Source organism: Eptesicus fuscus, chromosome 11 (assembly GCF_027574615.1).
Source record: "Eptesicus fuscus isolate TK198812 chromosome 11, DD_ASM_mEF_20220401, whole genome shotgun sequence".
Classification (NCBI taxonomy): domain Eukaryota; kingdom Metazoa; phylum Chordata; class Mammalia; order Chiroptera; family Vespertilionidae; genus Eptesicus; species Eptesicus fuscus.
Genome location: NC_072483.1, coordinates 65,989,431 through 66,133,609, shown reverse-complemented (window position 1 = coordinate 66,133,609; position 144,179 = coordinate 65,989,431). Strand labels below are relative to the sequence as shown.

The window sequence follows — 144,179 nt, the reverse complement described above, 5'->3', positions numbered from 1 at the left end:
TATGCACTAAGTCTTGTCTGTACCACAAATGGCCCGTCCTTTTTGTGGCCATAGAGTCTTTCGAGATGCTCTCTTAAAAATCTCCTAATAAAATGCAAAAATAAACCCTGAGCAGTTTCCCTTGTGTTTTTCTTAGAGCTATTTTTATTAAACCAACGTTAATTATGGTCTCCCACAGGAAGGGGCGGCAAAGGAGATACACATAATTATGCCCTGGTATGATTTACAATCCAGCCCCACATAAATAACCATGAACACGGGTTGGAATGATAACAAACATGTCAAAAGGCCTTGGCGTTGTGTGTCACAACAGGAGGGACTCCTCGTGGTTGGGTGGGGACTGGGTGTAAAGGGTGAAATAACTTCAAGAAAGAGATGACGTTTTGGGGGGTGGGTTGAAGAATTGTAAGGTTCTGACACATGGAGATAATTGGAGACAGATATTCAAGAAGAAGGGCGGTGGTACTTGGAGATGGGGAGGTAATCGGTCCTGAGACTTGGGACTCAGGAAGGGATGAGTGCCTCTGAGAAGAGATAGAGATACAGCAAGAAGGTGGCCCTCTGCAGACCAGGAGGAGAGCCCTCGCCAGACCCAAGCACAATGGCAGCCTGATCTCAGTGCTCCAGCCTCCAGAACTGTGTGAACATAAATCTGCATTGTCGAAGCCCCCCAGGGAAGGGTCTTTTGTTAGGGCAGCCTGAGCTAACTAACACAGTGATGTAACAATGCATAGTGACTTCTGCTCTTTTTTTTCTGAGAGACTTGAGATACTGCACAAGGTGGCCCATTAAAAAATGTATAGTAAATAATAGCAACCACTAGGTGAGGAAATAACCATCTCGTTTAAGGGCATTTGCTTCACTCTGTAAGGTGTAGCGGTAAAGGGAGTTGATAACCCTAAAAAGTGGTCCAATAAGTTATATGTTACAGTTGCTCACAAATAACTCTGGCCCTATCCATGAAATATTTATTTTCTTCCATTGGCATGGGCATCTTGAAAACAGGCAGGTCTACTTATTTTGCTATATTGGCTAACCTTGAAAGATCTAGGCTTGAAAAAATTGTGTTTTTGATCTATTTATCTAATCTTGATCTTTTACATTTGTTTCTAAGAGGAATATTTGGATTCAGATTGCACACTGAAAACATGCTTTGTAGGAATCACAGGGCTTTGGTATACGTTATGGTAGGCTAATAAATATTGTTAGAGTGAGTAGATACTATATATATGTGTGTGTTTATACCTATACACACACATATATATTTATATATATAACCTACATGTTATATATGTTTACATGTTATTCATATTTATCATAGTTTATTTATGTCATATTTATTCATATATATACATTATGCATATGTTATATATACATTATGCACATGTTATATATACATTATGCATATGTTATGTATCATTATGCATATGTTATATATACATACATACATACATATCAGGTTAGTGTATTATATGTTATTTACAATGTTTACACATCTATATATGTGTATACATATATATGTTTGTAGATACATATGATAATGTATGTTATCTATGCATTCATGTATATATTCTCAGTGTCTGAATTTTATGACTCAACAGAGGATTCCCCCTCCCATTTATTTGTAAACCTGGTCATTTTTGGTGCATATGGCCTCAAGTACAGTGGTGGCTGTATATCATAGGGTGCATAAATTATATTTTAGATCTTCTTAATTTTATTATTAGACATTGATTTTGATTCTAGTTTGGGGATCCCTTAATACGATGTGTTCTGTTCCAACTATTCCCCCTCTGTGTGTTTACAATAATGACATATGTCATGGACCGAATTATTGTGTTCCCTCAAAGTTTACACATTGAAGTTCTAATCCAGTGTGACTATATTTGAATGTAGCACCCTTCATCTCTTCTGGTCCCATTTCTTCCCTACAGATGGCTGTCTTTGCCATCTTTGTCATTAAATACCTCCTCGTCATTTGCACATTCAAGAACACATAGATGTGCCCACACTTGCTGTACCTCCCAGTGATGCTATCTCATGAGGAACAGTGGCTGGAGTCCCAGACAGGGACCTCTCAGGGCCAGCCTGAAGCTGTTGGTGAAGAAGATAGAAGTGGGCCTTGGTGCCTCACTCCTGCCCTCACCCATGCCTTGTATTGGTGGTGATGGTAGGGCTCGTGCCTTCACATGGGTCCAGCGACATATGTGCTCCCTTTCTTTTTCAGAACCCGCTCCCAGGAACTATTTGATAGCAGGAATCAGTTATTAAAAGCTGTGTGAATTTTTTAAAGGTACAGCCCCAGACACATTTTCATTGAACATTTTACTCATAACTGGGCACTGGCTGCCTCTGAAGGAATGTCAGCCATGGCTATTAGTGGTTGCTGGAGCACTATTCTGAAGTTCTGCACAAGTTCTGGCCTAGAGAGGGAAGGTGGCTGCGTAGACAGCACAAAGAATGTTGATTTGCTCAACTAACAATCATGCAAAAGAAGGTTAATGGCACACTAGATCATCATCCAGCGTTTCTGCGCTGACACTCTGGCACAAATCACAGGAGAGTAAAGGGCATCCGATCCAGGAAAGGGCAAAGTTTAATAATCGTCCCAATCCATCTTGATATCCATTTCCCCAGGCCCTGTTGTGACAGTAGGGAAAATCACTTCCTAAATGATTAACACAGTTGATAACTACTGTTCTTTGTCTTCAAAAGAGCATGAGGTATATTGCTGAATATGTGCAAATGTGTGTTTGTATGTGCCTTTTCAATAAAGTAAATGCCAGGCGTGGATAAATATGCTTGTCCCCCTACTAGTCCATGGCTTTTGGGCTTTCCTGCAAGTGGAGAACTGAACATTAAGTCCAAAAAGAGAAAATCAATTCATACTTGGAGGACAGGGAAGGATTAGATGAAGAAAGAACATAGGTGGGATCCTCGGGCAATGTAGCTTTACAAAGAATGCCCACATCTCTACCTACCATTCTGACTGTAAATTTTATCCTGCAAAAGCAGATCATGGTATTGGAGAAACTTAAACAGTGCAGAACTAGGCAAAATGAAAAGTGGAAGTCCGCTGGGAATCTCATCCCCTAAACAGGAACACTTTGACATTTGGTGGCTACACTCACAGGGTTCCCCACCCCCCGCCCCATGCATATACTAATGTAGAGTTAACATTTGCAAAATGAGACTACCTTCTACATTCTTTTGTGAAACTTGCTTTTTTCATTTGTTAGTACAACATACCATCTCTCTGGTGTCCCAATATCTTTTAGAATTCTTGCAAAGTTTTCTAACTTATAAATGTACCATAATACATATTTTTTTTAAACCTTGTCACCATTAATGGGCATGTAGGTTGTGTCCAATGTTCTGTTATTGTAAACACTGCTGCAATGAGAATCCTTGAACATATGAACATATGGATTCTACCAGAAATTGCCCTTAAAGAAAAGAAAAGACTTAACTATTTTACCGAGTCGAGGTTGCCAGCAGAAGCAGAACCCTGGTATCACAAATGTGTCTCTGGAGGTCTCTGTATTGTTGAGAAGAATCTTCTAAAACTTACATCACATAGTTCTAACCTATCTTATTAATTCCTCTTCTATTATTATTGGAATCTGAGACGAGAGAATGAAACAATACACATGAAATTAAGACAAAGTTCTCTCTCTGTAATTAATTTGTTATTTCTCCTATGAGCTAGAAAAGGATATAGCTGTCGATTTACCTTATTTGGAGTAATAGGACAGAATGTTTCCCTTAATTAGTAAAATGTGAGACAGAGCAATGGTCCTAGAAGCTTTTTTTTTTTTTTTCATGTAACCCTAATTGCTTACTAAACTTTCATCGTGTGCTTGAATTCAGAACCACTACAGAGGGTTTTCTTTCAACCCTATTAACTTGATTTCAAGAAAGTAAGCTCTAATCTGTAACTGCTGGCAATGCAGCCAAGGAATGCCCGGTGTTTGTTGGTCTCTTTATGCTTCAAACAATTTTTTCTTCAGAACCATAAGTAGATTAGTCTATGCCCTTAAAAGCAAATTAATATTACCTACAGAATAGACTTAGTTTATATTAAAAAGCAGTCATATAAATTCCCATAAGAAGCTCCCTAGAGATTTAAATCTAGTCAATCTACTAATTCAGTTACGTGGACTATTTTGTAGTGTTTGCTAGAATCTAGAAACTGTCAGGTGTGGCTTGGGGGCCCTTTGCTTTGCTTTCTCTTTAGGGTCTAGTTAAAGGCAGGTTCACGGCTCTGCCCTGGGCTTAAGTGATCAGAATCCCGGCAACTGTGCTCCCAGGAATCTACATACTCAATGAGAGATGAAGACATTTCTCATTCTGCCCAAATTTTCAAGAGTTCATGGACCTATCTATAAATGTTTTTGGGGTCTTCATTGTGCCTGGCATATGATATGCATTGGTGGGAGTGGTAGGCAGAATAATGGCCCCCCAAAATGTCCACTTTCTAATCCCCAGGCCTATGACTGTTACCTTATATGATTAAAAAAGCTTTGCAGCTTGATTAAGTTAAGTATTTTTGAGATGGCGCGATATCCTGGAACATCTGATCTGGTCCATTGTAATCTCAAAGGTCCGTATAAGAGGGAGGAGGGTCAAGGTCAGGGTCAGAAAAGATGTGACAATGGAAGCAGAGGCCAGAATGATGTGACTGTGGAAATGGGCCACGAGATAGGACTGCAGGTCTCTAGAAGTCAGAAAAGGCAGAACCCAGATTCTAACCTGGAGACTCAGGAGAGAGATGTCCTTGCTACACCTTGACTTCTCCCAGTGAAACCCATTTTAGTCTTTGGACCTTTAGGACTGTAAGATAATAAATTTGTATTTTAATCCACTAAGTGTGTGTGTGTGTGTGTGTGTGTGTGTGTGTGTGTGTGTGTTTTCAGCAGCAATAGGAAACTAATGCAGAAGATGTTCAGCGTGGCTGTGAAGACTGATTTGACATTGGCTGAAGGTGTAACTATGGCTATGAATGCTGTATCTCCAGAGCTAGCCCAGGGCCTGGCATGTAGAAAATGACCAATAAATGAATAAATGAATGAGTGAGTGAGTGCTTAATAACTACTTTTATGTGATTTTGACTTTATTGCTTCTTTGATGTAAGCAATGGCTAGAATCAAAATACCAGAGTTCTCAGGGTGGGGTGATGCTTGGGATGTCCCAGTCAGGGTAGGACATGTATTTTGACTGTTACTGTCCAGCCTGTGGACACCAGGAACTGGTGATTGTAAGTCTTCCCTTTCTTTTTTTGTGTGTGATTGAACAATCATAACTTGTTACTTGGTCAGACTCATATATTTAGGTATTACTTGTGATTAAAATATCAAGTTTAGGTTTTAAAAAGCCCACAGATATTTCTTGAGCATTTTTATTTCAGAAAATATTTTAGTGTGCTTAAGCAAATAAATGGTATGTTTTTCCCCATGGCTAATCAATTCTCATTATTTCCATAGAAAATAGGAGTGATAAATCCAGAGCCAAATGGCAGGAATTTATGTTCAATTCAGCTCAATTATTTCTCATTTAATGGGCACTCTGTTTTCCTGCCCAAGTTGAGAGAAGAATAAAGCTTACCTGTCCTTGCCCTGTAGGATATCTGATTATTGTCAGATCTAGACATGTTGACTCTGCTAAAATGTCCACTCATGTACTGACCATACATCAGCATGGGACGGTTCTGTTAAGTCAAAATTTAGAGTAGTCAACATGAAGCAAAGGTGATAATTCTTATTCTTTGGAAAAGTAATTAAGAATGACTTTTCCAAGATCTATTGTTGAATCACAAAGCACCTGAGACTTAGTGGCTTAAAATACAGCTGTTTTATTACTCTTCGCAGTTCTGTGGACTGACAGGGCTCAGCATGGCGGTTCTTCTGTCCACCTTATTTGGTTGCACTCAGATGGTGAGTGGGGCTGTAATCCTCCAGGTTCTATGTGGGAGTAGGGCTGGCCTCCCTCCCCCTCCAAGTTGTCACAGGCCTCTCCTTTTCACGTGAGTCCCTCTTCTCTTGGAAGGGGACTGGAAAGGAACTCATGGTCACCTGTAATCCGCCACACTGGCGTAAGCTCCTTTTGTAGCTCAGCATAATTTCCTGAGCTTTTAAGGTCAAATCTCAACAATTTCTGGCTTCCAACACTGTCACTTTAATGGAGAAAAAAAAGATGCATTTACATAAAACCCAAGACTGTCTTTACTGAAAAATTTATGAACTTGTACTAAGCATATGAAATTCCTTTCACAAAAGTCAGATGCCAACACTAATACTGGTGAGACAATTTCTATTAGAGTGATATATACAACCTGCAATGGAAACACAGGGAAGGGAAGAGATAATTTTGGGTTGCTGCTGGGGGGAGATGTGATGAAGGGGAAAGGCCCCAGGAAAAGAGAGTAAGTGTGTTAGGCAGAACTCTCTGTGTAAACACAGCCATGAGTGTAAGAAGGGCCCGTGGAGCTAGGAAGTATGTGGGATTGGTTATGACAGTTGGTGGAAACAACCTTGAGTTAGTCCCGGAAACCCTTTGAGAGCTGGGCTAAGGCATTTGGACTTTATTCTCCAGGCAACTATGAACCAGGCAGGACTTTGAAGCAAGGAGTGGCCTGATCAGAGTGCTTTGAAAGTCCCCTCTGATGAAGAAATAAATGAGTAAAGCGTTTGAGAAAGCAATTCTCAGCTGGGGTGGGGGTGGGAGGTGAAGGGTGCGTGGTGTTATTACAAATGGCCAGGAGGCTTTGCAAGTCCATTGGAAAATGTAAACCCTAAGGACTGAATGAAGAGATAACTGTGAAGTGGCCTCTCCGCTATTAATGTTTAAACATGAACTATTGATCCCAGTCTTCTGGGAGGCAGATACCTCAACAGAAAATTTTAGCAGCAGTTAGTTCTTGTTGGACATTTGCCATGGGAATTTCTGGGCACTTTTCACTTGCTAGCTCATATCATCCACACAATGATTTTATGAAATAGATTCCATTTTACCTCCGTCTTACAGATAAAGAAAAACAAGGCACAGAGAGGCATTAGATGGCCTACCGAGGGTCATTTAACTGGTAGTAAGCAATTTGGTCTGAGAGGAAGCTCTTAAACACAGCCCTGTGCTGCCACCTGGTGGTTGTAAGTGGAAAGTGTAACAATACAGGTGTGCCGGGCCAGCTGGGAAGGTCACAGAAGGCTCCCTGGAAGATGTGAAATTGAAGGAAATTAGGAAGGTTGGCCAGGAAGATGTTTCAGGCAGAGGGAGCAGCACGTGCTAGGCCCAAAGGCTGGAGTCATGGAGCCATGCGTGGGGAACAGGACGACTGGGTGAGTCAAGAGGAAAGTGGGGCGTGTTAGGAAATACGTCCAGAGGTCTGCGCAGACCAGGTTATGGGAGACCTCCTAGGTCCTGTGACAGGCCTGGACTTTATCTTGCAGCTTTCAGGCAGGGAGTGATGTGATGCGATTTGCATTTGATTACTAATTTAGATTAGATAAATTCCCTAGATACTACAAGGACAATGGAGGTGGGAGACAAGGCCAGGGGAAGGAGGCCAGAGAGGAGCTGCCTGATGGAGAGGAGGAGCGGAGAGGAGGAACCGCTGAATCACCAGGACCACGGACTGGGTGAAAGCGTGGGTTCAAGAAGTAAGTGGAGCCCTAGCCAGTTTGGCTCGGTGGATAGAGCGTCGGCCTGCGGACTGAAGGGTCCCAGGTTTGATTCCAGTCAAGGGCATGTACCTTGGTTGCAGGCTCATCCCCAGTAGGGGGAGTACAGGAGGCAGCTGGTCGATGTTTCTCTCTCACTGATGTTTCTAATTCTCTATCTCTCTCCCTTCCTCTCTGTAAAAAATCAATCATATATATATATATATATATATATATATATATATATATATATATGAAGTAAGTGGGAGGCAGAGGGTGTGAGGAGGGGAGGAGAGGAAAGAGTGGAGGCCATTGGCCGGGTTTGTAATCTGAATTGTTACAACTTTTCATTCAGGCCCCGAAGCTCCACAGCAGCGCCCCACCATCAGGGTGTGTATTCCACCAGGAGACGTTTGGGAACATCGGGAGACATCTATGGTCCTTACAACTGGAGGGGGTGGGTGCCAGGGGATGCTGAACACCCTCCAGTGCCCAGGGAACCCCCCACAACAAAGACCTGTGCGTCCCCAATGTCCACAGGGCCGGCCTCAGCTGAGGGGCTGCGGGGCAGGAGCCTGGTGCAGGTGCTGGGCCAGCCGTTACCCTACATCCATCCCCCAGGCGGCTCGGGGGCCAGTGCAGAAGAGGCGGTGCCAACCACACGCCTGCTTACAGAAACCAGGCCCAGTGTTCTGGGCATATTCCCAGGGCACCCCACGCGGCCCCTGGGAGAAGGTGCTCATATCGAGGCCTGCAGATGAAATCCGCTCTTTCACAGGGCAGAGGTCTCCCAATTGGTTAACACTATTGGGATCCTGGAGTCACGAGTGTACACAAGGCCATGATGGGAAGGAACCAGGCATGTGAAGGGAGGGATTGAACCCCCCTTTGGGGCCTCCTCTCCCCCCTTCGCTCCCCCCTCCCGCCCCCCGTTGTGTATCCCAGACTCCCTGCAGCCTAAGCCTAGGCTGTGCCATCTCTCTGCTCACCTGGAGGCGTGGGCAGTGTGGTGGGCTGAATCAGAGCTTCCAGAGAGGTGACCTCCCAGGGCAAGTCTGCGAGCTGCCACCCTGAGCATCCCGGAGAGGATCTGAGGCCAACACAGTTGGGCATGTGGGTCACAGCCTTGATGAGAGTTCTTGGCTGAGGCAGGAAAGTGGCTGCTCTGGGTGAGCCCCGATTAGGCAGAGGCTCAATGCATTTGAGAATGGCCAGCCTTGTCATTTACTGCCTATGTCAGTGATGGGCAACCTTTTGAGCTTGGTGTGTCAAACTTCGCCAAAAAACTGAGCATAACTCGGGTAGTGTGTCACTTTGAGGAAAAAACATTATTTCGCAAATGTTTCATCCTCAGGAGCAGCAAATGTTTCATTCTCGGCATGTGGCCGCCTCAGCGGCCGCGTGTCATCAGAAATGGCTACGCGTGTCAGTGCTGACACGCGTGTCATAGGTTCGCCATCACTGGCCTATGTAATCCCCAGTGCTTCGGCAGTCGGGGCTAGACAAAAGGATGACCGCAGATGATTTCCTGTAAAAGGCACTGTGCTCCCCATCCAAATTCATATATTCATGCTCTAACCCCCATGGACTCAGAATATGACCACATCTAGAGAAGCGACCTTTAAAGAAATAATTTGGATTAAATGAGGTCTTCGGGATGGGCCCTGGTGTCCTTCTAAGAAGAGGAGATTAGGACACAGATGGTCATGTGAAGAGACCATATGCCTGTGGGCCCCCCACGCTGCCTGGCAACTTTTTTTTTTTTGCCATTGTTAATATATTTTTATTGATTTCAGAGAGGGAGGGAGAGAGAGAGAGAGATAGAAACATCAATGATGACAGAGAATCATTGATTGGCTGCCTTCTGCATACCTCCCACTAGGGATTGAGCCCACAACCCAAAGCTTGTGCCCTTGACTGGAATAGAACCTGGAACCTTTCATTCCACAAGCCCACACTTTATCCACTGAGCCAAACTAGCTAGGGCCCAGCAATTTTTGACTGAAACCTCAGACCAGGTAGAAATAGATCCCCTTCTGACCCCTAACATTGCCCATGCTGTCTGGGTGAAAGTAAGCTGTTTCCAGTGACAGCACTGGACCCTGTAAGAAATATATATATTAGAGGCCCGTTGCATGAAGATTCGTGTAAGAATAGGCCTTCCTTCCCTGGCTTCGCTCCCGGCCGCCCAGGAGCCTACAGGTCCTTGCTCCCAGCCGGACCACCATTCCTGTAGCTCCCTCCACCCCCCTTCCCCCCCTCATAGCAGGCATCCCACTCGTCTGACCTCTCTGCGCCTGCATATGCAAATTAACCCGCCATCTTTGTTGGGTTAATTTTCATACTCACTCCTGATTGGCTGTGGGCATAGCAGAGGTACAGTCAATTTACATGTTTGTCTATTATTAGGTAAGATATTCCCCCAAAATGTATACACACTTTGAATAATTTTAAAGGCAGTATTTATTAAAATGCATTTCATTTTCAAAATGTAATAGAACCTACTGAAAAGTGTGTATACATTTTTTGGGGGACACCCTGTAGGTACAGGAGGACCCGAAGGACAGAGAAAAAACTAACTTCCTTACAGGAATTCACAGACTCTTCAAGCATTGAAAGCTTGCAGACTCTAATATGTTACTTTCTTTTCTTGAGGCACAGCCATGTTTAAGAGTTTGCAATTCTTGGGTACCAATTTTAGATAGAAGACCACAGGTTGAAGTCTAGACCAGGGGTCCTCAAACTTTTTAAACAGGGTGTCGGTTCACTGTCCCTCAGACTGTTGGTGGGCCGGACTATAGTTTAAAAAAACTATGAACAAATTCCCATGCACACTGCACACATCTTATTTTGAAGTAAAAAAACAAAATGGCAAAAACACCCACATGTGGCCCACGGGCCGTAGTTTGAGGACGCCTGGTCTAGACAGCTGATGCAATAAGATGGAGATTCTTTTAAGACAAAGACACTCTTCTTGGGTGCTTATGACATAAAAGACAAAGCAAGGCAGTGTGTGAGGCACACAGAGCTCACATTTGCTAGAAATAGGCTTTGTGGTTTTGGAGCGATGCTTGACTCGGTTTCTCCACTGGGTCTCAAAAATGACAATAATTGCTGAGACCGGGGGTGGTGTAGGCACCTTGTTCAAATGCTTTGTAATAAGAAGACAGAGGTAGTGAGGGGAACAAAATGCATAATGTTGAGGCCAGAGATGATGCACATTGTTCCTATTGTCAGCAAATATCCAAATGTTTCCTCCTCTTATGTCCCTCTTCCAGCTACAAAATGTTAATTTCTATTGTCTTCAGACACCCTGGGGGAAGCCTGGCTAGTGCTTTATATGAACCTAGAGGCCCTGTGCTGAAAATCGTGCACTGGGGAGGGAGGGAAAGGGGGTCCCTCAGCCTGGCCTGTGCCCTCTCACAGTCCAGGAGCCCTCGGGGGATATCCGACTAATGGCAGTCAGACATCCTTAGCGCTGCCATGGTGGTGGAAGAGGCTCCTGCCACCACTGCTGCACTTGCCAGCCATGAGCCTAGCTTCTGGCTGAGTGGTGCTCCCCCTTGTGGTCAGTGTGTGTCATAGCGACCAGTCATATTGCAGTTCGGTCAATTTGCATATTAGCCTTTTATTATATAGGATGGAGAAAGGGAAAGGAGAGGGGTGCTTCGAAGTCTCATTGGTTTACAAATTTCACAAATTCCTTAACTATTGTCAACTTTCTTCACAGTTTTACTCCTGAGCTATTTCTATTTAGTAAATAACAGGATAAAGAGATGAAATGAGCTACTCTACCGAAGACCGATGCTGAAGGGGCCTTCACATTCTTTGTATGAGGAGTGTTTTTTCTTCCAGGGCTGGTGTGGGTGGCCAGGCTTTGAGGCCTGGGTCCCAAGCAGAGATCAGAGCATGGGCCTTGAGGCTAGAGCCTGGTGAAGTGGAAACTCTCCTGTCACTTTAACTGATAGGAACAGGACTGACTGACGCCCCGGGGCAGGCTATGGGATGCCAGACTTCCAGAAGAAAGACCTGGAACTGTAGATGTAGAGCAGAGCAGGGAACTCTGTGGCCCTCCTTTTCTGCTAAAGTTCACTCTGGCCGAATACTGTGGATGGTTTCAATTTGTTCATGACTTAAATCAGTATTTAAAGGGAATTTCTTGGAAATTGTTCATATGTGCTTTATTTTTAAATTCTTTTAGAAATATGTATCTCTATTGATTTTAAAGAGAGAAGAATGGAGAGGGGGAGAGAGAGAGAGAGAGAGAGAGGAGAGAGAGAGAGAGAGACATTGATGTGAGAGGGAAATGTCAATTGGTTGCCTCTTGCACACACCCTAACCGGGGATCAAATCCACAACCTGGCATGTGCCCTGACTAGAATCAAATCGGCAACCTTTGGGTGCATGAGCCAATGCTCAACCAACTGAGCCACACGGGCCAGGGCACTCCTATGTGGTTTATAATTTGTCAGTAATATTATACTCTAGGCTCACTGATTAATGTGGGAATTTTCCAGGCCGCGGAATTGTCCTGGAAAAGCAGGAGGAAAAGGCCCTGGAGTAATTAATGTGTAAACCGATTCTCAGGGGCCACACCAGAGGGGGAATGCCCTCTGTGCCAGGTACCCTCTATTTGTTTTCTCCGCAGCACAAGTTTGTTTCTGTTTGTGTTTAAATGATAATATGCCTTGGTTCACGCTGTGGAAGTTAATCATTAATGAACTGTATTAATTTCCTATTGCCACTGTGTCGCATAACCACACACGTGGTGGCTCCAAACAGCACGCCTCTATACTCCCGCAGCTCTGGGGTCCAGGAGTCTGAAACCAGCCCCGCTGGGTGGCCAGTGACCGACAAGGCGTGGGCAGGGCTGGCTCCAGCTGGAGGCTCCGGGTGACCATCTGCTTCCCCGCCTTTCCTAGTGTCTGGAAGCCTCACGCATTCCCTGACTCGTAACTGTCCTGGCAGCTCGTCAACCTCTCCCTTCCATTGCCACGTCACCTTCGTCCTCTTCTGGGGTCAGATCTCCCCCTCTCCTTTGCACAGGGCACCTGTGATTCCATGTAGGTCCTGCCCTGATGATCCGGGGTAACCTTCCCAGCTTAAAAGCTTTCCTCACATCTGCCAAGTGAGCTTGGCCTGCGAAGGTCATGGTCACAGGTGCCGGCTGAGCCCCTGGGTGTCCTCAGTAACAGAGCAGTTTCCTTTAACAGGAATCAAACTGGAGGACCGAGAGGATCATGTCTAGTTCGGGGGAAAATATCACAGATCTGAAAAATATTTGCAAAATATAGGGCCAATAAAACTACCCTAAAAGCAAATGTTTTAGCTTTAGGAAGGGTAGTTTGGTCAAAGAAAGGACTTCCTTTAGAATTCTTTAGGAATTTGAACTGCCAGCAAACGAAACACCTGTTTGCTGGAAATACATTTTGTTTTGTTTTTTTTTTTTGCAATAGCACTTTTTATTATAATGCTTATCTTTCTATTTCATGTCTTGTTACAATGGGCCCTGTCGTGAGGACTTCCTCTGATTTCCCGGCCCTGAGGGTAGGTGCTTTCCTCAGAGTTTCCCCACTTCTGGAACTTCCTTTCCCCTCTGACCACGCACCCCCTGAGCTGTGCTGAAGTTCTGCTCTGCCCACACGAGCTCGTGCAGGCCACAAGCTTCAGCCGAGGAAAAGGCTCCTGCAGTTCGGGGCAGCGTTTCATTCCCTCCATGTCAGAAACACTGGACGGCCCCGAGAACGTGCTCGAATGCTTGGTGGACTAGAGGCAGGTTTTAAAATGAGTCAATGTAGTTGGCTCAGCACTGATCTCAGGATCAGGAGCTCTGGCTGGTCTCCAACCACCTGAATAATTTGGGACCAGCTACTTGCCTCCTTTAGCCATGGGCTCCTCACCATAAAGCAAAGGACTTTTCTGGTTAATCTGTTCGTCCCCTGCTGGGATGCGTATAAGTGAAGTCTATTTAGATTTCTTCTTGAGGTCCCCAGGGTAATGCAAATTCTATTCAAAGTGCAAAACAAACAACCAAAACCAGAAACTGAACAGAAAGGGGGAGAGAGAGAGAGAGAGAGAGAGAGAGAGAGAGAGAGAGAGAGAGAGAGAGAGAAAGCTATAGGGAGTCATGTTTGTTTGTTCCTGGGCTGGTGTGATGAAAGGGGTAGGTTATATTGTATGAATAGTTTGCACTTCTCAGAGGCCTGCTGAACACCACAGGCTACCCCACTGACTAACACTGAGCCCTCTTTCACTAACTCTATGCCATAATATTTGCATAGATAAATTTCCCATATACACCCTACCCCTACACATGCAAAGCCTCCCCGGGCCAGCAACATCCTAGAATAGAGTGGTGCGTTTGTTACAAGGGACACACCTATATTGACACATCATTGCTATCCAAAGTCCACAGTTACACTACGGTTCACTCTTGGTGTTATACAGGCTATGGTTTGGGACAAATGTATAATGATATTTATCCATTATTATGGCATCATATTATTTTTTCATAACACTAACAATTCTTTGTGCTCTGCCTATTCATCCCTCTTCCCTACCCCCCAATTTCCTGCCAACCAGTGATCTTTTTACTGACTCCATAATTTTGCCTTTTCCAGAATGACATATCCTTGGACTCGCACATTAGGTAGCCTTTTCAAATTGGCTTCTTGTACTTAGTAATATGCATTTAAGGTTCCCACCTGTCTTTTCCATGGCTTTATAACTCGTTTCTTTTAGTGTTGAATGCGCCACTGTTTATCTATTCATTTATTGAAGGACATTTTGATTCCTTCCAAGTTGGGGATTTATGAATAAAGCTTCTATAAATATATGTTTTTGTGTGGATATAAGTTTTCAACTTTTTTTGGATGAATGCCAACGAGTGCAATTCCTGGATTGTCTGTTTGGTTTTGTAAGAAACTGCCAAACTGTCTTTCAAACTGCACTGTTTTGTATCCCTACCAGCAATGAATAAGAGTTCTTTTTGCTCCATGTCTAAGGTGACCAGACGTACCGCTTTTGGCAGGACAGTCCCGATTTTTAACAATTTGTTCCACGTCCCGCGGCGTTTTAAAAAAGTCCAGATTTTTGGAAAGAATGCACGACAAGCAAGGGAACGGCGGGAGAACGGGAAGGGAATATACGGTTTTCGGCGGCCATGTGGCTATTTAGCCAGGATATGAGTTTTATATTATTTTTGTTAATTTTATAATGTTAAACTTTAATAATAACAAATAATTGTTGAGAACTGATTTTTTTGTTAATTTTATAATGTTAAACTTTAATAATAACAAGTAATTGTTGTTATTATTAAATTTTTGTTAATTTTATAATGTTAAACTTTAATAATAACAAATAATTGTTGAGAACTGATTATCGAGAACTGCTTATCAAAGTTCGCATTGTTGATCAGTTGTTAGAATTCGACCACCATTGTTTGGACTTAATGAACAATGGCATTTTTTGGGATTGGCACTGACGAAAACATTTTGTAACTGTCTCTCAGACAATACACATCGTACTGCGTGCTAGTAAGCTAGTTAAACAAGTGATGTCATTACAAATCAGCTATTCAGATAATTTAGGTAAGTAATTTATTTATTTATTTCATAAATACATAAATTTTCTTGAATTTAGCAGACAGTACTCGTATTATTTATATTTTATAGTGGCGGCAAAAAGTCTAGCGCCGGCCTTGAAAGTGACACTTACGACTTACGTTACGGCAAATTGATGACCTTTTAAACAACGACAGCAATCTACTAAAAAAAATTCACTCAAATGAGAAATATGCCAAAGAATAAAATAATACTATACATAATATTTTATTTATTATATTTGTAAATTGTACTTATGTTGAAATTAAAAAAATATATTACAATACTATTTTTGCATCCTATGAAAATTTTTGTTGCTCCATATAGACCAAATTTTTAATCAAGAACCCCCCCGCCCCCCCCCCCCCTGGTCAATGGTGTCCCGCTTTACCAATGTTAAAATCTGGTCACCTTATCCATGTCCTCTCCAGCATTTGGTGTTGGCAGTGCTTTGGATTTGGGCCATTCTCATAGGTGTGGAGTGGTTTCTCAATATTGTCTTAATTTGGAATTTTCCTGATGACCTAGGATGTGGAGCGTCATTTCATATGCTTATGTGTTATCTGTATATCTTCTTTGGTGAGGTGTCTGTTATCGTCTTGGTCCATTTTTTTAATTGGGTTGTTTTTTCCTTATTGTTAGAGTTTTAAGCATTCTTTGTGTATTTGGGGTAACAATCTTTTATTACATGTCTCTTTTCAAATATTTTCTCCCAGTCTGTGGTTTTCTTGTCTTTTCATTCTCTTGACACTGTCTTTCATGGAGCTGAAGTTTTCCATTTTAATGAAGTCCAGCTCATCAATGATTTATTTTGTAGATTGTGCTCTTGGTGTTCTATTTAAAAAATCATTGCTATACTCAAGGTCATCTAGATATTCTCCATGCTATCTTCCAGAAGTTTTACAGTTTTGTATTTTAGTTTCTGTTGATTTTTAATGCAAAGCACTTTAGCTATCTCTTCTGTGTCCTTGTCATTTCGTACTGTCAGTTTATCCACCTACCATGACATTTTGCTTACAGAAACAATTCCCTCTCTTAGGTTATTTCGGGTAGCAGGTGCTAAGATCATGGTGCTCTGTTTTCTGCATACTTAGTTACCCTATAATTTTCATAGAGGTGAGGGTGAAACATTGCTGAAATGTGGGCTAGAATATGAATGCAATTTTTCTTAGAAAATATCAGTTTTTTTTCTCCTGAAACAAATAGTACAAAGTAAATAGACTGCTTATAACATGATAATTAAATAGTTGCTTTTTAATAACAGGCACCTATTATCTCTCATTTATCCTTTGGCCTTCTTCTTATAATTATGAATACACCTCTTTAAAAAAAATGTAACGCTGAATTACTTTAGCCTTTCTCCATATCTGAGCATTTTATCTTTTTAGTTGAGTGAGTAGAACACTGAGTTAGTAGCTGGGGGACTCTATTTCTGGATCTGCTTTTGATTCACTCTGTGGTTGAAATGAAGTAAATTTGCTTTTGTTCTCAAAAAAAAAAAAAAAAAAAAGGAGAAGAAGAAGCAGAAAGGAGATGGAGGAAGAGAGGGGAGATCTTCAGGCAGAGTGTCAGGAGACCTAGATGGGAGTCCTGGCTCTCCACACACTAGACAGCTCACTCTGGAAAGATTACTCACCAACCTGGGCCCCATTGCATTGTCTGAAACATGAGCCAACGTCCTACTCGAACTCTGAAGTTTCTATGACAATATTACTGCACTCTAAGTAGGTCACTTTTCATAGTAGATTTTCCCACATCTAAGGTGACCCTAGAAAGACTGTTCAAATCTAGGTAAGCTAGTGAGAAAAAGGAGACAAGAATATGAAAGAGGAAATGACAAGTCTACTGTTTTCCATTTCTTAATTTTTAAAATCAAAGTTCTGGTAAAATCAATCAGAATTTCCATTAATCATGAAAAGGGTATTGGGCCTCTCATTTGTCTCCATCATTGAGTAATAATCTTCCATTTCATTCCACCTGGAGTTATAGGAGTTTTCTATGTTCTTAATCTTTTGATGATTGAAGAGTGTCAACACTGTCAACACCGATTTCCAAGAAACATTGATGTTAAATTTTTGTCCTTGGTGTTGTGGTAGTTTACCTGTTCTGATAGAAACTGGGAAAATTCTCTCCCACACCTTGAACACTGGTATGAAAAGTGATACTAACAGTAAAGGTATTTCTTATAATAATAATAACAAAAAAAAGAAGTTGACATTTATATGTTTTGGTTCAGCTTTTTCTTCCTGCCTGTGTGCTGACAGGTGCAGTCCCAATCCCCATGATTCATTTTCTACCTGTTTTTCTTTCTTTGCATCACTTCTAACAAGTCATTCATTTAAAAAGAAGAAAGTAGGTAATCAACCAAGGGCCTTGTATGCATATATGCATGGCCAATGGACACAGACAATGGGGCATTGAGGGCTTGGGGTGGAGGGTGGGGGCAGGCTGGAGGGGGTAAATGGAGGAAAAAGGGGCACATATGTAATACTTTCAACAATAAAGAATTATTTTTTTAAAAAAAGCACAAGAATGTGCCAGTCCAAATTCATGGCTTCTGCTCCAAGGTTTTAGATCTCCAGGGGATGGTTTTATTTTTAAAAAGACTCTGGTAAAAAGCAGCCGGATTGTACAATGATTGAAATATTATACAATTCTTGCTGAGATGGTGTGTCTGTGGTGGAGTTAGAAGTGATTAGAAGCCACCCAGCTAACCAAGCCCACAGTCCCACAGTGCCTCAGTTTCCTCTGAATTCTTTGTGCAGTGAAGATGGTAAGAAAAAGAAATGAAGTATTCTCTCAAGAGGCAGAGAGAAAAAGACCAGAAAGGCTTACATGGGGCATTAGGAACCAGTAGGAAGACTGGGTTCTTGGATGTGACTATAGACAGGGTTCTTGGATCAGACTATGGAGAAATGTTTTGTGAAAGTTAAATTATTTCCTGAAAAATAGGAACAATGATAAAACAGAGCTAAAAGATAACAATAAAGAAGTCTGCTTCCTGCCCTAGCCAGTCTGGCTCAGTGGATAGAGCTGTCAGCCTGCGGACTGAAGGGTCCCAGGTTCGATTCCGGTCAAGGGCATGTACCTTGGTTGCTGGGCACATCCTCAGTAGGGGGTGTGCAGGAGGCAGCTGATCGATGTTTCTAACTCTCTATCCCTCTCCCTTCCTCTATGTAAGAAATCAATAAAATATATTTTATATATATATATATATCCTACATTATAATAGAGAAACATGCAAATTGACCGCACCTCCGCTATGCCCATGATTGGGCCTGCCAGAGGCTGGGGGCGGGACTCCGGGTGGCCTAACTGGCCATTGAGAAAACCAAGATGGCGGCGCCAAATCCTCTTAGTTCCGGGGGTCCTGGTGAGTGATGGCAACCCTAGAGGGGCGTGGTATGCACGGCCAGCAGCCTCCCGGGGGTCCCGGGACCCATCGCGACCCGGGGGGGCGTGGCCGGGCACGGCCAGCAGCCTCCCAGGGGGCCCGGGACCCATCGCGACCCGGGGGGGCGTGGCCGGGCACGGCCAGCAGCCTCCCTTGGGGGCCCGGGACCCATCGCGACCCGGGGGGGCTTGCCGGGCACGGCCAGCAGCCTCCCGAGGGTCCCGGGACCCATCGCGACCCGGGGGGGCGGGGCCGGGCACGGCCAGCAGCCTCCCCGGGGTCCCGGTACCCATCGCGACCCGGGGGAGCGTGGCCGGGCACGGCAAGCAGCCTCTGCGGTGTCCCGGGACCCATCGCGACCAGGGGGGGCGTGGCCGGGCACGGCCAGCAGCCTCCCGGGGGTCCCGGGACCCATCGCGACCCCGGGGGGCGTGGCCGGGCACGGCCAGCAGCCTCCCGGGGGTCCCGGGACCCATCGCGACCCGGGGGGCGTGGCCGGGCACGGCCAGCAGCCACCCGGGGGGCCCGGGACCCATCGCGACCCGGGGGGGCCAGGCCGGGCACTGCCAGCAGCCACCCGGGGGTCCCGGGACCCATCGCGACCCGGGGGGGCGTGGCCGGGCACGGCCAGCAGCCTCCCGGGGGGTCCCAGGTTCAATGGCGACCCGGGGGGGCGTGGCCGGGCACGGCCAGCAGCCTCCCGGGGGTCCCGGGACCCATCGCGACCCGGGGGGCCTGGCCGGGCACGGCCAGCAGCCACCCGGGGGGCCCGGGACCCATCGCGACCCGGGGGGGCGTGGCCGGGCACGGCCAGCAGCCTCCCCGGGGTCCCGGGACCCATCGCGACCCGGGGGGGCGTGGCCGGGCACGGCCAGCAGCCTCCCCGGGGTCCCGGGACCCATCGCGACCCGGGGGGGCGTGGCCGGGCACGGCCAGCAGCCTCCCGGGGGGTCCCAGGTTCAATGGCGACCCGGGGGGCGTGGCCGGGCACGGCCAGCAGCCTCCGCGGGGTCCCGGGACCCATCGCGACGGGGGGGGCGTGGCCGGGCACGGCCAGCAGCCTCCCGGGGGTCCCGGGACCCATCGCGACCCGGGGGGGCGTGGCCGGGCACGGCCAGCAGCCTCCGCGGGGTCCCAGGTTCAATGGCGACCCGGGGGGCATGGCCGGGCACGGCCAGCAGCCTCCGCGGGGTCCCGGGACCCATCGCGACCCGGGGGGGCGTGGCCGGGCACGGCCAGCAGCCTCCCGGGGGTCCCGGGACCCATTGCGACCCGGGGGGGCGTGGCCGGGCACGGCCAGCAGCCTCCCGGGGGTCCCAGGTTCAATGGCGACGGGGGGGGGCGTGGCCGGGCACGGCCAGCAGCCTCCCGGGGGTCCCGGGACCCATCGCGACCCGGGGGGGCGTGGCCGGGCACGGCCAGCAGCCTCCCGGGGGTCCCAGGTTCAATCGCGACACGGGGGGGGGCGTGGCCGGGCCCAGCCAGCCGCTCCAGGGGTGATGTCCCTGGGCAATCGCCACCCTCGCCTAAATGGCTGGTGCTGAGAGGGATCAATGGGGCCAGTGGAAGGAGCAGGTGGTAGTTGACCACCGAGGCCATCTGCAGCAGCCGGATGCAGAGCTGGGGTCCACGTTCTCCAGGTTGGCCTCCGTGGGGGCCCGAGTCGCACCCATAGTAGCCGAGTGGGCATGCTGGCATAGTAGCCCCAGCATGAGGCCAGCTTCCCAAGCCAGGCTGCGGAGGGAGGGAGGGCCTCTGGGCTGGGAGCACTCCCCCACCCCAGTGGACAGGGCACAGAGAGCAAGCAGCAGAGAGCTACTAGAGGTGGTGGGTGTGGTGGCCTGGCTTCCAAGAGGCTGGCTTCAGCTGCTGTGGCCTGCGCTGAGGTGGCTGGTGGTGGGGGCAACTGCATGGGCGCATCCGAGGCTGGGGCACTGGGAGACGTGGGACTGCAGCCCAGAAAGCGAGGCTCCGGAGGACCTGGTCACCGACCCCGGGCATTAAAGCCGCCTCCTACAAGATGTATCCTAGCCTAGGTGTGTGGGAAGCAGATTCAGGAACCTCTCCCTTTGCGGCGCCAGAGCCCAGGCCTGCCAGCACCCCAGAGGAGACCCCCACCAGGATCGGGGGCGTGACCAGTCTCTAAACCAGGGTGGCCATTAGCCTAGGCCTGCCAGCACCCCAGAGAAGACCCCCACCAGGATCGGGGGCGTGACCGGCCTCCAAACCGCCAGTGACCCTAACCCAGGCCTGCCAGCCCCCCAGAGGAGATCCCCACCAGGATCGGGGGCGTGACCAGCCTCTAAACCTCCCACAGCCCTAGCCCAGGCCTGCCAGCACCCCAGAGGAGACCCCTGCCAGGATTGGGGTCATGGCCAGCCTTCAAACTGTGGCGGCCCCTAGCCCAAGGAGGCCTCCTGGCCGAGGACGCCTGAGTCTGTTCTTGACCTAGGGCCGGACTCTCCCCACAAGGGACTCAGAAGCCGCCAGAGTCTAACTGCCAGTCTCTGGGAGTGCATCCACTGTCCACCAAAAAGTAGGGCCATCAAAGCATTCAGTCTCAGTGCAGGCACAGGTCTGTGGCTGACGGGGTGGAGGCCAGACCAAAACAAAACAGCAGAAACACCCTGCCCACCTGGGCGGGTACTGCTGTAGTCCACGTGGCCTGGGCAGTGTAGAAAGCGCTACCTTCTCCCAGGTCCTGTGCTGGCACCGCCGCCTTGCTCACCCTCAAGCCCCCCTGAGTCCTGACAGCAAAGTGTGTGGGGCATTCTGCAGGAGTTGTGCCGTTCTGGGTGCTTTTGCCCAAAGACACACTTTGGGATGAATTCAGAGCCACATCTCATTTCCCATGACACTGGAAGAACCATGTAAAAGGATTTTGACAAAAGCTTTCCACATCTCTGTTTATTCTTTTGAATCCATAAAACGACCTTAAAAAAAGCATCCGGGCCACCTAAGAAAGAATGCACTTTCTGGCCAGAGCACGCAGGATTCTTTTGCCCAACAGGTTAAAGGGAGCAGAGCTGGCACAGTGGGAATGGCCCTGGTGCCCTATGAGGAGACCGGGGGAATGGGGTTGCCGAAATTCCATAAGCCTCTTGCCACCTTCTCCTTTGCAAACCACACCATCCAGATCCACCAGGACTGGAGGCAACTGGGAATCACAGCCGTGATTTGGGACATGGTGAGCAAATCTTGAGGGGCCTCTGTAAACATCTGCAATTGATTATAAGACTGGTCTTTATTTAAAAAAAAATAAAAGAACAGCTTTGTTGAGAAATATCCATATACTGTACATGTCACCTAAAGTGTACAATGAACTGGTTTTTTAAAATAAATTCAGAGTGGTACAACCATCACCATGCTCAATTTTTAAATATCTTCATGACCCATCCCCTCCAAAAAAAACTTCTACCCATTGGAATCACTTTCCTGATCATCTTCCCCAAAATAGATTGCACTTTAAAGGTGGGTAAAGGAAAGTTGAGGGAAGTTAAAACACTGCACAAAGGATATTGTAAGATGACAAAGCCCAAAGTGAAGCTCATGTGTTTTCTTTAAAAAATATATATTTTTAAAATGTCAGAAAGGGAGAGGGAGAGAGAGATAGAAACATCAATGATAAGAATCACTGATCAGCCGAAACCAGTTTGGCTCAGTGGATAGAGCGTCGGTCTGCGGACTGGAAGGTCCCAGGTTCGATTCCGGTTAAGGGCATGTACATTGGTTGCTGGCACATATCCTGGTGGGGGGTGTGCAGGAAGCAGCTGGTCGATGTTTCTCTCTCATCGATGTTTCTAGCTCTCTATCCCTCTCCCTTCCTCTCTGTGAAAAATCAATAAAATATATTAAAAAAAAAAAAAAAAGAATCACTGATCAGCTGCTGCCCACAGGCCCCCTACTGGGGATTTGAGCCCAAAACCCAGGCATGTGTGCCCCTGATCAGAATCAAACCTGGACTCTTCAGTCCACAGGCCGATGCTCTCTCCATTAAGCCAAACTGACCAGGGCCATGTGTTTTCTTCAAGTTCTGCGTGGTTTTAATGGTCCCCAAATCTATACTAATAAAAGGATAATATGCTAATTAGAGTGGTTGTCTTCCGGACATCTTTCCAGACAAAGCCGCAGTGGCTACAAAGGCCAAGGCTCAGGCAGCCATAATCAGCTGCAGTGGCAGCAGCATTGGGGTTATGGGGGTGGTGCCTCCAGAGGGAGGCCAGACTGGGGGCCAAGGCACAGGCAGTTTGGGGTGATCAGGCTGATAGGGGAGGACAAGGTAGGGGCAATCAGACTGGCAGGAGATCAAGGTAGGGGCGAGCAGGCAGGCAGGCAGTGGGGTTAGGGACAATCACGCAGGCAGGCAGGTGAGTGGTTAGGAGCCAGCGGTTCCGGATTGTGAGAGGGATGTCCGACTGCTGGAAGTTGGACATCCCCTGAGGGGTCCCAGATTGAAGAGGGTGCAGATTGGGCTGAGGGGCACACCCCCCCACCCCCACCCCCAGTGCACGAATTTCGTGCACCGGGCCTCTAGTATATATATATATATATATATATATATATATATATATTTTTTAAAAAAAGCTTAAACAAAATTCTAAAAAGTCAGGGCCTACCGAATAACTGGTGAGTGGCAGTATCCATCGGAGCTATGCTATCTCTATCACGGTGGACGTGCCTAGGAGACAGCTGGCTTCTAGGAAGGATGTCTAGCAAATCACTTTATTTTATCGAGGTTCAGCGTTACAGGGCTAGAGCCAGGAGGAGGCTATTTTTCCTCAATTCAGAGTTTTAGTGACTTAACCCAAAAAGGAGTGCCAATTTCTTCAAACCCCGAGCACATAGGAAGGAAAGAAAAGGTTCTCTTTGCTCCCACAGTGAGCTGGGGTGTGGGAGGTTCCCAGTAAACATTACCGCCCCCACCCCCGCCCCGCTTTATTAATATTTAACTCATATGCCATTCAACATGTACAATTTAATGTTTTTGAATCTATTCATAGCATTGTACAATCATCATCACAATCTTATTTTAAAACATTTCATCCCTCACAAGAGAAACCCCAGTGCTTTGCTAGTCACTCTTCATTCCCCCCTCGCCCGGCCCCTGCCACCACTCACTAGCCTCTCTCTCTCTGGGTTTCTCTTTTCTGGACAGTTTATACAAATGGAATCAGACACTATGCAGTCTTTTGTGTCCCGCTTCTTTCACATGGCATGAAGCTTTTGAGGTTTATCCATATTGTAGCATATGTAGTTCCTTTTGAAAATTTTTGCAGATGAATATATTTCATTGTATGGACACACCACATTTTATTCTGAATGATTGACTTCGTGAAAGAAGGAGGAGAAAGCTGGCAGACCTGTCATGTAGACGATGGTGTGACCTGGGTGAAGTAGGAGAAAAAGGACAACTGCTGCCTTGAAAGGAGTGGATTTCCATAGGGTGGCAAGTTCTTGAAAGCAGAAATGATCGTTTCTATGCATCATGGGCCTTGTGTTGTCTGGCCCTGCCTGGTTCCCAGCCCCACAGCCTCCCCTGCACAGCCGGGACACCTGGATCCCCACCTGCTGGTACAGCACTGTTCCACTGTAGGGACCTCTTCTCAATCAGGGGCATGAGGAATGGATTTAAGAAACATGACTGTACTGTTTCCCAAATAGTGTGTTGATATTTCAGAAGGTAACAATGGATGATCTGTTAGAAAACAAAAGAAGGAATTCTGTGATCCAATACACCTGGGAGATCCCTCGTTCCCCTCCTGGAGATTTAAAATGAACCTGAGTATATGGATGCCTCTGCAAACACATCAGTAAAGTATTCGGGTAGCCCAGGGCCACCCAAAATTACCCTTCAGCATCTCCAGGGACGATGCTTCTTCGGAGCAAGGAACTAGGACTCTGGCCCTTGCCACTGACCCAACCTGACCACGTGCTGCTGCTGTGATTATGGGGCTTCTGTCTTAATTGCTGGGGCCAACGCTGTGTCTCAGGTCACAGTCCTGGAGGCTGCCCCTGTTTCAGTCTCTATGTCATTGAGCTTTTTTCAGTTCACCCCAGGGACCCAGCCCTGTCCTGAAAACTCAGCCCTGGGCTGGGGCTCTGTTAGCTCTTGTTGGATTTCCCCATTGTTTCCTGCATCCTTACCCACTTTATTGGGAAGGCCCCTCCACAGATTACTTGACATCTCTTGGGACACTCCGGTTTCTCTCATGCTTTGTATCCTGACAACACACTTTTCTTCCCGGGTGACCTACAACTTACACAACTCCCAACTGCTGTAGTTTCCATCCACTGCACCCGAGGCTCTGGTTCCAGTCATCCTTCTCTCAAAATATTTCGTTAATCCCAAGGTGCCACATTTGAAATATGGGCAGTGCCCTTCTGGAGTGTTTTGCATACGGTAGATGCTCCAGATTTGTTGCTGACATTGTAGCAGGGCAGCATCAATGTGCTCATCTGCCCTCAGGGCTTAATGTTGTGCTGTGTTGTAGCTGAAAACCATGTGCTTTAGAGTCAAGCAGACTCGGGTTTTGATCTTGGTTTATGGCACTTAATAACCATGTGACCTTGGACCAGATACAAATTTCTCTGAGTTTCACTTTTTTTCATCTGTAGAATGTGGCTTGATAAGCCTATCTCACATGGTTGTTACAAGGATTGATTTAGAATTGGGTTAGACACCATCATGTTAACAAGGATCCCATGATTTTGGTATGAACAGTTCTCAGATATTATTTTGAGAGACACTGGAATAAACAATAGATACGAAATGCCCTAAGGAAGAAATTTCATATGAGTTAATATTTGAAAACCACTTAGAACAAGCCTGGTACCTAATGTGTGCAAGAGCTACGTAAGTGTTTAAAAAAAGAGACACATTTATCTATCTCCTTCCTCCTAGATAGAAGGATCCATGGCCCACTGACTTAGAGAGGAAATTGGAAAATCACTTCTAGGGGGCTGCTAGTCACACCAGGACTTGGGGGCGATACCCTGCTGTGGACCACAGAAGACAACCAGAAGTCTAAACAGCATGGAAGGCCTGGGAACTGGGATGGCTGAGAGGTGAAATGCATTGTACTTTTAAAGAACTCCTCTCACCCAAAGGAAAGAAAAACTAAGTAGATATCCAGTATGCTTCTGGTTCTCAAATTACGTAGCAATCCCTATGCACCCACCCTCATCTCAAGTGCTGTCTTAAGACCCCTGCCCTTCTCACTAGGATATACCCTTTTATACGCTTTGCCTTCCTGCATCCACTCAGCTTCAACCCCAGGCTCACAATCTTGCTCCCTTAACCTACCCCTTGTCCCCCAACCTGCTTCCTGCCCCCAATTTCTGTCCCCTAGATCCACATGACATCAGGAAGAGACAATCCCCAATACCTAAGGACAAGTATGTTTTGACTATATCAGTGTTTTCTTGAACGTGGATTTCATGAGTCCTCTAAAGAGTCAGACAAGAATCTGGTCAGCAGTTTCTCCCTTTCCTCTCTCCTGGGGAAACTGCAGTTGGAGGCAAAGAGGTTTGGCTGAGTTGATAGAACTTTTTGGGATGGGTCATTTCCCAACATAAAGAAACTGAGCATGTGAGCTGCTAAACAAAGAACCTCTGTCCTGCCCTTGGGGGCTTGCTGGACCCCATAGCCAGCCTTCTGCACCAGAGCTCTCTTTGCAGATGCAATATTTTAGCGATCCTGCAGCTGAGCCCAGAAAAGAGTCAGTTGCTAGATCTTGGACCATGAAGCCATTTGGCAGCTGTATATGGTTGTATTGTGTGTTCACCACTCCAAGTCAAATCTTCTTCCATCACCATTTATCCCCCCTGTACCGTCTTCTACCTCCCCCACCTTAATTTACCTTTTTATCAGACTGGGTACTATACAGTTTTTAAAAATATATATATTTTATTGATTTTTTACAGAGAGAAAGGGAGAGGGATAGAGAGTTAGAAGCATCGATGAGAGAGAAACATTAATCAGCTGCCTCCTGCACACCCCCTACTGGGGATGTAACTGCAACCAAGGTACATGCCCTTGACTGGAATCGAACCTGGGACCCTTCAGTCTGCAGGCTGACGCTCTATCCACTGAGCCAAACTGGTCAGGGCTATGCAGTTTTTATATCTAATTTGTATTATTCAACTTAGGCATCTAGTCACGAAAATTGGTCCCATTCAATGCCCACAAGTTCCTGGTTTAATAACGAAGAAGCTTCGGTACATAGAATTAAAAAATACTGATTTAAGTAAGAAAAGAACATGTGTGATCTTGGAGTTGTTGGTGCAGGTGGTTTAGAAAACTATTATCTTGACTCTGCAATGAACTAGTTTTAAGACTTTGACAAAACTCTTCAGTGTATGGGTGACTCATTGGTTGAGTTGAGGGAGTGAATTCTAAAGTCACTCAAAACACTGAAATTTTACTGTGGGTTTGAGCATTCAACCCTCTTTGCTCCAGACCCATTTTACATTTTTAACTTGAAGCTCTGAATGGATAGAAAATAGATGACAGGAATAAAATGGGTCCACTTTCTTCCCATTTCTCAACAAGTCTGGGTTTTCCTTTTCGGAAATTAACAAAAACCAACAGAATTGACTGGCACTGATCCCAGTACCAGGAAACTACCTGCTCAGCCTGGCAGAGTGAGAGTGGGGAAGGCCAGGGATAGCCTGGGAACAGTGTATTAGTTAGATTTTCTAAGAAGATGGAATTAAGTTACAGTCCAACAGCACAGCATGATTATCTGAATGAGGAAAGAAGAGAGCAGTGCCAAGGCTGGGAAATTACCGTATCCAATAATAGGAATCCTGGAATCCTGCCCATAGGAAACAAGTGTGGGCAATTTGGAGCCCACTTTGTGTTACGGAAAAGACTGGGTAGTTGAGAGTCCTTTTTGCATCGTGGACTCAGGGACATGAACAGTAAGGACTTTTTTTTTTTTTTTTTCCAGAGTAAATCCAAGGATTAGCAGAAATGCTCCAAGGCAGTTATAGAATCAATGAAGACTCTAATGAAAATTATGACCTGCCTTCTCAGAAAAATGAGTGCAGCTACATACATAGACCCAACATATTTTTTAAGACTTATTTTTTTTGAGCAGTTATGGGTTGACAGCAAAACTGAGAGGAAAATACACAGAGATTTCCCATATACTATGTGACACCCCCTCGCCCCCCGAGTCATTGCATAGCTTTCCCTACCATGAACAACCTGCATCTGGGTGTTGCATTTCTTACAATCAAAGAACCCACATTGATACCCAAGATACATAGTTTACATAAGGATTTACTTTGGTGTTGTACATTCAAAGGGTTTGACAAATGTATAATGACATGTACCTACCATTGTATCATACAGAGGAGTTTCACTGCCCTAAAGTCCTCTGTGTTCCACTTATTCATTCCTCCCACCATCCCAACCCTGGAAACCACTTATCTTTTTACTGTATCCATAGTTTTGCCTTTTCCAGTATGTCATGTAGTTGGAATCACATGGTATGTAAGGCTTTTCAGACTGGTTTCTTTCACTTAGTAATATGCACTTAAAGTTCTCCATGTCTTTTCATTTATTTTTAATAACTCATTTATTTTTAGTGCTGAACAATATTCCATTGTCTGGATGAACCACAGCTTATTTATCCATTCACCTACTGAAGGACATCTTGATTGCTTCCAAGTTTTGGAAGTTAAGAATAAATATGCTATAAACATCTATGTGTGGATATAAGTTTTCAACTCATTTAAATAGATATTGAGGAGTGCGATTGCTGATCTTATGATAAAATTATGTCTAGTTTTATAAGAAACTGTCAAACTATCATTTTCACTTCCACCAGCAGTGAGTAAGGGTTTCTGGTATTTTACATTCTCTCCAGCATTACAATAAAAAATGTCTGCTATGCTAAAAAAAAAATGTGAGGAGAATGAGAAAATAAGTCAGATTGGGAGAAAATATTTGCAGAAGAAACAACTGATAAATAACTGTTATCCAAAATATTAAAGGAACTCTTAACATTCAACAATAAGAAAATAAAAAAAAAACATTAAAAATTGGCCAAAGTCCTTAACAGACACCTCACTAGAAAAGATACATAGATAGCAAATTAGCATATGGAAAAATGCTCCACATCATATGTCATCAGGGAAATCCCAAATATTTCACAGAGTGAAGTTTTAATTTCAATGAAATCTAATTTATCAATTATTTCTTTCATGGATTATGCCTTTGGAGTTTTATCTAAATGTCATTACTGTAACCAAGTTCATTTAAAATTTCTCCTATTTTATCTTCTAAGAGTTTTATAGATGTAAAAGCATTTTATATTTAAGTCTATAATCCATTTTGAATTAATTTTCATGAAGGTTTGAGGTCTCTGTCTAGATTAAAAAAAAATATGAATGTCCAAGTTTTCCAGCATTGTTTGTTGAAAGACTATCTTTGCTCCACTGTGTTGCCTCTGCTTCTTTGTCAAAGATCAATGGACTATGCATATGTGGGTCTACTTCTAGTCTCTCTATTCTTTTCTATTGGTTTACTTGTCTATTCTTTCACCAACACTGCACTGTCTGGGTTACTGTAGCTTTATAGTAAGCCTTGAAGTTGGGTAGTGCCAGTTCACGGACTTTGTTCTTCAAAATTGTGTTGGCTAGACCCAATATAGATGTACAATTACTGGGTTTTTATAAATATCTTAAAGTCCATCCATGGGTCCTAGGTATTCATAAAATTGAGGTAGATAATCCTGCAGTTTAGAAGTATTATAACAAACTTCAGTAAGTGATAACTAATTATAAAGTGAGAAAAGTAAGAAAAGGCTTCGTGGAAGACAGGGTTACTTATAGCAATCCCATGGAAGTTTGGGGAGGGGTATAGGGAACAGAGAGAAGCAAGGCTGCTAAATCAAAGCAGAATAGTTGAAGAACCTTAGATTTTTGTAATAAGGTAGATCAGGGTTGAAATTCTAATTATATTGTAGTCTAGCTATGTTAACTTGGGTGGCTTAGCATGATGCTTGACAGTAAGATGTGCAGTGATAACCCCCATCTTACTCCTTCTGTGGCCAATATGGAAGAGACAGCTGTTGGAGAAGCAGCATGGACTGTGGGTCTGGACTGATCAGAGTTGAACTCCCTGCTCTGATATTATGAGTTGGGTGACAGTGGATCAGGTACTAAGTTTTCCAAATGTCTCTCTGAGGGAGGTATAGAAAGATGTACCTAAAGAATGATGACTATACAGTATAAGTACAATGTTACATAGAGAATATTCAATAATTAGTAGCTGTTGTTATGACAAAGGAAGCCAACTTTATTTCAATGGAAAGTATATATTGAGAGAACATAGTGGATATATGAGGGACCTAATTGTAAATATTGGAGAGCTATTAATTTTAATTTTTCCCTCTCTTTAAAATTTCAAACTCATGGTTGCTGCCATACAACAACATAAAACCCCCAAAACTCTTTACTTCACTCTCTTCATATAACCTATCCATCATAATTTTTCTTTCCCATTTATTCCTTCTCTTAAGGTCAAGCTGCTATAAAATGATCTTTCCTGATTCCTCCAAAACAACCCCCTGGGGAAGGTGGACTAATCCACCATCCTCATTTTCTGTCCTTGGGAACCAGCCAACTGGAACAATAGAGAACAAATTTCTCCATGTCATTATCATAATATTCTTACCATGATGCTTTTAAAAAATTATTTATTGATTTTTTTGAAAGAGATTTATTGTTCCACTTATTTATACATTCATTGGTTGCTTCTTGCATGTGCCCTGGCCAGAGATTGAACCCACAACCTTGATATATATCAACGGCTCTCTAACCAACTGAGCTACCCAGCCAGGACGATGATAATATTCTTCAATGCTGCCATGGGTGAGAAGGTTGTTTCAGATAAGTACCATATTAATGCAGACACAGAGCTCTGAGACCCAAGACCAGGGTAGCTGTGGTGGGAGAGAGGGAAATGAGTTGGAAACCAAGTGTGAAGTGTGTAAAATGATTTGTGACCAATAGATATGGGAAATAAGGGGTGCGAGTCATAGAAGATGACTTCAGTTGGTTTGTTCATCTAGTACACATCTTGAACCTCTACCCCCTGAAGTGCTGTACAGATAAAGACAGAATAATGCAGGGGCTTATGGTAGATAAAAAGCAAAGTCTCACAGAAATTCAAAGTTAAAAAAACTATTTCATCCAAATATGGAAGTTGTCCTGAGAAAGTAGCCTTTGAATTAGGTCTTGAATGATCAATAGGACATGAACATCTAACAACAGTGATGGGTCATGTGGGAGGGAGGCAATAGGAGAAGATACTCAGAAATGAGGGAAGATAGAGGGGGAAAAGACCCTTAAATCAATATGTCCATATTTCTGGATGAGAGGCAAGACCAGAAGGATTCTTAGATTTATTAACGTTTCTTTTAAAAAACTGGTGAATTTATTGGGGATAATAAAATTATGTAGGTTTCAGGTGTACAATTCAATTATACATCACCTGTATATTGTATTGTGTGTTCACCCAAGTCAAGTCTCCCATCACTATTTACACTCTTTCATTGTCTACCTCCCCTCACTCCCTTCTCTCTATTAATCACCATATTGTTGTCTGTGTCTATGAGTTTTTTTCTTTGTTTAATCCCTTCATCTTTTTCACCCAGGACCACAACTTCCCTCCCCTCTGACAGCTGTCAGTTTGTTCTCTGTATCTATGAGTCTGTTTCTATTTTGTTTGCTAGTTTATTTAGTTCATTAGAGTCCACATATAAGTGAGGTCATATGGTACTTGTCTTTCTTTGACTGGCTTATTTCACTTAGCATTATACTCTCCAGGTCCATCCATTCTGTTGCAACAGGTAAAATTTCCTTCTTTTTATAGCTGAGTAGCAGTTCATTGTGTAAATGTACCACGGCTTTTTAAGCGGTTATCTATTGATGGGCACTTGGGCTGCTTCCAAATCTTGCTTATTGTAAACAATGCTTCAATAAACACAGGGGTGCATATATCCTTTTGAATTAGTGATCCGAGTTTCTTCAGATATACTCCCAGATGTGGAACTGCTGGGTTTAAGGCAGTTCCATTTTTAATTTTTTTGAGGTAACTTATACTGCTTTCCACAGTGGCTGCATCAGTCTGCATTCCCACCAACAGTGGAGGAGTGTTCGCTTTTCTCCACATCCTCGCCAACACTTGTTGTTTGTTTATTTAGTGATGGTAGCCATTCTGACAGGTGTGAGGTGATATCTCATTGTGGTTTTAATTTGCACGTCTCTGATGATTAGTGTCATCAAGCATCTTTTCACATGTCTATTGGCCATCTGTATGTCCTGTTTGAAGACATGTCTATTCAGGTACTTTGCCCACTTTTAAATTGGAGTGTGTGTGTGTGAGTGTGTGTGTGTGTGTGTGTGTGTGTGTGTGTCTGTGTGTTGAGTTTTATCAGTTTCCTGATACTTCCTGGGGTGATAGCATTGCACGTCAAAGGGTGTGGGCATAGCTTCAGTAAGTGAGGGCCCTCCCACCTTCCAAGGGTCTCCCCCAACCTGTTGACCTGTGTGGTGAACACATTCAGAGTGGGGAGTGGAGATGGGGAGGCTGAATACTTGGCTCCAAGAAAGGTGGGCAATCCTCAGAGATAGAAGCACAGTCCCTTTCCCCTCCATGCTTGTCTCTCTCTCATGTCTGCTGCAAACACGTATCTGGCATTCACTTGTCTCCCTTCCCTCCTCATCTCCAAATATTCATTTGAATCACACTGATTTTATCTCTTTCATGCTGATCACAGCCAGGGGTTGGTTCTGAGAAGCTCATCTGGAATACCTGTTTGAGTCTGGGAGCCTCTTTTCCCCAGCCAGAGGGAGAGAAAGGGTTTGGATGCTACCTGGGGGATCCTGCTCAGCTGCTCTTAGTCACTCCTGCAGCCTGGATTCGGTTCAAGTGCTAAAGCATTGGCAGTGACTGGAGGCTGACAGATACTTTCTACTCCAAAAATCAAGTCTCTTCCTGGAATACAGGAAATGGTAAATAGGTCACAAGAAAGGCAAGACCAAAAAGATCAGCAGTCTTGAAACTGCAGGAGGAGAAGCCAAGGAGGAAGCTGGCGGAGGAGTCCTTGCCAGCCCTCCTGGCGGAATGGCACACGTGCTGGGGAAAATTCTGTCAGAGGGTGTCATGCACACCGTGGGTGGATTGCACACCCCGCTGCAATGACAGGATAGGAGTGGGGTGTGGCTTGCTTTTTCTTGGTTTTATTTTACACAAGAAATTTTTACAGATGCCAGGAGGTGGTCTTCCACATAGGGGAACTTATGAAGTTTTTTGTACCAACATCGAGAGTGTTTTATTTATTTTTAGCCCTTTTCCCCATTCTGAGTATATATTTTCTCTCTTAGCCAAGAAAACACTAACTCCTGTTAATGCCTCAGCCAAAATTTTTAAATACTAGTGAGAGAAAAAGTGAACAATGTCACTTCTCCTTTTGTGAAAAGTGTCACACATTAGATTTCCACATCCTGCCACCTTATTTTTAATGTTTTCATGCATCACTAAATTCTTGACAAGAGAGTAGTTCTTAAATATCTTTGTTTCCCCAAGAGTGCTCATCAGAGTGGGCTTTCCATAGGTTGTTGGTTTCCTAAATAATACATCTCCTTTAATAGCATAAAATCTGAAATACAGAATTTAGAACCTTGTTTTCTTCTCTCTCTTTACCTTTCTTTCTCTCTTCCCTTTTCCTTCTCTTCCTCCCCTCCCATCCCCCTTGTCTCATCCTCTACTGTTAGGTTCAAATCTCACTTCTGTCACTTACCACCTGTGACTCTGGGCAAGTTACTTCATATTTCTCTGTTGCAGTTTCCTCAGTTGTTAAATAGAATTAATACTAGCATATTATATGGCACCAATCTTATAATGTTATTGTAACGATTAACTAAATTAATATATATGAAGTGCTTATAAAAGTGCCTCAGTAAGTTGCTACATAAGTGCTTGCTGTTCATACTTTTTCGTTGATTTATGTTTTATCTTTCTAACTAAATTATGAGCTCAATCATCAAGACCGTCTTTTCTCTTGACCCCTTTACTTAGTGTGGTGGAAACAATCCTAATATATAAAGATCCAGGGTCCGTCACGACCTAAACATCTGGATGGACGATTGAACACCAGGACTGAACTCCAGCCCATGCCGGGTATCAGTCCTGGGTCCCAGTGGCCTGTGGCAGGAGTCAGCACTGGGTCCCAGCGGCCCGCAGTGTGGTGGCGGGAGGGAGTTGTAGGAATGGAGCCATGCTGCAATCAGACTGGCCTCTTGGTCCCTCTCTCCCCCCCTCCCCACCCCGGCCCACAGGCCTAGGGAACCAGAGCCATGTTGCAATGGGACTGGACCCTACCCGAGGGGTCCTGGATAGTGAGAGCATACAGGCTGGGCTAAGAGACCCACCCCCCTCCCCCCGAGTGCATGAATTTTCATACACCGGGCCTCTAGTATCAATAATAATAGCTTGCATTTGATTCACTCTTTATGTGGGACAAAGCACTTTCACTTCGATTGCCTCAGCAGTCCTGACAGTGATACATGGATATGTATTTTATTCGCACTTTAGATGCAGAACTGGAGTGGCTTGGTCAGGGCCACATGGCTTATGTGTGACACAGGTGACACTAGAACTCAGCCCTCTGCCATCTGGTCCAGTGCTGTTTCCTCCAGCTGAGCTGAATGCATGGCAAACGTCTAACAAATACTCATGTGTGTTCATATGCATCTCTAAAAGGCTTCTTCTTTCCCTTGCTACAGAGTAATGTGGCCATTTTTACCAGTGTTAATTTTTTATTTATATATGTTGGCATGATTGAAATTCCCAAAAGATGAGGTTTTTCAATCTTTCCAATGAATTTAATTGTTAAAAATTATAGGAAGAGTAATATTCAGACCCCCTTCCCCCAGCCTCTCCTCTAATGAAAGCTCTCATTTGCTTTAGCTTTTCAGGTATTCAAAATCATTCTCTACATTCTCTGACTTATTGTGACATTCAACAAGGGTCTGATGTCCTTGGAGTTGGAAGGATGAAGAAAATCACGCCTCAGTTACTTTCTTAGTTGTCTTCACTTTATTTTTTATTTATTTTTATATTTTTAAATCCTCACTTGAGGATTTTCTCTCTTTTTAAAAATTGATTTGAGAGAGCGAGTGAGAGAGAGAGAAAAAACACGGACATGAGAGAGAAACATTGCTTGTTTCTCATAAGGGCCCTGACTGGGAATCAAACCTGTAACTTTCTGGTGTATGGGACGACACTCCAACCAACTGAGCCACCCAGCCAAGGAAGTTGCCTTCTCTTTAAAACAAAAGCTTTCTTATTTGTAATGGCTAAAATTATGTGTCCATGCTACCAACTTTTTCTAAACTCCCAAAAGTCTGTAAAAGAATCAGCTATTATGTCTTCTATTAGGGTCAGAGGTAGAAAGTAAATGGTTACATTTTTATCAATAAGTAAAAGGGCCAACATATTTTCTAAAGTTGTGTAAGTAAATTCTACTCTTGATAGCATTATTTGGTACAGACAATAAAGAAGGTAAACAGAGAAGCAGAAAGTAAGGTAAAAATACATCTACTTAATTTCATAAGAGGAAGAAGAATGGGGATGGTGAGAAAGGAAGAAAAGGAGAGAAGAAAGGAGGAGGGAAAAGGAGAGGCAAAATAACCTTAAATCTCTAAAGAAAGCCGACACATTATTAAAATAAGACAAATTGAGAGTAAGAGAAATGAAAGAGACCCAAATGAAAGTGTTCCTTGTGCTACCAAGGGACAATGATGTTTTGAACTACTTATTCTTGTTATGATGGTCATCATTCTAGAAGTAATTAGGAATCTTTATTAATTAGTAACAAATAGTTTTAGGTGGAGAAATCTCCAGTGACTTTCATGGTGAGATAGACAATTTCTTAAAAAATTATATTCTAGCTTTTCTTAACTTTTTATTTCCCTAATGGTCCTGCCTTTAGCTTGGGCAAAAATCATTCACTTCCTTTGACTACTGGGAGAAAATTTTCTAGAAAACAATCTACATGACACAGAAGTTTGTGAATCTGACAGTTTTCACTTGTCATTCTTCACTGAGAGAGCACAGTAGTCCTCAGAGAGTGGAGGCACTTTAGAAAGAAGAGGCTTAAGCTCAATTGTCATGGCAGGTGTATCCTTTGAGTTGAGCTTCATAAATGTTTTTGGGTTTGTTCTGGAGAAGCTGTACTTATTGTTAATCCAGTACAGACCACATTTTGTTCTGACTCATCTGCCATCACTCACTCAAGACCTTTATATATGAAGGGCTTGGATTAAGGTCAGCAAATCAATGAATCCACTCGTAATGAGCCCAAAGCTACCATATCACTCCACCTAGCTATAGTAGCAATCTAAACATATTTTGAATGGAACCAATGACTTATTTAACTTTCCTAAACTGATAAATACTCCAAGCAGATATTTAGCTCTTGGCTTGAGCTTGAGGGCACGGAGGAGCATTCAGTTGCTTATCTGGTTCTGCCTTTGGGTTTGCTCCCTCTGGGCACCTGGGAGCTCTGAAGAGATATGCCATAATGGTAATGTATATAGTGTCCAGGTACCTTGCCCAAGTTCTGCTGTAAGTGTCCAGGTACCTTGCCCAAGTTCTTCCATGAGAGGAAGAATGATTAGTATGGTGTGATGTAACACAGAAAAAATAACAAGATACAAAATGGATGCTTGCTTAGGGTCAGGCCATGGTGAAACAAGAGGAAGTTTTACAAGCCTACTGGTTAAACAGGATTATTATATGCTGGTTAAAATCATAAGGCTATACAGAACTGGCAGAAACAGAGAGTAGAATGGTAGTTACCAGACACTGAGAGATAGGAAACTCCGGGAGATGTAGGTCAAAGGGTACAAACTTGTAGTTAGAAGGTCAATATGTTCTAGAGCTCTAATGCACAGTACTGTGAGTATAGTCAGTGCTGAAGTTGCTAAAAGACTAAATTTGTAAATGTTCTCACCACAAAAAATTCATAAGGCTACTAATACTATAAGAGTTAATAGCGATTTCTTCTTATTGAGTAGAAATGAAGCTGCTAATTAATAAGATCTATTAACAAGTTCTTTATATCACTAAATAGTATATTACTTCTGAAAGGGAAATGAGAGAGCAGGTAGGTATTTGCACATTGCTCATTTTCTGATGGAGATGTTGAGACTCAGAGAACTCAATGGCTTGACACATCATACAGCAAGTTATTGGTGTGGCTAATTAGTCATGCTTTAGTTCTCATTATCAAAGTAACCTGTTTTTCTAAAACTATTTTTATGAACATATTTTCCTAACCTAATAAAGTAACTTCACTATTAAAATTTGAAAAAGCTACTAGCTTATTAAGCTATTTGCAGTTAGTGTTTACTTATTTTATCCTGCAAATTCGAACACAAAATATAATGTATTATTGATGTTCTCCTGCAATATTTATGTCTCTTCTGGGGCTATCAATGAAGTTAGGAGGACAGTGAAAAATTTTCAAGGCTTACTGTAATATTTTCATGAAAGCCTGGTATGAGGTATTCCAAGAAGCAAAGTTATTCTTTTTCCTGCAGTGGCAGTTTTTTACTAGAAAATATTAAAACTATCAATAAAAGTCGCTCTTTAAAGTCATATTTTTAAGTTCACTACTGCAAATACTAGGAAATGTGGCTCTTTTTAATATGTAGTCTTGAAAATAGTTTATTCTTTTCTAATTATAATAGCAAAATGTGTTTGTTGTTAAAAATGATAAACATAGAAACAATATGAAAAGGAGAAAGAGCCTCTAACTACTAAAGATCATTTCTTTCTCCACTCTGGTGAATTTCCTTAAGGTCTTAGTGTTGTTTTTGTTTTTGTCATGTGTCAGTATAAACACACAGAATTTTCCATAATGGATTAACATGTTATTTACAATTTTGCATCCTATTACTCTCACTATAATTATGTTACTAGTATTTTTCCCCTTGCCTAAAATGCTTCAAAATTATTTAAATGGCAACATATGATCCAATCCTATGGGTGTCCCATAATTATTTTAATCACAAACTATTATTAAGCATTTGGGTATTATCATTTTATTTTCTATTCTATGTAGTGCTGCAAAGCAGTTTTGTGTGTAATTTTTGCAAACATTTCTGATTACATTCTTAGTAGATCTGATTGCCTTCAGTAAGTGACCAGTCTTAGTGTTTCCTCGAGTAAGTCTAGAAACATACAACCACTGGACAGCTGGCCCTTTCTCTACAGAAGCATAGTGAGCTTACATAACATTGGCGGATTTAAACACCACATATTAGAACTGGGAACACGGCCATTGAACTGATGCCCTTCATAAGGACCTCGTGGAAACTGCCAGCTCTGAGGCAGAGCTAAGAGCTCTGGTGGAACACGTGGCCTCGGTCCCTGACGGAGCAGCATTCCTTTGCAAGTATTTTCTGCCTCGTCAGATTATTACAGATGGCTTCTGTGTGTCAGCTTTGAGAAAGCACGCAGGGGAATTTTCACATTTACAATAGGGAGCTACCCAGATTTCATCACCAGAGCAATAACTCAGTTACATATTTAAAACCTTTGATCTGTTAAGTAAATACACTCAGAACCCAGAGACTCCTTTGGAAAGTACGGGAGTGATAGGGGCTGCCCTCCACCTTCCCATTGGTTCTATTCTTCCGGTTCTTCGATTTCCCTGGCAAAACATGTACTTTATGAGTTCAGGGTATAGCATATATATGGCATAGACAATGTTCTGTTTGTGCCAGAAAAAAAAAATAATAAAAAGTTCCCAGCAGTTAATGAGGTAGAGGCTAGCACATATCACAGTAGCTGATAACATTCAGGCATTTGCCACATTTTATACTCATATTTAATAAAGAATAAGATGTAGTTGCTTCCACAAAACCTTAGTGCATCTATTTCTGGGTGTTGTGAAATGTACAGGGAATTAGGCCTTACCCAATTGTAGAGTTCTGGTAGGTAAATTTGCAGTCTCAAAAATGATTAAATATGTACCCATTTTTTGACCCTAAAATTCCATTTCTTGGGCTTATGTGTGTATTTGTGTGTAGGTACATTGTGTGTATGCATGCATGCCTGTGTATGTTTTATAACCCAAGACTAAGCAGAGGTGGTTCTCCAAAGCAGGAAAGAAGTAGCCTAGCAATTTCATAAATCAGAATCCCACTGAGAATTCTATCGGAAAGATTCATTTCATCCCGTGGCAGCGCAGTGGAGAAAAAGTGTTTTCTAGATGTCTGCAAAGAATGTTTTTGTTTTTCCAATGTCAAAAATAAGTGCCGAAGTTTCATCTGCTGGGCCCTCCGGAGACTGTGCAATGTGATCTTTTTGACCTGTGTTAAGTTTTCATAATATTTGCTATCAAGTGGAGGGGAAGAGTGACACCCTACGTGGTCAGAACCGTTGAGAAGGAGATTTTGAAGGATGTTAGTGAGATGATGAAACCTGCTATGAATCCTACCTTGAGACAAATCCTCATTCTTAGATATACTGGCTGCATAGAAGGACCCTGTGATCTCTCTGGAACTATTCTGCTGAATGGGACCTCTCAGCCTACCATTTTTAAATATGTCGTCCAAGATGATAATGTAATGGGGACTTTGATGGAAAGAGAACACAGAGTTTTCAGCAGCCCTTTGGCCAAAATGAAGAGTCAGGCAAGGAATGAACACATTAATAAAACCATTGAAGAGCTGGACATGAGCAAAGGGCTGAACTCCTCGGTGGGAAACCAGCTCATTTGGGGTGTGTCTAGAGGAGCGAGAAAGAAGACCCCATGGCAATGAAGGCGGTTACAGACAAATCCAACCGTGTGCATCTGGATGAGCCCACCACTGGCTGAAATGCTGGCACATTAAAGGCAGTTCTGCTCTTAGAGCAGACGTGATGGCAGGGAAGGACCACTGTCTTGTCTTCTTTGTTCATCAGCCTTGTTGCACCATCTTCTCACCTGATGGCTTTAGGAAAGATGATGTTTTATGGTCATGCACTGGGAACTTGGTCATTGTTTGCATCAGCTGGTGACTAGTGTGACTTGGTGGATTTCTCCCTGCATGTCATTAATGGAGATTCCCTTTCTGAGACTCCAGGAAAATGAAGAGGTGGGAAACTGGAGGCAACTGACAAGCTTCCAGGTCAGGATAAACAATGCAGGGAGGAGTTAGGAGAATTTTATATCAATTCCTCTTTCTACGGAGAAATGAAATCTGAACTGGATGGTCGCTCACAGAGTCAAAAAAAGGATCACGTGGTTCTCACATATAGAGCATACACCACTTTTTGGGTCATCAGTTCAGGTGTCTGCAAAGAATGCTCACTCAAAAATTGACTTGGCATCTCTCAAGGCTCTATTCCTGAGATAATAACACCTGCTCTCAGTGGACTGGTGATCGGGGTCTTTGACTTTGGTTTCAACAACAACCCTGCAGAAATTTAGAATGGAGCTGGCTTCTGGTTTTACTTGACCTGCAATGGTTGCTTTAACAGTTTCTCAGAGGCATCTCTTTGGTTCTCGAAAAGGAGCAAGTTATGCATGAGTCTGTCAGTGGCTTATAGGGAAGCATCATATTTTTTGGAAAACTGATATCTGTAAGAATCTTTGGAAGTATCATATACTGACAAATAGGTTGTATTTAATGTTGGGCCCGAAGCTGCAGGTGGAATCATCTTTATCACGGTGCTTTTCCTTCATGAAGCTTCACTGAGTCCCAGCATCTTGGCTCTGGCTGTCACTGCATGCTGGAGTGACATTCTTGGGCCACTCCTCTCCTGACTGTCTCTTGAGTAGCAATGATGATTTTTTTCAAGCCTCTTTGAGAACCTCAGGATGTTTAGGCCTTACTTTTCCTGCATCTGATACATAAGTATTTCTCAGTATGACTACACAGCCTTGCAACATAATGAATTTATGGGCCAGAGCTTTTTGTCTAGGGATAAATGGGACACAGGGCTTGTGGCTATGCAGTATTTTCTGGAGACACTGAATACCAAACCAAGCTGTCCTCTGGGGTCTGGAGGAATCATCTGGCCTTAGCAGACACAACGGTTATTTTCTTCACAATTGGCTACCTAACCATTGATGTTTCTAAAAGAGCTTTTTAAAGTCATCCATAGGAGCTATCTCTAGAATCTAGGTCACTTTTCCCCCCCAGTCCACCTTTGATTTCAGCCCAGCTCTAGTGTCATGAGTTTAGACCACATCACACTGACAACAACTTACCTTGAGCATGCTTTGCTTGTCTTTCTGTCCTAAGACCTTCTCAGAGGGAGAAGGCTGAAACCAATCTCCCCACCTCAAGCACAGCTTCAAACCCTGGTGTGTGTGTGTGTGTGTGGTGGAGGGGGGGGTGGGGGGGGATTAATGCTCCTGACGACAATCCCCAAATAATGAGGGTTGTGAAAAAATACTTCACCCACCATTGTTCAGGGAAATAATTCTGGAAGGCAGTGGTTTGTTTCTCAGGAGGTACTAGTGGAATAAGTTCCCAGTGCCCACAGAATGACCTTGAAGGCTTGTCCCCTCCCCATCTCCCTGCCTCACTCTTGGTTCCTGAGATTATATCACAAATAAATTACTGGCTCCTCAAGCTCTGCTTTCAGGGGACCCAAACTAGGATGCCAAGAAACAAGATGCTTGATTTGTTTTAATCAGTTATTGTGGGAACATGTATTGTTCCATTGAAGTTATGGTTGGTTATTTTTATTTTTAATAATCTCAGTATTTAGTGTATATGAGTAAGCCCACAGGGAAAGTATAATTTATATTACCATCTGAAAGAAATGAAAGTGTTGGCTAATGTTTTACAATACTATCCATGTGATAATCAGAAAATAAACCCTGGAAGAGGAAATGAGGAAGAATCCACTGATTTAGGGAAGAGGACCCGATTTCTAGATTCAGCTCCGGTCCTCTTGTTTTAACACTGACAAAAGCGAGCATCTTTCTTGCTTCAGGGTCCTCATCTTTATAAAATATTGAGCTTGATGGTCTCCATGCTTCTTTAGCTTAGACATTCTATAATTTAGTAGGTATTAAAAAACAGTTCTAAGGACCATGTTTGTCCCTGAAACTCAGCTGAGGTCAGAACCCACTGGTAAGGAAGCCACAAACTCAGGGCTTTCTGGTCCTTTGCCCCCATCTTCCCTGTAGAATTCAAATATCAGGCCTCCTTGCTTTCCTAGCATGTTTCTTCTAAAATATCTGTCACCTAGTCGGTGCTCAATAAATGCTGGAACTCCTACCATTTTTCAAAGCTTTTAATGGAACCCCTATCAGAAAGAATAGAAAGATAGAACTCCCTTAGCAGGACATAGCTTATGTTCATCTGTCATAGATATGGACGGGGAGTTAAGTAACTTTCAAATGATCACATTTTGTGAACAATTTCTCTGAAAACATTTTATATAACATGAATATGTCACCCTACATTGCCTTGTTTTTTAGTTATTTGTTTGTGTTTTAACTCTTTTATTAAATGTTCTCTTGAATTCAGTCACCATGTTCTATCCATTGGTATATACTACTGAGTACCTTTCACTTAAGAATAATTGTGGGAAAAAAAAAAGATTAAGAAACAGACTCTACTGCAGTAGGAATTAGGACTCAGGGATGTGTCTGAGATTTGAAAAGAATGGCTAGAAAATAAAGTCTGTGTGCTAAATAGCCTTCTAATAAATTAGGTTTGAAATAATTTTCTATGTTAACCTTCTCATTAGTATGTACATTGACCCAAAAATCAATTGAAGGTCACATTTAAAAAAACTTTTAAGTGATAACGTTAAGATGACACAACTATCAAACTAAGCATTGGGAAATACAATTGCAATTAATATTAAAAAGTGTCAAATATCAGTTCTCTTTTACAGTTGTTAAAGAGAGAGAAATGTGATTAAAAGATGAGAGAGAGGGAGGATAAGAGGAGTGACAACAGAGGAACGAGAAATGAGTAGGAATGCAAGAAACCAAGAGTAGTCATGAAGAAAGAAAGAGGATCCGTGGGCTGTAGTGAGAGGTAGATGTAGGTAGGTGTAGGAGATTTTTTTTTTTATTGTTATGACCTTTATTGAGGTATAACTCATATGCCATGAAATTCACCCTTTTAAAGTGCACAACTCAATGTGTTTTAGTATATTCATAGGGTTATGCAAACACCATCACTATTTTTTTTTTTTTTTTACAGAGAGGAAAGGAGAGGGACAGAGAGCTAGAAACATCGATGAGAGAGAAACATCGACCAGCTGCCTCTTGCACACCCCCTACTGCGGATGTGCCCGCAACCAATGTACATGCCCTTGACCGGAATCGAACCTGGGACCTTTCAGTCCGCAGACCGACGCTCTATCCACTGAGCCAAACCGGTTTCGGCCACTATTTATTTTTAGAAAAAAATAATAAAATAGGAACCACATAGCCATTAGCTGTCACTTTCCATACCCCTCCCTTTACTCTGACACCCCCATAGCCCTAGATAATCACTATTCTACTTCCTGTCTTTATAGGGTTGTCAGTTTTGAACATTTCTTATAAATGAAATCATATAGCATGTGGCCTTTTGGGCTTGTTTTTTTTCCACTTAATATAATGTTTTCAAGGTTCATCCATATTGTAGTATCCATTAAAACTTCATTGTTATTGCCAAATATGATTTTATTGTATGAATATACCACATTTTACTTATCTACTAGAGGCCCAATGCACAAAATTCATGTAAGAGTAGGCCTTCTTTCCCCAAGCTGCCGGCACTGGCTTCCCTCCAGCACCCAGGACCTGGGCTTCTCTCGCAGCCCAGGCTTCATCCAGAAGGTCGTCCAGAAGGATGTCCAGTCTAATTAGCATATTATGCTTTTATTATTATAGATTCATTAGTTTATGATACATGGATTGTTTCCACTTTTTGGCTATTATGAATAATTTTTCCACAGACATCATATACAAGCTTTTTTGTGGATATATTTTATCATTTCTTTTGGCTGTAGATTTAGGAGTGGAATTGCTCAGTCATGTGGCAGTTCTATGATTAACCATTTGAGAAACTGTCAAACTGTTTTTCAAAGTGACTTCATCATATTTCATCATCAACAGTGTATGAGGGTTCAGTTTCTCCACATCATTGCCAACATTTATTATCTGTCTTTTTGATTATGGCCATTCTTGTGGGTGTGAAGTGATATCTCATTGTGTTTTTTATTTACAATTTCCTAATGACTAAAGGTATTAAGTATCTTATCCTGTGCTTGTTGGCCATTTATGCATCTTTTTAAAATTTTTATCTTTATTTTTGAAAGTATTACATATGTCCCCTTTTTTCTCCATTGACCCCCCTCCACTCAGCACCCGCCCCCTCCCCCAGGCCTTCAGCGTACTATTGTCTGTGTCCATGGGTTATGCATATATGCTTATAAGTTCTTTTGTGAATCTCTTCTTGCCCTCCCCCACCCCCCCTCCCCCAGTTCCCTCTGAGATTCATCAGTCTGTCCCATGCTTCCATGTTTCTGTATCTATTTTGCTCATCAGTTTATTTTGTTTGTTAGATTACTCATATAAGTGAGATCATGGAATACTTGTCTTTCTCTCACTGGCTTATTTTGCTTACCACAATACTCTCCAGGTCCCTCCATGCTGTCTCAAAGGGTAACAGATCTTTCTTTTTTACAATTGTATAGTATTTTATTATGTAAATGTACCATCTCCTGATGGGCACTTGAGCTGTTTTCAGATTTTAGCTATTGTAAATAGTGCTGCTATGAACATAGGTGTGCATGTATTCTTTCTGATTGGTGTTTTGAGATTCTTAGTATATATTTCTAGAAGTGGGATCATTTATACATTTTTATAGAAATGTCTATTCAGATATTTTATACAATTTTAAGTTGAGTTATTTATCTTTTTATTTTCAATTTGCATGAGCTCTTCATATATTCTGGATATAAGTATAAGACCCTTATCAGATATATGATTTACAAATATTTTCTACCTTTCCATGGGCTGATTTTTCACAGTTTATAGTATCCTTTGGAGCACAAAAGAGTACAGTTTTGATATAGTTTGATAAATAAAAATAAATTTTTATAATGTTGTTTGAGCTTTTGGTGCTGTATTTGAAAAACGATTGCCCAACCTGAGGTCATGAAGATTTACTCCCATGTTTTCTTCTAAGAGTTTCATAGTTTTAGCTCTCATATTTAGGTATATGATCCACTTTGAGTTAATTTTTTAATATATTTAGATGAGGTAGAGGTTTAACATCATTCTTTGACATATGGATACCCAGTTATGCCATCACCATTTGTGGAAAAGACTATTATTTTCCCCATTGACCATAGACATGGGGTCTAGAGGGTCATGGGGTCTAGACATAAATCCCCATGTCTGTTGACCATAGACATGGGGATTTATATGTGGATTCTCAATTCTGTTCCATTGATCTGTGTGTCTACACTTATGCCAGTACCGCATATCTTGATTAGTGTCATTTTATAGTAAGTTTTAGAATCAGGGAGTGTAAGTCCTTTGACTTTGTTCTTCCTTTTTAAGATTGTTTTGGCTATTTAGGGTCCCATATAATTCTATATGAATTTGAATATTGGCTCTACCATTTCTGCAAAAATGCTAGCTGGTATTTTGATAGAAATTGTGTTGAATCTGTAGATCAGTTTGGGGAGTAGCGCCATTTTAACAATGTTAAGTCTATTAATGTGTGACATGGGATGTCTTTTTATATATTTAGAAGCCTTCTTTAATTCTTTAATAATGGTTTATAGTTTTTCAGTTATAGTTTTAATTTTTTTCCCTAAATTTATAACTAAGTACTTTAATATTTTTAATGCTATTGTAGTAGTCATTGTTTTCTTAAGTTTATTTTCAGGTTATTCACTAGTAGTGTATAGAAATACAATTGATTTCCATATATTGGTCTTGAATCTTATAACTTTGTTGAATTTATTAGTTCCAATAGTATTTTTCAGTGGGTTGCTTAGGATTTTCTATATACAGGATTATTTCATTTGCAAATTAAAATAGTTACTACTTTCTTTGCAATTTGGAGGCCTTCCCTCTTTTTTTGTCTAATTGTTCTGACTAGACCCTCTAGCACAATGTTGAATAGAAGTGGTGAGAGCAGACATCCCTGTCTTGGACTTGATTTCAGGAAGAAAACATTTGGTCTTTTAACATTAAGTATGGTACTGGCTGTGAGATTTTCATAGATGATCTTTATCTGGTTGAGGAAGTTCTCTACTATTCCTAGTTTGATGAGGCAATTCCTAGTTGGATTTTGTCAAATATTTTTCGTATGGTTCTTGTTTTTTTTTTTTATTCTGTTAATATTGTGTGTTTTACATATCCTGGGATAAATCCCACTTAGTTCTGGTGCATGGTCCTTTATATATGTTTCTGGATACAGTTTACTAGTATTTTGTTGAGGTTTTTTTGTATTTATATTCATAGAAGATTTTCTCCTATAATTTTCTTGTGATTTTTTCCTTAGTTTGATATCAGTATAATACTATCCTCATAGAATGAATTAAAAATTATTTCCTCCTCTTTTACTGTTTGGAAAAGTTTGGGAAAAATTGGTTTTAATTTTTTTGAATGTTTGAATTTACCAGTGAAGTCATTTTCGTCTGGGCTTTTCTTTGTAGAAACATTTTCAGTTACTAATTTGATATCTTTATTTGTTATAGAGTTAGTCAAACATTTTATGTCTACTGAGTCAGTTTTAGCAATTTGTGTCTTTCTAGTAATTTGTCCCTTTCACCTATATTATCTACTTTATTGGCATATAGTTGCTTATAATATTCCATTTTAGTCCTTTTTTATGTCTTGAAGTTGGTAGATATCCCTTTTTCATTCCCAAGTTTAGCAATTTGTCTTCTCTCCATTCTTCTGTCCCTCCCCCTTTAGTTTCTTGATTAGTCCAGTTAATGCTTCTTAATTTTGTTGATCTTTCCAAAGAACCAACATTTTCACAGATTTCCTCTATTGTTTTGCTATTCCCTATTTCCTTTATCCCAGCTATAAGTGTCCCTCTGAGCAGTGATTTTGCCAAATCACATATGTTTTGGTATGTTGCATTTTTATTTTCATTCCTCTCAAGGTATTTTCTCCTTTCTTTCTTCTTTGACACATTGGATGCTTATGAATATATTGTTTAATATACATGTATTTATGAATTTCCCAAATTTTCTTCTGTTATTGAATTCTAATTTAATTCGATTGTAGTTTGAAACATACTTTTATGGTTTCAATCCTTTTAAATTTATTAAGACTTGGTCTATGTCCTAACACATGATGTATGCTAGGAGAATGTTCCATATGCACTTGAGAAGAATGCCTGTTTTATTGCTGTTGGGCCAAGTGTTCTATAGATGTCTGTTAGCTCTACTTGGTTTAGAGTGTTGTTCAAGTATACTCTTTTCTTGAGTATCTTCTAGTTTTTCTACTTATTATTGAAAATATGGTATTGACATACCAACTTTTATTGATGAATTGTCTATTCCTCCTTCAACTTTGTCAGTTTTTGTTTCATGTAGTTTGAGGTGCTGTTGTTGATGTATATTTGGTCATAATTTTTATATCTTCTGGATGGATTGATCTTTTATCATTATGAAACTTTCTCTTCATTTCTTGTAACATTTGTGTTTTGAAGTGTGCTTTTTAAGTTACAGGTACAGCAACTTCAGTTCTCTTTTTTATTGTTTGACTAGAGGCCCAGTGCACAGATTCGTGTACCGGTGGGGTTCCTCGGCCTGGCCTGCACCCTCTTGCAATCCGGGACCCCTCGGGGGATGTAGGAGAGCCAGTTTCGGCCTGATCCGCGAAGGCCAGGGGGAGGGGCCTCTAGTATGCATATAAGATCTTTGGTTAATCTCTTTCCACCTTTTCCCACTCCCCTCTTCCTTCAGAGATTCATCAGTCTGTTTCATGTTTCCATGCCTCTGTATTGAGCATCTGCCCCCTGGTGGTCATTGCATGTCATAGCTACCAGATGGTCAGCCCTCCGTGGTTGCTTAGGCATATATATATATATATATATATATATATATATATATATATACATATATGTATTTTTTGTTGTTGTTATTGTTAATCCTCACACAAGGATATTTTCCCACTGATTTTTAGAGAGAGTAAAAGGGAGGGGGAAGAGACACACAGAGAGGAACTGACATATCAATTGGTTGCCTCCTGAATGTGGTCCGGGATCAAGCCTGCAACTGAGGCTCAATCAAATCTGGGACCCTTCAGTCCATAGGCTGATGCTCTATCCATTCAGCCAAATCAGCTAGAGCTGAGGGTATATATTTTTTAATCCATTTGTATTTAGCGGACAGTTTTCTTTTAATGATGTCAATATTTTTATTTTAAAAATGATCATATAATGCAATTCCCTTTTTTTGATGTTAGGCTTTATGATTTTTAACACGTGTAGATGCCCTTAGTAGGACAGAAAATAATTCTATCACCCTCAAAGCTTCCTTGTGTTGTTTCTTTACAGTTCACATGTCCTGCAAGCCAATCCCTAGCATACAATGATATTCTCCCTAGTGGAAAATTTTTATTACACCATCATAGGTTAGGAATGCATATTACCATTGTTATCATTGTCACTATTATTTGACATTTCTTTTGTTGATTACCCATTGCTGATAGTCTTTCTTCTTCTTTTCCAACCTTTCTGAATTTTGGATTAAATTATATAACTACACTAGCATGAAGCGTTTAGGGTTGGTGGGAATTACTTTCTGGGCTGAAATATTGGAGTCATGTAAATGTAGTAGATTCTTAGAAGAGTTGTCACAAAATCAAGATGAAGCTTAAGCTTGAGTCTTACTTAAGGGTTAGTATTTTCCACAAAAATTGGGGAACTACTACAGCATTGTTATATTACCTGCTCTGAAAAGTAGTTTAGAAATTCAAGGTTTTGGTGACAGCTGAGTTTCAGCTTTGCAATTGTGAATGGTTCCTGAGTATGCCTGGAATCCTACCCCATCCTCCCCCTCTCTGATTGGCTTTGGAAAGCAAATAGAGTATAACAATAGGAGTTCTGGAATGTTCCTGTGTTTGTATTATTGTTAACTCTTATCCTCTCTTCTCAGAGACAAGAGATTAAGTTAAAACTAGCTGGGAATCTTCAGAGGATATAACAGGATTTCCCCTTCCCACCTCCCACCCCCCGCACCACAACACTGACCTTCATACCTTCCCAGGCAGGAAGTTTTTCCTGTGTTTTTTTTTTTTGTGTGTGTGTGTGTGTGTGTGTGACAACATGATGGGGCAGGTCCATCAATGGGGAAAACCCCATGGGAGAGCACGCCTTTTGTGTACATTCCCAATATTTGCTATAAGTAGTGCCATCTAAGTCCCAGGTTGCTATCAGAACACCACAACACCCCAGGGAACTGGGTACCCAGCACTGAGCACTTCTATTCTTTGAGCTGAAAAAGATGGGCTACAGCAAGAGTTTGCTCCTGGCTGCTTTGATGTCAGTGCTGCTGTTCCACCTCTGCAGCAAGACAGAAGGTAGGTGTCACTCTTTCTGCTCGCAGGGCAGGAAGATCTATTTTCATTTTCCTCTAAGCCTTGAACTCATCTGGGGGGTCCTCAGAGGATAGAAGCCTGTGAGAAAGTTTTCAAAACGGAGTCATGGGAGTTGTCAGCTCACTGGTGAGTGAAGGAGGGAAAGGTTCCTGCTGCTGACCAGGCTTTCTTCTCTGCTGTCAATCACAGCAGATTGGGGGGGTGGGGGTGGGCTCACAGAGACCCCTAAGCTCCAGAATACTGCCAAACTGCTATTTCTGAGAAGATGTAAATTGAGTAGCATTACCAGTGAATGGGGTCATTCTGAAATGTAAGGAACGCTCCCACTTCCCCAACTTTCTCATCTCCCAACTAAATAGTTTCAGCAAAGTTCAAAACTCATTATTTAGGGGTGGATTATGGCACCCGAGCTCTTCATGCTTGCAAGGCCTCTGGGACATCACTTGCCAACTTTGTGATAACATTTATCCCTTATCTTACAACAGGTTATAATTCAACTGGAGGAGTGTCTAAGTATTGCTTTATTGTAAGAGAACATCACTTTTTAGCAATAGGTGCATTCCTAAAAATGAACAAAATGAAAAATGTCTATGAACTCTTATAATTTCAAAATGCTTTATTTATAGCTCATATAAAAGCAGCTTTTATGAATCACATTTTCATTTGTAAAGTCTTTTCTTTTCATTCCTCTCAGTACTCAGCAGCCAGATGATAGATGAAAATCTGCCAATTTAAAAGATTATCTATGAATTTCTTCATGTGAGAGTTACTCATATTCTTGAGTAATTATAGTGGATTGAAATAAGAGAGCCAGTTTGTGTTTCTTACTGAAGATTGTCCCCTTATGAGAAGTCATGTGCTTCTAAACTATATTATTGAACCAAAATTTCCCACCACAGAAACTATTTTTTTTGAGAACTGAAAAAAAAAAAGTAACTACGTTAAATTCAGTCTCAAAGACACTGAAACTCTTCCTTTAAATAGTTTACTCTATATATCATATTCTAGGCTTCCCACAACTACAGAATAGTTCATTCATATGGACTCAATACCATTCATTTCTTTTTAGCAGCAAGCGCCTTCGATTGCTGCCTTCGATATACAGAACAAGCCATTCCCAGCAAATTTATCAAGGGCTTCACACAGCAGCTGGCCAACGATGCTTGTGACATCAATGCAGTCATGTAAGTTATTAACTGCTTTTAACTCAATTGTATCAGAATACATGGGAATTTCAGGCATAAAACTTTTGCCTTTTTTGAGTTTCATTCAGAAATATAAGATGTGGCAAAGGTATGTTTTAGTAGTGCATGTCTATTTCAAAACTCACTTTTTATAGATATTTAATTTTATTAAATTTATTGGGTTGGCATTGGTTAAAAAAATTATATAGGCTTCATGTGTACAATTCTACAGTATATCGTCTGTATAGTGCATTGTGTGTTTACCATTCCAAGTCAAGTCTTCTTCCATGGTGACCGAAGGAGACTTGACTCAAAGCTCACTTTAAATAAGACTGGACTAAGGCAAAGGTTTTGCTTTAAAAACAGAAGCATATTCTAGATAAAATAATAGGCTACTAACATGATAGTTCCAGAAAATATGGAAAACATAGACTAGACTTTAAAATGATAATCTTCTACTAGAAAATGGTTGAGGCTATAAGTAAAAACTCAGAGTAATTGTACTGTCACATATAATAGTCTTGATTTATATCAGATATTATACTTTGGGGTAATTTGTTTTTGAGATATATACGTGTGTGTGTGTGTGTGTGTGTGTGTGTGAGAATGTGTATGTGTGTGTATATATATATATATATATATATATATATATATATATATATATATATATTCTGGGTCTTTATTTTCTGCCATTGAGCAGCCATTTGTGAAATTGCAGAGAAAGTCAGGGAGCATCCCTTTTATTTCTTGCATCAAGCTTTATTGAGATAATATGGTTGTGTTGGTTGTTTTGGGGTTTTTTTTTGCATTTTTTTCACCTGTGATATAAATGAAATGCTTAGTGCATAGAACTATCAATTGGAATATGAAATTTCCATTGCATGTTTGGTGAAAAAGCCATTTGAAAGCTCTTTAAACACAAATCAAATTTTCTGACTTTTCAGCCTTCACACAAAGAAAGGGTTGGCTGTGTGTGCAGATCCAAAGAAGAAATGGGTGAAACATGTTGTGCACGTCCTCAGGTATGAAACACAATCTAGTAGCCTCTCTCCAAACATCTGGGGCAAGAGCAGTGTGCAGAGTGGTGGCTCTATCTAGGCTTGCTGGCATTTTCCAGCCTAAGCACTGTGGAATTTTTAAAAGGCAAATTTGAGTTGGACCATCAAAACAAAAATTCACTTTTTTCCACTTAGAAATCATTTTTTTTTAACTTCGTGATTTTTTCACATGACGTATTAAATTCCTCTATGCATTTGATATTCACAAGCTATTTGATTCTTGTTGCAAAAATGTCTCCTATTTATATAATTTACATTGGTTTGTTAAAAACTGAAATATAAACAATGAGAAAGAGAACAATGGTTTTGATTTACATTGATGATAATAGAGCCACATTTTATCAATGGACAGAAGTCGCCTAACACCACAGTGCCATAGACATGGAATTTGAAGACATGCTATAAGTGTTCATTCTTGTTTCTGTCATCGCTAACCGAGTTTTGATGGTCCAGGCCCTTCCTCTCTGAACCTTGATGTACTCATTTGGACTCAGAGCTGGTGGGCATCCTGACATGAGATTAGGGAATGAGAGGCAACTGTTAGGCACCAAAGCCTTTCCCGCCAGCCAGTCACCCAGTTTTTGCTTATTTGTTCCTTCTCTTTCTCTTTACAGCCAAAGAGTCAAGAAGATGTAAAAACAGATGCTCTTTGGAATGAAATTGGATACAGCCCAAAAACAAAAAGAACCTCCCTGGAGTTGGTGGTTTCACTTGCACATCGTTGAGGGTTTAGCAGTTATCTGATTTGTGTCATTGGACTTATCCAGTTAATGAAGTTGATACATATTGCATCGTTCTTTACTTTGTTAAACATTGCATTACAGCCAAACTAGTTCATGTTAAGTTATTTATATATGTGGGCCTTTTGTGTGTATGTCTTACTATTTAATAATAATTTTTCATAAACTACTTATTTTAGTACGAGGTATAAAATTATGCTTGGAGGAATAAGATTATATAAACTTTTTTGCAAGCAGGAACTCTTTAAAAAAGCTATTTAACATTCTTCTGTTTATAGTTTTGTTTCCTAAATTGTTGTAATTACCTGTAAAAGAGAAAAATGATGAAAATAAATACTAAAACTAAAAGGAATAACCAAAAATTGTTTGTTGATTGAGTTATATGGCATTTAAGATATATAAAAAAATTAAAGATCTAGTAGGAAATATAAACATATTCTGAAAATTGGTATTTCCTATTTACTTCTGCCTACTTATTACTTTTATCTCTATCCCTCATGGTCTAGGACTTCATTCTCTATGAATTCTAATGGAAAGTGGGTTTTTTGGTTCAAAGTCATCCAAACCAGAAATTAGAAAGATCCTATAACTGAGATTCATAGCTCAGTGTTTACTGATATCAAACTTTTAAAATAAAAATTGCATCCATATGTCTGTATGACCAAAGTCCATTGATGTAAAAGTCTTGGGAATATGTGGATATTTTAGAAGGTTTTAAGAATGTTGGTTGTAACATTCCTAGATGTTTGCCCCTTCCTACATTTAGACCATTAAAAAGGACGGCATTCTGCAAAATAGAAAAAATATATAAGTGTACCCATATACTTTGTGACTACAGAGACAGAACAACCATTTTGAAATTGCCTTGAGACATCTCTTAGTCCATCATTTTGTCACCAGTCAGGTATCTAGAAATGGGCATTTGAGCACAGAAATATTCTCTACTTCAAAAGTTCTACTGAGGCATCTTTCAGTTGTTTCCAAAAAGAACAAGGTTGTGCAAAATGAACCTGATAGAGCCTCACTAACCAAAGGACAGACTTAAGATGTGTGACAGCTAGCGAGAACCCAGAAACAAGACAAAAGGACCCTGAACTAGTGTAGTTACCAAAGTTTATGCTGTGCCCCCACACTGCTCTTGGGACAATCTGCTTCAGATTCCAATGGCCACTGGGAAGATCACTGGAGGCAGGAACCCTGATGATATGAAGCAAAACCCAGACACGCAAATCCATAAAGCAGGGCAGTGGTGGGTCATTTAGTGGAGAACCCAAGCCTGTAAGTGGCTCAATAATCTCTGAAGACATCTCCCAGGAATAGTAACATTGAATCATCAGGGAAAGTATGCTCAATATCCTGTTTGTTTATTCATCAAACATGGCTTTATTACCTGCTCTATGCCAGGCCCTGAGCCAAAGGAAGCTGAGATACCAAGAGGCAAATTCAGGACTTGATCTTTGCTCCCAGGTAATTAGGTTGAGAAGTGTGGTTAGAAGGAGGGGATGACAAGTGAACCAGCTATTATGACACACGGTGATTAGCACTTGAATAATGAAAGTCACAGGGTGCTGAAGGGCATTCGACGTCAGAGCTTCCAGAAGGAAAGAATGTTCAGTTGAACCATATTAAATGGCCAATGTATGATGTTCTTGAACTATGAAGATGGCATTTGTACATGGTTCAGTCCATACTTGAGCTGAGGAATGAGGGGCCAGTAGCAGCCACCTAGTTGTAAAGGGACAACAGGGGGTGTTTGGAAATATCTGGGGCATTTTTTGTTTGTCACAATGTCTGGAGGGGTACTATAGGTATTCAGGGGACAGGAGACAGGAATGTTAAACCTATTGGAATGCACAGGACAGTCTTGCAAAATGAAGAACTGTCCCACCCAATTTATTAACCATGCCACCAACTGAGCAATACTGGGTGGAGCAGGGGCAAGAGCGGAATAGTTGCAGATTAAATGAAACTGTTACCTCAACTAAGTGTAGTTGTTTGAACTTGAATGTGGAAACTTGGGAACCATTGAAAGTCAAAGCAGGAGGAAGGGCAGTAGGGAGGAAGATGGAAGCAGAGGTACCAGGGAGTTTCAATGAGCAAGGTGAGAAATGGTGAGACTTCAGAAAAGCCATGGGGAAAAAAAGGGTACAGAAGAGAAAGTTTTGTGATTTCTGAGAATCATCTCAAACCATCCTTTCTTGCACCCCCACCAGTCACCCTCTCTTTGAACCACATGGCCAACAAGGGCCATTGTTGATTGCTGGGAAGCCTCACCAGGTGAGCTTGGCAAAGCCAGAAAAGGAGCATATTTTTTTTAGTGCTGTGAAGGTGTCTGAATCTTTTGGGACCAGAAATACTAATAACGATTACCTGAGGTTCTGGAGACTGAAATTTCTAGGCCAGAATGCCAATTTATTAATCACAATGCTAACATTACAGTGTCAAGTGCGAGGGTATTTGATTTACTTGGCTTAGAGTATTGTTCAAGTATTCCATTTTCTTGTGGATCTTCTGTCTAGTTATTTTTAAAAAATATATATTTTATTGATTTTTCACAGAGAGGAAGGGAGAGGGATAGAGAGCTAGAAACATCGATGAGAGAGAATCATCGACCAGCTGCCTCCTGCACACCCCCCACCGGAGATGTGCCCGCAGCCAATGTACATGCCCTTGACCGGAATCGAACCTGGGACCTTTCAGTCCGCAGACCGACGCTCTATCCATTGAGCCAAACCGGTTTCGGCCTGTCTAGTTATTTTATTTTATTTTTTACTTATTATTGAATATATGGTATTGATGTATCCAACTTTCATTCTTCCTTTCAGTTTTGTCAGTTTTTGTTTCATGTATTTTGAGGTGTTGTATCTTCCAGATGGATTGATCCTTTGTTATTATGAAACTTGCTCTTAATTTCTAGTAACACTTCTGTTACTATGGGAGATTTTTAAGAATACAATAACAATTTCATTATCATAGATTAAAAGATGAACACTAAATTCTTAATATCACCAAATATCCAGTCAATGTTCAAATTTCTATGTGTTTTTTTAAAGGTTGTTTTTTATTTTTTTTGGTAGTTGATTTGTTTGAATGAAGACCCAAAAAAGTTCACACACTGCATTTGTTTGTTTCCTTTTACTTTTAATCTATGTTTCTTATCATCACCCTCATCCCCTCTATTTTTCCTTTGCAATTTATTTTTTGGAGAAACCAGGACAATTGTTCTAAAGTTTCCCAACTTCTGGGTTTTGTTGATTGCATTTCTATGGTGTCATTTAGCATGTCCTCTGACTTGTAGAAATAAAGGCTGGCTTGAAACTTCACTGGGGGTGGAGGACAAAACCACTTTACAAGTGCATTCTGGTGTGAAGTTGTCTAAACTGATGCCAGGAACAGAAGTAAAAGGGGAAGCTGTAAGACTATGTGAAAGTCTTCAAGGAATGTGAAGAATTGATCAAGTCCAATTCACAGCCAGAGGGAGGGAAGGTAGATGGTCATACATGTCCTTCAAAGGAGGCGATGGGAAAGATGTGTAGGAATGGAGAAGTCCTGTCAAGGAAGCACAAGAATGCTGGTCTCCATCTGCTCCTGGCCCTGTGGCTGACTTGAGAAGATCATAGGATAGGTGATGTTCTTGCCATAGACTCAGGTTTGAACTGAGGCAAGGAGATAGGGGAGTGAAAGATGGAAAGACATAGAAGAGCTATCCAAGAGCAGGACATCATGGAGATGAGTTGGAGACACACAACAGTATTGGGATGGAATAATGAGAAGTAGGAAAAGGGAAGATGAATTGCAAGGGTTTGGATTTTGATGTTAATCATGCCATATGTAATATCAAGACTATTAGGCACTAAGTGCTAGTATCACTTGCTAATATTGCTAATATATTATCTCGTTTAAACATGAGGTAGGTACTATTTTTATGCCATAGTGTGAATAGAGAAACTGAAGGGAAGGGAAGTAAGGAATTTGCATGAGGTCACACAGACTTTAAAGATATGATAGAATTAGTTGGTTTCAAAGTTTTAAAAGGCATCGGCATAAAGGTGCTTCTGTGTCAATGAAGACAGTAGCACCTACAGTGTCTGATGCTCCTTGATGTTGATTCTTTTGTTGGTTCTTTGTTATCTTCATAGTCACCTGTGTGCTCTGCTATCTTAGAAAATATCCAAGTATTGGAATATAGAATATCTTAGCTGGGTTTTTTTTGTATCAAAAAACTTAAAAGGTATGTTTCTTCAAGGAATAAGCTACATTTGTGATGTGGGCACCTTCTTCCCCAGCAGTGCCAGACCCATATCAAATTGTTGTGCTTTTTTTTTTTTCTTATTAAATCATGGTTAATTGAATAAAAGTTATGTTTTCACCCATTCAACCAACAGATATTTATTGAACACCTACTATGTACTGTTCTGGTCATTGGGAATAAACAAAGTCTCTGCTTTCACGTGACTTATGGAAGGAGAGACAAAAAAACTGAACAGGTAACCAAAGACATGTCTACTATGATAGAAAATTAAAGTCAGGTAAAGGAATAGAGTTTGGGGTTGGGGGTGGGGATGGAGAACTTCTCTATATTTGTTCTCAACCTATAACAATTTATTCCCTCTCCCTTATAAATAATGCTAATGTAAGATAAGGAAGGCAAATGTAATTAAACCTACCTAAGAGTATGGTCTTAATTTTCTGAGATAAAATAAGGCCCATGGAGGGTTGCTGCACTAGGCCTTGGTTTCCTCTGACTGAAAGGGTAGGTCATGAATCAGAATCCCTAGGACTATAAACTTTTCTTCATTGGGTTGACTTTTTTTTTTCTCACAGTAAAAAATAGGGGGCTAACTCAAGTTAGAAGAAGTTAAATATGACTCAAACTTGGTGATTGAATTTGCCTATGATAGCATTATTTATATCTACAGATTTTGGTGATTTTTTTCAAATTTGTTGTCTTCCTCTGGCTCTAACTGAATCAAAATAGATACACAATGTTTATGAATAAATCTGGTATAATAACATGGTTACAGAACGTGCTGCCCATGCTCTAGCACGATACAATATAGTCTCCATTATTAGAACTGAGGCATTTTTTTTTTTACAGTGAATGGTCACAGTTTGAAAAGTTGGTATGGGAAATTTATTTCACTTTCTTCTTTCTCCCCTCCTCCTTCACTTGAATATCAATCTATATATGTAAAAGCCTAAGCGACTGTACAACTGAATGACCGAACGACTGGTTGACCAGTCGCTATGATGTGTACTGACCACCAAGGGGCAGATGCTCAATGCAGGAGCTGCCCCCTGGTGGTCAGTGCACTCCCACAGTGGCTGGTCAGCTTCCTGCAGTCCCACTCCCCGGCCAGCTGGCCCCGATTGGCCCTGATCAGGACTGGGCAAGATGACCCCAATCGCTGGCCAGGCCGAGGGACCCCACCTGTGCACAAATTCATGCACTGGGCCTCTACTATCCTTATGTTAAGTTTAAATTCACCTAAATTCTCAGGGGATGAGGAAATTGCTAGATTTAGATTCATTCAGTCTCAGACCATAATGAGCTTAGAACTTAGAGCAAATCCATGGAAGACAAGAGCTGCTGGATTCCTGAGTCATGAAATCTAGAGGATAACCCAGGTGGGTACAGGTTCCAAAGAATGGGGATCTCTTATGGGCTGAATTGTGTCATCTCAAAATTTATATGTTGGAGTCTTAATCCCCACCACCTCAGAATGTGACCGTATGTGGAGATAGGGTCTTTAAGGAGGTATTTAAGTTTAAACGAGGTCATAAAGGTGGGCCCTAATCCAATGACAGGTGTCCTTATGGGAAGAGGACATTAGAACACAGATATACACAGAGGTAAGATCATGGTGAAAATACTGGGAGAAGATGGCCATCTACAAGCCAAGGAGAAAAGCCAAAGAAGAAACCAACCCTATTGACACCTTGATCTTGGACCTTCAACCTCCAGAACTGTGAGAAAACTAATTAATTGTTTAAGCCTCCCAGTCTGCAGTATTTATTCTGGCAATCATGGCAAACTAACACAGAGACAAAAAAGAGCAAATACACACTGAACTTAGGTTCTTTGGGATTTAGCACAGGTATTCATAAATTCACTCTTAACATGGTTCATGAAAACCGTATTTTGAATGAATTCTTCAGTTCCGTATGTGAATTCTCCTACTACAGAAGTTTTCTCACATCTGTCTTAGCCCTGTTATTGGGATGCAACTATGTTCATGGAGTGGAATAGTCCTGGAAAAACTGAATGAAAATCCCATCTCACTTGAATCATCTGTTAGCACTTTATTCCCATCTCAAGGCAGGAGCTGACACACATGGTTCTTATCTGGAAGATATAAAGGATGGCATTGAGTCCCCTCACCTCACCCTCAATAATGGGAGTGACAGGAAGCCCTCTCTTCTGTTTTCAGCACCTGATGATCTGCTCATGCTTTAATGCATGTAGGGCAGAGGCTTCAAGTAGAAAGACCAAGTGGCATCTATCTTCTTTAACAACATCCAGTCTTAGGCAGTTGCACTGACTGCCTTGACCTTTCGTCACTGTGTTCCAGTGTTGCCCTGAATTAGGCATATCAGGTGCAATCTCATCTGGCCCGGATGTCGAGTTTCACTTGTTTCAGGGACTTGATTTCCTTCGTTTCCACCCTCAGGCTTCCCGGGGTGAAGCTTGCCCTCCCTCTGCCCCTTCCTGCTGTCACCACACTGCTTAGCTGAGCTCTGATGTTGCCTGGGCCCGACTGGGCCTGCCTCTCTGCCCGCTCTGCTGTACAAACCATCAGGACAATCTCTAGATGGGAACCCTGCCGGCAAATGAGTCAGCCTCTGTGGAAATGTCTATTGGAGTTGAGATGTTTTCCATTTTCACAGCTAAGGGCAGGGAGTAAAAATCTTGTCCCTCCAAAACAAACTAAAAAAACCCACAATTAAGAAAAATGAGGAAGAGGCTTTTTTTTAAACCTATAAAAGCACTATCTGTAGTAGAAATGCTATGGAAGTTAAGGGCAAGCCTTGAGTCCTGGAATTTGCAGAAGTCATCCAAGTTCAGGGAAGACCCGAGCTGAGCATGTAAGAGTATGCTTCAGGTTGTTTCAGGTGGGAGAAGGGGCATGTGTGCACAAACACACATATGCTGTGTGTGTGTGTGTGTGTGTTGCAGAAATGGCTGGAGATGAGGGTGGAAGAGGCGGTCGTTACATTAAGAAACCATCCATGAGACAATGAAAAATGACCAAAGGGATTCTAGTGAGGAGTGACATGGTCAGACTCCTCTCTGAGAATGGCTGCCTCTCTTCTTGCTACTTACTCCCATTTTCTTACGTCTATTTTGCTTCATTTTTTATTCTCTTGCAATTCTTTAATTTCTTGACTCCTCCCTTTTCTTTCAGTCTGTCAGCAGGCTTCAATTCTTTCCCCACTAACTAAACCTCACAATGTGTCACCAAACCAATTCTCCTGTCACCATCCTTGTTCCTTTGATTCCTTGTGCTATAAAACCCCACACGGGTTCAGCCCAGTCCTTCATCTTAATTTACAGATGACTCAGTGTTGGTCACAATGAGCTCCACAATGTTGGGCCTGCTACTGCTGCAAGTTCATTAGCTGGGCTTCCCCAGGGCTGTCAAAGAGAAAGTTGCATTGGATAAAGTTCAATAGGCAAAGACGACTTTAGTCAAGGCTATTGCAATGAGGGAGAGAGGCCATAACTAAAGTCTCAACTCAATCCGCTGAAACAAAGGTCAGAGGAATTTTTTCAGAGTTGGGTAAGGTACTATTGTTCATCTGTGTTTGCTAACTGGCTTTACCCAAAGAAAAGTAAATTTTCTTGCATTTTAGTGATAATTAGTACGTAGTTTTGTAACTTAAAGCAAGGTGCCCACCAAAGTTGGGCTTTCACCCTTCCACAGAGGCTGGGAGGAAGAAACACCATTGGTCTTAGGTAGTTACATTTCAAAAGAGTAGCTCCCAGAACTAACAGGAGGCATTTAAAAGAATTTACATTTCAAAGGGTCAGAGAATAGTTCTAATGACAAGTTTTCTACAGTAGATGCTCCAAGAAAAGAAGCCTATGGGGAGGAAGATACAGGTTGAAAGTCCCCTCAAACTGGAGGAGACTAGGTCACGGCCAAGTGATCCCCTTTAGGTAAACTCAGCAGCGTCTCCTCTGTGTGGACTCCAGGCTGGGGCTTGCTTTGGCACTGCCTGGGAGGCCGTGCAGCTCTCCACAGGGTGGTCCTCTCACAGCTTAGCTTCCTGCTCCACAAGGAACACTGACATCATCTGTCAGGGATCCTCGGCTTCCCTCACTGACTTTCCAGCACCAGCCTGTGAGCCTTCTCAGGATCTCGCTCCCCAAATGTTCCCTTCTTTGTCCTGTTTCTTCAATATCTTCTCCCCTGACTTTTGAAAAGGTTTTAAACAAACTATAGCTGGAAAACAAAGACACAACCAAACAAACCTTCAACTAACAATAAGTACCCTCTCCTCAAACTCCACTCCTCTCTATTTGTCTGTCTGTCTGTCAGTTCATCTGTCTCTCCCTCTTCTTTCTCTCCAACCACTCAGGGTCAAACCCCCATGTTCAACACCTTCTCCACAGAGTGACTGTCACAGTCTGGGTGCCCAGGATATACCTGCCAAGTTAGTGAATGATCCAGAGTTCACCTGCTGAGCCACAACACATGAATGTGTGTTTTTCTTTATGTGGTTTGAACAATTAAATTAAGTTAATTTTTATTGGCAATCACTATTTTAGGAAGCAGGGACCATTTCTACCCAGACTCGTAGACCCTGACACCCTGCTTATCAGATGCAGAATCTGTATGAAGTTGTCAACCATGAACCTACTTCTGACCAGACCCAGATGGCTCTTGTGTTTATTTACTTACTGATGTAAATACTCTACCCTACAACTCAGATCAGACTATCCCTATGATATTTAACTATCACTTTAGCCACCCAGTCTTTCAATTTTCAAGGAACTCAACTTACTAGTAGTTGATACCCAAAAGAAGGGTGAGCATTTAAAGGAATTTGGGCACAGATGTGGTCTCCCTTGGTCATCAATGGGAAGCAACTGTCCGAGTTGGAAGGTTGGATGGGCTTCCATTCTCAATTATACCTCAGGCTCTCAAAGGTGCTTTTGGAACAAACTATCCTTCCACCTTTGCTTTGTGATTTAAGTTCATTATAGACATTTCCATTATTACTTGCATTTTTTTTTAAAGTACAGATTTTTGTTTTCTGTTATTTTGTTCTGTTTTTTTTCCTACTCTCTATTTATGATAGAGTTGGATCAACAAAAGGAGTAAGATTAATGAGCATCTCAAGGTTAAGACCTCAGTGAAAATGAAAGAATCATAAAGTAGGCAAGTGAACAATGTTGGCATGTACTTTAAAAAGAGCCCCAAGTGCTGTATTTAATACATTGCTCTTTGCTCATCCAACAACTGAGTAAAAGACCTAGGTAAGGGCCTCTGTGTTTATTTTTAAGTTGTACCTTTTAGTCTAAATGTCTGTTTTTAAAGAATTATCTTTAATATTGCTTCTAATCTTGAATCTTATTTTCCTTCACTCTATGATATACTATTTTGAGATCTTATTCTGGTAATATTAACAATATCTAGAATGTGCTTTAAGCTAACAAAATATTATTAAAGAGCTTAGTAGTACATGTCATACTATTAAAATGTGGATTTTTAAGTCACAGTTTAACTTGGGTATTTATTTTACTACATAGACTTGAAAAAGGTTATTTCATTTTCTTCTGTGAAGGTGTTTTTTTTAAATAGAGTTCCTGCTAAAATTGATAAATTACTGCAGACAATAATGTAATCTATGGGAGAGGAAGGTTGGGAAATATAAAAATGTCAGTATTGAGACTTGCATCAGATGGCCGATTTGGTCTCATGACGTCTATGAGCCTTTATAGCTTCAGTTCCGACAGGCCTGTCCTTGTACTTCTGTGTTAAGCAGGTTTCATCATATGCATCTGGAAAGGTTTTAAAAATATATCCTAAGCTCCACCTAGAGAGATTCTTTTTCTGTAGGCCAGGGTGGAGTCAGGTAATCTATTTTTTTCTTAAGTGTCTAAGGTAGTTGAATGTTCCAGATTTAGAAATTCCTGCTCAAGTGTAAGTTCATGTTATTTCAAAACATCTTATTTTTTAAATACTTGTTTTTCAGACTCACACAATGTTATCAGTCAGAGTTCAGTGTATAAAGCGAAAACCACTGTAGCTATTTTAATTAGGAAAGATTTTTAATAAAGGAAATTAGATCTTAGAAAATTATTGAAGGGTCTGAGAGAATGGGTTTAAAGTTGGGCCTCCAGGAATGATTCTAAAACCATAAAGAATTGACCCACCAGGGGAACTAGGCTGGATGCAAGACTCTTGACTGAATCACCAACAGCTAGTGATGCCACTGTTGCCACCTCTTCAACCACCTCAAAGACAGAAAGTGGAAAAAAAGAAACTCTGACCTGCAATCCAGGCATTAGAAAGCCTCATCAAGGGACCTCAATCGCTCATTACCCTGGATGTGGAATGCTAGCAGAGAAAACTCATGTTTTTGTGGCTTTGCCATGTAACAAAAGTAAAGGTGACCCTGCCATATTTCTACATCCCAAATCTTGAAATAGTATATCTAATAGGAAGATAACATTAGAACCTTATACCCCAGGTGAAAGGAAGTTTGCAAAATGTTGCTCTAGTTTTCCATACTCTCCAAATAGAAAAAGAAATGTAAAATGAAGGTTGAGTGAGCCAATTTGCAATATCCATCACAATGATGCCTTTGAGAAAACAAAGGAATCTTTGGTATCAAGGGCATTTCTATGAAGTAAAGCAAAGTCATTCGTCTGATTCTTGTGGGGAATATAAATGAGTATGTCAGGAGGCATGCAAAGACATTTGGAATTTCATCCTAAATCACGGAGGGGTGAATAAAGTGGCCAGATCTTTTTAGAAAGGTCATTTGACTACAGGACATAGGCTAGGTTAGAGTGGACCTGCATCCACCAGTTTCCAGTTTGGGGTTACTATGAATAAACTGCCATGAATATTCTTATAAAGTCTTTTGTGGCCCTATCTTGTTATATCTCTTGGATAATAAAGAGTGTAATTGCTGGGTCAGAGGACAAATGTGTAGTTAGCTGTATAATGGACTGCCATACATTTTTCCAAAATGGTTATGGCATTTTAAACTCCCACCAACCAGGCATGGTGTTCCAGTTGCTCCACCTCCTTGCCAACATTTTTTTTTTTTTTTTGTAGCCATTCAGGCAAGTGTGTAGTATATTTTTTTGTTTAGTTTTTTTCTCTTGAATATGTAAAGCATGATCTTTCTTTGATTTAAAAAAAATTTGTTTTTTTATTATTTCTGGAGACTTAGTATCAATCAATTACAGAAATTAATGTCTCCATGTGATTTCATTTTATTTTTTTTCTGAACAACAGGAATTTGTTTCATACCATTGAGACTCTGAAAATCATTATTGGCTTTTACCTGAGAGGTTTTTTGAGTTACACATAATTTAAAGAGAGGTAGGCACAATGGAATACTACATTGCAATAAAAAAGAAGGAATTCTTACCATTTGCAACAGCATGGATGGAACTGGAAAGCATTATGCTAAGCGAAATAAGCCAGTCAGAAAAAGATAAATATCACATGATCTCACTCATTTATGAAAAACAATGAACAACATAAACTGATGAACAAAAACAGATCCAGAGACAGAGAAACATCTTTCAGACTGTCAAACCTCAGAGGGAAGGTAGGGGAGAGTGGGGGTAAGAGGGAGAGATCAACCAAAGGACTTGTATGCATGCATATAAGCATAACCAATGGACACAGACAACAGAGGGGTAAGGGCATGAGTGGTGGGGAGGGGTTTGGGGGTAATGGGGAGATAAGGACACATATGTAATACCTTAATAAAAAAATAAATTAATTTAAAAAAAGAGGTAGGGACTGGACTAACAAAACAAATCAAAAAACCAAGTTAGATATTACCTATTCACTCTTTTTACAGGTATACAAAATGAGGCTCAGGGATCTTGGTCAGACATATACAGAGAATGTTCTAGAACATCAGAACCCCAGCCCAGTGCTCTTTCTATTGTAAAAGCCCCTGCCATTTGATTGTGTTTTCCACCTTGGTGATGACATTTTTTTCTTGCAAAAAGTTAGTTGCTTATTCCTGACTTAAAAAAATTAGCATGACTGATGAGGATGACAAATGCGATAGTTTTGAATGAAGTTTTAACCTCTTATTTTATTGACTCAACTATAACTGACAAAGAAGGAGTCATTCATCAATTAGGAAATGACTTGTAGGGGTTGACAACTGAAAGGGTTAAAGCCTGGAGGTTCTTTCATTTTACACATCTCAAACATCACTTTTTGAGAATGTTAGGACAAAAATTTCTAACAACAAATATTCCCTTTTCTTGTCAACTTTTTGGAAATTTCTTCTTAAAGGGAATAACTTCTCTGATACCCACATACATACCATTCAATTTGAAGAACCTTTTTAAAAACACATTATCTAAAAGAGAAAATACTGAAGGTAGGAAAGATTTAAAGATATGTATTTTTAGACCAACTTATTACAGAGGCTCTAACCAAAAGGCATTTAAGAAAATTATGGAGTATTAATTCATACATTCAATGAACACCTGAGTTCAGGGAAACATCTTTTTAGGTGGGGAAATTTTTATTAACAATACTTCACTGGCATTTAAAAAAAAACAAACTTGAATGTGTGTTCACAAGTGGCAGTTCTTTTATGCTCCATAGCTTCACTGTCTCCCTCCATGACCACTCTAGTAAATGATCTCCAGAGAAATGTGAAGACACAGTGTTAGGTCTTTCCAAAAGTTCCATTTTCACAGCTACACTAATAAAAGAGAAACATGCAAACTGACCATCACTCCACTACACCCACCAGCCAATCAGGAGCAAGTATGCAAATTAACCCAACAAAGATGGCAGCGGACACGGAGCTGGAGCAAGCAGGAGGTTTGGGTTGCCCCTGGTGATGGAGGAAGCCAAGCTTCCCGCCTGCCCTGGCCAGCCCTGGCCTCTGCTCAAGGCTACAAAGTTTCGATTATAGAAGATTAAATAAATCTCAGATACCTGCTTCCAGCCAGCCCTGGCCTCCGCTCAAGGAGGCACTGAAAAAAAAAAAAAAAGAAAAAGAATAAAAGGAGGGGCTGGTAGCTTGGATCACTGAGGGGTGTGGTCAGCCTGCAAACAGCCATCAGCCCCTCACCCAGACTGGTCAGGCATCCCAGAGGGGACCCTCACCCTGAAGGGGGTGTGGCCAGCCTGAAAACAGCCCTCAGCCCCTCACCAAGGCTGGCCACACCCACATGGGGTGAGGGTCCCCACTGGGGGGCTTGGCCAGCCTGAAAACAGCCCTCAGCCCCTCACCAAGGCTGGCCACACCCACATGGGGTGAGGGTCCCCACTGGGGGGCTTGGCCAGCCTGAAAACAGCCCTCAGCCCCTCACCAAGGCTGGCCACACCCTCATGGCCTGATCCCTGTAAACGGGCAGTCAAACATCCCTCGAGGGGTCCCAGATTGGAGAGGGTGCAGGCTGGGCTGAGGGACACCCCTCTCCCCCATGCACAAATTTTGTGCACCAGGCCTCTAGTCTTTTAATAAAAATATCAATCCATAAAGACTTGTAATTTTAGTAAATTTGCTGGTGGGCATGTATTAATTTACTGCGAAGTGAAAGTTTAAGGAGGGACTCCATGAGCTAGGTTAAGAATGTATTTTTGGGCCTCTGGAGGTAGCAGAACCCCACAGAAGTCCCTGGAAGGCTCAGATCTCTTGAATGCAGAACTGCTTTGTGAGGCCAAGGTGGAAAGTTTCCCCCTGAGCTCAAGCGTGTGGAAACTCAGTGGTGCTCTCCATCCTTTGTCTTAGTGCTGAAGGCATTGGCCGGTTGATGCACTGCAGCCTCCCTCACTCTGCTCTGTAAAAGGCTTATACAACTTTGTCCTCTATACCAATAATTCTAGTGCAGCAAATCTTTTTACATGTTAAAGAAAAAGAAATGATCAGAGTAGATGTCGTTCATACACACTTGCCCACAAGTCCTCCTAGGATAGATCCTTGCAAAATATTCAGATATTGAGATAAATTTGTAGTGATTCATGAACATAAGGGAGCTTTCTGAATTAACAAATTCATGGGAACACCTTCTACACGTCAGTCACTGGGTAATTCTAGGCAGCTGGAGAGAATGAAAAAGTCCATTCGTGCCCATCAGATGGGCAAAGGTTGGTGAGTTTCTGGATCAAAAGGAATTCCCACAGATTGCATGCAGGTAAAAATGTAAATCATTACAACCTCTTTGGAAAAACAGCTTGGCACTTTTTACGAAAGCTGATCGTGACTCAACTATTCTCTCTCATTCATGAGAAATGCATGCACATGTGTGCCAGGATCCTTGCACAGGAATGTTTCTAGCAGCCCCAAACTGGTCCATCAACTTTGGAATAAATAAACAATGGTGGAATATTGCATGCCATGGAAAACTAGACAGAGGGAAGATATCATACAGCATCTGAATGTAATAGCTTGGAATCTTAAACACATCCTTGAGTGAAGAGAAGACAAAAGAGAGCCATCTCTAGAAAGATCCTATTTCTATAAAATTCAGAAATAGGCTAAGTTAAACTTTATTGCCTAAGAATGCATACAAAGCTAGTAAAAGTCTAAAGAAAAGCAAGGTGGTGATTAGTATAAAGGTGAGGCTGATGGTTATTTTCAGGAGAGTAAGCGGGGTGTGACTAAACCTAACTACTTAAGCTTTCATGGAGTGATGACCTCAGAGGAGATTGTACGGATTTTTAAAATAATTATTTGATATCCTGTATGTTCATTTTATGCACTTTTTTTGTATGTTGCTATATGTGACACTTAAAAATCTTTAACACCTTTCTTAAAGGTTAAATTTACAGTCCCACCCTGAATTTTGATTGGTAAGGAGGTTAAACCCAGAAGCATAGATAATATTTGACTAACTGGGCTAGTGGTTGGAGAAGGTGACAGCCTGGATAATCTTGGAGGAGCAGTGGGAGGTAAGAAGAGAAAGGGGAAAAGCATTTTAGGCAGAGGTAAGACTTGGCCTTTTTTATTTAATTTTAAATTTATTTATTTATTTTTATTGAATTTATTGGGGTAACATTGGTTAATAAAATTATATAAGCTTCAGGGTTATAATTCTGTAATACATCATCTGTATATTATACTGTGTATTTGCCAACTAAGTCAAGTTTCCTTCCATCACCATTTATCTCCCTTATACCCTTTCCTACCTCTTCCCCAGCCCTCATTCTATTAATCTGTTAATCACCATACTATTGTCTGTCTATGAGTTTTTTTCCTTTTTCTTAATCCCTTTACCTTTATCATCTAGCCCCTCCCTTCTGACTGCTGTCAGTCTGTTCTCTGTATTTATGAGTCTGTTTCTATTTTGTTTGTTAGTTTATTTTATTAGATTCCATATATAAGTGAAATCATATGGTATTTATCTTTCTCTGACTGGCTTATTTCACTTAGCATAATGCTCTCCAGTTCCATCCATTCTATCACTAAGGGTAAGATTTTCTTTTTTATGCTGAGTAGTTTTACATTATGCAAATGTTCACAGTTTTTTAATCCACTCACCTACTGATGGGCACTTAGGCTACTTCCAAATCTTGGCTATTATAAATAACTAGAGGCCAGATGCATGAAATTCATGCACTGGGACGGGAGTCCTTCAGCTTGGCCTGCACCCTCTCACAGTCCAGGACCTCTCTGGGGATGTCTGTCTGCTGGCTTAGGGGATTGGGCCTAAGCCAGCAGTCAGACATCCCTCTTGCAATCCGGGATCCCTCCTTCTTACTACCAGCCTGCTTGCTCCTTACCGCTTGGCTCACTGCTCCTTAGCGCTGCTGCAGAGGTGGGAGAGGCTCCCTCCACCGCCACTGTGCTCACCAGCCATGAGGCTGGCTTCTGACTGAGAGGTGCTTCCCCTGTGGGAGTGCACTGACCATGAGGGGCAGCTCCTGCATTGAGCATATGCCCCCTGGTGGTCAGCGCACATCATAGCTACTGATCGTTCTGGTCGTTCCACCATAACAGTCGCTTAGGCTTTTATTATATATTGTAAATAATGCTGCAGTGAACATGGGGGTGCATATATTCTTTTGAATTAGTGTTTTGAGATTCTTCATATATATTCTCAGAAATGGACTGGGTCAATGGGCAAAGGACCTACATAGACACTTCTCCAAAGAAGGCATAGAGATGGCCAAAAGTCAGTCTTGACACTGAGCCTCCAGGCTTGTGTGTGAGGGTATAAGAAATGGGGCTGGCAGGCAGGTCAGAGGTCAGAAGATGTCTTGTTTGTGTCTAAGGAATTTACTAGTGGCTTTTTTGAAGGAAGGACATTTTTGTTATGAAGCAAAACAAGGAAGATCTAAAGAAAAGAAGAGGAAACTAAGGAGAACCTAGAACGGACAACTGAGGCATAGACATAACGAGGAGAGGGTAGGGAATGAGTCAGGAGGAGGTAAGATAGTAAAGTCATAAAACTAAAAATGCTGGGAAGAGCTACTGTGAGAAAAGGGAAGAAGCAAAGAAGACCTTAGAGAACGCTGATGTACTGCTGGTGGGAATGCAGACTGGAGCAGCCACTTGAAAAGCAGTTGTCCTCAAAAAATTAAAAATGGAACTGTGTTGTGACCCAGTGATTCCACTTCTGGGTATATAGCTGAAGAAACCTGAAGCTCTAATTTGAAAAGATATACACACCCTTACGTTCATCTCAGTGTTATCTACAATGGCCAAGATAGGGAAGCCACCCAAGTGCCATCAAGTAGATAAAAATTGTGGTATATTTACACAATGGAATACTACTTGGCTGTACAAAAGAAGGAAATCTTACCATTTGTGACAACATGGATGGACCTAGAGGGCATTATGCTAAGTGAAATTAGCCAAAGACAAATACTTTTTGATTTCACTTGTATATCTTATGAATCTTTAGATTCACTTATGAATCTAAAGAACAACAAAAACAAAACAGAATAAACAATACAGAAACAGATGGGCAGATGCAGAGAACAAACTGATGGTTGCCAGAGAGAAGAGGAATTGGGGGACTGTGTGAAAAAGGTGAAGAGGTTAAGAAGTACAAATAGGTAGTTACAAAATAGTCAGATGGATGTAGATTACAGCATATGTCTATATATATATATAAAAGCCCAGGGACCAAACAGTGGAATGACCACAAGGACTGGTTGACCAGTTGCTATGATGTGCACTGACCACCAGGGGGCAGATGCTCAACACAGGAGCTGCCCACTGGTGGTCAGTGGGCTCCCACAGTGGGAGTGCCACTCGGCTGACTAGGATGAGTGGCTGCTCCTGCAGCGGGCCAATCTGTGCAGGCCACACTCCTCACCAGTACATGAATCCATGCACCGGGACTCTAGTAGTCAATAATATTGTAATTACTATGTATGATGCCAGGTGGGTACTTGAATTATCAAGTAAATTATATGATTGTCTGACCACTGTGCCAATACAAAATAATATTGAATGTCAACTGTAATTGAGAAATAAAATAAAGGATGTTAGAAGCTGGATTGATAAGACCATTTCCCTTTAGGTGAGGGAAGGAGGAAGATAAAAGCGAAGGAAAAAACAGAGTTTCAGAAGAAAAAAAAGAGAAATTGATAAAAAAAAAAATGTCTAACAAGAGTGTGAAAATTAAAAGTTCATGGGCAAGAATAAAATGAGGCTTATTTTTAAAAGAACAAACATTTATAGGAAATCAAAAGGGCTCCAATTTCAAATATCAACAAAACCAGGTAATGGAAAAACTTTTAGAAAAGAAACAAGCATGGTGTGAGAGAAGTCCTAATAATTAAATCATTTAAAATGCCAAGGGAAATAATCAGCCAAAAGAAGCCAAAAACATTGAATAGCTATGATGTCGGTGAAAAAAAAGAAGGAAAAAAAGGATATAAATAATTTGATTTTCTAAATTCCAGGTCTCTTTGCATCTTACTCAGCTGAAAATATAAGAAAAAGGGAAGAGAAGAGATATAAAACACAAAACCACCCATTTTGGGTCACTCGGAATCATTGCAATGGGGGAAAACCAACTGTTCCAGGAAAGAATGGAGAAGTTGGTCAAAGTCGGAGGAGGGCAGGAAAATAACGTAGAGGAATGTTAAAACCATGAGCTCACTGTTCCTCTGGGGTACGACGCTCCCTCAACTGGAAAGGCGAGTTCCACCCCAGGTAGAGGAGCAGCTCGGAAGTGACCTCACGACAATCTTGCTCTGCTCTGGGGTAATTTGTGCCTGTCATGATTTCACTCAGTCTGCCACATCTTGACCTAGTTGAAAACTGGGTCAGACCTTTTTTTTTTTTTTTTTTAAACGGAAGCCTAAAAACCACCCTCCTTTAAACATATTCATATTTTGCACTATTTTCTAGGTTCAGTTTCTTTTCTACCTTTTTGGAGATGCTTAAAAAACTGCCTGAGCCTCTTAAAGACCCTGAACTCTGAGTCCATTCAGAATTGGAAAGAACCCAGGGTTTGACTTAAATGACATTCAGCTCATTTCAGTTGTGACATGTCTTCTTCTCTGAGCAATTATGGAGGCCCGGGTGAACTCCATTTTGGCTCCAAAATTTATATAAGAGGCTGAAGAAAGACAGCGTGGCTGGAGCTGGGGAAGTGAAGAGGGGTAAATAATAAATGAGGTTTCAGAAATAGGTCAAGGGCAGTGACTTCTAGGTAGCATTAAGGAGTTTGGGAGGTTTATAAGGAGGGTGGTAATATGCCGAGATTAGCATCTTGAAGCAGAGTAGCAGGGACTAGACTGGCTGCTGGAGCAATGGGGAAGAAATTGGCCTGCATGTACAGCTAACATGGGAAGCTGTTCATTGATGAGCAAACTTCATCCTGGCCTGGACCATGAATGCCACTTACAACATGATTGTCCATGCTCTTTTCCCCACTTGCCTGGCTGGAATGAGTATGATCCCTGAGGAAGTTTGTCAGATAACACAGGGACTAACCAGTTAATTTTGAATTCCAGAAAAACAATATAATTTTGTAGCATTATTATGTCTCATGTGATATTTAGCATATACTTATATTAAGGCTAGAGGCCCAGTGCACGAATTCGTGCATGGGTGGGGTCCCTCGGCGTGGCCTGCGGGGATTGGGTCAAAACTGGTAGTCCAATGCTACCTGCCACTCCTGCCTGCTGCTCCCGCTTATCCCAGCCCCTCTGTGCCTGCCCTGGGCTGGTGCCCAGTCAGTCCTGATTGGGAGAAGCGCTAGTCAGCCATGAGTCCTGCATCTGGCACCCGTCCCGAGGGGGGTAGGGAGTTGGCCAGGATGTGATTGGCCCTCTGGGTGGGTGGTGGGATGCCCTTGCCGGCCTGGGACCTGAATCTGTCCCACTGAAGTTCGCACTGGTTGTCGGGAGACATCTGGCGGCTGGTTTTATATCGTTTCTTCCTTGCAAAGCATCTAGGAAGGGGAAGCGGCTGCAGTGCCTGAGGCCGACTTCCAGGAGGCCAGCAGAGCTGTTGAGATTGTGCTGGTGGTGCTGGTTCGTTGGTGCCTGGCCCGTTCTCCAGAGATTGGACCTACAGGACTATTGAGGGATTGAGTGGCTGCTGCTAGGCTGGTGGAATGCCCTGGATGGGTCGGTCAGCTAAGCGGCACTCCCACTGTGGGAGTGCACTGACCACCAGGGGGCAGCTCCTGCGTTGAGCATCTGCCCCCTGGTGGTCAGTGCGCATCATAGCATTTGGTTGTTCAGTTGTTCAGTGACAGTCTTTTTTATATATAGGCTAGGGACCCGTTGCAGGAATATTTCCTGCAAGACTTCTGGCGGGCTTCCCTCCTGCCCCCCACCTCTCCCGCTGCGGCGGGCGGGGCGGGGCAGGCCAAATGGGCGGGGCGCCTCCTGCCCGTCCCGCCCACCCAACCCAGCCCGCCTCGCCCCACACTCCCGACCCTCTGCGCCCGCTGACACAGCTGCCTCTGTGGCCATGTGCTGCCGCCACCTCTGATCACCCCGACCTGCCGTGCACGCTGCTGCCGCCTCCTTGGCCCCTCGCGCTGCTGCTGTGCGCCCCACCTGCCCACCCACCCCACCACACGCCACCCACCTTGCCATGCCCCGCCCACAGCCACCACCGCCTCCAAGGCCACCGTGGCCTCACACACCGCCCGCCACACTCCACCTACCACCTCCACTGCGCGCCCCGCCCACCGCTGCCGCCGCCACCACTGTGGCCGCGTCACCGCTGCTCACACTGCCCGCCACCGCCTCAGAGGCCACTATGGCCACGTGCTCCACAGCTGCACCGCCGCCCACCAGCGCAGCCGCCATGCTTTCTGCTTTCTTCACTCCTCCCTTCCTCAGCATATGCAAATTAACCACCATCTTGTTCGCTCTGATTGGCTGTGGGCATAGTGAAGGTACGGTCAATTTGCATATCACTGTTTTATTATATAGGATAATTAGTGCTATTTACCTGATATGCAAAGTTTCCTGGAGCCTCTTGTATTTTTATTTTCTAAATATGTCAAACCTGTCCTCCAGGCAATATCCTTGGGCACCAAGAGTAGAAGGAGGTAGAACCAAACGTGGAAAGGAGCCTGTCTCTGTCTCAAAACCTGCGAGAGGACTACACAGGCCGCTGCCCTGATTCCAGGACTCTGACCTCTAGATCTGTCAGAGAGTAAATGTGCTTTCAGCCACTAAGGTTGTGGTCATTGGTTACCGTAACCACAAGAACCTAATACATAGTCTAATGTTTTGAAACATCTTTTCCTCTCTTTTTCTTCCTTTCCCCCTTCTTTGTCTACCCCATTCACACAGAGAATGCCACATCAGGAAAAGACACCAGAGCTAATCAGAACTAATTCTCTCCTTTTCAGATGAGGAAACTGAATCACCTCTTAATTCATTTGTACAGTGACTCTCAGCATTCTGTCCTTGAAGCTATCTATACACTCTCTTATACTTTCTCTTCCTCATTCTCCTCTTCATCTAATTATCTCCCTATTCCCAATTCTTTCCAGTCTCTCTGTTTCCATCCCCAATTCTTTTCTCCATTATTTATCCTACTTCATCCTTTTTTACCTCCATTTGTCCATTGTCCATTTATCCATCCATCCTCTTGCCTGCTTTGTCCATATTTCCAAAAGAGCACTTTTTAAATTTGCTGGTTCCCACTTTCCAAAAATACTTAATTATTTTCTTCCTCCTTTCATTATGAAGCATCACTAATTATAGAACCATTGGAATAAATACATTGCCCTTTACACAATGCAATACTTCTAGTTTAGTTATAAGATTTCCATATACAAGAAGCATCTGGGGCATTTTGGAGATACTCATTTAGTAGGTGTTGGGTAGAGCTCCACCCTACACCTACTATTTATATACTGTTTAAGTACTTTGTATACTTTCTATATTAGTATATTGTTTAATTACATTGCATATGTTCTATATTTATATATTACTAGAGGCCCAGTGCATGAAATTTGTGCACTGGGGGGAGGGAGGGTGTCCCTCAGCCCGGCCTGTGCCCTCTCATAGTCCAGGAGCCCCGTGATCAATCACCCTACAGAGGGAGGCCCTGCCCACCTGCCGCAGCCTGCCAGTCAGTGGCCTGGGCCTCCCTCTGAAGGATGATCATGGGGCAATGGCGGGGCCCCCAACCAATCACATCACACCCTCCTTGGCTGGCCTGGCACCAGTGGGTGTCATAGCATGGTTATCCGGACAGTTGTTCCGCTGTTCAGCCATTCAGTCGATTTGCATATTACTCTTTTATTATTATAGATGTACTTTGTATACTTTGTATGTTTGTATATTGCTTAAGTACTTTGTATGTGTGTATGTTAAGTACTTCATATATTTGTATATTGTTTAATCTTTTGTATATTTGTATATTGTTGTTTAAGTACTTGGTATACTTTCTCTGTTTGTATATTATTTAAGAACTTTGAAAAGCACTTTGCAGAAACCACCTGTTTCCCAGGCTCTGTGATTTCACAGATTGGTTTTTAAAAAGGGGTGGGGACTTACAGTGAAGGGGTTGACTAATATAGAGTTACTAATTCTTTATTTTTCAAAACAAAGTCATTAAAAACAAATGAACAAACATGCCATCATTTCATTAAAGAAAAGACATTTTCACACCATGAATATGAAAAGAGCAATTTCAGATAAGGGAAACTCATCGTAAGGAAGCACAGGAAGTACAGTTATGCTGATCATCTAAATGTGTTTTTTTAAAAAGAGAATATGTTAAACACTGTAGATAGATAAAAATAAATACAACACAACATTTTTATTTGAGTTTCTTTGAGTGTATTTTCCCCATTATGCAAGTGTGTCAATTTGCACGTCTATATTTGATATGGTGTGAAATGAAGTGACAATATCCTACTTCTTCCTAGATTTAGTTTGGATTCATTATTGTTGAAAATCTGTTCTCACATGCATGTGTTGACAGAAATAGACACAACTTTTACTTAATTTAAAATATTCTGGATAAAGAGAAAGAAGGAACCTTTTGAATCCAGCCATTCCACCTGCTTTTTCTCATTCTCGGTGACAAAGCTGCTCCGAGTGGTGATTTGTGGATTAGGAAGGAAAGAACCAGAGGCTACAGGGCTCCCTCCCTTCCCTGAAGCCACTTGTACCCAGGGCTGGCCCCAGAGCTGAGCGCCAGTGTCTGGGTCTAGAAAAGAGAAGTCTGGACCAGGGCAAATGTCATCCCCAATAGATGCCACATCTCAGACTACTGTTTGGGAGCCAATCTGTCTTGGTCACCTTTGGAAAGGTGACAAAAATTTGGAGACTAGTGGTTCTCCAAAGCACATCAGAGTTACCCGAATAGCTTAGAAATGTATAGGTATGTGGTCCCGCCTTAGTCCTAGGGAAGGAATCAGAGTTTCTGGGATGGGTGCCTTGGCATGTATATTTTTTAACCACACAAGTGATCTGACACCCACCCTCATTAAGAACCTGCTGTGCATCAGTGAATCTCACCCATGGCTGCCCATTGTGGTTATTTGGGGAGCAATGCCTAGGCCTCACCCAGACTACTTCTATTAGGATATCTGGGGAGGAGGGAGCCAGGGCATCAGTAGTATTTAAAGGCTTCCTAGATGGTTCTCATGTGTAGCCAAGGTTGAGAATTACAGGGGAAAAATGCTGTATCCCACATAATTTTGTCTACCATTTTAGGAGCCCAATTAAGGAATCCCACACAGGACACTGAAGTCAATAGTCAGCCGCCTCTTGGTGAGATGTGATAAAAAAAACATGTGGGCTGTCTTAGGAGGCAGAACCAGAGTAAACGTTGAAATAGCAGCTAGAGTTTCCCAAGCACTTCCTGAATGCCTTGTCCTGCTCTCGGGGTTGCATGTATTGCTGTATCTCACAAGGACACCAGGTGCCTGGCACTGTTACTGTATCTTTATTTTACAAGAATAGAGGTTAATTCAGTTGCCTAGACCCATGTAGTTGGGTCACGCTGCTGCCTGACTCTGCACTCGCCCTGTTTACCAGAATGCTGTGCAGGAGGGAGCAGTTGGAGTGAGAAAGGGTTCGAAGAGGATCAGTAAGGAGGGCAGCTAGCTCATGTAGAGGCTTGCAACACTTGGGCAATTAGAATGAGCCCAAGGAAACCCTTGCTCATGGCAGGGTCCGAAGGAAAAGAGCCCTTGGAAACATCCCTTGGGGGAAGGAAAATTGGTGCATCAAGGAAGCTGAGACTTGGCCAAAGACAAACTTTCTTATCCTGTTCCAACAGGTTCCCAGATCTTTGTACCCAGAGAAGGGGAAGAAAACTTGTTGAATGTGAGGCATGTAAATCATAGTGTTCTTCAATGGTGATCTCTCCTATTACCAAAGAAAAGGCATTTGAATTGAAGGCACAGTATTAGACTTGTGATCACTAGAAAAAGGGCAGTAACAGCCCCGTTCCTTTGTGTTGTTCAGACCATTCTACGGGAATGGAGAAGAAAAAAGAGGGAAATGTTTTCAGAGGGCACAGTCATGATGAAGAGGGTACTGGAAGGTGTGATGTGAGGAACACGCAGGGTTTCAAGGTGACCTGAAGGACACCGGGCTGTCTGGTAGAAGAGGTCCAGTCTTGAGGGGAGAGTGTTTATCTTATTAGAAGAAAGCTACCCTTATCTGCCTTGAGAAGTGCATTCTTTGACTGGAAAGGACCGAGATAGGCTGAACAATGACCCTATGGAGGTGGGACCCTTGTCAGGTTCTGGCATCTGTGATGATTCCTCATGCTCTGAGCAAGGGCTACTGAACAGGGGTTTATTATCCATGGGCTAGGCACAAGGGGCACAGTGCTGAACACAGACTTGGCCAGAAAGAAATAAACAGCTTCTCTTCTACACTTACCATCACTTGCTCCCAGGACCTAGATATCAGATTATTTAGCACTGTGCTTCCTATTACATTTTAGAGTTAACCTCTCAATCTCTTTTTGTTCATATGCCCTATATTTTTATCTGACTCTTTTAATGCCTCCTCTTTCCTCCTCTTTAACCATATATCTCAGCCATTTTTCCTCTCTTTTGTCTTCTATTCTTCTCCTTACCTCCATTAATAAATGGATGGAATTAACACCTTTATTAAACAATATCTACATACTATCCTTACATAGGTATGTACTTAAATACCTGTTCATTGTTTTATTCCTGGTTATATTCGAAGAATCCAATGAATACAGTGTGCAGATATTTAAGTATCACACATAACTTTCATCAGGCTCATGAAATATTTTGCTAAAAGAAAATGGGTTTCATCTGGCGGGTGTAGCTCAGTGGTTGAGTGTGACCTATGAACCAAGAGGTCCTGGTTCAATTGCCAGTCAAGGCATATGCCCGGGTTGCAGGCTCCATCCCCAGTAGGAGGCGTGCAGGAGGCAGCCAATCAATGATTCCCTCTCATCATGAATGTTTCTCTCTCCCTCTCCACTTCTCTCTGAAATCAATAAATATATATTTAAAAAAAAGAAAATGGGTTTCTTCTCTAAACCAATTCTCAAAGGTGAACTTCCTCCCTCCACCTTGGACTGGGAAGTTCTGAGCAGTTTAGAGCAGAAATACATCACGCATTGTGTATTTTGTTACTGGATGATGAATAGCTTTCTTGTTCTACTCCAGGTTGTCAAGCACTGAGCACTTGTAGAACAATAAGCCCAGCAGGACAGATGGCCCCAAAAGCTAACTTCACTTTATTGTTTCCAAAGTGGTGGTTTCCACTGTGAAGAAACACAGTTTGAATTTTTATTCTTTTTACCTCTTAAGGTTAAGTCATGGGTGAATTTTAAGAACAAGCCTTTCAAATAGTTCTGCTTTAACATGAAAGCCGAGAGCATGTAATAACATATTTTAGGAATTTTAACTCGGGAAGTGCTTAAAAAAAAAAACACAAAACCAACCAAACCAAAAAAAAAACAAAACATGCTAGGCAATTGCTGTTAAATAGCACTTCCTGCTTCAAGGGAAAAAAACCCCAAGGTGACAGGGGGAGCGGGGGTCTGCGCACAACCTGGTTCTACCACCTGTAAACTATTTAACAAAGTCATCCGGGGAGACAAAATAGTCCAGGAGTTTTACTGTGACGTTGGCCCTGAATTCCAAAGAGGGCTTTGCCCAGATAACTTGCTGCCTCAAAAAAAAAAAAAAAAAAAAAAAAAAAAAAAATCAGATCTCAGTTGGAGTGATATTTCTCCTGGCTTCATGCCCCCTTACATAATATCATAAGTTCTTTTATTATCATTTCTACAATGTTGGATATTTTTTTTTCACTCATTATATCTCCAGGAAAGATATGATCAATTACCAAAGTGCCAAACAGATGTGTCAATTGATAAGGGATGAGGAACTAACTTTGGTGCTGTGTGCCAGGTACTCTATTAGGTGGTTTACACTCACCGCCTCACTTATTTTCTCATAATAATTTTCCCATGGAGGGCTGATTGTTTCACACGGGATGCTGAGGCTCAGCTCTGAGAAGGTCAGGAAGTTGCCCACATTCCCATAAGATTTGGTGGCACAGTAGGAATTCAAACTCCCATCTTTCTGACTCTAACACCCCTGAAATTTCTATTGCAGGTGAAAACATAGCCCGAATTTGGCTTTGAACACCTCTTTCCCATTCTGTTTTAGAGAGGTCAAGGGAGACAAGGTCACGTGGGAAACCTGAGCTGGCAGGATGTCTGGAAATGCAGTCTTTGGTTTCTCAGCCTTCAGCTTGCATGAAGGCCCAATGTGAGGGGTTTGGATGGACTTGGGGAAGCCAGTATCTGATGCTTGCCACAGACACACCTTTGGCTACGTAACAACCATGAACACCCTTCTTTAAGGACTTAACTTTCAAACCTCAACAACAGTCGCAAAAAATGCTTCATTATTGTAATTGAAATCATCCCTCATGCAAATGAGAATGCATTCAACTTTGCCCCTAAAGAGGGAGACCCAAAATGTCATCTTTTGCAGCATTCACCCCTGGTGTTGGTCTTTCTTCCTTTAGTTTAATTACAATCTTGTATTGTTACAGTATAACCTATGGACCAAACGATAATAAAGAGCTAATATGCTAATTAGACCGAACAGCCAAACAACCTTCCAGATGTCCTTCTGGATGACTTTCTGGACAAAGACCGGGCTGTGAGGGCCGAGCCCCTTGCACGAATTTCGTGCATCAGGCTTCTAGTGTAAACTAATAGGGAAAAGGAAGAGAGAAGACAAAAATATGATATAGCATGTCACTGGAGGGCTAGAAGAAGAGATTTTGCGTGAAAATTCCAGGTAGGTGTAAAAAAACAACACTATGGTGCTGAACCGAGAGGTGAACCAAGTTGGTGGCCAGCTTAGCCATGACCAGGGAGCAGGCAAACAGAACCTCTGCACAGAGCTGATGGCTGTGGGCCTCACGATTGCAGGCATTCTGGATGGCACACACTCTTCTCTCCAACATCCATGATGCTAGAAATTAGATGTGGGGAACTCTGTTGAATCTGCTGCAGGAAAACTACTCTGCTTCCATGACTGAGTGACTGAACTTGGCAGCCACAGCACTGACTGTGCCCCCCACCCCTGACATTAACTCTGCTTTCAGGTGGCATGGGAGCCACCTGCTTCATGGGAGTTGGGGGACATATGGAACCTGAGCTATGAGGACATCTGCAGTCTCCAGCAAGTGCTAGGACACCTAACAGGAAGATGAAATGGAGCTGCATGAGCCCACTTGCCAGATCTGCCAAAGTGGTAAAAGTTTTGGAAATAAAAGAACTTATCAGCTGATTAAATAGGAGGAAAGGTGGAAAGAAAAGTCTAGGAATTCTGAAGAAGAGCTGGCTCGGGAAAGGATGCTGTTACTTAGATCAAGTTGGAGACGGCAATGAGACTAAATCAGGAGAAAGAGTGGAATAGATTAGAAAGACAGGAGAAAGTCAAAGAAGCTTCTAGAAGGAAGGGAGCACCAATGGGGTCAGAGAAAGAGAAGGGAGAAGGAAGAGATAAAGAATCCCACTATGGGAGAGCATCTGAGATATACTCACTACATCCTCCTGGAGTTGCCCACAAATATTGCCATTGTGAGATGCTGGGCAACCAGGGGACTCAAGTCCTGGAGGAAAAGAACAACAGCAATGACAACAATAATAATAACACCATAGGCCTTGAAGTATTTATTTTTTAAGTATTTTTTAATATATTCCCATGGAAAACAAAACGAAGTAAGGGCAGTTTGACTTTCTCATTTTAAAATATTACTTTTTGGCAACCATGTGTTCAGTTCAATAGACACATGTGTCAACAAAATCCTGGCTATCATTGTCTTTGCTAGACTTTAGAGTGAGACCTGCAGGGACTGTGTCCTGGTGAGCCCACACAATCTCATCTCAGTGAAAGTGTTACAAGCAAGTCTTCATATGCATGCAAGTGCTACATTCTTAAAAGGAAAGGTAGGAGAAAATAGAATTTTAGGTTTTCTTTTTTTAAATAAAACATTTAGACTAAAAGGCAAGCAAAAAAGTTGGTTAAGTAAAAGAACTATTTAAAAAGGCCATAAACATACACCTGAAGCATATAATATTGTATGTTGACTGTGATTTAAAAAGGAAACAAACAAAACAAGACAAAAAAAACACATCCGGTTGTAAAAAAATAATAAAAGAATTAAAGACCATAGAAAGGGAGAGGGAAGCTCAAGTTATTTCATCCTCTTGGTGACTCAGTTTTTCATCTATTAAATGGGGACAATAGTCCTTATTTCATAGAGGTTTTGTGAAGATTAAATCAGCTAATAATTTGTATAATACACTTTACCCACACCCTGGCACAAACTGAGCACCTGGTAAATATTAAATATCATTGTTCCCATTACTAGCAATTTGTGTGTTATTAGCAGGGCTATTTAAACCACACATTTTGATTTTTTATAGCTATGCCACCTATAATTGTCATTTTTTATTATGTATTAAAAAGTAATGGTTTTTAAAAATCTCTTTCAAATATATTTATGGCGAAGAACACAAGCAGTAACATACCAGAAAAGTTAAATGCAGTAGAAAACAGTAAGTAAACCTAGCTCACCAATTGTGAGTATTCTTTCAAAGCAAGGCGAAATTATAAAACCTCAACAAAATTATAAAAAAATAAAATAAACAAAAGTCTGTCTTTTGTACTATTTTGGTATATCGGGGGGATGACCTTCAAAAACAAGTTTCAGGAAGGCATGCACTCTGTGCAGAGCCTAAGCTTCTTTGTCTGACCCTAGCTCTGGACTTGGAAAGGGAGCAAGGGTTATTGGGCATATGTACAACATGTGTACACTGCTGCCCCCTAGCGCCAGTAGGTTACTTAGCAGTTAAGTAACCACTTGAAGTGATATTTTATTTTGATTACATAGTTTGATATATTTTGCATCTATGTATTCCCAAGTTAGACAATTCAGTTGTAGAGGCAGATAACTGCAGCATATTTAAAAAAATATATTGTTACTGATTTCAGAGAGGAAGGGGAAGGGAGAGAGAGAGCTAGAAACATCAATGATGAGAGAATCATTATCGGCTGCCTCCTGCATGCTGCCCACTGGGGTTGGAACCTGCAACCCGGGCATGTGCCCTTGACCAGAATCAAACCCGAGACTCTTCAGTCCATAGGCCGACACTGTACTCACTGAGCCAAACCAGCTAAGGCTAACTGCAGCATATTAGTTTAAAGAAAAAAAAAAAAAAAAGAAAGGGTGCCTAGATATATCAAGGGGTATGCAGTGCACTCATATCTATCTATCTATATCTATCTATATATATATAAAGCCAGTGTCTGTGATGACCAGGACAACCAAACGACCGGTCACCATGAGGTGCATTGAGCATCTCTCAGTCCCTCCCCCGCGGCTCACAAGCTCTGATCACAGCAAGGCAGGCGGCAGGCGAGCGGGGCAGCGAGGGCCGCGAGCAGTGGTGGGCGGCTGGGCAGTGCTGCGAGCAGCGGTGGGCTACTGAGCGTGATTTTGCACGCTGGGGTCTCTAGTATTTACATAATTTTATTTGTACAAGAATCCCACGATGTAGATATTATTATTGTCCCAACTATAAGTAGAGGAAACTGAGGCTCTAAAAGTGACACTACTAGTAAGTGGCAGAATAATATTCAAACTTCAAACTCCTCTGACTCATTTTTGAGTCCTCTCTAGGCCATACTCCTGCCCTAAAGAGGACACAGAGTCACCCACAACATCAAGTTTGACTCTCTGCAAATCTAACCTAATTGCATTACTCCATCTTTCCCCCATTTCTTCTCCATTGAATAGCAGCTTGCAAGCAAATGCAGTAGAAATAGAGTACGAACCAAATAGGGAAGTTTGTTTGTTATTATAATTGTTTTTCATGGCAAATAGGGACATTTAGAGGGGTAAAGGCTTTTGTGTGAACAAGATTATAAAGATCAGCAATCCTTTGGGCACTCGTGGAGGGCTGCAGTGGCCCACTGGATTCAGGGGGTAGTCTGGGCAGCTCACTAAGCCATTCCAGGGAGGGTGAGTAGGGAGAAATCTGGCCCATGCTCTGTGAGTGCCCCATTAACCCTGGCCTCAGAGGCCCTGGAGGGGTGAAGGGACACCTTTTGTAATCCTCCAACCCAGAATTGATGTAACCGAAACCAAGGTTTGGCTGCCTGCCACCATGGAAGTCCAATTCATGAGACAGGTGCTAGTGAAAAAGGAAAGAGATTTACTCCAGTGTTGGCCACCTGTGAAGGTGAGGGCCTCTTGTTGCAAATCCCATCTCAGTGCAGGCAGAGGTTTTACGAGGAGGGAGAGGGAAAACAGAACAAAAAGATCAAGGAGAGGGGATTGAAAAGTTCTGTAGGTGCAGACCAATACAGTCCATTTTTATAAGGACCTTGAAATTGGTCAAGTGATGGTCTGCTGTGCATCATCCTGGTTCTATGATTGAAGGTCAGCAAATCTCTTGGAACTGGGATGGCAGAAGGTGGGAGTCTGTATCTTTTGAAGTTAGTTCCTAGCATTCTTTTACAAACATGCTGTTTATCTGCTAGGTACACATTAGTCAGATCAGCATTTACAGAAACAATGTCAAAAGAATGGTGGGGTGGGTTACAGTGATATTTTTGTAATTTTCCCAAAGATATAGGTTCAAGTGAATTTACCAGAAAGTGGCCAGAGGCAGTCTTTAGGATGGGGCTTTAGGTAGAAATGGCTTAATAGGGATATTTTAGAGTCTGTGATGTGAAACCCACATCTACCGCATATGCCTGTATGAAATGAATTGAGCATGAGGAGAAGGTGATTCTAGCCTGATAAGACTTCAGAACAGATGGCATGGGAGGTTTATCAGGTGGAAGGAATGACAAGAATAAAAGCCCAAAGCATGAACAAGCTAGTTGGGTGGTATGCTAGATATGAATGGAATGAAAGAAAATGATTTGCTGATGAGTAAGCAAAGGTTAGAAAGATAAATGTCTTGCTTAAAGGTCATTGATGAGAAGGCCATGATGGGAACTTCTGTCTTCCAACATGCAATCCACTGCTATTTGCCTTTCCACCTTTATTCTCTTGTGAAAATACACAGACAGTACAAAATCATGGAATCATGGCATCAAAAGAGAAATTAAACCTCTTTTCTAGTCTGTGTCTCATCCAACTTAACTTTGTATTCTACAATAATCCTGGCAGCTGGTCAAACTGCCTCCTCAACCAGAATGCTTCCTGTGCTGGAAATTCTCAGTACTTTTGGAGCCAGCCAGGCCCTTGACTGGATGGACACAGGTCCCAAAGTTCTTCATGTGGAGCTGAAATCTGTCTCCAGGTGTTTGGCTTTTTCTAGTCCTGACCTCTACTTGTCCATAATCAGTTATTTCCTCTTCCAAATGGATCCCCAAATTCTCAAGCATCAAGCATGAATGGAGCACCTAATAAGTACCAGGCACAAAAGGTGGTGTTGTATCCCCAGGAAGTCCCTTTGTCCATGTTCTTTTAACTTTGTTCAAGTCCTTTTAACCTTCCTTGTTCTTCTCTGGAGGGCCTCCGGTCTTGTTAAGCTATAGAACCCTCTTCACTCTTCTAAATTCTCACAGCCATTTCTTTAAGAAGATGATTTATTTGGATATACAGAGAAAATAGTTATGTATTAAGGAATGTAAGCTAGTTTCAACATTTAAACTAATTGTTCTAACACTAATCAACATAACTATTAAGCTACACCTAGATTATCAGTCTAGATTATCAATTTAAATGGGAACAATATGCATACACCCTTTTCCCAATCTCAAAAAAAATAATCTTAGGATAAAAAAAATGTATTGTTATCTCCACCATCCTTGATACTTATGGAATGTTTATGAATGAGCCAGAGTCAACAATACCGAATTTATTAATTAGACACTGCAATCATTTCTTTTCAATGAGGAACTGCTACAGAAGCGAACTTTGCCCCAGATCACATGGCTGATAGATGGTAGAGCCAGGCTTCAAGTAAGGTGTTCTGCTCTAAGGGATTATAACAAATGGCAAAGCTATTGCTTATTGGCCCTATCAGTGTGACCTGCATGTCTCAGTGGTACCCATCAGTGAATGTAAATGCGGTCACACCTAGAGATGGGCCCCTCTCCATAACTGCAATAGATCTAAACCCAACTGAAGTCTGATTCTTTCTATGAATGATTTCCCTGAAAAAAATTTTTTTTTCAGAATTGGGTCCCTTATAAACCTGGAACATGCCTGGCACTGTAGGTCCTCAATACATATTTACTGAATGATTCTATTAGTGGCATCTGGCCCCACCAGTAGATGGTCCCAGCTAAGATCAGATACTCTGTGGGTCCTTCAGTAGGGTGGGGGCAGGTATGGGAAGGAGTGTGCCATCAGTGTGCTCCTGAGCCTCTCTTCTAGGGAGTTTGCACAGCTGACCTCTACTGCCAGGCTCTGGACATCTAGATCTCCTCTCTCTGTCTTTCTCTCCGGGAGGGAACTGTACCTCTTTTTTTATCTACTACTTTCCATGAGGACCCCAAAGACAGCTGACACAGTTTGACATTGATTGATGCCATGGCTCTCTCCAGGAAGAGCCAGCTCACATGGAAACCACCAAGTCCTATTGTAACTGGAACACCTGCCTACCTGCCTCTGTGCCAAATCTGAATCCCCAGGCTCACTCCTGCTTCCTTCCTTTGCCCTTCTCCCCTCTTCATCTCTCCCTCTCTCTTGTAGAGATCCCCCCACCGCCCCTCATCGCTTCCCTTCCCAATGTCCATTGTTCTCTTTTGGTGCATTGGAGAATCTAAAACTCAATTAGCTAGAGAATTCCACTTTCTTCCCACGCTGTTCCTGCCTCTTATTCACATCCTGGGATGTGGCTGAGGAGCCAGCTTACTGCCCCTGGCAATCAGGGAAGACTGTTCAGAGTACATGAAAGGGGATTATAGGGGAAGGGCACTCAATTTCTCTCAGTGTTGGCCAAGCCAATGTATCCTATTAAAACTACAGCAATTTTTTAAAAAACTTCATCATTCATTAGGAAAGCTTGTTCAAACAGATTGTTGGACCTCACCACCAGCATTTCTGATTCTGTAGGTGGTGGGGTGGGGCAAGGATTTGCATTGCTAACAAGATGGTAACTGATGCTGCTGGCCTAGGGACACACTTGTGAGAACTGAAGCCCAGAGTGGCTTCAATGCTCCGAATTGGATTGGTTTGGGGAGAAAAGTTAATGCTACTAATTTTTCAGTTTTTGGATGTTTAAGGCAGGTCTCAGTAGGAAGAAATCCAGAGCCAAATACTCCAGTTATCTGTACAAATCAATATGAAAGGCAATTGTTGATCAAGTGTGTCAATGGTCTATTCAACAGAGAATGCCATGAATTGGTGAAAAGTATTATACAACTTTTAGGAAGGTCTTTACAGTAACCTTGTGAGGAAGTTATACTAAGTCAACCACACAATGGGATGAGTGCCCATCACCTGGGTAAAGTAGAGGTTTTGGTTTTGCAGATTTCTGTACATCATTCATAACTGCACTGGGGCCAATTCAGAATAAAATAATTATTACTCAGTTGAGAGATTCACACAGAAGCTTCCCCAAATGAGTTGATGGTGAATCAATTAAGCACAGATTAATGTCAACTTAAGCCAAGGCCCAAAGAGAAATCTGCTTGCACTCATGAACTTTATTTGCTTCTCTTTGGATCACCATTTCATTTGCCTACAATCCCACTGCTTTCCTAGAAAAGGGGATGGAGGACTTACACCGGGTACTTGAGGCAAGGATTCTGGGCTGGTAAGTTAGAACACTAGGAGTCCTATTAGCAGAGAGGGCCTAGGTCCTTGGGAGAAACTGTGAGAAGAACTTTGGAAACAATGGACAGTCAGGGTACTTGGACATCCAGGTAAATAATTCTCAAGGAAAGACAAACGTGAGAGTTACTTACCTCTCCTGTGCATAGGCTGTGGGAAGACTAGACCTCACCTCCAAGGGTCTGTGCCCCAGAGTTAATAAAGAGGGCTCTGGATATGATGGGGGTGTAGTTAGGAAGTTCTCTAACCACTTTTATGGGACAACTTGCCTTAAGCTCCTTGAGCCAAGGGAGAGATGTCAATCTGCAGAGCTGGAATCTTTTTTTTTTTTTTTTTAGGAAGTAAAAGGACCCCTGAGTTTGGTTCATAGAAGAATTGGAAATCCTAGAAATGGAGGGAGTGAGGAAGGGTAGGCAACAATCATGGAGGCTCTTGGTTCCATAACGAGAGGATTTTGGAGGTGAAATTAGGGGTAAAATAGGAAATGAACTTGAACTTGGGATTCTCTTAACCAAACAGAAATAGAGCCAAATAAATAGTTTGATTGTCTTCTAAGTCTGGCTTGGCCTATGGGAAACCAAGACCACTTTTTATTTTGGAATAATTTCAAATTTATGGAGTATTTGCAAGAGCAGTACAAGAAACTCCTCAAAAGAAACCATTTTTTTTCTGGAGTCAACATTTTGCTCATTGGCTTTATCATTTTTTTAAATCAATCTACCTATCCAATTACACTTCATCTCCCAAACACACATCATAATATAAATTTTTTTTCAAAACTATTTGAGAGTTGATTGCAGATATCATACCCATCTATCCCTAAATATTTTTAAACAACATTCTCTTACATAACCATAAGATATAAATAACCAAAATTAGGAGATTTAACATTTCTATAATATTATTCTAATATAAACTCTAATCCTTATTCATATTTCATCCAGTTGTCCTAATGATGTCCTTTATAGTTAATCTTTTTTCTGATTCAGGATCCAAGATCACTCAGTACATTTAATTTCTCTCTCTCTTTAGTGTCCTTAAACCTGGAGTAGTTTTTCAGCCTATCCTTTCTTTCTTGACCTTGACAGTTATTTTGAACAATCATTTCCTCCTTGGTTTTTGCTCTGATGTTTCTTTGTGATTCCAGGCAGGTAATGCCTTGTGGGCAGGAGTTCCAGGGAATTGGTTTGTCCTTTTCAAGGCATTGTAACAGATGAGATGATGTCAGGTTGTCCCAATATTGGTGATGTTAAATCTGATTGTGTGGTTAAATGGTGTCTAACAGACTTCTCCACTGTAAAGTTACTACACTGAGTGGCCAGATTATTATGATCTCTGAACGCATAATAATCTGGCCACTCAGTATATGTGTGTGTGTGTGTGTGTGTGTGTGTGTGTGTGTGTGTGTGTGTGTGTGTATTAGAGGCCTGGTGCATGAATTCGTGCATGGGTGGGGTCCGGTCAGCCTGGCCAGGGGGAGGGGACATGGGCGGTTGGCTGGCCTGCCTGCTGGTCGAACTCCTGGTCGAGGGGACAGTTTTCATATTAGCCTTTTATTATATAGGATATATATAATATATCCTGTGTTCAGAGATCATAATAATCTGGCCACTCAGTGTATTTTTCCAATTTTAAATGACATTAATTTTAAATGACACAAACTTAAGCAATAACATGGGTGATCAAAATCTACTAAAGAGTCCCTTGTTTCTATAGATGAACTCTTTGCCTCTCTGTACTTGAACCTTTTCCAGAGTCTTAATGATTAGAGGGAAATTTTGAGCTAGAAGGTATGTTAGATTGCATCTGGTTCCCTGGTTTCCAAATGTGGATGCTTGCTTCAGGTGGCAAGAGATGATTTTTATGTGCTGTCCATCTGTATTACTTAGTGACAAAGGCTTTCCCATTTCCATTATCTCTCCAACCTTCCAAGTGAGTTACATGTCATTGAGTCAGCTCCCAAATCTGGCGACTCTATGAATAAGTGATGTCCAATGTCCTGTCCTTAACTGCCTTGCTCAGCTCCTGTGGACTCATGCTATGGCTTCTTTTAAAGAGTCAATGTCTCTCATATTTGGTTTTCTTCCTTTCCTGCTGCCTTCTATTAATCTCAGCATTATTGTCTTTTCCAAAGAACCATGCTTTGTCATTATGGTCTCAGAGTAGGACAACATCAGTACTCTCTGACTCCATGAAGTAATAAGTCTCAGTTAGGTGCTAGCCTGTCTTGAAAATTTCAAATAGTTGCTAATTTTTTCCTCTCTATAGAGAAGAAGAAGGAGGAGGAGGAGGAAGAAGAGGAGGAGGATGAGGAGGAGGAGGAGGAAGAAGAGGAGGAGGAGGAGAGGAGGAGAAAGAGGAGGAGGAGGAGGAGGAGGAGGAGGAGGAGGCCGGCCAATGTGGCTCGAACCAGGAGGTCATAGTTTGACTCTTGGTTCAGGGTACATGCCAGGGTTGTGGGCTCGATCTCCAGTAGGGAGCATGCAGGAGGCAGCCAATCAATGATTCTCTCTCATCATCGGTGTTTCTCTCCCTCTTCCTTCTACTCTGAAATCAAGAAAATATATATTTAAAAAAGAAGAAGAAGAAAGGGAAGGCCTTTGTTTCACAGTATTTGGCAGGCCATAATATAGAGTAATTCACTAGCATTTTAAAAAGTCACATGTATTTTTACAGTTGCCTTCTGCTCTTCATTGAAAATTTATATAAAATTTTCATTTACAGCATTGACAACAAGTTTCTTTTAAATTACATTTTAAAACGTGGAGTAAAACAAGTGAGTAAGTCAACTTAGAGAAGTTGAAAGGACAGAGAAAATGGTAGATATGGAGATAAGAAGATAACACAGGAATTGCTTAAGTTTGGGAAATTCCGATTTTGGAACATGGAGGTCAAATTCCTTAAAGGAAATTGACACTCTGCCTATCCAACTCTTCCTGTACACAGCGTTCCTGATGGAAACTCCAGGTGGCAGGTAGGGGATGATGCCGGCCAAAAATAGAACGGGCCAAAAGGTGGCCTGGGAAGACTTAAACCTGGAGTTGAGAGTGCAGGTGTAGGCTTCCAGGTACAGGCTTCGGACACACCACCTTCCCATCCTCCACCGCTCACTAGACCTAGACCTGGGCTAGTGCTTCACCTTCTCTAAGTCTCAGCTGTCTCATTCTTGTGCTGGGTGGTAATAAGCGGTGCATAACTCAGACCTTTCTTAAGACTATGAACACAGGCGTATAACACAGTGCAGTGTACGGTACTGAATCAGCAAAACTAGGCTATTACATTGAGTCATTTTTCTTTTGTGGGGGCAGGGCACGTGGAGGAGCCAGGAATGGAAAACGACACAGGGATTTTTCTCCCATCCCTGCTTTTTGGAACCCAATGGGTGCAGCCCAGGCGGTGGTCGCGTACCTGCCATTATGAGGTCACCCTTCCTAAGGCCAGGAGGGGATCTCGCCCCAGGCAAACAGGGATGCAGATTCAGGTGGCGGGAACGCGGGCGGGAGCGCTGTCCGGGCCCCGCACCCTGGAGCCCCGGTTCATCCTGGGAGCCCAGAGGCAGATGCTGGGGTCTTACAGGGCCTGGACTCAAGTAGCGCTCCGCGAACCCCGGCCCCAAGCTCCCCACCCCCGGAGCGCGCCAGGTGCCTGCGCATGCGTCCCGGCGTCCCGCTACTGTTTGGCCGTTTCCATGGCTACGAATCTGCTCCGTGAGGGGTCGGGGAGCAGGAAAATGAAGCTCAAGAGCCTCTTGCTCCGTTATTACCCGCCAGGTACGGGCGGGTGCCCTCCGCCCTCGCGTGAGACCTGGACTCCGGCGCTGGGCGCTGGGCGGGGGTGCGGTGAAGAGGGTGCGGGGACCCAGAGGGCGGCGAGGGGCCCCGAGTGGGTGATCCCTGCGGGGCTGGAAGCAGGGCGCTGCCCAACATCCTCACTCTTTCAGCTACTGGGTTCTGTTCCTCAAAACTTTTATAACGAAGTCTTTGAACTTGTAAATTGCTGAGTTGTGCTCTCTGGTTAGTTAGGAATGTGGCCGATGCAGCGGGGGAGGTGGCGATGGGTGGTGTCCTGGGACATTGGTTTCTGCAAGGGCAGACACCGACAAGGGCCACATGGGGTTTTATGGTCCAGGCGTGGTGTGTTGAGTATGAAAAGAAAAATGTCTGCTCAATATACATTACCTAGTGACTGTTTCCAGACCGCACAATCGGTGGGCATGTTTACGGAGGGCCTGCCGCCCAGGTGCTTTGCGCTCCCGGCCCTGGGGCCTTAAAGAAGGTCTCAGGCCTGGCTTCCAATGAGTTTAGGAAATGATGAAATAAGCCCAGAATGCTCTAGTTCCAGTAGGATAAACTTGCCTAGTTCTCCTTTTTTTTTTTTTTTTTAAACAGGTGAGGACATGGTCGCCCAGCTTGTTAGGGACAGAAACAGGAGCAGAACTCTTGGCTTTTAATTCAGAACTCACTTTAAGAAAAATATAAAGTGAAAAGTATGAAAAACTTGCCCCAAGGCTGTAGATGACCATATATACCTGCCCAGTGTAAAGTGCAGGTCTCTGGCAAGAGGGGGCCTGGACAGCCACTTTCTCCCGTGGGAAGTCAACATTGGTAGGAAAGACATTCACTTTCTCCCTCTCAGAATTCCAATTAAAATACCATGGCAAGGCTCTAGATAGGAGAGGTGGTATATGGGAATTGTTAAGTTACGATGAATGGCTTGTTCTCTTTAAGCATCCCACAACCTCACGTTGGCCGTGCTTGCACAGAGTCTGGGGCTGGTTCCCACAAATGGAATGATAAATGAATGTCTTGCTTTCATTCCTTTGCTGTGGAGTGTAGGTCAAGCTTGTGAGCTCTGGAATCAGAACTACCCTCACCCTGTAAAAATTCAGCAACTTGGACAATTTGTTTTGATCTGTTGAGCTGTCAGATGGTGATAATGGCACCCAGGTCTGCTGACCCTTCCATTTATCTCCCTTTCTGCAGAGTAAACCTCCTTGAAAGAATGTTGTTTTCAATTTCTCTTCTCCCTTCTGTCTTGAACATACTTCTAACCTGCGTTCATCTTCATTGCTCCATTGAAACTGCCCTTTTCAAGGTCCCCCATGACCTCCAACGTGGCCGAATCCCTGGCTGCATCTCAGTCCTTGCCTTTTTGGACCTGACAGTAGCTTTGGACCCATCTGCTCATTCTGCCCTCCTTTGGCTTCCAGGACACACTGTTTTATCTCATGCCTCACTATCACTCCTTGGCCCATCTCGGCTGTTCCTCTTTTTTTTCTAATCTTAATGATGGAGTGTCCCAGGCTCCGTCCTTGGCTTTCTCTATCTATACACATATGCTAGGTGACCTCATCTATTCTCAAGGCTTACAGACCACCCCGAGTAGTCCTGAATACCTAACTGCCCACCTGGTTCTTTATTTCAGATGTCCAGTGTGCATTGTATATGGGCCTCTGTGGTCTTCCTCAACTAAGTCAATGGCAGCTCCATTTCTCCACTACGGCTCATGCCAAAACCTTGGACTCACCCTTGCACACTCCACATGTGGTCCAGTAGCAAACCCTGCCAGCTTACCTTCAAAATACAGTCATTCACTGCTTCACAACGGGATACGTTCTGAGAAGTGTGTTCTTAGGTGATTTTGTTGTGTGAACATCACAGAGTACATCTACGCAAACCTGGATGGTCTAGCCTACTACACACCTGGGCTATATGGTATAGTCTATTGCTCCTAGGCCACAGTCTTCACAGCATATTACTGTACAGAACAACACAAGTTTAAATCAAGCACAAGAGAAAATGATGCAATCAAGAAACATGGTAAACACAGATGTATGAAACTACTGCTGGCACAACACAGTGTACTGTTTTGTACAGCAAACATTTTTTTTATATAAGTAGAAAGAGTACATTCTAAAATAATAATGAAAGTGTAGCCAATACATAAGCCAAGCCAGTATCAGAGCCATTTATTATTATTATCAAGTATTATGTACTGTACTTACTACACTTTTGTACAACTGGCAGCCAGCCAATAGGTGTGTTTGCACCAGCATCACCACAAACGTGTGAGGAATGCATTGTGCTACAACATTACAATGGCTATGATGTTACTAGGCAATAGGAATTTTCCAGCTCCATTATAATCTTACTGGAGGCCCAGTGCACGAATTTGTGCATGAGTGGGGTCCCTCAGTCTGGCCAGCAATCGGGGCCGATGGAGGCCGTCTTGCCCAGTCCTGATTGGGGCTGATTGGGGCTGGCGGGTGGCGGGGGGGGGGGGACTGTGGGAGGTTGGCCTGCCAGGGGGAGGGACTGCAGGAGGTTGGCTGTGGGAGTGCACTGACCACCAGGGGGCAGCTCCTGCATTGAGTGTCTGTCCCCTGGTGGTCAGTGCACGTCATAGTGACTGGTTGACCGGTCATTAGGTCAGCTGTAACAGTCACTTAGGCTTTTATATAGATAGATAGATGGGTCCACCTTCATATGTGTGGTCTGAAACATTATTATGTGGTACATGACTGGACAGAATTTAGCAACTTCCCACAACCATGGCTGACATTCCCTTTATTGCTAGAGTTTCTTGCCCCACTTTAGTTTATTTTCAACACAGCAGCAGGGTGACTCTATTAGAACATGAATTTGATTATGTCACTCTTGGCCCTCCAACAGCTTTTCATTTCACTTGAAGTGAAAGGACCATGATCTCTGAGGCTATAATCTCCAAGGCCCTGCAAGATCCTTCCCTGCCTTTGCCTCCCTGACTTCACCTTACTTCCTGATCCAGACACACTACTTTCCTTGGTGTTCCTTGGATGCACCGATTGTACCCCCACTAGATCTCTGTAGTTGCTGTTATTTATTTAGAGTGGAATCAGTTCCCTTGGACATCTGCATAGCCAGCACTCTCACCTTTTTTTTTTTTTAAGTCTTTCCAACAAAAGTCTGCAGTTAATAAAGTGAAACCTGCCTTTCTAGAATTTCCAACTTTTCAAGATATTCCATAGCTCATTCTCTGATTTATCTTTTCTTAGCATTATCTCAATTCAGCATCATTTTACTTATTTATCTTAGTCTCGCCAACTAAAATAAAAGCTTTATGTCTATTTTGTCTACTGCCATATCTCTAGCACCTAGAATAGAGCATGGTGAATAAATAGGCACTTAGGTAGTTGTTGAATAAATGAATGAGTTTAATGAGATGATGTATGTTAAGTAGCATGCCTAGAACTCTGCCTGAACTGTGAATGGATTGTGTAGTGATCTCTTAGGTCCGCTCCAGCTCTAAAAGTCCAGGGTTCTAATAGTAATCTCAGATTCAAGTGAAGCTTTAGAGCCATGCTTTCAACTATTGCCTTGATTATCTTCTAATGAGGGCATAACACTTAGCATCTAGACACAATTTCTGAATTCCAATCTTTGGTGAGCCATGTATTATATGCAGATTTCCAAGCTACTTCTGAATAGCAGGTGGGTGGTGCAATAACCTTATCTACTAGGGAAAAATCGCTCCCCACTGAGTCATCCCCATGCCACCTTTATCCCTTTGGTCTATAGAGCAATTTTTCTTCACCTCCTAATTCTCTCATTTCAGTCCTCCCACATTCTTTTGAATAATCAGGAGCATTGTCTTGTTGGCATGCATTGAATGATCCCTCTCCCTACTTAAATTCCTGATGACTAAAGACACAGAACAGTAACATGACTAACCAAACATAAGGCATTTCCTTTTTATCTTGGTCACATTAATTAATTCATTAATTCACTCAAAGAGTAGGTGTTGATTACATGCTTTTCAACTGACTCAGTTATGACAGCTTTTGTCTTTTATTGATCAGGTACAAGTCCTTAGTTTTATGGTCAGGAGAAGGAGTTATAAATATTAATTAAATTGATTAATGTTTTGACCACTTTAAAGGTTTCTGTTGACTGAATATGACCTGGGTAAGGACTACTGACATCTTATGGAAGCTTGGCCTTTTAGTACATTGCAGAATTTGGGGGGTAGTGGCTCCTTACCTGTTTTGGGAATTATATCAATTGGATAATGATTCGCAACCAGAGGGAGGTCAGGAATATTTATACTGTGGGAAACAATTACTGAAGAACTACATGTATTCAGGAGCATCTTTGTATATATATTTTTAATCATATTCTTTGCAGCCTCTCTCACTCACTTTGGAGCTCAGTGATCATGGGAGAGGGACTGTACTGCCTGATGTTTGTCACAGTGGAAATGTCAATGTACATGTTTTATATTTTATTCTTCATTTTTGAGATTCCTTTTTTTCCCTTTTTAGCTGTTGAGTTTCATGTCATGCTTGAAATGTCAACTACAAACACTAAGATAAAAATATATTCTATTATTTAGACCATTTTATAATTTATTCTTAATTTTAAAAATTTCTAATCAGCCTAGAATACATTTTTGTACACCGTGTGGTAGAATTATAGTTTTATTACTTTTTCAAAATTCAGCTGATTATGAAGTAGTTATTTATTGAACAAACCATTCTTTTCCAATTAATTTGAAATATTACCTTCACTTTATTTTTAAAATAAAGGGACTTCTCATATAAAGGTGATTTTATCACACATCTAATTTTGCATCAGAACCATAGTTTATTGTGACATAGTTTGTTATAATATGGGATAAATTTTCAAATCCCAAATATAAAATCATGATAATTACTTTAACTCCATAGATTAATTTGACATCTGTTATATTGAATTATGGTCTATAACTGTGACCTGCAAATTGTAGGGGCTCTTGAACCTCCTTAAAATGGGGCCTCCAGGTCAAATCATTTTCCATAATAATAATAAGATATCATTTGCTTTCCCCCCTGTATTGACATTTGCACTAATGGTGCAGAAACAGTGGGAGGTGAAACAGCTGGTACCTTAGAACAAATCAAGGCAGTGGCCGCAGACTCGGACAGTGGTCCCGTGCTCCTCACGGATGCGCGCTTGCTTTAGTTCCAGGAGCAGGTCAGTTTTCTGAGCCTTGCAATGTGTTCCTGGTCTGCTTAGTGTTCCTGGTGCTGCTAGAGCTTCTTCCTGCTCCGTTCCTGCTGGTGCCACCTGCAGGGGCAGAGCTATATCCCAATATGCCTGTTCTCACTGGGTGACCTTCTGAGGATGGGGGACTAACCCCGGGCCTGGTTATGCCACAGCTCAACTACAGAGAGACATTGCGTTGGCACCTGGTGGTAGAGCGGCATCTGGGATATCCTAGGACTTCATTGCTGCTCCTTTTGGAGGTGGATGAGACTGCCTACCAATGGCCTGGTTGTGAAGTAGGGTATGGAAGACCCTGGGACTGAGAAGGAAAACCCCTATTTTGTAAAACTACTGTTTGGAATTCTCTGCTGTTGTTTTAGACAGACTCTTATTCTAAAAAAAAAATAACTTTGCTTTCTAGCCTGCTTAAATAATGAGAAAGATAAACTTAGCTGCCTGACCTTGTAGGCCAGACACTGGATATGCCCATAATCTCAATGCCATGCCAGGTGCATTTTTTAAATTGGATAGAACTGTGTTGTTTTCAAGGCCAGCTGCGAGATAACCACTAAGTGCACATAGGGCTGGCTCCTTAATAAAAAGGGAAGTTCTGCTTGTAGCTTTGCTTAGAATTTGAATTCATTTTCTCTAAGCCCACCGTGGTGAATAAAGTGAATCTCTCCAAACTCTCCTCCTGCATTGTTTGATTGTTCCGAATCTCTGTAACAGGACTTCCTTAGCATTGCCCTAGACAGACTGGATGGCTCCCTGGGCCCAGCAGAGGAGCACACGTTGAGAAAACCTGGGACTTTTTGCTGTGTCTGCTGTAGGCAGACTAGACAGCTGCCGGCCCCGCTTTGTAGTGGAAACCGATCAGCCCAGGCTTTCCCTAGTGGGTGGACTCCTGCCGGGGCCCCAGCTGTGGAGCAGAGTTTAGGGCTCCCTATTAGTTCTTTGTATGTCTTCCCTTCTTGTGGACTTTTGGCCATAGCAAGCAAGTTGCTGTGGTTGTGGTATGGGGTTTGTTGTTGTTTGGTTTTTGTTGTCTCTGCCTTTTGGTGGTTCCAGGAGACACATTCTGTTGGTCTCCAGTTTGGGGATATAAGGTGATAAAAAGAAAATTTAGGGAATTTACCATATTGTCATTCCTTGAGTCTTGAGGCCTTTGGCCAGTCCACCTTCTTCTATACAACTCTCAATTATTTTATCCTTGCCTGTTGAATAATTTCAAGGGTATTTAATTGTATTTAGAGGAAAGACCAGGGAAAAGTGAATTTACATGATCTTGTTTTAGAATTAGACATCAGTGCATATGTTTTGAAAAATTCAAGCTATTGAGAAATAAAAATGATCAAGTTGTCAAAGTAGATTAACTTTTGACATCAGTTATCATCATAAATGTTTTAAACATGTTTGTTTAATTTTATAGGAATTATGTTGGAATATGAGAAAAGTGGAGAATTGAAGACCAAATCCATAGATTTACTTGATCTCAGTCCCAGGTAAACTAGTTATACAATGTGACATGTATTTCATATCCAGTTGTTTTTTTATTGGAAAACCCTGACATAGGGTGACGTATGGAAGAGCTGCATAACCTCAGACAATACATTGCTTTAAAAATGTTGTGTGGTGTGTGACTTCCTGTTTATTTCAGTGAGTTCTACTTGAGTGTCTTGTTGAATGAGGAGGTAGAAAATGGATCATTAGTCTGCCCTTCCCTCCTACCCCCTAAATAGACCCTTTTAAATAAAAATAAACTTTTTATTTTAGAATAGTTTTAGAAAAGTTGTGAAGAGAAAGTTTTCACGTACCCCATACTTGGTATCCTTTATTATTATCATCTTAGACTAGTATGGTACATTTGTCATAATTAATGAACCAGTATCGATACATTATTATTAACTAAAGACTGTATTTTACTAAATTTTCTTTGGTTTTTGCCTAAACCTCTTTTTCTCTTCCAAGATCCCCTCCAGGAGACCACATGGCATTTAGTCATGACGTCTCCTTGGTCTCCTCATGGCTGTGAGAGTGCCTCAGACTTGCCTTCTTTTTGATGACCTTAACATTACTGAGGGGTACTGGTCATGACATTTTAAGAATATTACCAAGCCTGTTATTTTCTTAGTAGATAAATATCTCATAGGGCTGACTGCATACAATCTTCCTCAATAATTGCCATAGGGTGGAGTTGGGAGGAATTAAGTTTTGTCTCTGAAACTTGTGTGCTCAGAGGAAATCCCCCTGCGAGATCATATTGCCAAGAATTCATTTCTGTTAGGACGTCTTATGCAAAACTGCACTTGGAGAGATAGAATCAGAATAGAGATTATTCCTGCGGGAGCCCACATGCAGAGAAGGAGAAGATATTCTGAATGGGAGAAGATAAAAAAGAACTAGTATAAAAATACTGCAATATGTGTTTTATCTAGTACCCCGGGGCAATGAGTGATTTCCCACTGCGACTGTCCTTTTGCTTTGTCCTGATTAGTGGGGAGGGGAACAGAGTCTTTCAGCAAAGGGACTTAGCTGCTCTCTAGTTTTAGAATAAACCAAACAGCTCCTGGCTGGTGAGAGCTGCCGCCAGGTCTGGAGTCTGTCTCAGGGTGGGAACAGGTGTGGCTCAGATGGTAACAGTTACGATTCCAGGTGCCTGGCACAGAGGTCTCAGAAGGTATTTATTTTTTAAATAAAAAAGTAAACGGTGGCTAAGGCAATGTTATTTAATTTCATCTACACCAATCTCTGTTTAATCTATTTTCAGGGAAGACAAGACCTCAGATCGAATCAATCCTTTTTGCTAGTTTTGTAAAGGTTCGGAACACATTACTGCTGTGTGTGGTTATGGCAGCAGGCAGAAAGCTCCATTGTTAGACATTCATTTTCTCAATCAGTAAATGATGTATTTGCACCTTCTACATGTAAAGCTGTAGGGTAGAGTCTATGAGAGGCTATAAAGATGCGAGTCATAATGCCTACCTCTGTGGGCTTATTGTCTAGTTTGAGGAACAACTTGTATGAAACAGATGAACAACATGTAAGTGATGCAGATAAAGTTATAGGTGAGAGAATAACTTCCAGGTAGAGATTCAGGACAGTGCAGACTTATGTATAAAAAGTGCAGATCTTTAGGATGCTGTATTCACCCGATAGAGTCAATAAATGTCTCAAAGTTTGTTTAAAAAAAGTATGGGTCTTATTTCTAGTTCTGCCCAAGAATCTGGAAGTATTCTGCACATAAAAACACTTGCATTATATATGACATAGTGGAGTTACTATCTTAGAAGATAACAATTAGAATAGGACCGCAGTTGGGATATACTGGTTAACCATCTGGTTTCTTGAGATCTCACAAGGAAATTTGTACTGATTCACCACATTTGTTGGAAACTCCCAACAGGCATTATGATGTTTTTAATGCGTATGAAAGTATAATTTTTTTTTGATAACGAACTGTCTCAGAATTTATCAAAGGCATAATTATAAACTGTCTCTGGTTTATTTCCGTTCCAAATACTCACTCTAATTCCAATAGGTTGTATTTCTTGAGAGCTGGGGCCATGTCTTTTACTCTTGCAGCGCGTAACCCACAGTAGGTACTCAGTAAAAGTTAATGGGGCCAGTAGTCCAGTAGCTCAGTGCCTTGCACAGAACTGGAGCTCAGGATGTTTGCATTTAGGATGCTCATCAGAGTTCAAGTTTCTGGGAAGTGGATGCTGAGACAGAGGTCAATGGGTAAAAGGTTACTGGACAGTGACACCTATGACAGACCAGAGGGTGAAGGGGGTGTGGCAGGAGGAGGCACACATCATGATAATGCAGATTTGACAATGGCCTCTGACAGCCCAAAGGGGAACTCCGGAGTAGAGCTTGCTTGTTTGGGGAGTTTCTCACGTGCCAAAACAGCCAGGCTCATGCACTGCCCCTTTGCTCAGCCCTGGGCTGAGGGCCATAATGAAAAACAGGCCCTGCCCCCAAATGCTGAGACGGATCCTGGAGCAGCTCAGCTGGAGGCTGTCCATTAACTCATCACCCCTCGCAGCCAGGCCACAGGGCCTTAAGGTTGCGTGCTGGGTAGTGTGCATCTTTGACTCATGTTTTGCAAAATTACCCCATTTGGATGCTTTGCAGTTCATAGTCATTAATATTTGCCTTGATTTAGTATTATTCTGAACTAGCAAAATTGACCAGAATTGGTATAAATTACTGGAATACTGAGGAAAACCATGAATCTGCCCTTTTCAGACCAGTTCTCTTTCAGGGAAATCATGTTGTAGTCAATAAGAAATAGTAATAAAAATCACCATTATGCTTTGAATGTTTACTTTTGGTCAGGTACTTTCTCTTTCCCTGAAAATATTTAGAGCCGACACTTTGGGTCGGTGGGTTGGAAGAGATCAACCAAAGCACTTGTATGCATATATGCATAGCCATGGACACAGACAATAGGGTGATGAAAGTCTGGGGCAGGCGGTGGGGGCAGGCTAGAAGGGTTCAATGAGGGGAAAAAGGGGACATATAAATTTTTTTTTTAAAGAAACTTTCTGGATCTCAGTGTTTTTTGTTTTTTTTTTTCTTTTAGTGCAAATATAGTTATTATAAAAGTATTAAATTAGAAGGTTGTTACAGAATTAAATGAGAGAACATATGTAAAGTGGAAAGAATAGTACTACCAGGAACATTCAATATAACTTCATTTAAAAGAAAAAGAAGGAAAAAAACATATAGAAGAAGCTCATGCTCAGACCCAGGATGCCCTTGGCCTTCTTTAGGTGAGCAAGTCAGGATCTTTGCACCCGCTCCTCCCAGGGGAGAAGTCTCAGGAAGTGAAAATGGGTTCTGGAGAATCCCAGCTGCTGCCATCCCTGCCACAATGCTCTTTATTGATTTGCATGATGTCTTCCCCCCACAATCCCCCCCCCCCCCAGACATCTCTTGATAAAGATGATGGTGTTCTTGACATTTTAAAATGCTGTACTTCGAAAAACAATGCAACTCTTCAGGTAATGAATGCAGGTGCGACTGTGGCATAGGAGAAGTAACTTTCTTTTTGTGGATCTTAGTACTGATGTCAGTGCCCTAGTAGAAGAGATACAGAGAGCAGAACCTCTAATCACAGCTTCACGATCACACCAGGTGAAACTTTTAATACAGAGACTACAAGATAAACTCAGACAGCACAGCGACCACAAATTTGAACTTTTCAAGGTAATGTGTGTGTTCAAAATACAAGGTGTAACTTCAATGAATTCATTGACATCCTGTTAATTTGAGGTGAAATGCAAATTTTGTTTTTTCTTCCCCTCAGTGCCTCACATGTATTTGTTAAGGCTGAGTCTCAATGACTGTTTGTTGAATGAATGAAATTCAAACATTTATTTTTTTTGAAGTTTAATAAAGATTTGCAGTAAATATAGCTGTTACTTATAATGATAAATTTAAAGGCTAACCATTAAGGAAGCTTTAGGTTATTAAATAATTAAAGTTATTTTTTTCATTTAGAGTAATATTAAGAAGTTGTGTTTCATGGTAAATCAATATTTCAGTAAATTATTTATTGATATTATTGATATAAAATTTTTAATTCAATGTAAATATGCTTATTTTCCATAGTTTTTTATTATTAGATTAAAAATATTACAAATTTAGTCATTTATTACTTCAGGAACAGCTTATTTTTTTTATTAACAAGATTTTATAGCTTCTTCTAGAATTGCTTCATATTAAAATGACTTAATTTTGTATGATTTAAGTATAATTATAACAAAATATAATTATTATTTACATACTCAGCATATTCTATCTGATACAAAATATTAAAGCAATTATTTGTACTCATCCTTTCAATTTACTAAAAAAGGATGAGGTTATTCATGTAATATTTCTTTGTCCAGCAGATGGCACTATTAAACTTCAAATAGGAGCTCTATAACTAGCCTGACCTTGTAATTTATCATGCAAAGGGAACAATTTTGATAGTGAAAGAAAACACTATTAATAGTAGTTACACTCTGGTAATAGACATAACAGACTGTCCCAGCCTAATCTATCACTCTGTCTGTAAACATAATATCCAATTTGCCTATATTTATCCAATACATATTCCTCATTCACTGTGTGCCAAACAATGTAGGGATTGAAAGATAAATAAAATAAGATACATCCTGACTCTAAAAGAACTTTATGATTAAAAAAGTAATAATACATTGTAAACATATTTAGTGTATTTCCTCTATAGACTGTTCATATATATTTACAAAACCATGTGTACTATGTTAAAGAAAATATTATAAATTAGTGCTATTTGATATCTTATTTAATAGCACTAATTTATCTTAAAGGCAAGTTGATGGAAAACACAGATTCTGGTTTTGTTTCTAACTACCAAATGTATTATTAATCATAATAATAGATGGTACAATATATTTTTTCTCATTTGTTCAGATATTAAATATTGTCCTTTTATTACATATAATTAAGATAAGCTTGCATATTTTTATTGGTTTGAAATTTAAAATTAATGAATTAAACTTAATTTTATTTGAGTTTAAAAATGGTATTTTCTTTCATTGAAGGTTCTCAGAGCACATATACTGCCATTGACTAACGTTGCACTGAATAAATCGGGCTCTTGGTAAGGTTCTCTATTTATTTAAAAAATAATAATTTTATTAGATTTCATTTTTTATAGCAGTTTCAGGTTCACAGCAAAACTGAGAAGAAGGTAAAGGGATTTCTCATATATCTCATGTTCACCTCCTCCCACCCCCGCTAGCCTCCCCCACTGTCAACAACCCTAGAGGCGTACATTTGCTACAATCGATGAACCTACAGTGACACATCATTATCACTCAAAGTTCACAGTTTTCATTAGGGTTCACTCTTGACTTTGTACATTCTATGTGTTGTCAAATGTATAATGACATATACGCACCAGTATGGTACCACACAGAGCAGTTTCACTGCCCTAAAACTCCTCTTGTTTTTATTTTGTCTATATCTATATATTTCTATTTTTTATAATTTATAACATTCAAGGGGTAAACTTTTTTAAAGTAAATTTGCATATATTTAAGGTGTACAATATGATGATTTGATATACACAGTGAAATAATTGCTAATCAAACTAAGATACCATTACAGTTACCTTCTTTGTGTGTGAAGAAAGCACCTGAAATTTATTCTTTTACATGTTTCCCATAATCAATACAGTATTATTAACTGTTGTCACATGCCTGTAGATTAGATATCCAGACTTATTCATACTGCATAATTGCAACTTTGTAATCTTGGACCAACACCTTCTCATTTCTCCCACTCTCCAGCCCCTGGTAATTCCTGTCCTACTCTCTGCTTCTATGAGTTTAACTTCTTTTTAAGATTCCACATAGAATGAGATCATACAGAATTTGTCCTTCCCTATCTGGCTTATTTCACTTAGCATGATGTCGTCCATATTCACTTTTGTTGTCACAATTGGCAGATTTCTTCTCTCTCATGGTTGAATTATATTTCATTGCATACATCACATTTTCTTCATCCATTCATCCCTTGACCCACACTTACATTGTTCCCGTTTCCGAGCTATGGTGAATAAGCTGCAATGGACATGGGAGTGCAGATATCTATCTCTATGACATCCTTACTGCAGTTCCTTTGGATACATACACCCATCCCCAGGTAGAACTGCTGGATCACATTGCAGTTCTAATTTTAATATTGGGGGTAAATCACCATACTGTCTTCCATAATGACTGCACCAAAACATTCTTGGAGAAGCTAGGAAGAAAATGCCTAGGGGAGAATTGCTGGGAGTCTTTCCCAGCATCTAGAAGGGCTCAGGAATCTGGAGAAGGCACTGTGTGTAAATTATTAAAGAGTCCAGAGATGAAACATAATTTTGGAAGGCATTTTGGGGGGCCAGAGAAAACTTAGCTAAAGAAACTAAGTTCTCCTGTCTCTCTGGACCCCTTGCTTTTTATTAACACAAATTGTCCTAAAGTAAGGTAGATATACTTATCAAAGGCCAGGGTTTAGTGTACAGAATCCATTGTCAGATTTGGGGAAACTGCCTAAGGCTCTTCAGGTGTTTGGCCAGCAGGAGGCAATAACACGTAGATTGAAATGTCCTCAGCTGTCTGGCAGCAAGCAATCATTTATGTATTCTTTTCAGGTTTGGGGAAATGCACTCAGCCATTTCCAGATGATTCAGCCCTGCTGATATGCTGAAATTAGCTTCCGGCAGAGAATCAAAGAAACACTGCCTAGTCTACCTTCCTGTTTGGTTGAGTTTAGATATAAGAATCTGTCTTCACCTTGTATAATTACCACTTGACATTTAGACTCACCTTTCAATATTGTGCATTACTTTCTGTGTTAGAGAAATAGTGTCTCTAATAGAATATTTAAGAAATAACTAAGATACTATTATTTTACTTTAAAATATTGTAGGTCAATATATTACCTATTCATGTAGTAGAATAGTCATGTTAAATATTGTTAAATATGAAGCATATAGTTATTGAACACTTATTCATGTGCCAGTCATGTTCTGGGTCCTGGGAGGATGGTGGTGAACCAGATGGGTAGAAGGACTAGCATGTATAAAATAAACAATGCAGTTCTTCAGAGAACGTGGCTGGTGAGGGTGATTAAAGTCCCAGAGAGAGCCAGGGCTGCTGGCCTCGTGGACACGAGCAGAAGTTGAATTTTCCTCTAGGTTGCTAGAACGCCATTTGAAGAAGGTTAACAAAATAACACCAATTTTGTTGAGGAAAACCAATGTGTAAGGACCATTTGAGAGGCAAGACCCATTCAAATATGGTTTTATTTGTTTAGGTAAGAGATGGAGACAATGGAGCTGGTGAGATTGGCCATAGCAGGGATGTATTTGAGGCATGGGGTAACAGAATTTACTTATAGATTGTGGGATGTGAGAGAAACTGAGGAATCAAAGATGATACTAAGATTTTAGGGGCTGACCAACTGGAAGAATGATGCTATTTATTAATTAAGATATGTTAGAATTTCTAAAAATGTTAGTGACTGTCATTATTTAATATAGTTATTTTTATTATAAGGCTAGTTATTGGCAAGGATTACTATTTTATTTAGTGACTTATTTTTGGTTTGGAGATAAAATTGGAAAGTTTCTAAGGCAAAGAACTTATTAAGACAAAGGACTTACTGCTCCCATTTTAACTGTTTGTTCTGCATACACAATTTACATGGAAAAAGTATGAGAAACCGAGCTATAATCTTGCAGGTAAGAAATGAGGTCTTATTAACACACAGCTTTCCCCCCCTTGTGATTAATTGACATTCCTGTCTTAGTTTTATCACAGGAAGCTATGACCGAACCTGCAAAGTCTGGGACACCGCATCTGGAGGGGAACTTCTCACCCTGGATGGCCACAGGAACGTGGTGTATGCCATCGCATTCAACAACCCTTATGGGTAAAACACATTCACTCACTCACTTCTTCCCTGTTAACCCATTGATTCACTTGCTCAGCCCTTCCTCCATCTATCTGAGGGAGGGAAGGAGGAAGACAGAGAGTGAAAATTTATTGAGTGCCTGATACATGCTTTTAAATACCACTTCCAGTGCTTAAAGAAGTTTGGGGACTGGTATTACTGTCCTCAATAAAAAATATAAAGTTCAAGTCCCCTTCCCAGGATCACACAGTAGTAAAGAGGAGAGCAAGAGTTCGAGCTCAAGGAGGGCTGGCTTACCCTTGCAGCTCTCTGACAGGCAGCTCCACTGGTGTTTGTAGCACCGGCTGATGCTTCTGGCGAATGTGCCATATACATTGATAAACTTGTTTACTTTGTTTAGAAGTTCATTTGCAGTCTTACCGGGGAGAAAAAATTGGGTATAGTAACATGCTAAGTAGTAGTACCAAATGCAATAGAAGAATTTTTAAACCAATCTATAGTTCATGGAGTCAATAGACTACCAAGGTTCTCTATCTATCTTTCTGCACGACATACGCTGATACCCATGACTCCATGCATGCTTATAGCAGCTGGGCTAACCACGGGCATGCTTAACTTCTCTGCCCACTGGTTAGATTCTAAGCTTACCAAGAGTTGGTCATATTTGTCTCTGAATCTGCTTATGTTGGTTGTGCTTTCAGTTGTAATTATGTTATTTAATTAAAATTTGCTTATAACTAATGAAATGTGAATGTGAAAATGAAGCTGTTGTTTTCCAGGAAAGCATAGAAAAGGTAAATATTTGAAAAAAATTACTAAATGAAGTTGTAGATGAGATCAATGTAAAAATTGGAAAACACATTGTAAAAAATTGAACAAATTCTATAGTCAGATTGTTCTGCAAGTATTTTTAAGTTTAAGTTCTCATTCCATTTTAAAGAAAAAATGGGAAATTGTAGAGGTTGGATATGGTTTATCCAAGGCAGATAATGAGCTGCATAATTAGCTCACCCATAATCAAAGTAAAGGCCTTGGCCTCTTATCAAAAGATTGGCAAACGAATGTAAACTTGTACATATTTGAGTAAAAATTTAAACGTGTATCTTATTTTCACCATTGGTTGCTTTAACTGACTTTTTTCATTAATCAAGCCATGGTTTTTATTATAGTACTAGAGGCCCGGTGCACGAAATTTGTGCACGGAGGGGGGTTCTCCCTCAGCCCAGCCTGTACCCTCTCCAATATGAGACCCCTTGAGGGATGTCTGACTGCCCGTTTAGGCCCGATCCCACTGGGATCGGGCCTAAACGGGCAGTCAGACATCCCTCTCACAATCCAGGACTGCTGGCTCCCAACTGCTTGCCTGATTGGCCCTAACCGCTTCTGCCTGCCAGCCTGATCACCCCCTAACCACTCTGCTGCCAGCCTGATTGATGCCTAACAGCTCCCCTGCCAGCCTGTTTGCCCCCAACTTCCCTCCTCTGCCGGCCTGGTCACTCCTAACTGCCCTCTCCTGGAGGGTTGATCACCTCCAACTGCCCTTTCTTGCAGGCCTGGTCCCTCTCAACTGCCCTCCCTTGCAGGCCAGGTGCCTCCCAACTGCCCTCTCCTGCTGGCCATCTTGTGGTGGCCATCTTGTGTCCACATGGGGGCAGGATCTTTGACCACATGGGGGCAGCTATATTGTGTGTTGCAGTGATGATCAATCTGCATATTATTCTTTTATTAGATAGGATAGAGGCCTGGTACAGGGGTGGGGGCCAGCTGGTTTGCCCTGAAGGGCGTCCCGGATCAGGTGGGGTTTCCCTTGGGGTGTGGGGCGGCCTGAGCGAGGGGCCTGTGGTGTTTTGCAGGCTGGCCATGCCCCCTGGTAACCCAAGCAGAGGCCCTGGTATCTGGAATTTATTTTCCTTCTACAATTGAAACTTTGTAGCCTGGAGCAGAGCCAAGCCAAGCCTGGGGCTCCCTCCGAGGCCGCAGCCATTGTGTTGGGATTATAATTGAAACTATGTTGCCTTAAGCAGGTGAGCCTGGCCAGGATGTGTGGAAAGCTTTGCTTCCCCTGTTGCCGGCAGCAACCCTGGCCTGCTCTCTCAAGCTCCATTCTGCCGCCATTTGTTTGAATTTGTTTACCTTCTATAATTGAAACTTTGTAGCTTGAGTGGAGGCTTAGGCCTGGAAATGGCAGGCAGAAAGCTTGGCCTCCTCTGTTACCTAGGAAACCTTGCTCTCTGTGGCTGTAGCCATCTTGGTTTGGGTTAATTTGCATACTCTCTCTGATTGGATGGTGGGCGTGGCTTGTGGGTGTGTCGGAGGTGTGGTCAATTTGCATATTTGTCTATTATTAGATTAGACTAGAAGCCCGATACATTAAGATTCATGCTAGAATGGGCCTTCCTTTCCCTGGCTGCTGGCACCGCCTTCGCTCTGGCCCGAGCCGCCTTTCTGCTCTGGCCTGGAGCCGCTGCCTTTCCGCCTTCCTACGCTGCTCAGAGGCCTGGAGCGGCCAGGGGTGGTGCAGAAGGCCTGCGTTGTCGCCATGGCAACGACACAAGCATCCTGCCCAGGCCATTCGGTGCCCACATATGCAAATTAACCTGCCATCTTTGTTGGGTTAATTTGCAAACTCACTCCTGATTGGCTGGTGGGCGTCTCAAAGGTACGGTCAATTAGCATGTTACTCTTTTATTAGGTAGATTATGATGACTAGAACAAAACAGTCAATGGCTTAAAAGCTGAGAGATAATCTCTGTGGTTCCTCCCAGGTAGAGTCTTTGAGGATTATATGAGGTTGATGCAGATGCATGAAAGATGGAAGCTAGAAGGAGCGGTGAGGACACCCTGGCAAAGGGACTTTGGCTGCTCAGCATTTTAGGCGGGACTTTGTCAGGCACCCTCAGTGATCTGTCTCCCTCATTAACATTTTATGTTGAGAAACAAGTGGGTGAGTTCAGAGCTTGCTGTGCAGCTTGACCCTGTTCTGGAGGACCGAGCTGCTATGAAAGGTTTGTGAGCAAAGGAAGGGCACAATGAAAGAACTACTTCAGAAGGATTTCTCTGGCAGAAAGAAAGGAGCAGAGGGTTTGGGATGGGAATAACTGGGGAAGAAACCAGGAGGCAGGGAGATTAGTTAGGAAGCAGATAAAAGAACACATTCATGAGATAATGGAAACTTAGTCTAGGATAGTGGCAGAGGCAATAAAAGGTATTTTACAAAAATTTGCTGCACTAGAGTAGTACTTGTACACCATGAATATTAAAAACTTGATATCTACTTGGCTAATGCCATAATACAATTTCTAGACAGGGTAATTGTGGTGGCACAATTAAACTTCATTGATACGTTAATATGATTACATATTCCAACTAAACTACAGAAAATTTAACTTTGATGTATGTATTTTTAAATTGTAGAGAATGATAATTTTTCTAATACCTTATTACAACAGCTTGTGGGAGGGAAGGGCTTTTATTAAATTATAAATGATACTGTTCTACTTCTAGTATGATTCCTACTTTTAATTACAATGGTATTTAAAGGCTTTTGAAAGTATATTTTCTGTAATACCATATCCTTTAATAGTATATTTAACAGGAGTGATACTTTGGTATGTCTATCTGGGAACAAAGCATTTGAGGATGAAGAAGTGAGAAACACTCCTCACTTTTGGCCCGTCTATTGGATTCTACCAAGAGTCCCTGATGAAAACCCATTTTTCCACCTCCTAGTTATCCTAGTCTGGCCAGGATAACTGTGTGGGCTAGAGCAGAACTTTTCACTACACTTTGGTGCATTGGAGTTTCAGCAATAATAGCTCAAGACAGTTGCCAAAGAATAGAGGGGAGTGTATGTGTGTGTGTGTGTGTGTGTGTGTGTGTAAAGGGGTGGGGAGAGGGGAGAGAGAGAGGAGAGAGAGAGAGAGAGAGAGAGAGAGAGAGAGAGAGAGAGAGAGAGAGGTGAACTAGCTTAATGTTCATCTGTTTTATATATTAGATCAGGAGTAAGCTTTGATTCAATAAAATAATTCTAAAAAACATTGGCATTAGTAATATCTTTTATAACCTGGCATCATATGGTAGAGAATAGTATGTGATAGAACAGAAGTTGATCAAACTTGAGATTATGTTTGAAGTGCAGAGAGCACGGAAAATGGATGGGGGGAACTAATAAAGAACTCACAGGGCGTTCAGGATATCTTGAGCAGAATTTGAAAGACAACTGCTGTTGGAAAAAATCTTAGACTGGCTGTCACAGGAGAGAGCCAGTGCAGAGACTGGGGTGCAGAAACAGTCTCTGTGTTAGGACTTTTGTGGGGGAGGTGGTGTGTATTCTCCAGGATAAGCTGTCCCTGCAGCATCACAGAGAGGGCCTTGCTTTCCATTAGCATCAGAGACCACAGAGCTACTATGTGGGTGACCTGAGAACAAAGCAGAGAAGCAAGGCACTGTGTTAGAATGAGCAAGTAGAAATTCTGCAACTGTGTTGAGCTCTTAGATTTGCTTGGGATATGTATTTTGGATTTTAAGAGTCCTCGCACTTTTTAACAATGACTTGCACTATAAATGACAATCCAATTGGGCAAACATTTGGATGATTTCCTATACAGGACAGATGGGATTAGGGACAAAAGAGAAGGTTTTAGTTCCACAATCAAGAGTAAAATAGGCTAATCTATTCTGACCTGTTGGGTGTTGATAGTAGCCCTGCTGCACAGTAAGGATGGGGATCCTCTTGTTTGAAAGGGACTGAACTCTTGATCACATCCCTCTCTAAACCTTCTTTCTTGTTCAAAGTCCTTACAAGTGGAATAATACAGTTTTTATTTTCCCCCAAGAGAGGCCCATTGTCTAACTTCTTAAAACCTTATCTAGACATATGGTTAATTGGATTTATATTTTATCATTGCCCTTTTAAATCCAATGCTATCCTTTTAAGGAGATCCACCAACATAATTTTTTTATGTTTATTTTACACTAGAAGCCCGGTGCACGAATTTGTGCATGGGTGGGGTCCCTCGGCCTGGCTAATGATCAGGGCCAATTGGGGCCATCTAGTCCAGTCCCAGTTGGGGCTGATGGGGGTCTGCCAGCTGGGGAGGGACTGCGGGAGGTTGGCCGGCCAGGGAGGGAACATGGGAGGGCTCCAGGGTGTGTTCAGCCCTCTCACCCAGTCCCAATTGGCTGAACCCCAGCAGCAAGCTAACCTACCGGTCGGAGTGTCTGACCCCTGGTAGTCAGTGCGCGTCATAGTGACTGGTCGAGTGGTCGACCAAGCGGTTGACTGATCGGTCAGACACTTAGCATATTACGCTTTCATTATATAGGATTATTAATTTTAATTTGTTAGTAATTTTCTAAACTAAGTCTTTTATCATATTCATTGAGTAACTGGAACCTAAGTTTAGCTGCATGCCACCATGAATGCCAAACTTGTGAGACAGGGGCAGGTGAAAAAGGAAAGAGATTCATTCAAGTGCTGTTCACCTGAGAAAATGGGGGACTCTTGTCCAAAGCACATATCCACATCTCAGTGCAGGCAGATGTTTTTATAAGGAGGGAGAGGGAAAGCAGAACAAAGAGAGCAAGGGAGGGGGTTTGAAAAGTTCTCTATGTGCAGACCAACTGAGTCTATTCTAATAAGGACCTCAAAACTGATCAAGTCTAGTGTGCATCACGTGGTCTTTGTCATCCTGGTTCTGCACCATCCTGGTCTTACAGTTGAAGGCCAGCAATTATCCTGGATCTTGGATGACTGAAGGTCAGATCTGCATTTTCTGAAGTTAGTTCCTGGAATTCTTATATAAACACTAGTGTCCCAGGCACGAATTCGTGCACCAGTGGGGTCCTTCAGCCTGGCCTGTGGGCTCAGGCTGAAACTGCTCTCTGACATCCCTTGAGGGATCCTGGATTGTGAGAGGGCACAGGCCAGGCCGAGGACCCCACCGGTGCACGATCAGGGTAGGGGAGGGACACGAGAGGTTGGCCAGCTGGGGAGGGACTGCGGGAGGGCTCCAGGGCATGTCTGGCCCATCTTGCTCAGTCCTGATTGACCAGACCCCAGCAGCAAGCTAACCTACCAGTCAGAGTGTCTGCCCCTGGTGGTCGGTGCACATCATAGCGAGTGGTTGAGCAGCCTTAGCACATCATTAGCATATTACACTTTGATTGGTTGAACGGCCAACTGGTCAACCAGACACTTAGCATATTAGGCTTTTATTATATAGGATGCTGTTTATCTACAAGCTACATAGTAGTCAGACTCAGCATTTACAGAAACAATGTCAAAAGAATGATGGCGTGAGTTACAATTCCCCACTATTACAGTTGTACTAATTTGAAAAGTATTTTTAATCCTAAACATATATCTTTAATGTAAAATATTTAAAATGAAACAACCTGATGCCATTAAAAATTAGACCTTTATTCTGTTACCAATGAAGCAGATATAGGATTGCTTCTTGTTTTAAAAGTTAAGCAAATTTCTGAGCAGGTAGAGAGTCGTGTATTAATATCTTAATTCAGTGGGTCACTGAACTGGATTGAATTGGATTTCAAAATCCACATTTTTTTTTTTTTTTATCTTAGTGACAAAATTGCCACTGGGTCCTTTGATAAGACTTGTAAACTGTGGAGTGTAGAAACGGGAAAATGTTACCATACCTTTAGGGGTCATACAGCAGAAATAGTGAGTACATATATTTTATTATTTTTTATGTTGTTGTTCTTTGTTTTGTTTTATGTTTCCTTTCTTTTCTTTTGATATATTTCATTTTTTTTTTTTAGGGCAGTTTAGGTTCATAGCAAAATTGAGGGGAAAGTAGAGAGATTTCACATATACTCCCAGTCCTCTTCCCTTCCCCCACCCCCATGCAAATAGCTTGTCCCATTATTAATATCTTTCACAAGAGTGGTACCTTGCTTACAAATAATAAAACTGCACTGACACATATTACTATTTCCTTTTAATATTCCATTATAAAAGTGGTGGTTCTATCTTTATAATTAATTAAAAAATTCTAACCAGTATTTTTATTCTCTATAAATTTTGTATAGTGGCATTGATATAATTTACAAACTACTCTAATTTTAATATCTTGTAGATTCCTGAATTGACTAAGTAGACACATAATATAAGAAGTACATGAGTACAGTAGCCAAACTGATTTTCTCTTTTTCATCTTTCTTCCTTTCTTTCTCTTTCTCTCTCTCTCTTTCTTCCTTCCTTCCTTTCTTCCTTCCTTCCTTCCTCCCTCCCTCCCTCCCTCCCTCCCTCCCTCCCTCCCTCCCTCCCTTCCTTCCTTCCTTCCTTCCTTCCTTCCTTCCTTCCTTCCTTCCATTCTTTCTTTCGTTCTTTCTTTCTTCATTTATATTTCTTTAAAGAACTGACTTGATTAGGGTTGATGAAATTCTTACGATAGTTTTTAAGATAATTTCTATATCATGTAAAATAGACTGTTTTCTAGATGTCATTAGAACTCAAATTTGTATAAATAGTCTGATACTCTAAACAACTTTTACTTTAGTGTGCCCTTGCCCTTGGCCAATTCTTTGATACATCTTATAGCAATTAGTGAGGTAATTGGCACCCTATGGAACAAGTTGTAGTTTAAAAAAATAAATAAGGTACTTATTTTAGGTGTAAAATGTATTTATATTTATCAAAATTCATCTTGAAACTTTTCTTTATAAAATTAACAATTTAAAATACTATATTTCTAAAACTGTTTTCATTTCATGTAATCCAGGTGTGTTTATCATTCAATCCTCAAAGCACATTGGTGGCTACGGGAAGTATGGACACAATGGCCAAACTGTGGGACATTCAGAATGGAGAGGAAGTATTCACTTTAACCGTACGTTAACAGTGTTAATAATACCTTTTAGAGTTTTCCATTTTCATCAGCCATTCCTTAGGATAAGTCCATCGCTTGTGTTTGTTTTATTTGTATTTGTATTACAAAATTAGCTCTAAGTAGACAATGGTTTTTAGACTGGAGTGAGAGAGTGTTTTCATTGGTGTATCAGTAGCGAATCTTCTAGAGAAGGTGATGGCTGTTCTCTGAGACTGGGCTGGACGTACTGGGGAAGCCAGATGAAGCCAGATTTATTTTGACTCCCTTCAGCCTAGAAGCCACACCTATTATAGCTTAAAACTATTGCCATCTATTTGGCTAAAAGTAAAGTAGGTGGAGGCTGGCACTTTTAGGAAAAGGCAGAACTGGGGAAACTTTCCAGCAAGTTTCTCAAAGGAATGACTGTTAGCATGCTTCTCCGAGACCCTCCAGCTTTCTGTATCACAAAATCCAAAATGACAAGAGGCAAGCGGCAGGAGGGGAGCAGGCCAAAGGGCACTTCCCCGGAGTGAGTGCTGGTGGTGTGTCTGCACAGGGGCCCCTGTTTGTCATCACCACAGACTAGCACCTTCTCATCACTTGCTACCCCCCACTTCTTTCCATGGACCTGAAACTACCCAACAAAAATAAGGCGGCTATCTATGGTAATTAATAGGACCAACTGGATAAAAGCAAATCCAGTTTTCTTATGCTTTCAAATTATAGATGTGTTAAAAATATAGGGTCCCTTTCCTAGGAGAGCTTTTTCTTAAAAAAGTTAAAAAAAATAAAAATGGACTTAAACAAGAGAGAAAAAACAACAACACTGTTTTCAACTAACACCAGGAGTTTTTCTTTCTCAATTCAGAGTGCCTGGCCTTATTAATATAAGTATTATTTTTCTGATCTTCGTTCTCATCATTTCTGCGGGTCTCTGCCTCTCCCTCCCAAACATTGGAAGGGCTGAGCCCTGCTCTGCACACCCGTCTCCTGCCAGAGAAGATCACACTTGTTTTGTGTGTTCAGAATTTTAATGTTCAGCTACATTTGATTTTTGTCATGTGGAATGAACCAGAAATTTAATTTGTAAATGAACTTTTGTATTATTTTAAAAAGTAATTACATGAATGTACCAAAATAATTAGGAAAACGAGGGATCTTCTCCCAGCAGAACCTACTGCTGAGGGGCTTTTCTCATGGTCTCAGTTTGAGTCATTGGACCTAGATGGTCACCAAGTGAAAGTCAGGCCAAAGGCCACATCATTATTGATCAATTCACATTAAATTATCATAAACATTTTTTTAAAAAGTTATTAACTTCACAAACTTTTTTCTTTTACTCATCACCTATTATTAGCCCATAAAGCATATAGCCCTCTGCTTTCCCAAAACATGCCCTTTTCCTTTCAAAACCAAGCAAGCAAGCAAGCAAACAACTTTATTGAGTGAAAGTGGAGTTGCTTTAAGTGTCTGTCCATTCTTAGTGAACCTCAAAAAGTGTGTAGTCATCACCAAAATCTAGTTTTAGAACATTCCCATTACCCCCAAAAGATACCTCATGCCCATTTGTACTCACTTCCCATTCCTACCCCAGTGGACCACTAATCTTTCCCCCTCTATATGTATATAGCTTTGTCTTTTCTGGCATTTTCTTTTAGGCGCTGATATTGTGCATTTCTTGTACTTGCTTTATCTAAAAGTATGCATGCTGGTATCTGCTCTCTTTTAGGGACATTCAGCTGAAATCATCTCCTTGTCCTTTAACACTTCAGGAGACAGGATCATCACGGGGTCTTTTGATCACACAGCTGTGGTGTGGGACACTGCAACTGGAAGGTATTCTATTTATATAGATATTTTTTAAAAAAATTATTGCTTGATTTTTTCTTAGAGAGAGAGGGAGGGAGGGAGAGAGAGAGAGAGAGAGAGAGAGAGAGAGAGAGAGAGAAACAATGATTTGTTGTTTCAGTTACTTATGCATTCATTTGTTGATTCTTGTATGTGCCCTGACCGGGGAGCAAACCTACAACCTTGGCATATCCGGACAATGCTCTAACTAAGAGAGCTACCCAGCCAGAACCAGTATTCTTAAGAAGACAAATCTTTGTTTATTAGTTTAATCTTAAATGTATTAACTGTGTTCCAGACTCTATAAGAATAAGACACACTTATGTATTTCATTCTTTAACCATATTTTTGATCCACAAAAATAATGTGATTTCTCAGAATTTTGAACAAAGAATATCAATTAGCAACATAACAGGGGAATGTTAGCAATAGCCTGGCTATATAGCGATTATTTATCCTTTGTACGAGTAATCAAATTTCAATGACTTATCATTATGGTAGGCATGGATATCATGAGTAAATAAAATCACATCTAATTTCCTAAATTTAATTTGGTACCAGAACTTCAATTTCCTTCCTAATTATTTTTGGCTCTAGTTGCTAAGAAGTTAACTAAGTTAGCCTATTTGTTTTATAAAACTCCACTCTTGAGACTTGTCTGTGTTTTGATAGAAGGGTTAATCATCAGGGGTACCGATCAGGGTGGAGTTTACAAGAGAGAGCAGGAGGGGCCCTGCAGACACTGACAGGTGGTTTCAGGGCTTCACTCATCTGCTGTAAGAACACTTTCAGAATTTCAGGCTACCTTTAGTTTTTACCTATGCCTTTCTGGTCTATTCTTAAGTAATATTGCTATCTTTGATTGTTGAAATGAAATTAGTAGTTGACTCGTTTTGAGCTTCAGTAAAGCCATCTTTGTTTTGTCATCGAAGACTTTATTTTGTAAAAATTAGAATTTATATCTTACACCAATAGGTTTGTCATCATTAATTGTGCACATATGCTGACATCAGGCATCTTTGAATCATTTCCATTTTGCAGGAAGGTGTGCAACCTAATTGGGCATTGTGCCGAGATTAGCAGTGCCTTATTCAACTGGGATTGCTCTATGATATTGACTGGCTCTATGGACAAAACCTGCATGGTGAGCTCAAGAAATACCTTGGTTTTATAATTCTCATGTCTGCTTTCTTGTTGTGTCAGATAGTCATTGCAACATTAACAAATTTCAAAGGTGTTATAAAATTAAGATATTAATTTATAAATAATAATTGATAAGTTTTTAATTTCAAGTTTTTGATCCTTCAAGTTTAGAGGAATTATGATGTAGTAAGACAATTTTAATGGATTCAAATGTATTAAGAGGTATTATTTTTAAAAGGCACATTCTTTTTGCTTAATGTCCCTCTATTCATTGATTAAACATTGATTAGAGTGAAGCTCAAGAAGTCTCAACCAGTGTCTCCCTGACTTTAAATTTCTGTTACTAAGAGATTATACTTTGGAATTATTATTTGATTATGTATCAAATGTATTATAATATTAATGAACTTCACATTTCCTGGCATTGTAGTTTTAGATCAAACTTCTTGACATTGACACCTTTTTTCCTAATGTGGTATTAGATTTGCACTACCTGATCTAAGTGTCTGCATTTGGTCTCCTCTGTGTCCAAAGTGTGCCTTTTAGCTGGTTGGCTGTGGTTGCTTGTCAGAATCAAGGTAAAATGAACAGAACTTGTAAAAATCATACACATGATTTTGGCACAATTATTTCACCACCATAAGAATGATATAAAGACTACTTCTGGCCATCTTTGCATTTTGGACCAGAAGTCACAGTCGTTACCTTCTTCCTCTTCCTCCTCCTCCTCCTCCTCCTCCTCCTCCTCCTCCTCCTCCTCCTCCTCCCCCCTCCTCCTCCTTCTCCTCCTCTTCCTCCTCCTCTTCTTCTTCTTCTTCTCTTCTTCTTCTTCTTCTTCTTCTTCTTCTTCTTCTTCTTCTTCTTCTTCTTCTTCTTCTTCTTCTTCTTCTTCTTCTTCTTCTTCCCCTTCCCCTTGCTCCTCCTCCCCCTCCCCGCCTCTCCCCCTCTCCCCCTCTCCTTCTCCTTCCCCTTCCTCCCCCTCCCCTCCCCCTCTCCCTCTTCCTCCTCCTCCTCCTCCTCCTCCTCCTCCTCTTCTTCTTCTTCGTCCTCAAATAATTGCAGTTGTGGGATGCTACAAGTGGAAAATGTATGGCGACATTAACAGGCCATGATGATGAAATACTAGACTGCTGTTTTGATTACACTGGAAAGCTTATTGCAACTGCTTCAGCTGATGGTATGTCATCTGTTCATATATTTAACTTGTGGAGGGACTTATGCTTTATTTGATAAATATGGGTGATTCTATACTGTAGGTCATCCCCCGATGGCCAGCTATGATAGAAACTGTATCTGCTTCATCCCTATGATGTCAGTGTATGTTTACTACACTATGTCTGTATCATATCATTGATAACCACATGTAATGCTATGCAATGTCTGCATCACCTCCTTGACAACCACTTACGATTTTATACTAGGTCTTTATCATCTCCTTAATAACAATATATAATGGCACATTCTGAGTCATCTCCCTGATGTCCATGCACTATGCAACACAATGTCAACCTCAGCAACTTGACCACTGTCAATGGTTCTACAATACATCTGCATTATCTCCTTTATGACCACATGTGCTGTTCCACTATGTCTAGCAAATCTTCATGATAAACATACATAATGCTCTGTTATACATCATGCTCATGAGTACCACTATGATTCTATACTATGTCTGTGTTTCTTATTGATAATCATAGGCTGGTGCTATACGATGTGCCTCAACTTCATGAAGACCACATATGATGCTACAAAACATCTATGTCATTTCCCTGTTGATCACATATGCCATTATATTATTTTGCTGGTGATTCATTTTAACTACCCAGTTTTTATTTCATCATTGTCTCCCTTTTAAAATTACATTTGCATACTTATTCTCTTACTGGGGCTTTTCAAAGGTAATTCTTTGACCATACATACAAGTTGTTTTTATATCCTGGAATATAAACCCTCTGATTCTGGACCATTTTATTTTTTAAAGTAATTACTTTTTCATTTTCTCACAGATCTTGGCTTTTAAAAATCATCTCTCAACTGTAACTAATTTGCCCTTTTCATTTTAAATATCATTCTCATTTATACAAAAAAAATCCAATATATATATATATATATATATATATATATATATATATATTACCTACTTTGTGCCAGGAATACCTACGTTTTAGGAAAAAAGGGTATCATCAGTGAACAAAAGAGAGAAATTCCTGCCCTCGTGGAGGAGGAGACAATGACCAATGCCATACATTTGCTTTATGTGGAATGTTAGATTACACAGAATGTTAGATTGTACAGGATGTTAGGAGTTGGTCAGTGCTATGGGGGGCAGGAAATAAGTAGGGCTAGGGGAACAGGATGGATGAGAATAAAATACAAGTTTGATTCTTCTATTTTGTTTTCTCTATGATCCGCTCTTTTCCCTAGCAGTGATTCTATTCTTGTTTGATAAGACAGTACTTATTTATTTTTCTTTTGGTGTGTTTTGTAAACCTCTTTTCATTCTGTGCTCCTTGAAAAGTATTAATGTTTAGACCAATTTCTTTATTTATCTCTGGTCTTTGCTCCTCATTTCCTTCTTAAAATTGAATCTGTCAACACAATGAGTTACCTGGGCAGCTACATCTGTTCCTATATATTACCCTTTCCTTCCTCTTTGAAATTATGCTCAAAGCTTATTTTTTAAAATCTTACTCATATTTCTATCTTTTTAAAAAAATTAAGGTTTCAGATTATCTTATTTCTGTGTTTTCTGAAGATTAAAAATGCCTTTTGTGCTAATTCAGAGTATTGCACTATGTAGGATATTCCTTTTCGTATTATTAATAAACTCTTAAAACAAGTTGGTCACTTTCCTTTAAGGCATTTGAAATGTCCTACTAAGGAGCAAGTTTTATATTTTAAATAGGGGCACAGTGCACGGATTTGTGCACCAGAGGGGTCCCTTGGCCTGGCCTGCGGGGATCGGGCTGAAACCAGCTCTCTGACATCCCCTGAGGGGTCCAGAATTGTGAGAGGGCACAGGCCAGGCTGAGGGACTACACCGGTATATGATCAGGGCCGATCGGGGCCAGCTGGCTGGGGAGGGACTACAGGAGGTTGGCTGGCTGGGGAGGGGCTGAGGGAGGGCTCCACGGCATGTCTGGCCCATCTTACCCAGTCCTAATCGGCCAGACCCTAGCAGCAAGCTAACCTGGCAGTCGGAGCATCTGTTCCCTGGTGGTCAGTGAGCATCATAGCAACTGGTTGAAGAGTCGACCAGTTGACCAGACACTTACCATATTAGGCTTTTATTATATAGGACTAGAGGCCTGGTGCATGAAATTTGTGCACAGGGGCGCGGGGTGGGGGGGCGGATTCCTCAGCCAGACCAGCATCCTCTTGCAATCTGGGACCCCTTGGGGGATTTCCAACTGCCAGTTTAGGCCTGATCTGGCCTAAACTGGCAGTTAGACACCCCTCTCAAAATCTGGGACTGCTGGCTCCTAACCACACTGCCTGCCTGCCTGGTCACCCCTAACTGCTTGCCTGCCTGCCTGATTGCCCCTAAACACTCTGTCTGCCTGCCTGATTGCCCCTAACTGCCTCTGCCTCAGCCCTGCCACCATGGCTTCATCTGGAAGGACATCCAGAAGATTGTTCAGCTGTCTAGTCTAATTATGCTTTTATTATTATAGATTATATTAATTCTAAAATAGCAATTTTTCATCATTTTGTCTACTGCCTCCTGAATTGACATTGTCAGAAAGGTAAGTAAAAAATTAAGATATTTTACTTTTCTCTGAATGAAAATTGTGTCCAAAACACCCTATTCTTGCTAATTTTACTCTATGTAATGCTGTAATTTGCAATAAGAAAGTATTCTTCTCCTGGCCTGACAAATGTTAACTTTTTTTCTGACAACAATTGCATTACTGCTGTTTTTTTTCTTCTATGCTTATTTAACTCTGCCACTTTTTAATTCTAAAAAAAACATGTACTTTTTCTTTTATCCATCCATCCATCCATCCATCCATCCATCCATCCATCCACACTGCATCTATTTATTGAATGGCACTTCTAGGCACTGGGGACACAACAGGGAGCAAACCATTCTGTTAGCTCTTTCTGTTGAAAAGGATTTCTAGTACCTGTTCTTTGTTCATTGAGTGGCAGCCACTGTTCCTTCGTAGAGTGGCTGCTCGTGCCTTCTGTGACCTTAGACTCATATTAGGTGCGTGATAGGCTTTCTGCTTATTTCATCCCCAGCCTCTCAAGTCTTGTTTTCATTCCCTCTTTCTCCCTTTAAATATTTTTTCATTGTGAATTGCTGCCTCTTTGCCTTTTCTACTTTGAAACCCATTATCTCTTGTGATAAGCTCAGGCCTAGAGAGGCACTCCTCACACTCTCTTACCCACAGTGGGACCAGCTTGAATTTGAGTGGCTGGCTCTCATCACAGAAGACAAACTTAGCAGACAGCTGTGTGTCAGAGTGATAAATGTTTAGATAATTCAAGGCATGTGGTTCAAAGTTCTGTATTTCAGATGAATTTATATATGTATCCCCACTCCCCTCAAAAAGGAACAGCAAGAGTTTTCAGTGCAGCCACCAGAAAATGCATTACTAAATTGGAAGGTCATGAAGGTGAGATTTCAAAGGTGAGTTGCTTTCTCATTTGGAGCAATTTACTTACTTAAAAAAATAGCATGTTTAATAAGTATTGGCACTGAGCTACTAGGGTTTGTCCAATTATCTCATTCTTTTTAGAAATTAGGTACCTAAGTATATTATTTTTAAGTGTGTCCTCAAACTCAGTATAATAAATTATTTCTAAAACTTTTTATAAACTATAAAAGTGTTTTCCTCAGCCATCAGCAAAAGATTGAGCTAGATGAAAATACTTATTAAAGTTATTTATGAAGCTTATGAAGTGATTTTCCTGGTTCTGCTGGACACACAAGGTTATATTGTGCAAAGAAAGTATAAAGTCTTCTGTAAATTAGGTGCAGTTGAGGCAGTATTTCATGGAAATATTTAACATTCAATAAAGTTTAAAAAGACCTATGTTGAAACTCTAAGGCTGTAGTTTAGAATTTTGTATTAACTTCTCCCAAAATCTTATTCACAGAGCAGGGCCATCCAGTCTGTGATCTGAGGTTTAGATGTGTCCTCGAATATTTCTAGAGAAGGCTGGGACTTGGTGACTCTCGCCTCCTAGCCCAAATCCTTGATCTTAGGTCAAATTTGCTCCTTCCTTGTAAAGTATCAGCTTGATGGTTTCTAGTCTCTGAACGCTCCACCTGGACACCAGAGCCAACCCTGCCATGCTCTCTCCCCTCCTGCACCCCCACCTGCTGCTGGTGGTCATTGTGAGCCTAGCAGGCCTGGTCTCCAAGAAAGGGCAGAGAACATTCTCTTCATAGGCTGGGAAGCTTTAGGGGCTGGCAAGAAGAGGGAAAGGGCAAGTGTGGGCATGGGAGATAGGCTGAGGAGAGAGCTGGGTCATATTTCTGAATGTATGGCTTGATAGCTATTGACATGTTTGGCATGTCCCACTCAACAATTGCACATCTATTTTTGCGTGAATCTGACTATAAAGAGTTCTATTCTACATTATTGCATTTTTATACTTAAGTGATATATTGCTTCCTGAATTTCCACCCAGTAAGGGCATGTCTATGAAGTACCAAACTAAGGTTCATATTCACTCATTCATTCAGCAAATGCTTTTTGAGAGCTTCCACTGTGCTAGGCATTGCTCTCTGCATTGGTGATGCAGTGATGAAAACAAGACATGGCTTTGCCTTTATCACACCTTCAGTCATGGAGGAGGTGGCACCAATCATTGCCTTCTGATGATTTAGAGAAGTTTATGAGCATGGTACCAAAAGGAATGGAAAACCAACAGTTCTCTTTGACTCCTGCTCAGATACCATTAGACAATGCCTGACACATGGGAGTCACTTACAACGTGTTTATGGAAAGTGCTGCTGCACTTTGAGTAGCAATAGTCAGAACGCCCTCTCTTATAGGCCCTGATGTTCACTTATTCTGAGACAGAGACTGTGCTTTTGACCCCAGAAAGTTGGGTTGCAGAGGCAGCTTAGGGGTTTGGGTATAAAGGAGCCTGACTGGGGTTCTCATCCACAGCAGGGCCCTGCGTCTTTGTTTGCATGGAGAAGGCATCACCAGTCTTTGGAAAGAAGTGGGTGGGGAATATTCAAACTATAAGGGTGCTCTGGTCTTTGTCCTTAGAATTGTGTGTGTGTGTGTGTGTGTGTGTGTGTGTGTGTGTGTGTGAGGGGAGGGGGGTAGGCAATTAATATTTCTGTCTAGATTTTAATTTGCATGTATTTGTCCATGCAATATTTTTCCCATCATGAAGGAACTGTTCTGTGTAAGAATAAATACCAGGCTGGGAAGGTGATAGGTGCTTAGTGATGTCCCCCTTTTGCTGATTAAATTTGTTGGGAATCTTTACACAAACCTGTCATGGTTTTTTCTTTCTTTTTTGTAGATTTCTTTCAACCCCCAAGGGAACCGTCTTCTAACAGGAAGCTCTGACAAAACAGCGAGAATCTGGGATGCTCAGACTGGCCAATGCCTCCAGGTGCTCCGGGGGCACACAGATGAAATCTTCTCATGCGCTTTCAACTATAAAGGCAACATAATCATCACAGGTGGGAGAAACAAACACCACAGACTTGTAGTTTCATTTAAATCGGGCTGGTAGAGACCCCAAGTTGAAAATCCAAAAAGAGTTCACCTTCATCCCCTACCTCTCTTCTGGGGTCCCTGGCTCAGCTTGGGGGAAAAGGGTATTCTATACCCATTATTTAATTTTAGTTGCATCATGGAACCACAGGAATGAGCTCTGCCCCTGACTGTAAGGCTCTGTGATTTTGAATTTTAGTTGCTCTAGGCAGAGTAAGAATTCTGAGCCTGCCTTGCTGGTTTCTGCATTCCCCAGGCATGGTCACCGAATGGTTATTATCCAGTCGGTATCAGTTAGGTGTTAGTAACTAAAATAAGTTAGGACCAGGTTCTCCACAGTCAGATTTTGGCTCATTAGAAATTTATTCTTTGAGCTTAGTTGTTTTTTCCTTGATGTTCCCTGCTAACACATATATTTGGGGGAAGAAAACGGTTGAGCACCGTTCAACCATTATCAAATTTATTGTGAATTAATTTGGCAACATTTTGTAAGAATTGGTTTGAGAATAAATTAATTACAATTGCGGGAAGGAGAGGAAAATGACAAGAATTTGGTCCGATGTCAGTGTGGTGCCTCGGGAGGAGGGTTGGCAGAGGTGGGTGCTACAACAGTGTGGGGCAGGGATGCCCTAAGCAGGCACTCAGACCCAATAGGCCTGACTCCCAGTGATTCCCACCATGTTGAGTCAATTTAAGAATTGCTTAACTGTCTAATAAGTTCAATGTTACATATGCAAGGTTGGCTTTGTATATTGGCTGCTTCATAGTCATGTAACTTCAGGTATGCTGCAAATAATCTCCCCTTCTGGCCTAAAAACCTCCCCCTTCTTCTTAATTATGGATAAGTCCTAAAATTACTGATTACTTTCTGTGGGTTTATGGTTTTCAAGTGTAACTGACAGGCAGCTACTCCTAAGACAGGGCCACGAGAAGCCATGTATTTTATTGTGAACAGCGAGTCAGGTCCTTCCCCAGGACAAGGACAGAGGTGGGGGCTGTGATGACAGGCACAGGGTGCTCTGCAGGGAACTTCTGGCAGAAAGGGAGGAAGGAGACTCAGCTGGGTTGGCAGAGGACCCGCTTTTCTTAATCCGTGTGCTTCATGTGAGGCCAGCTCCGCATACCCCATTCCTCACCCAGTTTTCCCGAAGACCCTGGAGAGCGTGGGGAGGAATATTCATTGTCGGTGCCTTGTTTTAGCCTGGCATTTAGATTCCTGAGCTCCTTTAAATATATTCTTGATTTATTTAGTGCACCCCAAAGCCCCAAGGCCAACTGGACGGCAGAGCTTATTAGAACGGGGGTGACACGCTTGTCTTGCCCACAGAACAGCCGCCACTTGGTTTGAATTGATCCCCCTATTTTCATGGCTGACCCCAGTGTCCACCATGCATTTTTAATGGAATGCCTGAGGGTAGGTTTAGAAGCACAAACTGGAAGAGAATTGGCCAGCGTGACCATTGCATTTTGAGAGCATAGGGTGCTTGTGGTGGAATGTGCAGTTTCCGCAGGCTTTCCCAATCCATGCAGCCCCACGCTTCCTGTGTTGATGTGACATGCCTGGCCTCAGAAGGAAACCACGCCAAGACTCCTTTCCATAGAGGGATGTGAAAGGCAACCCTCGGGGAGGGGGACTTCAAGGCTGCTTCGGAAGAGTGTTGTCATAGAGGGGAGTGTAGGCAGGATGCAAAGTTCACATGTTGACTGATGGTGAGAAACACCTGTTGACATTTTGATCTGCACTCCAGTGGAATGTACTGTCTTATATGCTAACACCCAAACCGGGTGATGTTCAAGTTCACTGTAGTTCTACCTGTTGGCGATGCTTGAGGGAGAGCAGCGGGAAGAGCAGAGGGGATGGCTGGCATCTCAGGTCCCCTCCAAGTTTAACATACCATGAATTTGCTGCTGTGAGTAGGACGTGAACTTGCATGATTTAGGACTGACAGAATCATGCAAAATTAAAAAAAAAAAAAAAGAAAGAAAAAGAAAAAGAAAAAAATTCCCAGTCCAGAAATACCCGAGCTGAGCGTCTCAGGGGCTTGGCAGCTGGGCCCTGAGGAACTTGTACATGTAGCTCAATGATAATTGATAGTGACCCAGAAAATGTCAACTTGTAAAAAAAGAGAGTGAAGGGAGTGAAATAAAGAAAAAAATAACTTTGTGAAATGTGTCTTCATAGGCAGCAAGGATAATACCTGTAGGATTTGGCACTGACTGAAGAAGCCGCCGATGAGCACACTCGCTAGCGATGGGAGCAGGAGCCAGGCGTCGCAGATGGCAGGCACGCTGCTTTGATATTTCATGTTTTCTCTTTTCCCACAAGTCAACTACTGATACACTGTCCTTCGCTTCACAGATATGACTATTAGAACTGATGAAGAGATATCATTTTTTGATATTTTTTTAATGGAGATGACAGGAAACAGCCTACTGTTTGGAAAGTGTTGCTGGTTATTTCAATTTTGTTTTATTTTTTAATAGCATCATGAGACTGATAGATGAAACCAGAGCAATTTAACAGCATGTCTCCTAGATTCTACTGTGAAGGTTGTTACTGTAATTTCTGTTGAATAAAATATTCAGAGAATTTTTTTGTGAATTGTACCAAGATATTTAGGATGTGTTTTTACGGGGACATATATGTTAAGAATGTGATTAGAAGTTTTATTATTTAGTTCGATATTTTACTTTTTTTTTTTTTGCTAAGAATGAGAAAGGTAGTCTTGGAATAGAAGGTTGCTCTTCTTTCACATTCAAGAATGTATTCACTTCTACCCCCCAAAATGTTGAGGACCTACACGAAATAATATTAAGGCAACATACAGGGTAACTAAAATGGACCTCATTTAATAGCAGATGTATTCTGGATTCATAGTGGGATGAAAAAGTGTAGGCAGGTTTGCTTTTAAGGAAAAGTTAAATGAATAGATGTTCAGACTATTGAATATGAAGTATGGGTGGAAAACAATCACGGTACCAGGGAAAATAATCACACACCAACATAATTGCAGCTGAAACACTAAGAATGTTTTATAAAGGGTACTTTATGTAAAAGTATCTCAATACCTATTTTAAATTAATGGTAAAAGAAAAAACACTGGATAAAACCAGAGCAGGAGAATCTAAAGAATGATTTTCTACGTAATAAAAATAGCGGGCATTGTGGCTTATTGTGTGCCAGATATTGCCCAACCATGTATGTGGATCATCTCATTTCATCCTCTTAGCAGATAACAGTCCTGACTTTAGCATGAGGAAGGTGAGACAAGGATATCCAGATATCAGGCAGTGAATAACACTGTGTTCTCAGGTGAACAAGGCTTAATTATGGGAGAAAAGTGTCAAGTCTATGAATAGGAAGGTTTGGGGTGAGAATCACCTTTCAGATCATCTATGGATGTTTAACCCTCAAGAAGAAAAAATAAAAGCAACATAAAGTAAATAAAATTTCCATGCGGTTGCTAGAAGGAGGGGATTCAGAGATGGTGAAGACAAGGAGAGCTTGAGTTAAAGGAAAGTAGATGAAAAATTTGCTACTTTTAAAACTCTAAAGAAACGGCAGACACTGAATCCTCCCCCCTGTCTTTGATGACTTAGGGAACGTGGTGGTACCATTTTGTTTCATCACCCCAAAGAGTCCGCCAACGTGTGGTTATAGAAAGCATCCTATGTCTCATGGACCAATTTAGGCATAGGAAGCCCTTGGCCAGAATAATGGCTTGTTCCTCTAATTTTTATATAGAGAAGAATTTTTTCCCTTCTACAATATTTATGAAGGTTTTCAGATATCCTAACCTACTTAAAAATAAGTGTTTAAATATTTAAGATTATAAGAAAAAAACATAATATGTAGCTTCCTGTTGATTCTCAGCCTATGGGTAATGATGCTATTGGCTGGGAGGCACTCACCCGGGCAGGTACTGCTAGTGGCAACCTCAAAGGCATTTCCTCACCTGGAGCCAAAGTGGCTGGTCTGGCCCTTGGGGGTCTTTTTATGATTGTAAGATGCACCTCAGCAACAGCCATCAGGAGAGGGAGGGAGGGTTGCAGACTTCGGCTTCTCCCTTTGTTAGGGGCAAGGGTGGGGTGCCTGGGGTTTTGTGGGTTCACTATTGGTGAATTTAAAGCATAAGCATGGAATTAGTGCATGGAAAGGAAAAATGGGGTTACTCAACCAGTTATCCAGGTTGCCCCAAAAGGGAAACCTCATGGGTACGAGAGGCCTGGCTCCTCTCCTAGCTGTTTAGCTAGTAGCTGGGTCGCACAGCTGGTGGTGTTTATTCCAGATGGAGGTCTTGGAAATGGATGCCTGGGCAATGCAAAGCTTAATGTCATGCACTTACAATAAGAAAGCTTATTGTCAGGCACTTACACTACAATAAGAAAGCTATTGTCAGACACTTACACTGCCTATACCCACTTTATTTTCCTCTGAAGTATTGTAGGGTTTCATGAAGTATGTATGGGGTCTGGAGTCAGGTTGCCTGGATGTATATTCTGTTTTCAAACTCTTAATTGTTGGCAAGTTACCTCACCACCCTGTCTCAGTTTTCCTATCTGGAAAGTGGTAATAATACTAGTTCTTGTTTGTAGGAATACCCAGCACCTAATAAGCATGGTGGTAAATGTTTGCCATTATTCGTATGCTCAATAGTTAGCAGTCATCTTTTTAAAAATTGTGTTTCATATATAGACAAAATTTTCAGGAAGGAGCACAGTGTTATTTACTCATAAATTATGGTTGAAATATAACTCAATTCATGTATTAAAGGTATCTTAGGGAGAATTGTAAATTGAGTTTTTATCAATGAAATTAAAATTTAAGCGCCCTGGGGAAATTTTTTTTAAAGGTCCTTTGCCGAACAGAGGAACTGGGATGTGAGATGATCACTATAGATGATTATGGTCTAATCCATCTCCATATATTTAGACTTCATATAGGATTTTATGAAAGTAGATCATCATAAAAATGAAATATATTCTCTAACAACTCATATATAAAACTCAGTAGCTTGTGATTAAGCATAATGCCTGATTAAAAGATAAAATACATGCTTTTTGAACTGAACAATGCTTTTTTTACACATAAATCTTACATTGTCATGTAAAAACACACCCATCATCTTTTAATTAAAATTATAAATGAATTTATTATCTTGTGTGTTTCCCACTGCTGCTGTTACTCTTAAAATAATTTATCTTTTTAGATCTCCAAAGGGATGATATTTGAAGTAAAAAAAAAAAAAGCAATTAAGATATTTAAAGACATACTCTTCAAACACAAGGAATTATAAACTGACACAAAATATCTATAATCATTTTTAGTTATCTTACAAGATTACTTTTTAATTTTGTTTAATTCAGCTTCACTGTTATCTGGGTTAGGATGGTCTGGGCTACAAGTAACAAAATGCATAATCAGAACAAGGTTAGTCCCAAGTTTTCTATTCAGTGGCCAGAGGACTCAAGCACCTGGGATTTGGGGGCTTTCCCTCTGCCCTCCTTGTTGGCATCTGTCCTGGGCAGTTGCCAGATGGTTGACACTGTTTTCTCAGTTTTAGTATCCTGCCATCTCTTTTCATCTCATCAAGTCCAGGAGAGAGATCGCTGCCCCTCCTATTTCCATTTGCCCCATCATTTTAGCAGTCCTAGCCCTGCTACCAATGGAATCATCTATCACTTTCCCCCTTTATTTTTCTCTATCTGCCCACCAAATCATAAACATTTTTCTTAGTTAAAAAACAAATTTCAGCTAGCCAGTCTTATTGCCATTTTAATCTATCATCTATAATTTAATTATTCCCCTTCCACACAAAAAAACCAATCTTCTAGTTATTTACCTTGGCTTTCTTCACCCTATCAGATAATTTCTTTGTAAAATACAAAGAAAAATATATCCAAACATTTCAAGATTTGCATAAATTAGCTCATTTGATAAGCGAAATAAAGTAGGAATTACTATAGCCCTAATTTAGAGATGATAAAACATGCTTGGGAAAGGGAAGGTGGTTTTCCCAAGATTATTTGGCCAATAGATAGATGGCCAGACATGAACTCAAATCTAAAAAGGCTGTGTCCTCCAAATAGCCCAATGAAGCTATTAAATGGTGATGTGTTGCATATGAGTTTTTCCACAAGGTTATGGACTGTCATGTTTGCTTTTCTTTTGGTCTGCATTCCTTTTGAATCCTTTGAATAAATACATTTAAAAAATAAACATTATGAGGCATGGGGCTTTATTCCAATTAATAAGAGTTTGATTTTTGTATCTTTGTTGTGCATATAATTATTTTGTAATCTAGTCCCAGTTCCAAATGGCTTGATAACTCCAAATTCACTCTTATCCCAGAAATTATATTGTAACAGATTAGAAATATTTCTTGTAAACATCATAGACACTAAATAAAAAATTAAAAAAAGAATAGCTTTTGGGCGATATAAAGGAACAAATGCTCAGATTCTTATTGTTCATATAACAATGTACATAGTGAAAAGGTAGATACAATAATGATCTAGGAGCTGCATTCAGTGCTAGAAAGGCCTGTGTGAGTTTGTAAAAGCAAGCTGTTCATTTGAAACTGAAAGTTTTTCTTCCCTGTAACAATAGCCACAGTAAGAGGGGGCCCCACTCATTATTACCACAGAATTTATTTCACAAATGCAGGTGTTGGGAATGGCTCTTTCCAAGACAAACACACCTCCTAAGACAATGGAAACAAAGACAAAGACTTAAGTTTATAAACAGGGCTCCTATATATTAAAATATGTACTAGTAATTGCTTAATAAAATGGCCTAACCTTAACATAAAGACATATAAAATGAAGAATCTGAAACAAAAGCATTAGAAAATGTACAGGAAAAGAGACCACAAAGCCAGTAAAATGAGTTAATTTTGTGTATGAAATTGATGCTTTATTAGATGAATTTTCTTAAACAATAACACTATAGGAATTTTTTCCTCTCTGATTTATATAGCTGTATACCTGACTCTGAATATTTCTTGAATGGTCATTATTTATTACAAAGGATTGCATTTTTAAATGCAGTTTGTTAAATCCAAGGCAAGTGATCAATTTCCTGGTTTTCACAGTATTGTACAGGTTGTTGTTTTTTTTTTCATTTCCAAGAAACCAATTGTATTAGTTATCATACTAATACTCATATGTAAATACTCATATATTTTTTCATTGGGAAAAAGACAGAAGCCATAAAGATATTGGTGTTAGCTCATTGGGTATATTTGAGGTTGGATTATATCTTTCAACAATCATTTATTGTTTCTGAGACTCTAAGCTAGGAGCTATGTTTACAAGCAATGTAATTAGTTTTTTAGTGGACAAGCAGGCTATGGAAGTTTTTTTTTTAATATGCTTTTTATTGATTTTTTAGAGAGAGAGGAAGGAAGAGGGAGAGAATGAAACATCCAGGAGAGAGAGATACATTGATCTGCTGCCTCCTGCATACTCCCTACTGGGAATCAAGGCCAAAACCTCGGTATGTGCCCTGACCAAGAATTGAAACAGTGACCTCTTGGTACATGGGATGACACACAACCAACTGAGCCACATGCGCCAGGACAGGGGTTTCTTTTATTTTGTCAGTATTAAGTATATTTTTGAGACCACTAGTTAGGTTTTGATGTTTGATATGATAACCCAGTGGTCGGCAAACTCATTAGTCAACAGAGCCAAATATCAACAGTACAACGATTGAAATTTCTTTTGAGAGCCAAATTTTTAAAACTTAAACTTCTTCTAACGCCACTTCTTCAAAATAGACTTGCCCAGGCCGTGGTATTTTGTGGAAGAGCCACACTCAAGGGGCCAAAGAGCCGCAGTTTGCCGACCACTGTGATAACCGATGCAATTGACATCTTGGAAATGAAAAATAAAACCTGTACAATGAAAGAAGTGAACCCTGATAGGAAAACACTCCTATTTTGGCAAAAAAATCTGTCCCAGAAAGGGAAGATCCAGTTGGTAATTGATGCTTTTCAAATTATAAGACCCAAAAGTTCTCAAAAAAGTTTTCTCTTAAGAATTCATGGTTTGATGCTTTCCAACGTTACTTTCGTTGTACAAGAGTAGTCTCTATTCAGGAAGGCCACTATGAGGGCTACCCTGCCATTTTAGGGTAAACCCTATGGAGAGCTACAGGCCTCTGGAGATCAATCCATTATAACGTCTGGAAGCCTTCACCTTTGAGTTGGCATGACTTGGAGTCTTTTACTAACACTTTGTACTACTCTCTTACATCTTTCCTCTGAAATATCCTGGTTTTCATAAGAAATCCCAGGATGGATATTGGCTTCGAACAGTGATTTTCAGCCTTTTTCATCTGGCACACCAACTAATTACTAAAATCGTGCACCATACCAAATATATATATATTTTGCTGATCTGACAAAAAATGGGCATAATTTGATTCATTCATACTGGGAGGCTATTGTTGTGTTGACTCTTGTCAATTTTTTTTTTTATTTGACAATCTAAGGGAAAAGAGGTCAATGCCTCTGATTAAATAATCAGGTATTGCATGTTTTAAAACTTCCTGTGGCAAGTTGAAAATTGCTGCCTTAGAATATGGAGGAGAGTTGATAAAGGTGTGTGTATGTGTATGTGGGGTGGGGGATGCTTTTTGAATGCTGCACATCAAAGCCAAGCCATCATTTTCTCTCTAAATTTTTCTCTTAAGTTTGGATTTTCAGGTTGTATTACCTCCAACTTAATGAGTTTATGATGATTTGTGGGCATGTAGGAGACGGGAACCCTAAAACAGTTATATGGAAACTAGAGACCCTGATGCACGAAATTTTTGCAAGAGTAGGCCTTCCTTCCCCCCGGCTGCCAGCACCGGCCTCCCTCTGGCACCCAGGACCCGGGCTTCCCTCGCAGCCCTGGCTTTGTCCGGAAGGTCGTCTGAAAAAGACATTGGGAAGGACATCTGGTCTAAATAGCATATTATGCTTTTATTATAGATTGTAAGTGCAGTGAAGACAAGGACAGATACTTACTTTACTTTTTGCGAAATGTTGGATGCACCTCTTTGAACAAAGTTGCCTCTGCTACTACTTTCTTGGGATGGTAGGGTCTTCATCAGGTAATTACTACAACACATCAGATATCTGTGTTTTCTTCTGAGCAATGAAGAACACTGTTTACTGCTCTTAGCAATGAAAACGAGAAAATGTTGCTGTGTTTTAAAAACAAATGAGCTCACGGGCTTTATGCTTTTATTTATTCTCTTATTTCAGTAGGTGGCAGTATTTATCTTTTGGCAGAAACAGTCTTGCTTCTTAATAGCCACAAATGAAAGGTATAAAGAGGAAATTTATGTCCTTTTTCAGATGAGGGTTATGTGAGGATATATAACAATGCTCAGTGGTACGGCTTAAAGCTTAGGACCATCTTGCCATATCTGGGGCAAATGACATATCTCATTATACCTGAAGCACTGTGGAGACATTTTTCCATCTATTTCTGAGGACACAGACCAGTAAGGAAGAAATCGTTCTATTTCTCTCTACAGATTTCTCTGCTGAAATCCATTTTACACTTAGTCATTTAATAATGACTCAATCTATCTGGAATCCAACGTTTAATGATGTCTTTTAATATTAATATTTGATCAGAGTGTGACATGGATTTGTTTTTATGTTTGAATAAAGTTTATTGTAATTCTAGTGGAATAAGAATCTAAGAGTTGTGGGTACTTTAAATGTTATTATTTTAACATAACTGTAAATCAAAAGGGTCAAACTGATTTGTGTTTGGTTATTAAAGACAAAAAGTAAGTCTGAAACCAAATTACTAAAGATTACTTATTTATAAAGGTGTCAAGGCAAACCATCGGTTGTCACTCTCATTGCAGCAGGTGTTCAAAGTGTTAAAGGTGAGTCAATTTCATAGAGTAAAAGGATGCAGTATTGAGATAGTCTCTAATTGACAAGTGTTCTATTCAGGTGGAAATGGAGCGACTTTCTACTTGGTCTTTAGGTACATTTGGCAGCCCTTAGTTGGCAGCAAGGGGGCAGCAAGCAGTTTGAGACATTAAAAAAATAAAATAAAAAAGGATTGTTCACTGGTGTAGGGGGAAGGTTTTCTGTGATAGTCATTTCCTGGAACAATTGGAGGCGGGGGTGTCAGTAGATGTTTCATTGCGATTGATTAAGTTGTCATAATGATCTTTATTTGAGGCGGGAGTGCCTGTCCTGATAGCCACTCAGGGGTGACAGAAATCTGTCTTTAAACATATAGACTCAGGAATTAGAATACCTGTTTTAATATCTAGATCACTTCTTGGTTGTGGTACCTTGATAATTCAAACACCCCTTGACTCAGTTTTCTCAGCTATAAAATGGGACTAATAATAGTGTGGGATTTATATTTTTTAAAAATATATTTTTATTGATTTCAGAGAGAAAGGGAGAGGGAGAGAAAGATCAACGATGAGAGAGAATCATTGATCAGCTGCCCCCTGCAAGCTCCCTACCGGGGATCGAGCCAGCAACCCAAGCATGTGCCCTGACTGGGAATTGCACTGTGACCTCCTCGTTCACAGGTCAATGCTCAATCACTGAGCAACACCAGCAGGGCAGTATGGTAGCTTTAAATAATTTAAGAAATACATAAAGAGCCTGATCTATCAGACACAATTAATGGGTAGCTAATATTATTTGTGGACACTGCTTACTGACTTGGAACTAAAGAATTTAAGAATTGAGAAAGAATTCGTACATTTAATGCACATTTTCTCATTAATGATGATGGCTTCGGATATCTCTGCAGTAGACATAAAAAAACCTTCCAACTCACCTTCTCCCAGGAAACTGAAAGGGAGTAAAATAAATGCAGCCGGTATTTTCAGCTTATCTCGCATGAATTCTTATGGATTCAGACATGTGAATAAAAATGTGGTTCAGTTTAATAAACAAGTGGTCTTGGCTCTGAATCTTCCCAGATTTTCAGTAGTTTCTCTCCTTTGCAAATCTGTGAACTTCTGAGTAAAAACCTGTCCAGCCCGCACAGCCATCGAAATCACTTCTCATCAACAGTGATTGATGAGAAGAAAGTTTCAAATATTACTAAGTGGAATTTCAAAATTCTTCCTAGAATCCCCTTTTCAGTACTTGAGAAGGTAATTAGAAAAATTACAGGGAATTTGTCAAATACTTAAAAAAATATCTGAACGTTAGACATATTCCCCAGGGTGTTCTGATGGTTCTATTAAAATCTCAGTGATTCACACATATTGCAAGAGTTGACAAATGTCCTCAAATTTGAATTTTAATTATTCATAGTGTCAATCAAAGAAGCCAGTGGCCTTCTGTAGACACAATCACAGGGACACTGTTCCCCTTGGCCGCTCCAGTGCATTGACCTATATCGTTTTTGGTGTGGGTTTATGCCAAATGTATGATGATCCTCTTAAATCTTCTGAGATGTAACTCCTGGTTTAGTACTTTCCTTCATATAGATACTTTATTTGTAGGTCTATATCAGACACACACTCTTGTCTTTAATTATGGAGATGGCAGTTCAAGGGGGAATGCCTGCATTTTTGCTCAATGGAGATGTGGTTTTCCCCTATTTTCCTGAAGGAATGCATCATCCTGTAGTGGAGGGTGATGCTGGGTATTTTCCACAGGCAAGAGGAAACATGTCTTCTATGTATGCCTGAGGCTAAAGGACATGTACACTTTTTTTTCTAGGCCAGAACATCTCCAACAGAAACTAGAGTAGCACGTACAGTTATTAACTCTTGGGTTATTAACCTGAGCAAATAATTAGGCTGAATTATATGAAATGGTTATATTTCTTAATCTTAAGAAAACTAATTTTATGTGGTTCAACCTAAAATATTGCTGTAAATGTGCAAGGTGAGACATTTTCTGTCTGGGCTTGTCCTCAAACAAAGCCCTGGTGGTGGCCCATCCTCCCCCCGCTACTGCAGATTGGTGTCTTTCTTCTGCCGAGGGCAGATGACAGGATTCACACAAAGGCTGATGATCTTGGAGTCAGTATATGATCCTGGGAGAGAAAACCCACTTCACATGGCATGTGACAAAGAGCTTAGACTTTGGATTAAGACTGTGCTTAACTTGTAGTCCTGTTGTTATGAATAAGCCATTTCATTTTTCTGAGTTTGTTTCCTTACCTATAAAATGGAAATACAATAACAGAAAGAAATACACGAGAAGAAAAAGCAGCTCACAAGGCCTGTGGTATAGTTGGCAGCTAATAAGTGTTCTTGACCTTCTCTTTCTCCATTGAGAATGTGCCATTTCAAGGTTGGAATCAGGGCTGTCTTGCGTGATGGAAGAGATGATCTTGCATGAACTGCCCTTCTTGACGTGGGCAAGGGCAGCTCCTCTGTCTCTCTGCCCGCCATGTGCCCGCACTGCAGCCCCGAGCGTTCCCTTCTCAGATGTGCTTTTCAGCCACGAGCTCAGGTTTTACTGACTCCCTTGGGAAAAGCAGGTGGCCCGTGTTTAAAATAGCATCAGCTGTTTTTTGTTTTTGTTCTTTAAGAATAATTGAGCTAATGCTCAATTCTAGTTTAGTATTAATAAAATTTTTTATGCATTGGCTGTATGTACACACCTTGTTTCAGACTATCTTTTAAATACGTATGAGGTATTTTTAGATTTGGTTTGAAGGAGGAAAATAGAAATAGAAGAATATGAATATATATCTATGTCTATGTCTATCTCTATCTATATCTGCATCTGTAATGTTAATGTAAAAAAAGCATTAAAACCTGTAAAGAATTTTTGTGAGCTTATTTGAGCCAAACTGTTGACAATTGCCAGGAAGCAGAATCTCAACATATGGAGATAGTGCTCCAGAGAATGGCGGTTTTTTACCTTGTTTTATACATTACAATCAAAGGAGGAGATGTAAGTGGGTTACATGAAATCCATTGGTGATTGAATTGCTTGGAAATATGTTAAAGAAGGGTTTGGTAAACTCACAAGGATTTCCAGTTTGAGGTGCTTTGTTTTCTTTTCAATATTAACTTGACAAGTGTAAAATTTTAATTTTAAATACAATTTTGATATTAACTCTATTGAAAACACAATGACAAATGTATTACCATGTGGGAATGTATTTCTTGAAAAAAGCTGCTATAAATTACTTTAGCAATCTCTTTTGATAAATCTTTAGCCACTTGTGTAAATTATTGCGAAATCGACCAGCAGGAAAGATAATTTTATCTGGGTTGATGTCTTTAGTTTTAAAATAAGGAATATGAAAAATAGTAAGATTTTTAGATACAGCCTGGTGTGACCAATGGGCTGTGACAGAGCCCTGATGGAAAATTGTTCTCCTGTGCTTGGAGTTTATGATGAAAGTCTCCAGTTTGAGCAACGGATTCACCATTGTTTATACTTCTGCCATAATTCCGCATGGACCATTTTGCACCAAAAGCTAGCATTTCTTCATAGGAAATATCAAACTTATATGCACACATTAACACACACATGCAGACAAACAATTCATGTAGTTATAAAATTGAACAAGGTAAAAGAGAAGGAAAGATATCATTGACCATGATAAATGAGAAAAAAAAGAAGATAAATAGAAAATATATTTGCAGACCAGAATGCTAAGGGGCTTAAAGGACTAAAGTGCCCCCATCCCTGCCAAAAGCCCCTTCATGTCAGCCTAAGAGGTCTATACAGTGTTTTCACTTCAAGATAAGCACCTTTTTCTGCTAAACTGTCCCTCCCTTATGGAAATTCTGGACCTGTCAATATGTAACTGGCCAATCAATGGGTCCATGCTGCCTGTCACTACTTGAGCCAATTAAGCAGAGACAGGGTTGAATTAGAGTTTATTCCAACACTGCCTGCAGTACGGGAGAGCAACAGGTCATCCACAAAAATCTACTCTGCACCCCACCATAAGCCAGCTGCTTATATTGGGTAGAGGGACAAAGGTTACATGGGGAAGTAGGCAAAAGAGTATGCCAAATGGGCAGTTTACAGGAAATGGGGGTTGGAGTTTTGCAATGGCCTGCAGGGACACAAGGGCTAGGGATCTTCAAAGGGTTAGTGATATGCAAAAGGGTTGGTGATTCTGGTTTCTGCAACAAGGTGGTTAATCTTTCCATGATAATGGGCAGCTCCCTGATGGGGAGGATGGGCTGCACTTCCAGGTGAGCTCCCAGGTCCTGTGTGTAACTGCCAGCCAGGTTAGAATGTGCCTTCTTTAATCAGAATAAAACAATCAGGGTTAACAGAGCATGATTAATATTTCTTACAATTACAGCTGATCCCCAACTTTCTATTTCTGCCCCTAGCAAATATTTGCATACTCAACTGAGTACGTGTTATAAAATATATTTTTCTCAAGCCCACATTAACAATTTCATATATATATATTCTTCTTTGAGTGCAGAGTTTCATCAATTGAGGGCATTTTGAGAGGCTAATATGAAAGTGTATTTTTTAGTATTTAAAGTGAATTCTGATTTTGAAGTTACCATGTTGATGCTAAGTAATTATTTCCAGGGATGCTGGACGAGCACCAGCATGTGGTACATAAATTAATGCACAATTGTTCTAGGGAGATCTGCTTTGTGAATTATGTTTTCACAAGTGATTATTAATAAATATGCCTGAACTGGTCAGAATGAGACTGTAGGGAAAAAATTATATTAATATTCTGGAATTTATTTCTTCTCTATACAATAAAAGTTTTTGATCAATTATACTTACCACATTGATATTAAAAAGAATCTAAGAATGGCCTACTTTGAGGAGGCGAAAGGATTATCTTTTCTCTCAGTTATTAAATAAAAACAAAATTTATTAGTCAATTATCCCAAGTCTGTTTGCCTCAACTGTGAAACAGTGTGACCAGATAAATCATTGCTCACTGCCTGGTGCACCTGTTTTCTTAAAATGGAGCAAAGAAAAGAAGATTCACATTTCTATTGCTTTGAGTTTTTATGGGATAGTGGTTCTGAAAGTATCTCTTGTCCAAATATTCCAGATCTTCTGTCATAACGATCTTAATTGGATAAAACAGTGACTTGGGATTTAGGTGCATTTTTTAAGTTGTTGATACTGATGAAAGAGAAAAGTAAATACATTTACATTTATCATACGATATCTAGACATGACAAATGATTTGTAAAGTTTGTCACACTTAAACTTCACAAAATCCCTGGAATTTAAGAAGTTAAGTCAACCAGTTAGTGAAGACAGAGCAGGGATTTGAACCTTAAAGATCTGCTTAAAAATCTTTTACACTTTACTATTTTTATTAGTTATGAATTCCTCTTCATTTTGCAAATTATGGCCTCTAGATCAGTGGTTCTCATGACCCTTTAATACAGTTCCTCATGTTGTGGTGACCCCCAACCATAAAATTATTCTCGTTGCTACTTCATAACTGTAATTTTGCTACTGTTATGAATCTTAATGTAAATATCTGTGTTTTCCGATGGTCTTAGGCTCCACAGCAGCGGTTCTCAACCCACAGGTTCTCAAACCACTGTTCTAGATGATAAAAAGTGTGGTATATATATATATATATATATATATATATATATGTACATATACATATACATATACATATACATATACACATACACATATACATATACATATATACATATACTAGAGTCCCGGTGCACCAAATTTGTGCACGGGGTGGGGGGAATGTATGTCCCTCAGCCCAGCCTGCACCCTCTCCAATCTGGGACCCTCAAAGGATGTTTGACTGCCAGTTTAGGCCCGATCCTGGGATCGGGCCTAAACGGGAGTCGGACATCCCTCTCACAATCCAGGACTGCTGGCTCCCAACCACTCACCTGCCTGCCTGCCTGACTGCCCCTAACCACTTCTGCCTGCCAGCCTGATTACCCCCTAACCACTCCTCTGCCAGCCTGATTGATGCCTAACTGCTCCCCTGCCAGCCCGATTGCTCCTAACTGCCCTCCCCTGTCAGCCTGGTCACCCCTAACTGCCCTCCCCTGCCAACACGGTCACCCCTAACTGCCCTTCCCTGCAGGCCTGGTCCCTCCCAACTGCCCTCCCCTGCTGGCCATCTTGTGGTGGCCATCTTGTGTTACATGGGGGCAGCCATCTTTGACCACATGGGGGCGGCCATCTTGTGTGTTGGAGTGAGGGTCAATTTGCATATTACTCTTTTATTAGATAGGATATCAAAAGAATATATGTAATATACTTTTTTGAGATGTGTATATTTATATTTATATGTATTAATAATTGCTCAAATTTTACTACATTTTTATCTTCATTTGTGTCCTGAAGCACCTTTATTTAAAGTATTTAAATTATTTTTGGGAAGTATTTCTTGTCAGCTCAAAATTTACACATGTTATTCTGTGTCAGGACCACCCACTATGCAAATCATTCATTTAGTAAGTATTTTTGAATACCTACTTGGTAGCAGTTACTGGGGATGAGTTAAAGGCTGGTTTTCCAGAACATCCAGAACTGCAAGGCCTGATGATGCTGAGTTTTTATCTGCAGACCCACCTTCCACAGGGCTTAGATACCTGTTTGTGGAGGTAATATAAGGGGCAGGTATCATACTATTCTCTGTTGTCTTTCTCAGTTTAACTTATAAACCTCTCACTCTTTGTAAATCATCTCTACTGAGACCTCACCACTGCATCAGGTACTCTCAGACATGCCTGTATATCTAATATATTATAAAGGAAAAGTTCAAACATGTTTGATTTGGGGTGGCATATTGTTTTAAAAATACACTTAGAATGTGTTCTATCATGAGTTTTAATTTTCCTAAATTCCACTCAATATTCCTATTCAGCTTTACACATGATATTTAAAGTTAGCATTGCCATCATTTTGCAGCTTGTTAAAAGTGCAGAATTTTTGCTCCCACCCTAGACAGGCTGCATCAGAATCTGCATTCCTGTTAACAATTCCACCACTTAACAAGATGTCATTGATTTGTATGCATCTTAAAGTTTGAGAAGCTTTGGTCTTTATTAGTCTACCATCTCCTGAATTTATGCTTTAGGTAATGGTGAGCTAAGTCACTTGAACCAAACCTCCAATGATACAAATAAAAAGAACTGGATAAAACACAGAATGAGGCAGTCTAGACTGAAAAACTTCTCAGATCTCAGATGTTGGTGTGTCAGAAGCAAGCAAAACTCCTCCTTAAAAGAAGTTTTTGTTGTCATAGTTTTAAAATAGTATGTCTAGCAGGTTTTCAAAGACACCAAATGCACAAGTGTGCACTCAGACATGAGTGAGAGGCAGCAAGACAATAGACAATAGGAAGAGCCCTACTGTGACTTCAGATTTAGGAATTATCAGAGACTATAAAACAACTTGCTTGTTATGTGTAAATATTAAAAAAAGAAAACTTGAAAATATCTGTAGGGAATAAGAAACTAAAAGTAATATACAGATTACCAAATAAAAACCCAAATAGAAATTTAAGCACAATGGATGGGTTTCATAACTTAGCTAAAGAGAGAATTTATAAAATTGAAGATAGGGCAGAAGAAATTAACCAGCATAAGAGAGATACCCAAAGAGTGGGTAAGAAACAGGAGATACAGTGTAAAGGTCTATCCTATTTAATTGGGCTACTTAGACATATAGTAGCTGAAACATATAGAAGAAAAATCTCAAAATCTATTTTTTTAAAAATATTTTTATTGATTTCACAGAGGTAGGAAGAGGAAGAGAGCGATAGAAACATCAATGATGAGAAATAATCACTAACTGGCAGCCTCCTGCATGGCCCTTGCTAAGGATGGAGCCCACAATCTGGGCATGTGTCCTGATTTGGAATCATATCATGGCCTCCTGGTTCATGGATTGATGCTCAATCACTGAGCCACATGGGCTGGGCCGTAAATTTTATTTTTGAAGAGGAACAAAGGCAAATTTTTCTATTACTAGGCTATTCAACAAACAACTTAGTGGTACAAAGCAATTTTATTATGATAAAAAATTCTGTAGGGTAGGAATTTAGATAAGACACAGCTGGATGGTTTGTCTTTGCTCCATGATATGTGGTGCTTGGGCTGGATAACTTGAAGGCCAGGTTCACTGTGATTGCCAGCAGGAATGCTTATACTTGGTCTCTTCAGCATGATGATGTCAGTCTCATCTGAGTTTTTACAAAGCAGCTGGATTCCCTCATAATGAGTACCCAAGAGCACCAGGAAGATGCATGGAATTTAATTAGCTTCAGAAGTCATTTAGCATCACTTCCACCAAACACTTTTGTTTGAAAATGTCCGAGGCCCACTCAGATTCAAGTGCAGGGGACATGGACACTGCTCAGTTGAATGAGTGTTAAATAATCTATGGCCATTCTTTAAAAATCTACCTCATCAAAACTATAAAGCTGTCTATAAGCTAAGGACAGCTCTTAAAGGCATGAATTTTTGTGATGACTTAATCAAGTTGGTTTGGTATTATTTTCATGGTGATTTATTAAGGCATCTTTTACAATAGAATTATAGGGCTATCAGGTTTTAGAGGAGAGATGCCAGGCTTAAGTGCATTTTATTCTACAGAAAAATAGCTAGATAATTTTTGGAGAGATGTTTAATCAATTTCTTTACTACTTAGCTCCAAAATGAATTAAACTGTTTAAAAGGATGTCAGAATAATTTTTCCAATATTTAGGAAGAAATACATTTTAGTTTCAGGAAACCTCAATTCAATAGAACCATCAGAGATACCACAAATACTTAGTGAACAAGATAGAAAATAGAAAAAATAAAAATAAACAAATAAGCCCTTTCATCCTGACAAATATACTTAGTGAGAACACAATAGTCAATCAATCCTTTCTTAACTCTCTAGACTCAGTCATATGCTCCACCCCCTACCCCCAATCACCACTGTTGCCAATGAAATAGAAACTGGTGATTGGTTGAACCTAGGAGTTGTGCTGATCCCTGGAGGCTGGAAAAGTATGTTTCCCTATAAGTAAGTAGATACAAGGATGGATATTGGGAGTCATTGGGATGGTACAAATCGATACTTGAAGAGGCTCTATAAGTGCCCATGATAAGAAATATATATATTTTGGGCAGAGAAAATAGATCATGTAAGGTTCTTCAAGATCATTTGTGGGGAAATGACAGGAACTGTTATGGCTGGAGTAAATAATATCTATAAACTGTGACCACCAGAACCACAGGAAGCAGACTATAATTATGTTACACTGAAAGGTGACTACATAGTTGTTTTACTATTGATGCTCTTTCAAAATAAAGCAGAAATCTATATTCCTATGGAGCTGAGCTATGAGACTGGGAAAATATAGAGAACACAGAGGTATTACATAAAAGTTTTATTAAAATATTTTTTATATTCTTCTGGAGTTTAGCAATTCTACTTCAAGCTAAAGTTGACTACCCTCAATTATAGGTTCTGTTCATGGGTCCATGAACCTGACACTTGAATGCTTCCCCTGAGAATCACCTGCCAAAAGTATGCTTTGCCCAGCTGAAAACTAGATTTATAAATACTTCAGCCTGTTTTAACCCTGCCTCTGCAGACTCATATCTCATTTATCAAGCAGGCATCAATTAGAATGACCTTTCTAAAACAGAGTCAAGGATTCAGGAATCACATTGACACTGTACCTTGGCTACTGCCTTGCTGCTTACAAAGCATGTTTACGACTGTTGTCAAAATTAATATTGTCAACCCTGTAAGGAAGGTGTATTGGTGCTCATTTTATAGACAATAAACTGAGGGTCAGAAAGGTTAATGATTTTTCTAAAAATACACAGATAGTCAGTGTCAAAGGAGACTCAAGACTAGACCCCCTTATCCCAAATCCAGCATCCCTTTGACTGTTGTCTTTTCCTGTCATGAATAAAGTAGACATACTCACTTGTTAAAGTATGGCTTGAATCACAGAATCTACATTATATTTTGAACTACTGTATATAACTGGAAATATAGCAATAGTTTGCCTATATTCAGAATACTAGAATAATAGAAAGTATAAGTAACCTACTTTCAAAACAAATGTGTTTAAAACATTGCATTGTTTGGATGGACCCCACATCTTAGTTATACATTGAAGGTATTTCACATTTTGTAAAATAATTTCTCCTATTTGTGTCCTATATTGTCTTGGCTATGAGACCCCATCCCTTCACCTACACTCTTCCTTTTGCTTAGAATTATCTTCCTTATACTTCTTCCATTTATGCTTTTCCAAATATGACCTAGGCTTTATATGCCCACTTTAAGGTGCTGTCCACTATATGGAACCTCAAAGTCATTATTTTCCCACTAACCACTTAAGCATATCTGAGCAGAGAGGAAAATTCCAGAGAGAAGATCCAGCTGAGATGATGGGGAAAGAGGGACAACTTCAGTGCAAATAAGATTCTCACTGTTCAGCATGAGAGTGTCTAAGTTTACTGCGGACACTGTGATAGGTGACTGTGTTTGAGCTGTTGTTGGTATCTACCCAGGTGGGTTGCCTATTAGATATTTTGAACCAAGAGCAAGAGACTTAGATGGGATGTGGGGAAGAGAGAAAGAGATTGGGTAGAAAATGGGGGTGGCTCATTGGCTGCAAGAAGAAGAGGTAAAGGTAAAGTTGGAGTTGCATCTCCCACTTCAGGGGAATGTTAAGAGTGACCCTTTGGGCTCTCCAGAACACTCATGCACGTATACCATGGGAGAGCAGATGTTTGGTGCCAAAAATTGCTACTGCACTTCCAGAGAAAGACAGAAACATTTACCCTTGCCCTTCCCTCCCCCAGAGCCTAACACTGATGGAGATAGAAGCAGAGAAGCTAGAGGAGGAGGAACAAAAAGAGCAGACACAGTGCCTCTTCCCAGTTTGAGCTCTCAGACCAAAGCCTGGCTGGAGATTAGGGGAAGGAAATAGACCTTTATATTGTACATAAAAGCCAGGCTATAAATTGGATTAGATTGCCTGGAGATCTAAGTAATAAAAGTGATCAGAAACTGTGAGATCTGCCCTAGATTCACAATAGAGTTGCAAAAAGAAATTTGACAAGACATGGTTGGCCAAGTAGTTAAAGAAAGTTAAAAGTGCATTGTGTTTTTGTTTGCCTCATGTAATTCAGATTGTTTAATAAACCATTTATACTTGCATATTGGCTGCCAGATGCAGAGGGAGGGAAGGAGGGAGGAGGAGAGAGAGTTCTCCAGACCTCTATATAATCCCTTCCATTCAGTTTGGGCCATTTAAATTCCATGTCCATCCCTGAACCAATAAGTGTTCTAATAAGGGAAGTCTGGGCTCTGATGAACTTAGCCCAGCTTGCATCCATCCTGGGCTCTGGGATGGATTCAGCTTCTCCTGCATCACATAGGTTATGTGGAGGAGGGTGATTCCCACATAAAATCAGGTAAGGAGGAGAGGGAGAAGGGATGCTGCTGTGTAGACCACCAAACTCTCCACTACATGAGGGATGGGGGCGGGGGGAGGCACCATCCTTCCTATATAATAAAAGAGTAATATGCAAATTGCATCACTCCAAGACACAAGAGTGTCTTGTGGTCAAAGATGGCTGCCCCCATGTGGACACAAGATGGCCGCCACAAGATGGCCTGCAGGGGAGCACAGTTGTGGGCAGTTAGGGGTGACCAGGCCAGCAGAGGAGGGCAGTTGGGGAGGATCAGACCTGCAGGGGAGGACAGTTGGGGGGAACCCAGGCCTGCAGGGGAGGGCAGTTGTGGGTAATCAGGCCAGCAGGGAGGGCAGGTAGGGGTGACTGGGCCAGCAGAGGAGGGCATTTGGGAGAGACCAGGCCAGCAAGGGAGGACAGTTGGGGGACCAGGCCTGCAAGGGAGGGCAGTTGGGGGGACCAGGCCTGCAGGGGAGAACAGTTGAAGGACACCAGGACTGCAGGGGAGGGCAGTTGGGGGGGACCAGGCCTGCAGGGGAGGACAGTTGAGGGATACTAGGACTGCAGGGGAGGACAGTTGGGGGGGGGGACTAGGCCAGCAGGGGAGGGCCATTGGGGGGGACCAGGCCTGCAGGGGAGGGCAGTTGAGGGGGACCAGGCCTGCAGGGAAGGGCAG

The 144,179-nt window shown here is 41.2% G+C and overlaps 2 protein-coding genes and 1 long non-coding RNA gene across 4 annotated transcripts; 2 read left to right on the top strand and 1 right to left on the bottom strand.

The window, feature by feature from the left end:
* The first annotated feature begins 48,983 nt into the window (after positions 1-48,983).
* On the top strand, positions 48,984-52,451 carry CCL20 (C-C motif chemokine ligand 20). Of its 2 annotated transcripts, none has more exons than XM_028150832.2 (4): positions 48,984-49,234; positions 50,325-50,436; positions 51,381-51,458; positions 52,109-52,451. In XM_028150832.2, exons 1-4 carry the CDS (start codon positions 49,159-49,161, stop codon positions 52,128-52,130), a joined length of 288 nt encoding a protein of 95 aa, XP_028006633.2. In that variant the 5' UTR covers positions 48,984-49,158; the 3' UTR covers positions 52,131-52,451. The 2 variants fall into 2 exon arrangements, with proteins under 2 accessions (XP_028006633.2, XP_008143301.2); XM_008145079.3 differs by having other exon boundaries at positions 50,322-50,436.
* A 25,525-nt stretch (positions 52,452-77,976) lies between these two features.
* LOC129150709 (uncharacterized) lies at positions 77,977-89,662 on the bottom strand. Its single transcript, XR_008557433.1, has 3 exons — positions 89,575-89,662; positions 79,910-79,977; positions 77,977-78,015 (listed from the first exon to the last, which is right to left on the bottom strand). It is a non-coding gene; the product is annotated as an uncharacterized LOC129150709 (long non-coding RNA).
* Positions 89,580-124,714, top strand: DAW1 (dynein assembly factor with WD repeats 1). The gene is made up of 13 exons (XM_008145260.3): positions 89,580-89,936; positions 96,598-96,670; positions 100,235-100,379; positions 101,747-101,805; positions 104,505-104,627; positions 111,195-111,294; positions 112,355-112,462; positions 114,171-114,277; positions 115,331-115,433; positions 116,495-116,609; positions 119,992-120,068; positions 121,928-122,090; positions 124,307-124,714. The coding sequence occupies exons 1-13, from the start codon at positions 89,636-89,638 to the stop codon at positions 124,339-124,341; spliced, it is 1,509 nt and encodes a 502-aa protein (XP_008143482.3). The 5' UTR covers positions 89,580-89,635; the 3' UTR covers positions 124,342-124,714.
* The last annotated feature ends 19,465 nt before the right edge of the window (positions 124,715-144,179 follow it).

Coding starts and splice junctions, on each gene's coding strand:
- CCL20 (XM_008145079.3), top strand. CDS start 49,159: ATGGGCTACAGCAAGAGTTTGCTCCTGGCTGCTTTGATGTCAGTGCTG. Junction 50,437..51,380: donor TGTGACATCAATGCAGTCAT/GTAAGTTATTAA, acceptor CTGACTTTTCAG/CCTTCACACAAAGAAAGGGT. Junction 51,459..52,108: donor CATGTTGTGCACGTCCTCAG/GTATGAAACACA, acceptor TTCTCTTTACAG/CCAAAGAGTCAAGAAGATGT.
- DAW1 (XM_008145260.3), top strand. CDS start 89,636: ATGCAGATTCAGGTGGCGGGAACGCGGGCGGGAGCGCTGTCCGGGCCC. Junction 101,806..104,504: donor CTGAATAAATCGGGCTCTTG/GTAAGGTTCTCT, acceptor TTCCTGTCTTAG/TTTTATCACAGGAAGCTATG. Junction 112,463..114,170: donor AGGAAGTATTCACTTTAACC/GTACGTTAACAG, acceptor GCTCTCTTTTAG/GGACATTCAGCTGAAATCAT.